At 39.8% G+C, this 144179-nt stretch overlaps 1 long non-coding RNA gene across 1 annotated transcript; it reads left to right on the forward strand.

Annotated features, from left to right (window-relative positions):
- The first annotated feature begins 22956 nt into the window (after positions 1–22956).
- Positions 22957–114951, forward strand: LOC130681024 (uncharacterized). Its single transcript, XR_008994065.1, has 3 exons — positions 22957–24456; positions 100611–100744; positions 110994–114951. It is a non-coding gene; the product is annotated as an uncharacterized LOC130681024 (long non-coding RNA).
- Positions 114952–144179: the final 29228 nt, after the last annotated feature.

The raw sequence follows: 144179 nt of genomic DNA on the forward strand, positions 1-144179 counted from the left end.
GGAAATTAGTCCTTCTTCACCCACCATCCAGTTATAATAGGAGTCACCATGTTCTTACTTAAGCAATTTCCTTTGGTCTGGTCTTCACACATTTTGGTCCAGGGTACTTGGTCCTGAATCAGGCCAGTCAGACTTCTTGCCTGAAATACTTTATAATGAAATTTAATAAGGGGTTCATTTCTTCTTCAGGGCTAGAAATTGCAAGATCTGAACCTCTGTAGCTGTCCATGACCTTATTTCTTGCTGCATGGAAAGAGGATTCACAGTGAGATAGAATGATGCCTACACACAAGAGAGGGGAAAAAAGAAGAGACAGAGAGAATCCTAGAAGCTTTCAAGTCCCTGGTTCCAGAGGTCCAGCCATCCCCCTACATCTTTTATGTATCAAGTATTCAGCACCTTCTAAAATTATATAGATATCCCAGTATCCCTCCAGTAATTTCCTTTGTTTGCCTATACAAAGTCAAGTTCAAAATTTGCTTTTCTCACTCCAGTCATTCATTTATTCATCCAAAAATATTTATTAAATGCCAGATGTTCTTTAAGGCATTCTGGTGTGATGGAGAACAAATCAGACAGTCACTGTTCTTATGTGGTGAACAATTTTATGGGAGGAAACAGTAAGTTCATAAGTAAGTGAAAGAACAAAGTAATTTACAGCAGTGATAAGCACTAGAGAGAAAATCGAGTGGGTTGAAGGGGGGCTATTTTATTTAGGCTAGCCTGGGGAGGTCTCTTGAAGGAGGAGATGCATCACAGATGACAAGAAGGAACCAGCCACACAAAAGGAAAAGAAGATGTAAAAACTATAAGAAGGGAACAGACTTTGTGCATTCAGGACCATAATGGAAGCCTAAGAGGCTGGGAACAGGGAGGGAATTCAGCCAGAGGCCAAATTTGCTGTGGCACCTTAGAGGACAGAGCAGAGTCTGGGTGCTATTTCAAGAGCAGTGCTAAGCTCAGCACACCTGACAAACAGTCCCACTACCATCACCCACATCCTTTGAACCACCCAGCGTAAGTGTAAAGTTCACCATCATAAGAGTGAAGGGAGGTCAGATTTTCTCTGAGTGATGACAAATTTTGACCAAATCAGTCAAGAACCATTTCAGGCCCTGGGATTTGTATACTATCTCACCACCCCAAAACTGGAGGACTTCTGGTCTTTTATGATAGTCTTGCCACTTTTACTATCATGTCAGAATTTCATTAAAAAAATTCTGTAGCTGCAAAAGGGCTCCAAGTTTGATTATAATGAGCAGAAATATTCATGCCTAGTGGCACTTGCTTAGTTCACCATTTGTATCCATTTAAAAATGAATGAACATTATGGAAACAGATGGCAGAACAGGCAGGAGGGGCTCAGACGGAGGATGCTTATCTAGACTTCATTAGCAAAGAAGTCCTAGCATATCTAGTTCAGAGAGTAAAACATCAAAAATACTGAAGCCAATGTGTCCTGTTTTTAGCAAAGCAGCAGTGCTAGAATCATTTCAGTTTCCATTTACACTCTGTCCAGCCATGTGCTGTGTATGGCATGTACTGTCATACTTGAGCCCTGAAACAACTCTGTAAGAAAGGCACTCTTACACCCATTGCACAGATTAGGATGCTGAGGCTTCTTAAATTCAGGCACCTACCTTCAAACTGAGGCCTAATCCTACTGAGCTGTAGGATCTCCTTGCTGGCTATGTTCTAGCCATAATGGCCTGCTCTCTATTCCTCAAACACTCAAAGCCTATTCCTTCCCTGGGGCCTTTGCACTTGCTTTCTCTTCTGCCTTGGGCTTCTTCCCAAGACCAGCTTCTTCTCCCCATTAAGGTTTCAGGCTAAGAAACCTCCATTATGGAAAGAAATTCCCCATTAAAAGGCAAAGCAGAATGCCTACTCCCAGGCATTTTCTTTCCCATTTTCCTGTTTTTTTTTTTATCCATATCACTTCTTAGTATTTATGATTTATTCATTTGTCTACCTTTTAATTGGCTAACTATTCCACTAATAGAATATAAGCTCCATGAGAGCCAGTACCAGGTTCATCTCCTTACCAGTGTATCCCCAGGCCATTACAGGTACACAATCCTTACATGTTGAACAAATGAATGAGTAAATGAAAGAGTATTTGCCCAGAATCACATAAACTTCTAGCACAATAATCCCTAAGGTTACATGGGACACAGGTTTGTGACAAAAGCTCTCGATGACACCAATTTTTAAAGCTATGACTCTGTATCTTAATACCCTACCCTTCCATCCACTCTTCCGTATATCCAGGAAAGGTTTACTGAAGTCCCTATCAGATTACTGACACTATCTTAGGTGCTAGGAATGCCATGAGGAGTTGGATAAGGCATCTGCTCTCAGAAAGCTGACAATCCAGTAAGATAAGGCGATTCTCATACTTTATCATCCAATATAATGGCCAGCACTGATAATTGCTATGTGGAGATAGGGAGGAAGGAGATACATTTATGGATAGAAAGGTCAGGGAAGGTTTGATGGGAAAAGAAACTAAGCCATGTGAATATCTGGAAGAGAATTCCTGGAAGATGGACCAGAAAATTCTCTGAGGCAAGAACTTTCTTGATGCATTAAAGAGTGAAAAGAAGGACAATGAGGGTAGAACTTAATAAAGAAGGGGGGTGTAAAAGCTGACATTATAGAGGAAGGTGTAGCCCTGCCACGGAGGCCAGGTGGGCCATAGTGAGATGTAGCAATTTGTTTTAAGTGTAATGACAGGTCTTCAGAAAATTCTGACCTGGGTCAGACATGATCTGATTTATACTTTCAAAATGTTACTCTGGCTTCTGTATGAAGAAGAGACTGATGAAGGCCAGAGTAGAAGCTGGGAGTCTCATTTCACACCTCCCTGACAGGATGGCCCAAAACCCACTCAGTTGGAAGTCCTTGAACTGTCTGGGACACAGTCATCATGATGGATCTGCACTCTCAGGGTGAGAAGCAAGTTGCAGAGTTTGTGCACAAATAATATATACAATTGGGGTGTGTTTGTTATGTATATAAATTTGTAAGATTTTTTAAAGTTATATATGAGTCAGAGTTATTATGAGCCAAAATCTAAATCTAAGAGGAAGAGGCATGCTCAGAACAAGTCCTCAGATAGATTGAAGATGCACACTTGGATTTTACCATCAGTAGTCAGTAGTTTTCAAATTTTTTGCTTTAGTGAGCACTCTAACACAAATTCTCTCTCCAAGTTATATTTCACTGAAACTCCTACCTCAGGTACATGCTGCTGCTTCATGAATAGTTTTCGTGTCATTCCTTTCTGCCTTCCTAATGGACTAAAACTCCAGCCTACGATTCAGAAATCCTTTTGTTTATCCTTTTGATTATTTATTTTTGCATTCCTACATTTACTTCCTTTTTTTGATATATTTTTATTGAAGTATATTTCGTATACAATATTTTATTGGTTTCAAGGATACAAAATAGTGATTTTTTACAGTTATACACATTATTAAAATGGTCACCCCAACTAGTTCCTACATTTACTTCTTCCAAATTTGCCTGTAGATTTTGAGAACATCAAGTTCCCAGGCCTTGGGACATTTTCGTAGTTCTGATTCCAAGGGGTTGCCTGACAAATAAAGGGTCCTGTGGGCCAGCACTACCAGGCAGGGCTGAGAGAGTGGAAACCCCAGAGGGCAATTGATGTCACTGGTTTTTTAAATCTGCAAATCCTCCCAGGCGAGCAGCCAGGGACACCAGCACTGTGACAAATGGTTTATAAGCTCCCTTTGTGATCCAACTTACCCACCTTTTCTTCTCCAACAACCCCTCAGAGGCACACACTCTGATTGGAACCAGGATCACAGCCAATCACATTAAGATTACCCTGGGGTGGGGCTCACAGACCCAGTGGAGGTCTTAAGGTCTTGCCCCTCTAACTGGCCACTGGGCTTAGCCAATCCTTCAACTCAAATAACTAAAATAACCTTTCTATGTCATTTGGCTGAGTGAATTTACTCTATTAGGCAGCTGGGATTAAATTGTGGGAAGACACAGATCAGGCCATACTCCTCTTTTTCTTTCTCTTAGAGAGGAACACACTGCTTAGGTCAGACAATACTTTCACTACTCCTGTGAGGCCTTTGGCTCCTGTTGTAAAGGCAAAGAACTGAGTCTCATTGAACTGACATGAATTGTTCAGCACCACACAGATGATTGATATCATGGTCTGTATTAGTTTCCTGGGGCTACTATAATGAAGTCCTATAAACTGTGGCCTAAAACAATAGAAATGCATTGTTTCATACTTTGGGAGACTGGGAGTCCAAATTCAGGTTGTCAGCAGGGCTGTGCTTCCTTCTAAGCCTCTAGGAGAGGTTCCTTCCTGGCCTTTCCCAGTTTCTGGTGGCTTCAGGCATTTTGTGGCTTGAAAGCATCACTTTAGTTTCTGCCTATGTCTTCACATGGCCATCTTCCCTCTGTGTCTGCATCTGCATTTCCCTCTTTATATAAAGATACTAGTCATATTGGATTAAGAAGCCACACTACTCCAATCTGACTCCATTTTAGGTAATTACATTTGCCATAATCCCAGTACCAAATATGGTCACATTCTGAGGTACTGGCATTTAGGATTCAAAAGTCTTTTTGGGGCACACAACTCAATCCATAACATAATCCAAGCTATAATTCTGGTTTCCAAGCAAATCTATTCATATACATCAGGGAATCTTCTACCACACCGGAGTTGTCTCCAGGTTACGAACGGAAGCTTTATTTTCATAGCTAAGGCAAGTATACATGCTGGTTTTCCTGTAAGAGTCTCAGTTTATGCCCCATATAAATTCTGATAGTGACCCTTTACACCTCAAATGGGATGAGTTTTGGACCTTTCATTATATGACACCCTACTTAGAGCATTTTGAAAAGCATTTCTGAATTATCAAACACTGTATGCTAAGGCAATTGCAAACATGTGGGACAATAATCTTATAATACAGTTATAATCAATATCCCTATCTCATACATGAAGAATCACTAATGGTCAAAGCCCAGGAGCTGATAAGAAGCAGAACCAGGATTTTAGCTCAGATAGGTCTGATTACAACCCTGTGTGCTAAATCACACTATCATATTGCCTCCTGGATGCACATGGAGCACAGGTCCCTGTTTCAGTTCTCACAATATTTAAATGAACTGAGCTAAACTTCTTCCTCCCACATCTCAAGCTGATATTCTGCAAATTGCAACTGCAATCAAACAATTGTCCTTTTGAACACATTATGCTGATTGTTCTAAAAGGAAAGTCATGGACCTCTGTGGGTAAGCAGAACCTGTCATTTTTCTACTTAGGAAAAGGCTGCCTCTGAGAGTACAGAGGAACATCTTCATGCCCAGGACCAGTGCTAACCACATTTCCACAGATGCCCTGTTGCTCCGAGGGCCTGACCTCTGCCATAGCATCACCATTTCAGGCTGGCCACCACTTTGATATGCAAGGAGGAGAAAGTTTCCATTTCAAACAAGTCCCCCGCTTTGCTGAGAATAAATTCATTAGTTGCTCTTAAAGACTGAGAACCTGTGTTTTTTAGCAATTATGTGGGGTTTTTGTGAATATTTTAAATTGTACATATTTCTCATTGGATAAAGATGATTCTCCTCTTAGTAGAAGGTATGAATTTCCAGGAGAAAATAAACACCTTTCTTGTTTTCTGTGAGCTCTGTTGTGAATACCAGCAAGTACACTATCTTTATAAAACAATTTGTGGCCCCTGGAACCCCAGAAGTGTAGAAGGTGAATTTTTCTTAGATAATTGGGTTTAACTCTTGGAAAGGTGACTCTGATACAAAAACATAACAGTAAAGATTCAGTGATACACCTTGTTTTATGAAACAAATTTTTCTGCCCCATCCCTTACGAGGAGCGCCTTCTGATAAATTTGAGGAAAGAGAGCTGTTTCTTGCCCATTTCTGACTAAACACATGCTGCATCTCACACCTGTTGCTGTCACCTGTTTTTCAGGTCCACCTTCTGCTATTTTCTGAATTGTATCTCCCCAAATTCCTATGCTGAGGCCCTAACCCCAAATGCAACTGTATTTGGAGACAGGGATTTTAGGAAACTACTTGAGGTTAAATGAGGTCATAGAGAGGAATCTAATCTGATAGAACTGATGTCCTTATAAGAACAGGAAGAGATACCAGAGATCTCTTTCTCTCTCTTGCCATGCACATACAAGGGAAGAGCCATGTGAGGACACAGCAAAGAGGTGGCCATCTACAGCCCTGTAAGAGAGTTCTTACCAGACACCAGCCCTGCCATCACCTTGATCTTAGACTTCTAGTCTGCAGAATTGTGAGAAAATAAATTTGTGTTTTTTAAGCCCCAAGGCCTGTGGTATTCTGTTATGGAAGCACAAGCTAAAACACCTTTGATTCCCCCAGATGCCACCCCTCATACTGAACCACTTCTCCCATCCTGAGGACCACTTTCTTCTTTCATTCCTCTAAGAGCATCGTGAAATCAAAATTTCTGAATGCACTACACTTTTATGAATGTTTGTGAACATATTGGCAAATTACAAGACAGAACTGGTAACAAAACCACAAATTTGACTGCAGACATAACTTTCTATATATAAAACTAACCCCCCTCCTCCAGAAATTCGTAGGCCACCTGGAAACTCACTTGGTTAAGCAATGAATTCTGCCCTCTTTGTGTTAACTCTGCTGCAATGCAGGGCCAATGGCAGGGTAGACTGACTTACCAAGGACAGCAGGCCAGCTCCATGAAGGTGTTTTCCCCTCTCCCCTGGCTCCTGAGGTGGGTCATGATGTTTCAAATATGTGAAAGCAACTGCAGTCAGTTTTTGTTTTAAATAGAATTTTTAAATTTAGGCTATCAAGATTAAAATTTACCAAATTGAAATATACTTTTCTTACTAAAACCTCAGGTGATCAGGATTCAACTTCATTCTACCTTTTTTACTTAGATCTTCTGAGCTCTGGTGATGTCAAGCCCTTTACATTCCCCAGTAATAGTGTCCTCAAAACCTACTCTTGGCCCCAGATGTGTTTCTGAGAAGATGTGTACACATTATTTTGCGTAAATACAATTTTACATAAACACTTCAGGAGCCAGGTATTTGAAAGAAACCCAGAGAATGGACACATATAAAACAAAATCTCTCACTTTTGTGATGAACAGGTTCAAATGCCCAGGTTTAAGAATGCATGGTTTTGAAAACCAACTTACCTTAAGAGTGGACCCATCTAACTCAGGGAGCCAAGTCAACCCATTTTTGAGCCAAGGAGAAGCATGGCCACTTCAGAAGACCAGAAAAGCAACATTCTAGCTCTATAACTCTACCTACCTCACACAAGAAGTATGGTAAGAATAAAATCCAAGGCCTTATGGTCCATCTGTGCTGGTACAGGGAGGGAAAATTCCTTCTACTCTTAAGCTCTGTGGCTGGCCTAAGAACTGAATGGACACAAGACAGATAAACTATAGAAAAACATACAAATTTATTTTATATATATATATATAAACACATACAATGGTGCATTTGGAAAGAAAATGAGATCCAAAAGAAGCCATTAGGTCCAAATATTACATGCCTTTTTAAATAAAGAATGATTACTTGTGAGGATGTGACAAGGCAAAGGGGCTTGGGGCAGTGGCAGTAAATTGTGGGACAGACCAGGAAGTACATGAGAGATGGAAACTAATTGAAGATAATAAGTGTCACCTTAGTAGATTTGCTTGCACATGTCCTTTCCAGCATCAACTCCCAGTCTCTGGTGATAAGAATGGTCTTCTACTCCTGGTACAGGTGCCAGAAGGCATCTTTCCTGTGGGAAAATTTATGATCTGCTTCTGGGGTGAAAAGGAAGAGGGCACAGAGCACTTCCCATATCTGCTGTTTCTCAAGTCCCTTCAGCTCAAAATTGTCAATATGCCAAAGCAGCGTATCTTGGGATGGCATGTTCTGAATCCCTTCAATGGAAAGAATTTAGCAAAAGGAAATAAGCGCAGGTGTTGGAGAAACAGAGACGTTAGTAGGTGCAGCTGTGTAATATGAGTCAGTAACATAGAATCCTTTACATTTGAGGTTCTCATCTGCAGGATGGGATGGTATTAACCCTTACTTCATATGGTTATTATGAAGATTAAATGAAGTACTGTGTCTATATAGTGCCTGGCATACAATGTACTCAAAGGGCATGCAGAATTACTAATATTAGTAAGTTCAAATCATTTCAGTCATCCTGTGACCATGGAGGGTCCCTTAAACCTTACCCATTATCCCACCAATGCTTATGGTTTCACAGAATTTAACAGAGAAGATTGCCAATGGATGACTTGAGGCAAAGCCTCCTCTGCTTATAGACCCAGTTTGGGAAAAGGCTTCTTAGTATTGAAATAGAACAGTATCTCCCCATATACTGTTCAGCACCACTTGTACAGCCTTCCAGTAGACCACAGTACATCGTTGAGAAAAATCCAAGTGCAAGTCGAATATTTTCCTACCCAAATCTTGAAGGCAGACCCCCTTCTCTCTAACATCCAAAAGTCCAGGGAGGAAAATTGGTCCGACACCCCACTGGAATCATCTTTTCATATCACATTTCTTCTTGGGGCTAGAGCTACAAGGACAGAACAGGGGGAAATGGAATCTAGTTTCTGCTGCAGGGAGCTCATGACCTGGTGGTGGTTCAGAATCACACAACAAAATATAACAATGAAACCAGGCAGTGTGGGAAGCCACTAAGGTGATTTATACAAAAAACTGTGAGAGGTGTAATGGAATATAAGCTAAATCTTGAATACAGGTTGATGTCAGAATGTAAAGAAAAGTACTCATGAGCAAGGTGCTGGGTTAAGTTCTCTACATACATACATACAATTCTCATAGCCATCTTGTGAAACAAGTGATACTATATCTATTATATAGGTGAATTAATAGGCCCAGAAGTATTAAATAATTGCCCACAACTTTTGGCTAGAAGAGGGAATGAACTGTGACTCAAACCCAGTTCCATGGACTGTGAAGCCCACACTCCTGTGTCCCAACACCTCAGTTCAGATGGACTGTGGAAAGTTGGTTTCATTTGCACCATGCCCTAAGTTTTTTAGTTAATTATAGCAATGTCCTGGGTATACATACTAAACTTTTTAATCTGATTTTCATACCACATATTCTGGGCAAATAAATAGCATGACTGTAGGGACTAAAAATAGGAGAGAAGCAGTGGAAGGAACACTGGGTCAAGAGCCACAACCTGGGTTCTGCTCCCAGCTATGCCTTCCAGCCCTGGAATGTAGGTACCTGCCAGTCATTTCCTGGGCCCCTTTGTACCATGAGGATTTGGGATATAGTCTCACTAAGTTCTCTGAAGAATCTTGGATCTGCTATGAGTCCGTACCTAAAAAGACTGATAAAGGGTAATAGTGTCCTTTTGACTAATGGTGGCAGAACAAAAGCCTAAGTTTATTCTAGGAAAATGCTAATGCCTTGAGCTTCCCATCCTAGGAAAGCACCAATCACCACTTAGTCTAAAGCTAAGTCAACCACTGCCCATTTTATTGTTTTTTTTTCCTAAATTAAAATAATAATAAAAGAAAATAAACAGAAGCACCAAACTGTCATCAGAACCCAAGGGAATGAATCTCTTCTTTCTCGTTGACACTATCCAGGCAGAAAATTGCTGAGGAAATACAAGAGCTTATAAATTCCTCACTTGTATCATTTAATCTGTTGGTTTCTTTGTTTAAGAGGTCAGTGCTATACTCAGAATTGGCTAAGAGACTCAAATCTGCTGTTCAATTCAGTGAAGCCAAAATGGAAGTGTTAACTGAGGAGAAACTAAAACCTGGAGTCCTAAGCTTCTCTAACCTGGCCTCAGCCTATTTCATTCATCATGATGAATCCCACAAAGAGATTTGAGCCAGAGTCTCTTGGAAGAATCACTGAATTCAGTGCATTGCATATTATATGATATTAACTCACTTAGCTCCTCTCTTATACCATTGATTTTCAGTACGCTCCCTATCAGGCTGTCTTAAGCTTGGTTCCCTTGAAAGCAGAGCTGGAAGAAAAGGGTGGCATGTGGATAGTCTCTGAGAAGGTGTTTCCTGAGAGCAGAGATATGGGACAGAAAGATGAAACAACAGTGAATGGAGAGCCATACAAAGAAGGAAGGAAGGAAGGAAGGAAGAAAGGTCACAAGGGTGGGCAGCTGGTACTTGATCCTGTGAGATGCACTGACCATGCAGCCTTATGAAATGTATTTCAAAACAATCCACCCAGAGGATAAGAGCAGGGAGAATTTGTCAATCAATTCCTGTTCTCCATAGGTTAAAGATGGTCCCATGATCTTTAATCCCCTCCCCCTCCCCCATTCTGGTTTACACATGTGAGAATGCAGAACAGATTAGGATGAGAATCCCACACTCTGGCATCATAGAATAAACCTCAGAGGAGAAAGCCAGAGGTATTTATTGTGGGCCCAACAGAAAGGGCTGTCAGATTAGAGCAGTTTGAGATCTCTGTTACCACAGCAGTAGCAAATGTAGAAATTGAGCTGAGAAGATATGAAAAGTGAAAAATGATATCTGATACAGTCTGCCTTCTGGGCCTCTCAGCCCACTTATGCCCTATATTAAGTTCTACTCACCATATTGTGCCCTGTTAAGGAGGTGGACAGCATATTCTGCAAAAGTTTAATAAAGAGAGTTAGTGGAACCAAAGTCAGCACCTGATGCTACAGCTAGTCTCAAGATGATAAATCTATCATTTCTCTTCTCCACCAACCAGTCTAGATTTCCCTCACCCTTAGCCTGCAGTTTTGCTAGTCTAGGTTTCCTGTTTGGTGGGAGGTCACAGGCCCTTCCCCATGAGGGTTCTGATTTCCTGGCTACAATGCTCTTGTTGGGTGATGGTTACTGCCATTTCTTTCTCATTATTAACTCTAGCCAGGAAGCACCAAAAGATGCCCCAGAGAATTCCTTAGATTCCAGACATTCTTTTCCCTGATTCCACTGTAGAAAGTGATTGTCTTAGGCCCAGATTCTCCAGGAAACAGAATTATGTGCAGGAGGTTTATAGGTGAAGCATGCAAAAATAACACCTTGAAGGAGTGAGAAAAGTAGAGTGGGCAAAGGGAGAGCTTCAGTGTAGTGGCAACAGAGGCTGAAGCTGATCCCACTGGGAGAGCTAAAGGCATCCTGTGCCTCTTCAGGTTTATCCCAAATCAAGACAAAGTGGCTTAGCCTTTTTTCTTGCATTGATCAGACATCAGATGTGGGATACCTCTAGGGAAGAATAGTAACCTTAAATGGATGTGACAGCTCCCTTCAGTTAAGAGCAACACCTGGAAAAACTCTACTGTGATCCAGCAATCAACACTCACAGCAGCTGGTGGAATGAATGTCATGGTCCTGAGGGGATCTAAGTGATGCAGCATTTATTCCAGTGATAACTCATAGCTTCAAGTTTAGTTAAACCCTTGCTCTCTCCTTCTGGAAGCACTCCCTCACTGACAAGTATGTCTAATCCAACAGAGCCTAAGGTTTAGAGGAAGAGAGCCACAAATTCTACAAAAGGATTATTTGGAGAGAGAGGTAAGAGCAGACAATACTACTTCCACCCTGTAGTTCCCAGACCTGTCAATTCTAGCTACTGGTGACAAAGAACCATACATCAGACATTGGTTCAGCTTATACACTACTGCCTCTAGACTCCAAAAGAGACCTACTAGTGTACAGCTGAGACTTACTAACAGGGAGTATGACATACAACAGCTGTTGCATTTTACATTGAAAACTGTGCTTTATGTTGACAGGGCACCAGATCTTTGGACTCCTAAAAACTTCACAAATATTTCATGCCCCTGAATATTTGTTGGCTTTATTTCACACTATCTGGCATGTATAATTCTTACAAGAGCAACTATAGTATTAGACACTTTCAGCTTATCAGGTACAATTAACAATATATATTCCCTATAATAAACCAGCATATTGTTCTGCAGATTGGTAAAAATATCTAGGTCTCTGCAAACAGTAGTGTGATAGAGTGCCCCAGGGCAAGATGGTGAGAGTATACTCCTGTGACTCATGTAAAAGTAAACTGTATTTGATTCTGCTCACTGATAGATAGGCATTAAGAATGCACTCAACAGATCAATAACCTTCACAAGTACCAGAGACTGTGATGATTTATTCTAGTAAAGTTGCTATACCTGACAGAGCAGCTACCATTAGGACCACTACTTCATTATATTTTGTGGATGTCCCCTGTCATATGTTATCTACTACCTGCTTATAGAGGTGAATTTAATGAGGCTATAAAGAGAATGACCACTCCTGCATCCTTTAAGGGGCACAAATCACTGAAATTCCTCCAGTTGAAGTATTACTTTTGATTTACTATCTTGGTGTTGGAGATGGGGAGGCATATGTCAGGGAGTTTTCCTTGGCACTACCTACCATGCTTATTCTTATTCTATGGTTCTGGGAACCAATGATAGAGTTCTGCCAGCAACTAAGTATAACTACCAAAATTATGATTTGTGGGATCTGGGAAAATAATCACTAGACTTGTCCACAAACTCACCAGACCCAGTGTAAGATGGTGTTTGGCCAGGGTGTAATATATTGTCTGGCCTCCATAAAGCCACACCCTCTCTGGAGAACCATGAGAGTGTTCTGGGTCCCCTGGTGTCCATGTTGCTCAGACTCTCAAAAATTTTGGTTATTCCTCTTTCCCCAGTGTAAGGTTTCAGGTAGGACTGGTGTGGATAAAATGAGAGTTCCTGTGGCCAGGATTCTCACCTGGCCCTGCTTGACTGGCTCACTGCACACCTGTGGGCAATACATGGCTGTTGACTCTATAAAAAGAGCTCCACCCAGTACTCTGGGCACGACACGGTGGCAGGGCTTCAAGGCTGCAGGAGAGCAGAGGCTGGAGTGGTGGCAGCGCTGAGCACAGAGGCCCAGAGGATGGCTCTGTGGGACGGCTGGGCAGAGAAGCCCAGAGGATGGCTGTGCGGACAGAGGGGCCCAGAGGCAGAGATGGGCTTGCTGCATACAGATGCGCTCTGAATGAATGGAATTTTAGTGACTGACCTGCCACCTGGAAATAAAATTGGGTATAACCCTTTCACCCCAAGAACGTTTTGCTGTCATTTTCTTTGGTTACACTGAATCCATAGCTAACTTTCCTGGGGCTAAAACCCATTGGCAAGACAACTGTGAAGGCGTGTGTCAAATATACTTGTATTCATGCTTTTGGTGTTTTACAGTTTTCTTATTCAAAGGTACCGAACTTCTCCTTAATCAGTGGATTTAACTGATCTGGCTTAAATTTAGAAAATATTTGAAGGATCACAATTTTCCCTTTAGGTAGTTGAAATTAGCTATGTGGACTGAATTATATCCCCCAAAATTCAAATGATGAAATTATAAACCTCAATGCTTTAGAATGAGACTGAAAATATTGGAAATAAGGCCTCTAAAGAGCAAATTAAGGTAAAATGAGGTCATATGGGTGAGCCCTAATCCAGTGTGAAACAATATCATAGTGGTGTCCTTACAGGAAGAGATTAGACAGACATGAGCATGCACAGAGGCAAAACCATGTAAAGATAGAGGGGAAAAGATGGCCATCCACAAGCCAAGGAAAGAGGCCTTGAAAGATATTAACCTTGCCAACAATTTAATTTTGGATTTCTAGCCTCCAGAACTGTGAGGAAATGCATTTCCATTGTTTAAGTCCAGCAGCCCTAGTGAACTAATACATAATCCTTCTGCTTGCCTGCTCATTTTTTTTTTCAGTTTATTTCATCCCCAGAACACTCTGATATATTTGCCATCAACATAGATATCTGCATATAAAGGTTCCCTGATTGCTATTTTGGTCTTGCTGTTCATTAGGGTGATTACCTCCATCTTGAATTTGATAATTAACTGCTGACATCTGCCCTCTATCATCTGAGAATCCAATCATCCAGATTGATGCTAGGTTGCTCAGTTCTGTGTTAGCATCTTCTATTATCAATCCTATCCCTGAAAGAGAGACAATACCAAACTTCTCAAAGTTTCTCATTGTGGCTCTTTAAAAGGGTGAGCATCATATTGTGGGGTACCTATCACAGGCTGTATCTTTGCAGGGCACCTAGGTTTGGGGAAACTGCTCCTCAATAGCAAGAGGGAAGGAGCTGGTTATACTGCTCCATATGATCTAAGAAATCTAGGAGTTTAATATTCTCAGGCTAGTTCTTATAAACATCTCCATCCTAGTTTTCAGGCTTCCAGTCTTTCATTTTTAGGGCTCATATTTTGGTATAGAAAACCTGTCAAAACTGGACATTTGGTCTCTTTTGCAGTTCTGTTATCATTACAACTAGAACCTGGGCCTCATTTTCCAGCATAGTTTACCCCTGCATCTCCAGAAGATGAGGGTTGTCATTGGTTATGTTTTACAGAAGCAGACACAGAACTGGATTTTAAAGTATGAGATATTTTTTAAGTCAACATTCTTTGAAAGGAATTACAAGGAAGCAGAATTGGCCAAAGGAAGAAGTTAAACTGTGATGAAGGCCTGACATAACCTCAGCCAATATGGCAAGAAGAAACCCAGAATAATATATTACCCATCAGAGTTAAACTCAGCAGGTGAAATTCCCAGGCCTTCATATGCCTGCCTTGCTCTGTTGTCTTATATGGGCTGCCCTGGGAATTACCTGACATTGAGTAAGGTGGTTATTTGAAGCTGAGGCAGGCCCTAAAGGAACTGACAGCTGCAGGCTGGGAACCACTGCTGGGAAGCACATCTCTATGCTTACCATAGGGTCTCCTTAGATAAACCCATAAAGTCTCTCTGGATTTCATAGCATGCCTTGAGTTGATAGCTGGCTTATCTGAGCATGTCATTTCTCTCTCTTTAAGATTCCCAAAGAAGTTTTTAAAAAGCCAATCAACTCTATAATCCTCACAATTACCAGTATCCTCATATCACTCAACTTCTGTAGTTAGTATATAAATGCTTCAACATCCCACTTCACTTTCATGTGAACATCTTACTAATTGTGACACTACAGTATTCCAACAGTTACTACAGCCCCAATAATATCAATGTTGGGTGCCTTACTGTCATCTCCAAAAGCCCATCTTAAGAGCTTGCATTTTCCCCCAAAAGTATGGTGAGATACAAAGATTTACATGCAGATAGTGTATTTGGAATATTATCCTACCCAACAGGGATAATGGACAGGAAGAGTGAAAAAGAAGAAAAGAAAAATCTTTAAATAAAATCTGTTATTGACTTGACCAATGCTATGGGCAATTGGTGCTTGATCCCAAGGGACGCTTTAGGTCTTATGAAATGCACCTTAGATCTCTCACCAGGGAGATGAAAGAGGGAACCATTCATCCATTGGCTCCTGTCAGACATTGGTCAAGAATGGTCTGAAGGGTTTAACTGCCCATGTTTCCAGAATCTGTAATACTGAGTACTGAGTGTCATACATGGTGATATCAGAGAAGTTCCTGGAGTAGTAATCAAGAGGTATTTAGTGTGGGTCCAAGACTAGGTGGGGAGTCTCAAGTTTCACTTTCAAGAAGGTGGTAAAGCTCTTATGTAATTGGTTGTCATTAATAGGGTTAAAGTAAGAGATAGGGCCAAGGTTGTTTGAAGTGGTGCATGAGAGGTATTCAGTACAGACTCATGGTTCAAGCAGTGGAGAGAAGGCCCAACCCAGGAATGTAAACTTCAAGGCACAAATGGAGTCCAGAGAAGCTAAGAGTCATTAATATTGGAATCTGAGGAAAGGTCAAAAATTAGAATATGTTAGAACTTACAAAACTGAAAAATACTCCCCTTCTCTGTCTCAGTCTGTTCTTTGATTTTTTGTATCACAGTCAGATGAAAATTGCAAAATACCAAGTGAAGGAAACAAGTTAAAGGATTCATTCTCCCCTTGTTTTGAGTTAAATATACTTAAGAACAATATGCAAATATTATTGACATTATTTCTTTAAAGAACTTATTTTGAGCAGTTCTTTTGGTTACAGCAAAATTGAGAAGAAAGTACAGAGATTGCCCATATACCACTTGCCCCTGCACATGCATAGCCCCTCCCATTATCAACATCACTGATCAGGGTGGTATATTTGCTGCATAATCAGGGTGGTATATTTGCTGAAATTTATGAACCTAAACTGGCAAATCACAGTAACTCAAAGTCTATAACTTACCTTAGGATTCACTCTTTGGGCTGTGTATTTATGGTTATGAACAAATATATAATGATATGGATCTGTCATTATAATACCAAAAGAAATTTCACTACCCTAAAAGTACTCTTTTGCTATGCCTATTCATCCCTCCCTCATACCCCTGGCAACCACTGATCTTTTTACTGATTCCGTAGTTTTGCTTTTGCTAGAATGTCATATAGTTGGGATTACATAGTATGTAGCCTTTTCAGACTGGCTTCTTTCACTTGCTAATATTCATTTAAGTTTCCCCCACATCTTTTCATGACTTGATAGCTCATTTCTTTGCAGTGCTTAATGTTCCATGTCTGCATGTACCAGTTTATTTATCCATTCACCTACTGAAGGACATCTTGGTTGCTTTTAAGTTTTGGCAGTTAAATGAATAAAGCTGCTATAAACAGCCCTGTACAAGATTTTGTGGGGACAGAAGTTTTCAACTCCTTTGGGTGGTTAATAACAAGGACATGATTGCTGGACCAGAAAGTAAGAGTATAATTAGTTTTGAAAGAAACTGCCAAACTATAAACCAAAGTGGCTACATATCGTTTTGCATTCTCACTCTCACACATGAGAGTTCCTGTAACTCCATATCCTCACCAGCATTTGGTGTTGTCAGTGTTCCAAATTTGGCCATTCTAATAAATGTATAGTGGTATCTCATTGTTTTAATTTGCGTTTATATGATACATGATATGGAACATCTTTTCATGTGTTTATTTGCCATCTGTATATCTTTTTTGGTGAAATGTCTGTTAAGATTGTTGGCCCACTTTTTAATCAAGTTGTTTTCTTATTGTTGAGTTTTAAGAGCTCTTTGTATATTTGGATAATAGTTCTTTATCAGATATATTTTTGCAAATATTTTTCTTCCAGTTTGTAACTTGTCTTCTCATTCTCTTGACATTGTCTTTTTCAGAGCATAAATTTTCAGTTTTAATGAAATCCAATTTATCTCTTCTTTCTTTCATGGATCATGGCTTTGGTGCTTGTATCCAAAAGTCATCAACATACCCAAGTTCATCTAAATTTTTTCCTAAGTTATCATCAAGGAATTTTATAGTTTTCCATTTTACACTTAGGCCTGTGATCCATTTTGAGTTAATTTTTTGTGGGGGATAGAAGGTCTATGTCTAGATTAATTTTTTGCATATAGATGTCCAGTTGTTCCAGCACCATCTGTAGAAGAGATTATTTTTGCTGCATTATGTTGTCTTTGCTCCTTTTTGGAAGCTCAGTTGACTATATTTATGTGGCTCTACTTCTGGGCTCTCTATTCTATTCCATTGATCTACTTTTCTGTTTTTTTGTCAATACCACACTGTTTTGATCTTCATAGCTATACATAGAAGTCAAGTAGTATCAGTCCTAAAGTTTGCTCTTCTTAAATCTAGTGTTGGCTATTCTGGGTGTTTTGCCTCTCCAAAGAAACTTTAGAATCAATTTGTTACCCATAAAATAACTTGCTGGAATTTTGATTGGTATTGCATTATAATTGAGTGAAAAGAATTGATAGTACTGAGTTGTCCTATCTATGAATAAGGAATAGTTCTCCATTTATTTAGTTATTCTTTAATTTCATTCTTCAGAGTTTTGTAGTTTGTCTCATATAGATCTTGTACATATTTTGTTAGATTTATACCTAAGTACTTCATTTTTGGTACTAATGTAAATGACATTGTTTTTTAATTTCAAATTCCACCTGTGCAATTGCTATGATATAGGAAATTGATTGACTTTGATATACTAACCTTGTATCCTTCAACCTTACTATAATCATTTATTACCTCCAAGATTGCTTTTTGTAGATTTTTTCAGATTTTCTTCAAAGATACTTTTATTTCTTCCTTCCCAATCTGTATATATTTTATTTTCCTTTTATTGCCTTAACGTATTAGCAAGGGCTTCCAGTCTAGTGAAAAGGAATGGTAAGAAGGGACATCCTTGTCTTGTTCCTGATATTAATGGAAAATCTTCAAGTTTCTCACCATTAAGCATGACATTAACGTAGAGTTTTTGTATATATTTTTTATCAAGTTGAAAGTTTCTCCCTGTTTGGTGAGAGTTTTTATCATGAGTAGATGTTGTATATTGACAAATGCTATTTATGCATCTATTGACATGATCATGTAGTTTTTACTTTTTAGCCTCTTGATGTGATGGATTACAGTAATCAATTATTTATTGAGATACAGTTGATATACAATATAATATTGGTTTCAGGTGCACAACATAGCAATTTGATGATTGTATACATTACTAAATTCTCACCATAATAAGTGTAGTTACCATCTGTTAACATACAAAGATATTGCAATATTGACAATATTCCCTATGCTGTATTTTCAGCCTTGTGACTAATTTATTTTAAAATTGGAGATTTGTGCCTCTTTATCCACTTCACCTATTTCACCTCTCACACCCTCCCCTATGACAACCATCAGTCTGTTCTCTGTGTTTATAAGCCTATTTCTGTTTTGTTAATTTTTTTTGTTTTTAGGTTCCCCATGTAAGTAAAATCAGATGGCATTTGTCTTTCTCTGTCTGACTTATTGCACTTAACATAATACTCTGTAGCTCATTCCATGTTGCAAGTCACAAAATTTCATTCTCCTTTATGGCTGAGTGACATTCCATTGTATATATGTACCACATCTTCTTTATCCATTCATCTACCAATAAACACTTAGGTTGCTTCCATATGTTGGCTATTGTAAATAATGCTGCAATAAACATAAGAATGCATGTATCTTTTCTATTTAGTGATTTGATTTTCCTTGGGGAAGTTAGCAGAAGTGGACTTAGTGGGCCATATGCTATTTCTACGTCTAGTTTTTTGAGAAACTTCCACAGTACTTTCCACAGTGGCTGTACCAGTTGACATTCCCATCAACAGTGTAGGAGGGTTTCCTTTTCTCCACATCCTCACCAACACTTGTTATTTCTTGTCTTGTTGGTACTAGCCATTCTGACTTGTATAAGGTGATGTCTCATTGTGGTTCTGATTTGCATTTCTCTGATGATTAGTGATGTGGAGCATCTTTTAAAATGTCTGTTGTTAGCCTTCTGTATGTCTTCTTTGGAAGAATGCCTACTCAGGTCCTCTGCCCATTTTTTAATCAGATTATTGGTTTTTTTGGTGTTGATTAGTTTGAGTTCTTTATATATTTTGGATATGAGCTCCTTATTGGATATATCATTTACAAATATCTTCTTCTATACAGTAGGCTGCCTTTCTGTTTTGTTGGTGGTTTCCTCTGCTATGAAGAAGCATTTTAGTTTTATGTAGTCCAACATGTTATTTTTGCTTTTGTTTCCCTTGCCTGGGGAGACATATCTAGAAAAAAATAACTATTGCTGATGTTCAAGAATTTGCTGCTAGTATATTTGTGGTTTTAGGTCTTTTATACATTTTGAGTTTATTTTTGTATATGGTATAAAACAGTGATCCAGTTTCATTCTTTTGCATGTAGTTGTTTAGTTTTTCAAACACCATTTATACATTAATTGATTTTTAATTTTTGAGCCAGCATTACATGCCTGGGATAAATCCCACTTGGCCAGGGTGTATAATTCTTTTATATGTTTTGGATTCGATTTGCTAATATCTTGTTGTTTTTTTGATTCTGTGCTCATGATAGATATTGATCTGTAGTTTTCTTTTCTTGTAATGTCTTTGGTGTTGCTATTCAGGCAATGCTGGCCTCAGTGAATGAATTAGGAATATTCCCTAAGCTTCTATCCTCTGAAAGAGATTATAGAGAATTGGCATAATTTCTTACTTAAATGTTTGGTAGAATTAACCAGTGAACCCACCTGTACCAGGACCTTTATTTTTTGGAAGTTTACTCATAATTAGTTCAATTAAAAATATATATATGTATAACCTAGGAGAATACATGGAAAATGCATATAGGTCACTGCTCCAAGTCCATGAGAAAGAGATCCTAAAACCCTTGGAATTTCCTAAGTGATAAAAGCCTGAAGAGCATCTTTTGTTGTAGTATTTGATCTTTGACCCTGGTTCCTGAAGTCCTTGCAATTCCCTGAGTAAAGGAGGGTTTTCTGTTCTAATGAGGTGACTCTGAGTGGGCTTCTGGATGGCTCCTGGATAAGTGCCAGCAACTGGAAAGACCAAGCCATGATTAGAAACTTAGAATTCTTAGCCCCACACCCCATTCTCTTGAGAAGGAAAATGGGCTGAAAATTGAGTTAATAATCTATCATGCCTATGGAATAAAGCACCATAAAATCACAAAAATATGGGATTTGGAGAACTTTTGGGTTGCTGAACACATGGAGGTGCCAGGAGAATGCTGCACCCACAGAGGGCATGGAAAATCTGTACCCCTTCCCACATCATGTCTTTCCCTATGCATCTCTTCCATCTGGGTGGTTCATCTGTATCCTTTATCACATTCTTTTATAATAAACTGGTAAACATAAGCAAACTGCTTTTCTAGGTTCTGTGAGCAACTCTAACAAATTAATTGAACCAAAGGAGGGGGTGGTTGGAACCTCTGGTCTATAGCTGGTCAGTCAGAAGCACACATAATGAGCCTGCAACTATGATTGAAATGTTTGTGGAGGGAGAGCTGTCTTGTGGGACTGAGCCTTTAACCTGTGGAATCTGACACTTATGAGATAGGGTCAGAATTGAGTTAAATTGTAGGACACCCAGCTGGTATCGCAGAGCATTGCTTGCTGTGAGAAAAAAAAAGGCCCCTACATATGACGACCAGAAAAGAAGTATTTTGTGTAAATAGTGAACATTCATGGAAGGGAAAACTGAGCTTTACTAAAACATCGGCCTGTTCAGATGATCTGTTTCTTCTTGTGTGAGTTTTGGCAGATTGTGTCTTTCAAGGAGCTGTTCCATTTCATCTAGGCTATCAGATTTGTGGGCAAAGAGTTATTCATAGTATTTCTTTACTATCCTTTTAATTTCTGTGGTAACTGTAATGATGGCCTTTCATTTCTGATTTTAGTAATTTGTATCTTCTCTTTTTTTCTAAGCCTGGCTAACAGCTTACTAATTTATTGATGTTTCAAAAAAGTAGCATTTGGTTTTATAGATTTTAATGATTTCATTTTCAATTTTATTTTTTTCTGCTCTAACTCTTATTTCTTTTCTTCTGCTTACTTTGGACTTAATTTGCTCTTATATTTCTAGTTTCCTAAAGTGGGAGTTTATATTTCACTCTTCCTAGTTTCTTATTTTAGATCTTTTTTTATTTCATTGATTTTAGTTTATTGATTTTAGATCTTTCTTCTTTTCTAATATATGCATTTAATGCCTTAAATTTCCTTTTAAGTTCTGCTTTTGCCTTACCCCACAAATTGATAAGAAGTGTCTTCATTTTCATTGAGTGAAAAATGCTTTTAAATTTATCTTGAGATTTCTTCTTTGACCCATGTGTTGTTTAGAAGTGTGTTGTTTAACCTCTACAAATGTGGGGATTCACCAGTTATATTTCTGTTATTGATTTCTAATTTAATTCCAACATGGTCTAAAAGTAGACATTCTATAATAATTGCTATTGTTTTAAACTTGTTAAAATGTGTTTTATGGCCCATAATGTGGTTTATCTTAGTGAATGTTTCATGTGAACTTGAGAAGAAAGTGTATTTTGCTGTTATTGGATTAATTAGTCTATAGATGTCCATACATCCAGTTGATTGATGGTGGTGTTGAGTTCAACTACACCCTTACTGATTTTCTTTCTGCTGGATCTTTCTATTACTAATAGAAGGGTTTTGAAGTCTCCAGCTATGATAATATATACATTTCTTTTTCCTTTCAGTTCTATCAGTTTTTGCCTCATATAACTTGATGCTGTGCTGTTAGACACATTCATAAAGGATCAATTTCTAAATTTGAAGTCTGCTCTATCTGAACTTAATATACCAATTCTTGCTTCCTCTTGATTATTGGTAGCATAGTACCCTTCTCCATCCATTTGCTTTCAATCTATGTGATCTAATCTTTATAATAAAAATTGGTTTCTTCTAGACAGAATATAGTTGAATTGTGTTTTTTGATCCACTATGAAAATATTTATCTTTCAATTAGTGCATTTAGACCACTGACATTCAAAGTGGTATTGATATACCTAGATTAATATGTACTATAGTTATTACTGTTTTCTATTTGTTTCCCATTTTCTTTGTTCCTATGGTTGTAATCCACTGTTTTCCTATCTTTTTCCTATCTTTTGTAGTTTTGACTGAGCATTTTATATGATTCCATTTTCTCTCCACTCTTTAACATGCCAGTAATACTTTTTCCTTGTGCTTCTTTAGTGGTTCCCAAAGAGTTTGCAATATATATTTACAACTAGTCTAAGTCTACTTTCAAATAACACTATACCACTTCACAAATTTTATGAGTGTCTTACAACAAAATAATTGTAATTTCTCCCTCCTATCCTTTGTATCATTACTTTCACTCATTTCACTTATCTGTAAGCATACATAATCAAATACATTGTTGCTATTATAATTTTGAACAAACATTATCTGTTAGATTAGTTAAAGATGAAGACAAAATTTTTATTTTACCTTCACTTAAACCTTATTTGACATTATTCTTTTCTTTATATGGATCCAGATTTCTGACTTACTTATTTTCTTTCTCTCTAAGGAACTTCTTTCAATATTTCTTGCAAGGAAGGTCTTCTGGCATCAAATTCCCTCAATTTTTGTTTGCCTGAGGAAATTTTCATTTATTCTTCACCTTTCAAGGATAATTTCACATGGAACAAAATTCTAGGTTGGTGGGTTTTTTTACTCTCAACACTAGGTATTTCACTCCACTGTCTTCTATCTTGCATAGTTTCTCAGAAGTCCAATGTAATTCTTACCTTTGTTCCTCTGTATATAAGATGTTTTTCCCCTCTCTGGCTTCTTTCAGGACTCTTCTTTATCTTTGACTTCCTGTACTTTAAAAAGAATATGCCCAGGTATAGTTTGTTGTCACTGTTGTTTTGGTAAGGGGGATTATTATCCTGCTTGGTGGTCTCTGAGCTTCCTGGATCTATGGCTTAGTGTTTGGCATTAATTGGGGAAGTATCAGTCATAATAATGTGTGTAATAACTACAGATATTTCTTCTGGTCCCCTCTCTCTTCCTTCTTCTGGTACTCTAATTATGTGTATTTTATATCTTTTTGTAGTTGCCCCAGAGTCCTTGAATATTTTTTTCTTTTTCCCTTTTTTCAGTATTTGTTCTCTATGCTTTTCACTTTTGGGAGTTTATACTAAGATATCCTTAAGCTCAGAGATTCTCCCCCCAGCTGTGTTAGTCTACTAATAAGCCTATCAAAGGCATTTTAAATTTCTATTACAGTGTTTTTTAAATCTGTAGTCTTCTTTTTGGTTCCTTCTTAGAATTTCCATTTCTGTGCTTATATTACTCATCTGTTCTTGCATGCTATCTATTTTATCCATTAGAGCCCTGAACACATTAATGAGAATTGTTACAAATTTCCAGTCTGATGATTCCAAAATCCTGCCATGGTTGGTTTTGATACTTGACCTGTCTCTTCAAATTGTGTTTTATGCTTTTTGGCATGCCTTATTATTTTTTCTTGATAGCCAGAAATTATATAATAGGTGAAATGAACTGCTGCAAATAGGCCTTTAGTCATATAGTGGTGAGTTATGTGTGGAGTGGGGGAAGGATTCTATAATCTCGTGGCTGGGTCTCAGTCTTTTAGTGAATCTGTGCCTCTGGACTGTAAACTTCACAAGTGTTTTAAATTTTTTTCTCCCCTGTTAGATTGGAGAGGAAGCCAGAGTGGGCTGGAGTTGGGTATTTCCCTTCTTCTCTGTGGAAGCCTAGACCTGACTGGAGTTGGATATTTCCCTTCCCCCAGGTCAGTTAGCCTCTATTAATACCCCAGCAGGTTAGGATCTGCTGAGGTCTTGTTAAGAACAGAGTGCTCTGGAATAATTCTTTTTCCCTTCTCCCTGCCAAAAGCATGATGTGATTTTTCTCCAGTATTTATTGTGGGAATCTGCTCAAGCTCATGGAGGTAAATATCACAAAACTGTGAGATGATATACCTATGATTGGGTCCCCTGAAGTTTTTAACTCTCAGAATTATCCACACTGAGCCACCCACAATTCTTCAATTACATTTCTGGTTTTCCTACCTTTGCACTGGTTCCTGTGATGGTTTCCACTCATGGTTCTCTGCTCTGGTAAGTTTTAATATGTATCTGCTTGTTGGTGTCTCTAACATTGGGGGAAGCAGTTTACCCTGTCTCCTCAGCTCTTACAGATCTTACAAGAGCTGTCAATTTTCCACTCTATTTGGCTTTTGTTACTAGGATGGAATGGTGGCTTCCAATCTTCCAATCTCCTTATATGCAGAACTGCTATCTATAATATTTTTATTCCTGTGACAAAGATGGGCTTCTACAATAGTGCCAATACTGGACCCCAGAGCTTCCATGGCTCTCTTGGCACTGAGGATGGATCTAGAGGGCATTTTCACCTACCCACAGCCAAACCCCTGCAGGGCTACTGGACAGCTCTTCCATCAAAGCAGGGATCACAGAAGTGGCCAAAGTGTTCTCACCATATTTATGACCTCTCAGGTCCAAATCTTGGACCCAAGGTGAAATTTAATCATAACTTTATTTCATATTATTTAGGGCATAAAATATGAAGTCTCTTCCAGTTTTATTTATAGAGCACATATGCTGAATTTTATGCTGTGTTCGTAGATCATCTATTTATCATGTCTAATTATTTAATTTTTAATAGGAACAGACCAGCAGAACTTCTAAACCAGGGGGCTTCAGGCTGTATATGTGTGGAATTCCTAGCCCTTTACCCTAAGTGAAGATGTGTGGCTTATCTTTCAGGAAGCGGTAGATAGTTCTTTCAGTGACTGTTTTAACAAAGATGTATCATAGTGATGATCTGTTAACCCCATTCATTCCTATAAGAAGAAAAATTTCTTACATGGAGTTTAGGATACTGGACTTATACAGGAGATTTTCTCAAGAGAGTTTCTATAACATAGGAAAAAAGTCTATGGAAGAAAAAACATGGATGACATAAGATCTTTTGTCCAGGGAGTCAAGTAAGGCTGAGATCTTCAACCCTTATCCACTTGGCAAAATCCAGTTAACAAGCCCTGGTAACAGACACTGGGGAACCATAGAGAAGGATTGTGGCACTTCAAGCCAAATTGCACTAAAATGCCAATGCTTCAAATTTCTCAGCTATGGCCAAGGAAACCTTAGCCATTACATCTCAGCCACATTCAATGAGCATCACCACAAAGTTAAATAAATAAGAGGAGTAGAGGACTATGGAGACCTATATCAAGGACATTAAAAAAGAGAATGATGATGGTAACCAGTAGGGAAGTAAAATTGGAGAATTAAATGACAAAATGGGATAGATAATTTATTTTTTACTGTATATTCTAAATTTTTACTTTTTAAAGTAAATTTCTTAAAATGTAATTTTTAAAATACTTTAATTTTATTTTCTATTGAAGTATAATTGAAATACAATATCTTACTTGTTTAAGGTGTACATCAAACTGATTTCATATTTTTATATATTATGAAATGATCCCCATGATAAGCCTTGTTACCATCTCTCACCATATAAAGTTATTACAATATTAGTGACTATTCTTTATACTGAAGATCATATCCCCATGACTTATTTTATAACTGGAAGTTTGTACCTCTTAATCTCCTTCACTAATATTGCTCCCAGCACTGCAAATGCCTTCCTTCTCAGGTGGACAACAGTTTATTTTCTGTATGTATGAGTCTGTTTCTGTTTTCTTCTGTTTTCCCATTTGTTCTGTTTATTAGATTCCACATATAAGTGAAATCATATGGGTGTCTTTCTCTGTCTTATTTCACTTAGCATTACACTCCCTAGGTCCATCCATGTTGTCAAAAATGCCAAGATTGCATTCTCTTTATAGCTGAGCAATATTCCATTATATAAATATCACCTCTTCTTTATCCATTCACCTATTAAATTGACTCTATATCTTGGCTATTGCAAAATACTCTGATAAACTTAGGAAGACATATATCTTCTCAAATTAGTGATTTTATTTTATTTTATTTTATTTTTTATTTTTTATTAAGGTATGATTGATATACACTCTTATGATGGTTTCACATGAAAAAACAATGTGGTTACTAGATTCACCCACATAATCAAGTCCCCACCCATACCCCAGTGCAGTCACTGTCCATCAGTGTAGTAAGATGCCACAGATTCACTGCTTTCCTTCTCTGTGCTACACTGTTCTCCCCGTGATCCATCACACCATGTGTACTAAACATAATACGCCTCAATCCCCTTCTCCCTCCCTCCCCACCCACCGTCCCACAACCCTCCCCTTTGGTAACCAATAGTCACTTGGAGTCTCTGAGTCCGCTGCCATTTTGTTCCTTCAGTTTTGCTTCATTGTTATACTCCACAAATGAGGGAAATCATATGGCATTTGTCTTTCTCCACCTGGCTTATTTCACTGAGCATAATGTCCTCCAGCTCCATCCATGTTGTTGGAAATGGTAGGATTTGTTTCTTTCTTATGGCTGAATAGTATTCCATTGTATATATGTACCACATCTTCTTTATCCATTCATCTACAGATGGACACTTAGGTTGCTTCCATATCTGGGCTATTGTAAAAAGTGCTGCGATGAACATAGTGGTGCATATATCTTTTTGAATCTGAGAAGTTGTATACTTTGGGTATATTCCAAGAAGTGGGATTCTGGGGTCAAATAGTATTTCTATTTTTAGTTTTTTGAGGAACCTCCATATTGCTTTCCACAATGGTTGAAGTAGCTTACATTCCCATCAGCAGTGTAGGAGGGTTCCCCTTTCTCCACATCCTCACCAACATTTGTTGTTCTTAGTCTTTTCTATGCTGGCCATCCTTACTGGTGTGAGGTGATATCTCACTGTGGTTTTAATTTGCATTTCCCTGATGATTAGTGATGTGGAGCATCTTTTCATGTGTCTGTTGGCCATCTGAATTTCTTCTTTGGAGAATCGTCTCTTCATATCCTCTGCCCATTTGTTAATTGGGTTAATTTTTGGGTGTTGAGGTATGTAAGTTCTTTATATATTTTGGATGTTAACCCCTTGTCGGATGTGTCATTTACAAATATATTCTCCCATACTGTAGGATGCCTTTTTGTTTTGTTGATGATGTCCTTTGATTTTATTTTCTTTGTTCTCTTTAGAAGTGGAATTGCTGGATCATATAGGACTTGTATTTTAGTTCTCTGAGAAATCTCCATTCTACTTTCCATGGTGACTGAACCAGTTTTTATTCCCATCAATAGTCTGTGAAGTTCCTTTTTCTCCATATCCTTGCCAATGCTAGCTATTTTTTTTGTCTTTGTGGTAATATCCAATCTGACAGGTGGGAGATGATATCTTATTGTGGTTTTGATTTCTATTTCTCTTTTCATGTGCTGTTATCCATCTGTATGTTTTTGGAAAAATGTCCATTCAGGTCCTCTGCCTATTATTTAACCAGATTTTTAAATTATGTTTTGTAAGTTCTTTATTTATATATTGGATATTAACCACTTGTCAGATGTATGGCTTGAAAATATCTTCTCCCATTCAGTATGTTGCCCTTTCTTTTGTATTGATGGTTTCTTTTGCTGTGCAAAAGCTTTTTAGTTTGATATAATATTTATTTCACTTATTTTTGCCCTTTCCTGAGGATATTGGTCCCAAAAAATATTTCTTAGACTGATATCAAAGAGTTTACTGGCTATTTTTAATTTTAGCAGTTTTATAGTTTCAGGTCTTACATTAAAGGTTTTGATTCATTTTTAGTTTATTGTTGTATATGGTATAAGATAGTGGTCCAGTTTCATTCTTTTGCATGGAACTCTCCAGTTTTCCTAAACCATTTATTGAAGAGACTCTCTTTTCCCCATTGTATTTTCTTGTCTCCTCAGTCATAGAACAATTGAACATGTATTTGTGGGTTTATTTCTGGGCTTTCTATAGTGTTCCATTGATCTATATGTTTTTATGCCAGTACCATACTTTATTAATAACTACAGTACTGGCACTAGCTTTGTAGTACAGTCTGAAATCAGGGAGCACGGTACTCCTAGCTTTATTCTTTCTCAAGATTACTTGAGATATTCAGGATATTTTATGGCTCCACACCAACTTTAGATTCTAGTTCTAAGTATATGAAATCTGTTATATTTTAATGGGCTTTGAATTTAATCAGTAGATTACTTTGGGTAGCATGGACATTTAACAATATTGATTCTTCCAATCCATGAGTATAGTATTTTTCTACTTCTTTGTATCATCTTCAGTTTTTTTCATCAACATCATATAATTTTCAGAGTAAGTCTTTTACCTCCTTGGTTTAATTTATTCACAGGTATTTTATTATTTTTGATATAATTGTAAATGGAATTGTTTCCTTTATTTCTCCTTCTAATAGCTTGTTACTAGAGTACAGAAATGCAAGCAATTTCTGTATGTTAATTCTGTATCCTGCAACTCTACTAAACTCATTAATTAATTCTATGTTTTTTTGTGGAGTCTTCAGGGTTTTCCATATAGGTATCATGTTATCTGCAAGTAGTGACAGTTTTTCTTTCTATTTCCAGTTTGGATTATTTTTATTTATTTTTCTTGTCTAATTCTGTGTGTAGGACTTCTAATACTATATTGAATGTAAGTGGTGAGAGTAGGTATCTTTGTCTTGTTCCGGACCTTAAAGGAAAATATTTCAGCTTTTCAAAATTGAGTATGATGTTAACTGTGGGTTTTGTCATATATGGTTTTTATTATGTTAAGGTACCTTCTTTCTATATCCACCTTGTTGAGAGTTTTTATCACAAATGAATGCTGAATTTTATCAAGCGTTTTTCTGAATTTTTGAGATGATTTTTATCCATCATATAATTTTCACCCTTTTCCTTGTTAATGTGGTATATAATGATTGATTTGCAGATGTTGAATGGTCCTTGCATCTCTGGAATTATCCCACTTACTTATGGTGTATGATCCTTTTAATGTATTGTCGAATTCAGTTTGCTAATATTTTTGAGGATTTTTGTATCTATGTCCATAAGGTATATTGGCCTGTAATTTTCATATATTGGCCTGTCTATATGGTTTGGGATTCAGGGTAATGTTGGCCTTGTAAAGTGAGTCTGAAAGCATTATTTCCTTTTCAAATTTTTTGTAATAATATGAGAAAGATTTTAGCTTTAAATGTTTGGTAGAATTAATTTCTGAAGCTGTCTGTAACTGAAATTTTGCTTTTCTTGAGATTTAAAATTACTTATTCAATTTCATTATTCTTAATTAGTCTACTCAGACTTTATACTTATTCATGATTCAGTCTTTGAAGGCTGTGTGTTTTTTAGAATTTACCCATTTCTTCTAGGTTTTCCAATTTGTTGGCATGTTGCTGTGGTAGTAGTCTTTTATGATTCTTTAATGTTTTTTCAAATATTTGAATGTTTATTGTTTTGTACATTAACTCGTTTATATCTCAAACACTGTATTTTCTTTGTTGTATAGGAAACACCTAACCTAGGCAGCTTTTCAAGATACCAGATATTAGTTTCTAGCATTTACTATTTATTCTGTTTTTATAATTACCTATGATATAATTAGATGATTTTTTTCATTTTTTATTTTTTATTTTTGCTATCATTAATCTACAATTACATGAAGAACACTATGTTTACCAGGCTCCACCCCTCAGCAAGTACCCCGCACACACCCCACAACCATCACTGTCCATCAGCATTGCAAGATGCTGTATAATCACTACCTGTCTTCTCTGTGTTGTACAGCCCTCCCCATACCCCCCCCACAACAATATACATGCTAATCATAATGCCCCCTTTCTTTTTCCCTGCCCTTATCCCTCCCTTCCCACCCATCCTCCCCAGTCCTTTTCCCTTTGGTAACTGTTAGTCCATTCTTGGGTTCTGTGATTCTGCTGCTGTTTTGTTCCTTCAGTTTTTCTTTGTTCTTATACTCCACAGATGAGTGAAATCATTTGTAATTGTCTTTCTCTGCCTGGCTTATTTCATTGAGCATAATACCCTCTAGCTCTATCCATGTTGTTGCAAAAGGTAGGATTTGTTTTCTTCTTATGGCTGAATAATATTCCATTGTGTATGTGTACCACATCTTCTTTATCCATTCATCTACTGATGGACACTTACGTTGCTTCCATTTCTTGACTATTGTAAATAGTGCTGCAAAAAACATAGGGGTGCATCTTTTTCAAACTGGGTTGCTGCATTCTTAGGGTAAATTCCTAGAAGTGGAATTCCTGGGTCAAATGGTATTTCTATTTTGAGCTTTTTGAGGAACCTCCATACTGCTTTCCACAATGGTTGAACTAATTTACATTCCCACCAGCAGTGTAGGAGGGTTCCCCTTTCTACACAACCTTGCCAACATTTGTTGTTGTTTGTCTTTTGGATGTTAGCCATCCTTACTGGTGTGAGGTGATATCTCATTGTGGTTTTAATTTGCATTTCTGTGATGACAAGTGATGTGGAACATCTTTCATGTGTCTGTTGGCCATCTGAATTTCTTCTTTAGGGAACTGTCTATTCAGCTCCTCTGCCCATTTTTTAATTGGATTATTTGATTTTTGTTTGTTGAGGTGTGTGAGCTTTCAATCCTTTATTGGATCTGTCATTTATGAATATATTCTCCCATACTGTAGGATACCTTTTTGTTCTTTTCATGGTGTCCTTTGCTGTACAGAAGCTTTTCAGCTTGATATAGTCCCACTTGTTCATTTTTGCTTTTGTTTCCCTTGCCCAGGGTGATATGTCCAAGAAGAGGTCACTCATGTTTCTGTCTAAGAGATTTTTGCCTATGTTTTTTTCTAAGAGTTTTATGGTTTCACGACTGACTATCAAGTCTTTGATCCATTTTGAATTTACTTTGTTTGAGCTATTTGTTCCAGTTCATTGAAGAATGCTGTTGGTAGTTTGATAGGGATTGCATTGAATCTGTAGATTGCTTTGGGCAGGATGGCCATTTTGACAATATTAATTCTTCCTAGCCAGGAGCGTGGGATGAGTTTCCATTTGTTAGTGTCCTCCTTAATTTCTCTTAAGAGTGTCTTGTAGTTTTCAGGGTATAGGTCTTTCACTTCCTTGGTTAGGTTTATTCCTAGGTATTTTAATTTTTTTGATGCAATTGTGAATGGGATTGATTTCCTGATTCTCTTTCTATTAGTTCATTGTTAGTGTATAGGAAAACCACAAATATCTGTGTGTTAATTTTGTATCCTGCAGCTTTGCTGAATTCTGATATTAGTTCTAGTAGTTTTGGAGTGGAGTCTTTAGGAATTTTTATGTACAATATCATGTCATCTGCAAATAGTGATAGTTTATCTTCTTCTTTACCAGTCTGGATTCCTTGCATTTCGTTGTTTTGTCTAATTGCTATGGCTAGGGGAGAGGGGCGGAAGATGGCGGCGTGAGTAGAGCAGCGGAAATCTCCTCCCAAAACAACATATATCTATGAAAATATAACAAAGACAACCCTTCCTAGAATAAAGACCAGAGGACACAGGACAATATCCAGACCACATCCACACCTGAGAGAACCCAGCGCCTCGCGAAGGGGGTAAGATACAAGCCCCGGCCCCGCGGGAGCCGAGCACCCCTCCCCCCAGCTCCCAGCGGGAGAAGAGTAGGCAGAGCGGGAGGGAGACGGAGCCCAGGACTGCCGAACACCCAGCCCCAGCCATCTGGGCCAGAGTGCAGGGCGCTCGATACTAGGAAAACAGGGCAGCAAGAACAGTGAGCGGGCACTGGAGGCTGGGCGACAGAGGACATAAGAAAAGCGCGCGACCATTTTTTTTTGCTTTTTTGCTGTTTTGTTTTGGCGAGCGCTTTTTGGAAGTCTTAAAGGGATAGGGACCCCAATACTAGGGAAACAGGGCAGAAAGACCGGTGAGCAGAGGCCTGAGGCTGGCACCGGAGAATAAAGAAAAACGAAAGACCACATTTTTTTTTTGAAAACTTTTTTTTTTTTTTAATTAAAAACTTTTTTTTTTTTTTTTTTTTTTTGGTGGGCGTTGTTTTGTTTCGGCGGGTGCTTTTTGGAAGTCTTAAAGGGGCAGGGCGGGTCACTTAATCCAGAGGTAGGGAATCCAGGATCTCTGGGCACCCTAACCCCTGGGCTGCAGGGAGCAGGGAGGCCCCTTACGGAGATAAATAGCCTCCCAGCAGCTCCTGCTCCAACGCGACTCCACCATTTTGGAGTAGCTGCCCGAGCCAGGCCACGCCCACAGCAACAGCGGAGATTAACTCCATAGCAGCCGGGCAGGAAGCAGAAACCCTGTCTGCGCGCAGCTGCGCAGCACAAGCCACTAGAGGTCGCTGTTCTCCCAGGAGAGGAGGGCCACAAACCAACAAGAAACGAAGTCCTTCCAGCCGTCACTCGTCCCAGTTCTGCAGACTATTCCTATCACCATGAAAAGGCAAAGCTACAGGCCGACAAAGATCACAGAGACAACACCAGAGAAGGAGACAGACATAACCAGTCTCCCTGAAAAAGAATTCAAAATAAGAATCATAAACATGCTGACAGAGATGCAGAGAAATACGCAAGAGAAATGGGATGAAGTCCGGAAGGAGATCACAGATGCCAGAAAGGAGATCGCAGAAATGAAACAAACTCTGGAAGGGTTTATAAAAAGAATGGATAGAATGCAAGAGGCCATTGATGGAATTGAAATCAGAGAACAGGAACGCATAGAAGCTGATATAGAGAGAGACAAAAGGATCTCCAGGAATGAAACAATATTAAGAGAACTGTGTGACCAATCCAAAAGGAACAATATCCGTATTATAGGGGTCCCAGAAGAAGAAGAGAGAGGAAAAGAGATGGAAAGTATCTTAGAAGAAATAATTGCTGAAAACTTCCCCACACTGGGGGAGGAAGTAATCGAACAGACCACGGAAATACACAGAACCCCCAACAGAAAGGATCCAAGAAGGGCAACACCAAGACACATAATAATTAAAATGGCAAAGATCAAGGACAAGGAAAGAGTGTTAAAGGCAGCTAGAGAGAAAAAGGTCACCTATAAAGGGAAACCCATCAGGCTAACGTCAGATTTCTCAACAGAAACCCTACAGGCCAGAAGAGAATGGCATGATATATTTAATACAATGAAACAGAAGGGCCTTGAACCAAGGATACTCTATCCAGCACGACTATCATTCAAATATGACGGTGGGATTAAACAATTCCCAGACAAACAAAAGCTGAGGGAATTTGCTTTCCACAAACCACCTCTACAGAACATCTTACAGGGACTGCTCTAGATGGGAGCACTCCTAGAAAGAGCACAGCACAAAAAACCCAACATATGAAGAATCGAGGAGGAGGAACAAGAAGGGAGAGAAGAAAAGAATCTCCAGACAGTGTATATAACAGCTCAATAAGCGAGCTAAGTTAGGCAGTAAGATACTAAAGAGGCTAACTTTGAACCTTTGGTAACCACGAATTTAAAGCTTGCAATGGCAATAAGTACATATCTTTCAATAGTCACCCTAAATGTTAATGGGCTGAATGCACCAATCAAAAGACACAGAGTAACAGAATGGATAAAAAAGCAAGACCCATCTATATGCTGCTTACAAGAAACTCACCTCAAACCCAAAGACATGTACAGATTAAAAGTCAGGGGATGGAAAAACATATTTCAAGCAAACAACAGTGAGAAGAAAGCAGGGGTTGCAGTACTAATATCAGACAAAATAGACTTCAAAACAAAGAAAGTAACAAGAGATAAAGAAGGACACTACATAATGATAAAGGGCTCAGTCAAACAAGAGGATATAACCATTCTAAATATATATGCACCCAACACAGGAGCACCAGCATATGTGAAACAAATACTAACAGAACTAAAGGGGGATATAGACTGCAATGCATTCATTCTAGGAGACTTTAACACACCACTCACCCCAAAGGATAGATCCACTGGGCAGAAAATAAGTAAGGACACGGAAGCACTGAACAACACAGTAGAGCAGATGGACCTAATAGACATCTATAGAACTCTACATCCAAAAGCAACAAGATATACATTCTTCTCAAGTGCACATGGAACATTCTCCAGAATAGACCACATACTAGGCCACAAAAAGAGCCTCAGAAAATTCCAAAAGATTGAAATCCTACCAACCAACTTTTCAGACCACAAAGGCATAAAACTAGAAATAAACTGTACAAAGAAAGCAAAGAGGCTCACAAACACATGGAGGCTTAACAACACGCTCCTAAATAATCAATGGATCAATGACCAAATCAAAATGGAGATCCAGCAATATATGGAAACAAATGACAACAACAAAACTAAGCCCCAACTTCTGTGGGAAACAGCAAAAGCACTCTTAAGAGGAAAGTATATAGCAATCCAAGCATATTTTAAAAAGGATCAGCAATCCCAAATGAATAGTCTAATGTCACAATTATCGAAATTGGAAAAAGAAGAACAGATGAGGCCTAAGGTCAGCAGAAGGAGGGACATAATAAAGATCAGAGAAGAAATAAATAAAATTGAGAAGAATAAAACAATAGCAAAAATCAATGAAACCAAGAGCTGGTTCTTCGAGAAAATAAACAAAATAGATAAGCCTCTAGCCAGACTTATTAAGAAGAAAAGAGAGTCAACACAAATCAACAGTATCAGAAACGAGAAAGGAAAAATCACGACGGACCCCACGGAAATGCAAAGAATTATTGGAGAATACTATGAAAACCTATATGCTAACAAGCTGGGAAACCTAGGAGAAATGGACAACTTCCTAGAAAAATATAACCTTCCAAGATTGACCCAGGAAGAAACAGAAAATCTAAACAGACCAATTACCAGCAACGAAATTGAAGCGGTAATCAAAAAACTACCAAAGAACAAAACTCCCGAGCCAGATGGATTTACCTCGGAATTTTATCAGACATACAGGGAAGACATAATACCCATTCTCCTTAAAGTTTTCCAAAAAATAGAGGAGGAGGGGATACTCCCAAACTCATTCTATGAAGCTAACATCACCCTAATACCAAAACCAGGCAAAGACCCCAACAAAAAAGAAAACTACAGACCAATATCCCTGATGAACGTACATGCAAAAATACTCATCAAAATATTAGCAAACCGAATTCAAAAATACATCAAAAGTATCAAACACCATGACCAAGTGGGATTCATCCCAGGGATGCAAGGATGGTACAACATTCGAAAGTCCATCAACATCATCCACCACCTCAACAAAAAGAAAGACAAAAACCACATGATCATCTCCATAGATGCTGAAAAAGCATTTGACAAAGTTCAACATCCATTTATGTTAAAAACTCTCAGCAAAATGGGAATAGAGGGCAAGTACCTCAACATAATAAAGGGCATCTATGAAAAGCCCACAGCCAACATTATATTGAACAGCGAGGAGCTGAAAGCATTTCCTCTGAGATCGGGAACTAGACAGGGATGCCCACTCTCTCCACTGTTATTTAACATAGTACTGGAGGTCCTAGCCACGGCAATCAGAAAAAATAAATAAGTACAAGGAATCGAGATTGGTAAAGAAGGAGTTAAACTGTCACTATTTGCAGATGACATGATACTGTACATAAAAAACCCTAAAGACTCCACCCCAAAACTACTAGAACTGATATCGGAATACAGGAAAGTTGCAGGATTCAAAATCAACACACAGAAATCTGTGGCTTTCCTATATACTAACAATGAACCAAAAGAAAGAGAAATCAGGAAAACAACTCCATTCACAATTGCCTCAAAAAAAATAAAATACCTAGGAATAAACCTAACCAAAGAAGTGAAAGACTTATTCTCTGAAAACTACAAGTTACTCTTAAGAGAAATTAAAGGGGACACTAACAGATGGAAACGCATCCCATGCTCGTGGCTAGGAAGAATTAATATTGTTAAAATGGCCATCCTGCCCAAAGCAATATACAGATTTGATGCAATCCCTATGAAACTACCAGCAACATTCTTCAATGAATTGGAACAAATAATTCAAAAATTCATATGGAAACACCAAAGACCCCGAATAGCCAAAGCAATCCTGAGAAAGAAGAATAAAGTAGGGGGGTCACACTCCCCAACTTCAAGCTCTATTATAAAGCCATAGTAATGAAGACAATTTGGTACTGGCACAAGAACAGAGCCACAGACCAATGGAACAGACGAGAGAATCCAGACATTAACCCAAACATATATGGTCAATTATTATTTGATAAAGCAGCCATGGACATACAATGGCGAAATGACAGCCTCTTCAACAGATGGTGCTGGCAAAACTGGACAGCTAAATGTAGGAGAATGAAACTGGACCATTGTCTAACCCCATATACAAAAGTAAACTCAAAATGATTCAAAGACCTGAATGTAAGCCATGAAAACATTAAACTCTTGGAAGAAAACATAGGCACAAACCTCTTAGACATAAACATGAGTGACCTCTTCTTGAACATATCTCCCCGGGCAAGGAAAACAACAGCAAAAATGAATAAGTGGGACTATATTAAGCTGAAAAGCTTCTGTACAGCAAAAGACACCATCAATAGAACAAGAAGGATCCCTACAGTATGGGAGAATATATTTGAAAATGACACATCCGATAAAGGCTTGACGTCCAGAATATACAAGGAGCTCACACACCTCAACAAACAAAAAACAAATAACCCAATTAAAAAATGGGCAGAGGAACTGGACAGTTCTCCAAAACAGAAATACAGATGGCCAACAGGCACATGAAAAGATGCTCCACATCGCTAATTATCAGAGAAATGCAAATTAAAACTACAATGAGGTATCACCTCACACCAGTAAGGATAGCTGCCATCCAAAAGACAAACAACAACAAATGTTGGCGAGGCTGTGGAGAAAGGGGAACCTTCCTACACTGCTGGTGGGAATGTAAGTTAGTTCAACCATTGTGGAAAGCAGTATGGAGGTATATCAAAATGCTCAAAACAGACTTACCATTTGACCCAGGAATTGCACTCCTAGGAATTTACCCTAAGAACGCAGCAATCAAGTTTGAGAAAGACAGATGCACCCCTATGTTTATTGCAGCACTATTTACAATAGCCAAGAATTGGAAGAAACCTAAATGTCCATCAATAGATGAATGGATAAAGAAGATGTGGTACATATACACAATGGAATACTACTCAGCCATAAGAAAACGGCAAATCCAATCATTTGCAGCAAAATGGATGGAGCTGGAGTGTATTATGCTCTGTGAAACAAGCCAAGCGGAGAAAGAGAAATACCAAATGATTTCACTTATCTGTGGAATATAAGAACAAAGGAAAAACTGAAGGAACAAAACAGCAGCAGAATCACAGAACTCAAGAATGGACTAACAGGTACCAAAGGGAAAGGGACTGGGGAGGATGGGTGGGTAGGGAGGGATAAGGGGGGGAGAAGTAGGGGTTATTAAGATTAACATGCATGGGTGGGTAGGAGAAAAGGGAGGGCTGTACAACACAGAGAAGGCAAGTAGTGATTCTACAACATTTTGATATGCTGATGGACAGTGACTGTAAAGGGGTTTATAGGGGAGACCTGGTATAGGGGAGAGCCTAGTAAACATAATATTCGTCATGTAAGTGTAGATTAGTGATACCAAAAACAAAGCAAAAAAAAAAAAAGGGCAGTTCCTGTGTGGTAACCTCCAACGAGTTCTACACAAGGGTATAAAGGGCATATAAAAGTGTAGGCAAAGGGTCTGTTTGTGTTTATACACAGGATCAAAGCCTAATTGGGCTACCCCGAAAATGAGCTAAGATACGATATGAAAAAGAACTTCCAACATCTGCACTCTCTGGAAGACTCATGCCAGAAGATGATCATCAAAAAACCCCAACAAAGATCCACGCACTGCTACAGGTGTAGATGCACTCATCCAACCAGTTCCTGGACTTGCCATGGGAATGAGGAAGGAGTTATCTAAGCTGGCCTGTGCATACAGTAAAACAACAAATTTGACTGGATCTATACTGTTGGAACTCAACCAAGAATTAGGAGAAGTGCAAATTGTAGCGCTCCAAAGTCTTACAACTACAGACTATTTACTGTTAAAAGAACATATGGCATGTGAACAGTCCCCAGGAATGGGTTGTTTTAATTTGTCTGATTTCTCTCAGACTGTTCAAGTTCAGTTAGACAATATCCACCATATCATAGATAAGTTTTCACAAATGCCTAATGTGCCTAACTGGTTTTCTTGGTTTCACTGGTGATGGCTGGTAATTACAGATATGCTTTGGTTATGTAACTATACTCCTATTATGTTAATGTGTGTGCGCAATTTAAGTAGTAGCTTAAAACCTATATATGCTGAAGTTACTCTACAAGAAGATATGTCAAAGAAATAATCAATCTTCCCATGTTTTCTTCCACCTGCTACTTCTATAGCTTTTCTTCTTCCTTCCTAATTACAACCCTTGAATAGAATTCGTGCCTCATATCAAATTTACCGAGTATCATAATTCTTCCAAGTGGTAAAGATACCTCAAGACAAATGCTGGGCATAGAAGCCACAGGGCATAAATATGCAAAGAAGTAAAAAGCTAACCTTTTCAAACAATAAGGCTTCCCTCTCACTTACCAACTTCACATTTCCCTGTATGGCCCCGGAAGATGACTGGTTAGCCAGAGACGGGTAAGATTCCTCAAGGGAGGAACAACCTAAGACAGGCACAGTCGCAGGGGGGCCATCAGGTGAGAAATTGGGGATCAACAGAGGTGAGGCTTAGAACCTCACCCCCCCTGTTCTGAGACAAATCTTCTGCATACGTGGATGTTTTATTCCCCTTGTCTAGCTTGGATTAACACATAGTCTACAGGCACACACCTGATCATCTACCTTTGCTCTCTTACAACACTAAACTATGTTTTATACCTTTATCTTGTATCTACCTACCACTTCAGCATTTTATTAAAAATAATAATAATAAAGAGAGAAGTGTGGTATCCACATATAAATCAAGTATAAAAACCAAATGAGTATTCATATTTGAACTGACTGTTTATAGTTCATAATGCATGAGCAAAACCGAAAGTTTCTGTGATGACTGCCCTTGTACTGTTCACTATGCAACTTATTCATTATGTAAGAATTTGTTCTCGATGTAAGAACTTGTTTGCTATGCCTTAGAAGATTGGAGACTGACGAAAATTAGGCTTGGGGTGGATTAATGATTGTGCATTGAGCATTGACTCCCCTATACAGAATTTTATTGTCGTTAGCAACCATTTGATCAATAAATATGAGAGATGCCCTCAAAAAAAAAAAAAAAAAAAAAAAGGACAGACTTCCAATGGTAAAATAAATAAGTAACCGTGATGTAATGTATAGCATAAGGAATATAGTCCAGATATTGTAACAGCTCGGTAGGGTGATAGCTGGAACCTAGAATTATGTATATAAATGTTTTATCACTGTGTTGTACACTTGAAACTAATGTAATGTAATACTGTGCGTCAACTACCCTTCAATAAAAAATAATTATTTTAATAAATAAATAAATAAATAAATAAATAAATAAATAAATAAATAAATAAATAATTGCTATGGCTAGGAACTCCAGTACTATGTTGAATAACAGTGGGGAGAGTGGGCATCCCTGTCTTATTCCCGATCTCAGATGAAAAGCTTTCAGCTTCTCACTGTTCAGTATGATGTTGGCTGTAGGTTTATCATACATGGCCTTTATTATGTTGAGGTACTTGCCCTCTATACCCATTTTGTTGTGAGCTTTTATCATGAATGGATGTTGAATTTTGTCAAATGCTTTTTCAGCTATTATGGAGATGATCGTGTGATTTTTGTCCTTCTTTTTGTTCATGTAGTGGATGATGTTGATGGATTTTCAGATGTGGTACCATCCTTGCATCCCTGGGATGAATCCCACTTGGTCATGGTGTATGATCCTTTCGATGAATATTTGAATTTGGTTTGCTAATATTTTGTTGAGTATTTTTGCATTTACATTCATCAGGGATATTGGTCTGTAGTTTTCTCTTTTGGTGGGGTTTTTGTCTGGTTTTGGTGTTAGGGTGATGTTGGCTTCATAGAATGAGTTTGAGAGTATTCCCTCCTCTTCTGTTTTTTGGAAAACTTTAAGGAGAATGGGTATTATGTCTTCCCTGTATGTCTGATAAAATTCCGAGGTAAATCCTTCTGGCCCAGGGGTTTTGTTCTTGGGTAGTTTTTTGATTACCGCTTCAATTTTGTTGCTGGTAATTGGTCTGTTTAGATTTTCTGTTTCTGGGTCACTCTTGGAAGGTTGTATTTTTCTAGGAAGTTGTCCATTTCTCCTAGGTTTCCCAGCTTGTTAGCATATAGGTTTTCATAGTAGTCTCTAATAATTCTTCGTATTTCTGTGGGGTCCGTCATGAATAATCCTTTCTCATTTCTGATTCTGTTCATGTGTGTTGATTCTCTTTTTCTCTTAATAAGTCTAGCTAGAGGCTTATGTATTTTGTCTATTTTCTCAAAGAACCATCTCTTGGTTTCATTGATTTTTTCTATTGTTTTATTCTTCTCAATTTTATTTATTTCTTCTCTGATCTTTATTATGTCCCTCCTTCTGCTGACTTTGGGCCTGACTTTAGGTTCTTCTTTTTCCAATTTTGATAATTGTGACATTAGACTATTCATTTGGGATTGATCTTCCTTCTTTAAATATGCCTGGATTGCTATATACTTTTCTCTTAAGACTGCTTTCGCTGTGTCCCACAGTAGTTGTGGCTTTGTGTTTTTGTTGTCATTTGTTTCCATATATTACTGTATCTCCATTTTAATTTGGTCGTTGATCCATTATTTAGGAGCATGTTGTTAAGCCTCCATGTGTTTGTGAGTCTTTTTGCTTTCTTTGTACAATTTATTTCTAGCTTTATACCTTTGTGGTCTGAAAAGCTGGTTGGTAGGATTTCAATCTTTTGTAATTTACTGAGGCTCTTTTTGTGGCCTAGTATGTGGTCTATTCTGGAGAATGTTCCATGTGCACTTGAGAAGAATGTGTATCCTGTTGCTTTTGGATGTAGAGTTCTGTTGATGTCTATTGGGTCCATCTGTTCTAGTGTGTTGTTCAGTGCCTCTGTGTCCTTACTTATTTTCTGTCTCTTGGATCTGTCCTTTGGAGTGAGTGGTATGTTGGAGTCTCCCAAAATGAATGCATTGCATTCTATTTCCTCCTTTAATTCTGTTAGTATTTGTTTCACATATGTTGGTGCTCCTGTATTGGGTGCATATATATTTATAATGGTTATGTCCTCTTGTTGGATTGACCCCTTTATCATTATGTAATGTCCTTCTTTATCTCTTGTTATTTTCTTTTTTTTGAAGTCTATTTTGTCTGATACTAGTATTGCAACACCTGCTTTTTTCTCCCTGTTGTTTGCATGAAATATCTTTTTCCATCCTTTGACTTTTAGTCTGTGCGTGTCTTTGGATTTGAGGTGAGTCTCTTGTAAGCAGCATATAGTTGGGTCTGCTTTTTTATCCATTCTATTACTCTGTTTATTTTGATTGGTGAATTCAGTCCATTTACATTTAGGGTGATTATTGAAGGATATGTACTTACTGCCATTGCAGGCTTTAAGTTTGTGGTTGCCAGACGTTCAAGGTAAGCTTATTTACTATCTTACTGTCTAACGTAACTCTCTTATTGAGCTATTCTAAACACTGTCTGATGATTCTTTATTTCTCTCTCTTCTTATTCCTCCTCTTCCATTCTTCCTATGTTGGGAGTTTTGTTCTGTGCTCTTTTTAGGAGTGCTTCCATCTAGAGCAGTCCCTCTAAGATACTATGTAGAGATGGTTTGTGGGAGTCAAATTCCCTCAACTTTTCCTTGTCTGGGAATTGTCTAATCCCTCCTTCATATTTAAATGATAATTGTGCTGGATACCATATTCTTGGTTCAAGGCCCTTCTGTTTCATTGCATTAAATATGTCATGCCATTCTCTTCTTTCCTGTAAGGTTTCTGTTGAGAAGTCTGATGATAGCCTGATGGGTTTTCCTTTGTAGGTGACCTTCTTTTTCTCTCTGGTTACCTTTAATACTCTGTCCTTGTCTTTGATCTTTGCCATTTTAGTTATTATGTGTCTTGGTGTTACCCTCCTTTTGTCCCTTGTCATGGGAGTTCTGTGTGCTTCTGTGGTCTGAGAGGCCATTTCCTCCCCCAGTTTGGGGAAATTTTCAGCAATTATTTCTTCAAAGACACTTTCTATCCCTTTTTCTCTCTCTTCTTCTTCTGGTTCTCCTATAATGTGAATATTGTTCCATTTCAATTTGTCACACAGTTCTCTTACTATTCTTTCATTCCTGAAGATCCTTTTATCTCTCTCTGCATCAGCTTCTCTGTATTCCTGTTCTCTGATTTCTTGTCCATTAATGGTCTCTTGCATCTCATCCATTCTGCTTTGAAGTCCTTCCAGAGATTGTTTTATTTTTGTATTCTCCCTCCTTAGCTCTTGCATATTTCTCTGCAAGTCCATCAGCATGGTTATGACTTTTGTTTTGTATTCTTTTTCAGGAAGATTGGTTAAGTCTATCTCCCCAGATTCCTTCTCAGGGGAGGATGTGGAAGATGTCTGGGTTTGTCTGGTCTGGATCAAATTTTTCTGCCTTTTCATGTTAATAGATGTAGTAGTGTGCTGTTGACTTGTCTGTCAGCTGGGAGAACCAAGACCCTTTCCACTTGCTTCTGGCCTTTCTTTTCTGGGACAATGGCGTCCCCTAGCAGCTTGTGTTGGGAAGTTGCATGTAGACTGGGTCTCTGTTTCTTGCCCGGCTGTTATGGAGTTTTGCTCCATGGTTGCTCTGGGCGCAGCCTGCCTCAGGCTTCTACTCCAATATGGCGGAGCCATGTCAGAGGGGAAATGGATGGTGGGCTCTTTATCTCCATGAGGGTCCTCCAAGCTGTGCTGCTGCCCAGGGGGTTAGGACACCCGGAGTTCCCCAGGATTCCCATCTACTGGGCTAAGTGTCCCGTGATGCTTCCGTCCAGCGGTGGGGTCCCTGTCCCTTTAAGACTTTCAAAAAGCACTCACTTTTCTTTGTCCCAAGGGAGCCAGCTGCGGGGACCCACCACAGGTTTTACTGTCCTGTTTCCCTAGTTTCCAGCAGCCCACACATGCACTGTGTGTCTGCGCTCTAGGTGTGGATGGCTAGCGCTAGCTATTTAGCAGTCCTGAGCTCCCTCTCCCTCCCCTCTCTGACTCCTCTCCTCCCACTGGGAGCTGTGGTGAGGGGCGCTTGGGTCCCGCTGGGCTGCAGCTTGTATCTTACCCCCTTCACGAGGCACAGGGATCTCGCAGGTGTAGATGTAGCCTGGCTATTGTCCTGTATCTTCTGGTCTCTCTTTTAGGGATAGTTGTATTTGTTGAATTTTCAAAAATATATAAGTTTTTGGGAGGAGATCCCCACTGTCCTACTCATGCTGCCATCTTGGCTCCACCTCCCACCTTTTATGATTCTTTGTATTTGTGGTGTTGATTGTAAATTCTCTTTCATTTCTGATTTTAGTTCTTTGTTCCCTCTCTCTTTTTTTCTTGATGAGACTGCCTAGTGATTTATCAATCTTGTCTTTTCAAAAAACCAGCTTTTACTTTAATTTATCTATTCTATTTTTTTAGTCTATTTCATTTATTTCCACACTGATCTTTATTATTTCTGTCCTTTTACCAACATTGGGCTTAGTTTGTTCTTTTTTACCTAGTTCCTTTAGGTGTAAGGTCAGATTGTTTATTTGGGATTTTTTTTGTTGTTGTTTCTTGAGATAGGCCTTTATCACTATGAACTTCTCTCTTCAAACTGCTTTGATTGTGTCCCACAAATTTTCAACCACTGTGTTTCAATTTTCACTTGTCTCAAGGTATTTTTTATTTCTTCATTGACCCATTGGCTGTTTAGTAACATATTATCTCCACCAGTTTGTGTTTTGTCTGGTTTACTTTTTATAATTGATTTCTTGTTTCATAATGGTGTGGTCAGAAAATATTTTGCTATGATTTTCCTTTTCTTGAATTTATTGTAACTTGTGGCCTAATATCATTTATTCTGGAGAATATTAGATATGCATTTGAAAAGAATGTATACTCTACAGTTTTGGGATGAAATCTTCTGTCTTTATCTATTGAGTTCATCTGGTCTAATGTGTCACTTAAGGCTAATATTTTCCTATTGATTTTCTGACTGGATACCTTATCTGTTAATGTAAGAAAGGTATTTAAGTCCCCTACTATTATTATATTACTATCGATTTCTCCCTTTATGTCTACTAATATTTCTTTTATATATTCAGGTGCTCCTATGTTGGGTTCATAAATATTTATGTATATTATGTCCTTTTCTCATATTGACCCTTTTATCATTATGTAATGCTATTATTGTCTTTGTTACAATCTTTGTTTTTTAAATTATTTTGTCTGATATGACTATTACTACTCTAGCTCTCTTTATGTTTCCATTTGCATGGGATATCTTTTTCCATCTCTTCACTCTCAATCTGTGCGTGTCTTTAGGAAGTGAGTCTCTTTTATGCAGTATATAGATGGGGCTTGTTTTTTCACCCATTCAGCACCATCTGCCTTTTGAAACATTTAGTCTGTTTACATTTAAGGTAATTATTGATTGATATGTACTTATTGCCATTTTTTTCATTGTTTTCTGGTTGTTTTTGCAGCTCTTCTCTGTTCCTTTCTTCTTCTCTTGGTCTCTTCCCTTGTGCTTTGATGGTTTTCTTTACTGTTATGTTTGGGTTCATTTATCTTTATTTTCTGTGCATCTATTTTAGGTATTTGTTTTATGGTTACCATGAGGTTCATATATATTGATCTCTATATATAGTCGTCTATTTTAAGTAAATAGTTGCTTTTGTTTGAATACATTTTAAGAAGCAATAATTTTATGCCCCACCCCCATTTTATGTTTTTGAAGTCACATTTTACTTCTTTTTACTTTGCATGTCATTTAACTTCTTATTGTAGTTGTAGTTTATTTTGCTATTTTTGTCTTTTAACTTTCATATTAGCTTTTTAAGTGGCTGACCCATTGCTTTTACTGTATATTTGCTTTAGCAGTCAAATTTTTTCTTTTATGTATTTTCTTATTTATAGTTATGGGCTTTTCTTTTCTGTTTAAAGAAGACCCTGGTGTGGGCCATGGTGCTCTTGCTGTCTGACAAGGTCCAAGCATGAGGAAGAATCCTGAAAGACAGGAAACCTCATAGCTGGCCCCTGCTAATTCTTGCACTTATGTTTGCAATTATGATGTTGGTGATTGGGCTCATCTATGGGAAATCTTATGTATTTAAGATTGATTCATCTTTAGTAAATAACATAACCCAAAATGTTGATCAAAGCAGCAGTTCCGGAAATAAAGGCAGTATTATCGGACCAACTGTTCCAGGCATACTGCCATAAATAAGTGAGGCAAAACAACCCAGGCCTCTCAAAACTAGAGGCAGTTTATTCTCCCTTTTGTAACAATTTAAACATGATTAGCCAGGAGTTATGGGAACCTAGGCCATGGAACAACTCATTCTCCCAAGAAACTTATATGAAACAGCAAAGTAATAAAGATTAATAGACCCCATTGCCCAGGGCCCCCCTTATGTTGCTTATAATATTAGAGGACACCTCTAGTATCCCCCTCAAAAAAAGAATTTATGAGCAAAACAGAAAGATTTATATTTACAAATATTCCATATATAGAAGTTTATGATAAATTTATGACAAAATATTACTGTATTCATGGTAAGGTAGTAAGAGAAGATTTAGTGTTATTATATGAAAGATTAAAGAGGACTGCAAGGCCCTGGTACCTGTAAATGCGGGAGGAAAGGTGTAAACATCTGAAATTGTAGAATGAATATTATGAAAGAAGAAGGTGTTCCTATTGTATTCATAAGAATGTTGAGGAATGTCAAAACTTATGGGTGATAGGAGTACCATCCCTAGACTTTAGATGTAAGCCTAAAGCCACATGTGTATGATAGGATTTAATTAATAATATAGCGTTACACTCAATAACCAAAAGACATATAGCTTGCATTTTATATAACCTGCTTAAACTTTATATAGCCTTACACACATACCTTAAACTCTATATAATCTTACACTCTGAAAAGTAAAAATCATAGACCACACGCTGCCTTATGCCATTTTTTGTTTAGCACTTAGCATTTAGCTTACATGAATCAAAATAGACTACGGGAAAGTTAAAAATTAAATGTTAAATGGCTACTATTAGAGGAAATGATATTTACTTAAGGGTAATAAACCAGAATTATGTAGAAACTGACAGGAAAAGGATTGTATTATTCATGATTAAAGAAAAATGTTTAACATTATGTAAACCTTAAAAGATATAAAAATAAAGACCCTGCCGCTTGATGTCAGGAGATGTTTCAACCTTAAATGGGTGTTTCGTCTCCTCACTCATCTCCTCACTCACCGATGCTGTCCTTTCCTTCATGACCCACACCTCGGCTGGAGCTGGTCTCCAGCAAGACCCTTTATCATTTTTTAATTGTGATGAATTCCTTTAGGTTTTGCTTGTCTGGGAAACTTTTTATCTCTCTGATTCTGAATGATAACCTTGCTGGATAGAGTATTATTGGTTGTAAGTTTTTGTCTTTACAGAATTTTACATATATCTTTCTCACCTGCAAAGTTTCTGCTGGAAATCAGCTGATGGTCTTATGGGGTTTCCCTTGTATGTGACTATTTGTTTTTTCTCTTGCTTTCTTAAAGAGTCTCTCTTTATCTTTAACTTCTCCATTTTAATTATATATATTTTGGTATGGACATCTGGGTTCATTTTGTTTGGGACTTTCTGTGTTTCTTAGACGTGGATGTCAGTTTCCCACTCCAGGTTACAAAACAGCTGCCTCACCAGTCTTGAAGGAGTAGCTTTATAGGAGCATCCCCTTACAGAGTGTATGTATCTGAGAGCTTTACATGGCCTGCTGGGGTGGTCCTGAGCCATGGGTGTCCTAGGGCATGGTGTTGGGTTGCCTTTGTGGGGTGGTTGGAGCTGGAGTGAGCATGGGCCAGGTGTCCCAGGGCCACCCTGATGGGACAGCTGGATCTAGGATGATAGAGAGCCAAGGTGATTCCAGGGTGCACTGTGCTGGGGCCATCTTGTTATGGTGTGGCTGCATCAGACACAGCCTGTGGGTCCCAAAGTTTACTGCCTGGAGCCTGCCTTGGTAGGACACTTGGAATCAGAGATGTGGGCCAGGATGGTATTGGGACACACCAAGGCCACCTTGGCAAGATGGCTGAACTGGGCATAAGTTTGGGATAGCTTGAGATGTGCCATGATAGGGCTGCCTTGGCAGGACAATTGGGCCTGGAGTAGGCACAGGCCAAGTGCTTCCCAAGATGCACTGTACTGGGGCCATGCTGATAGGATGGTTGGAACTGGAATATGCATTAGCAGCAGCGTTCTGGGTCATGTCACACTAGGGCCACCATGTCAGGACAGCTGGAGTTCCAGTGGGCATGAACTGGGTGTGCCTGGGTTGTGCTGTGCTAGGGTTACTATGGGGAACAGCTGGCACTGGCATGCACAACAGGCCCAGGGCTCACTGAGGTATCCCTAGCAGGCTGTGTAGAACATGTAGATCCTTCTCCTACCTGTGCTATCAAGGTGGGGGGGGAACATACAAAATGGTGCTCACCAGCATTTCTCATCCTGGAGAGAGATCTAGCTATCCCCCACCATCTGGCAGATGTTCTAGTGTTAATAATGGATTTCCTTCCCTTACAGTCTAATTGTCCTTTAAACCATTGGGATTGTTTTTTAATTTTTTTTTTAGCTCTGTCCCAGGGTGGACAAGTGTGCTTGTAGGCCCCTCAGTGATATCCCTCCCTACTGCAGGTTGTGGTGCTGGGAGATTGGAAGGGGGAGATTCTGTTGTTAACATGTCTGTGTCTCTCTTACCCTTCTTTATGTGGTTCCCTATATCATTTGTTGTGCAGAAGCTATTCAATCAGTTTTCAGTTCTTCAGGAGAAATTGATATATATGTAAATGTAGATTTGGTTTGTCCATGGGAGGAGGTGAGTTCAGGGCCTTCCTACACCACTATCTGGGACTTGTCTCTCCTTGTTTTTTTCTTTTATTAGCCATAGATTAACAATTCAAAATTTTTAATAAAATGATTTAAAGTACTAAATTATAAAGAGAAAAAACCCACAATGCAATAGAATAGGAAAAAGTACCAGTGCCTAATGAATATGTAGAATTTTATGAATATGACTCATTAAATCAATCAAATTAAAAATAATATTATGAGTTGACATGGACTTCACAGAACATTAAAATTGCTTTTACCTGGCTTTACCTTCTGACAGCTGACACTGACCCTTCATAGACAAGCCAGAGCACTGACAGCTGAAAGGTGGGCCACATCTGCTTTATTTTGTTTTCCAGTAAGACTATTTTAAGAGATTTTTTTTTTATTCCCCCAAGAGTTAATCTGTCATTCTGCAATTGCTCTTTCACTTGTAACTTCATAGAAAAACCCAACACGTATATATTTACTGAAGGTAGGGGAAAAAGAGAAAAGCTAGAGTCAGGGATTATTACATTTCAGAGATTATCACATGAATTCATAGGTTCAGGCTGTATCTCTAGGAAACAGGAGTCCTTTTTTCTCCTCTCTCTCACACAATAAAATACAACTTAGGGAAGTAATTTATGTCCTGCTTAAAATTCCACTCATGTTGACAGTGTACAGGACTGTGAGCACCTAGGCCCCTAGAAGGAACCTCACACACCAAAAAGAGGAATATATTTTGGTGACAGTTTTTATATGTGGACAATTGCTTACTGCAAAGGAGTTTAAAAAGACCTCAGATATTTCATGTGACTTGTATGCATCTGTCTATCAGCTTTCATTCGAAGGGAGAATAAACAAGAAAAATAAATCAGTTAATAGACAGGTACCAACAGAAATTATAGTCTCTGAAGTAGTGACAATATAACTGCTCAGATGACAAGAAAAGGATATGTTTCTGTGGATAAGACTAATAGCATTTTCATATTGATTTCCTTCTGTTTGCATCCTTAAGGCATATGAAATGTTAAACTGAATCAATACTTGGAGAATAAAAAATATCTGAAAATAAAACTCATAGATCCAAGTTTTATAAGCTGAAAGATTTGCTTCTGCCATTGGCACTCCCAGCACTCTGTGAGGCAGCTTTGGGAAAAGTGAATCTGCTTTTGGTCCTGGGCACAAATGGATTTGGCCCATCAGAATCAAACATGAGTTTCTATAACTCTTATTATCTTACACCTTTCAACCTATGCAATTTTTCTTCCTGATCTTTTTGGATTTACTGGTGTGACAGCCAGATTTCTCTCAAATATAATGGCCAGGAAAGTCCTTGCATGTTCAATTCCATGAGAAGATTCTGACATCAATTCTTTCCCAAGTAGTTGACAGGAAGGTTAAACCACAATAGTCCAAAACTTTTTTTTTTAATTGAAAACAGATTGTCTGATATCCCTACCCCAAACCTTCCCTCAGATGCCCCTGCAGCTAAACTTAGGGTGTCATTTAGTCTATAACATTTTAAATGATAGTCATTGAAAATCATGCTTACTGAAGCTTGTAATAACAGAGAAAAGTATTGTCAAAAATAATAATTAGGAAAAGAATATGAACTATTACACAAAATATCTCAATACTTAAAAAAATTTTTTCTGGATGGTCTAAGCATATCTTTTCCTCTTCCCTTTACCACTCTATATAATTTCTATATTCTTCCCAAATACAATTTTTTTCATTAAAAGGATAATTTAAAAAAACTATAGGACTTGTGAGTATAAAGAAAAATCTATTTTAATGTTTAAGTACCCAGAGGAGATTGTTAGGGAAATAAATTTCTAATTAGAATAAACAACCACTGCACTTAAAAAAAAAACCCAACTGAACTTCTCTATCTAAAGTTAGATCCACCAACATGAAAAATGGGACTGGGCAGAATCAGAAGTCCTGGATAACTGCCACTCACTGAGCCACTCACTAACTCACTCTGTGGTCTTGGACAATAACCTATCAAATATCAATATAACTGATAAGAATTTGCCAACTGATCTGGTCAAAGAATACACTGGTCAACAAAACATCAGGTGGGGATGGGTTTAATCTGGTTATTGATTCTCTGCCTTCTTTCACTTGGCACATGAAGGAGAAAGCAGAACTGAACCATTTCAAAAGAAAAAGACCTTCCTCAAGACATGTCTTTCACAAGTCCATCATAAATTCCACCAGGATTTATGGAGTTAGATGGAGACTTTTATCTCTGAGTTGATGATTTGCTCCTCTGTAAAATATATATGTATAAAGATGTTGTGATGAGTCATCAGTTTTCTTGGACATGAACCCTGATGCCGTCTGCTAGGGCAAGGTGAAGAGGTAACTTTGAAGTTAAAAGGATAGAGCTGAATGGCTAGACTTGAAAATATGGGACTTCTTTGAGGTTAGGACAGAATATGGGATGTGTAGATAGTACTGGACCAAAGTAGGAGATCTGAGGATTTAACACCAATAATTTTAGGGAATAAGGTATTACGTATAGGATAAACAGTGGCCATACTATTTAAGTTTCCAGATGATCAGCCAGATTTGGTTACCCTATCCATATATCAGATGATCCTCAGATGAAATTGAATAGAATTTAATAAAAAGACCACTTATAGAGGTAGGGGTAGAGTTAAGGGAACTGTACTGGTCAAGGTGCAATAAGGAAAAAGAAACATTGCTTATTTGAACAGAAAAAGTTTATATGAAGAATTGTTAACTAGTAAAAGTGATTAGCTACTTAAAGAGGTTAAAATAAGTTTCAAGGAGTCTAGAAGTAGAAAATGCAGAAAACAACTGCTACCTCTTTGGTGAAGGAGAGTTGAAAAGGACACAGTTTAGAAGAGGGACTCTGATATGGTCTGAAATGTGTGTCCCCAAAATTCCTATATTGAAGCCCAAACACCTAATGTGACTGTATTTGGAGATATAGGGTCTCTATGGAAGTAATTATGGTTAACTGAGGTCAAAAGGATAGGGTGTCATTATAAGAAAAAACATAAGTTCTCTCTCTCTCTTTCCCCCTCTCTATTTCTGTACATGCAAAGAAGAAAGGCTATGTGAGGGCACATCTAGAAAGTAGATGTGTACAGCCTAATGGGAGATGCCTCAGCAGATATCAATTTTACTTGTACCTTGATCTTGGACTTCTCAGACTCCAAAATTGTGAGAAAATAAACTTTTATGTTTTAGCCACCAGTGTATAATATTTTCTTATAGCAGCCCAAGCAGACTAACACAGTTTCCCAAGGCTATATATTTGAGGAATATGCACACAGAAACAAAGAAAGGAGGTCGTTTTCTTTTGTTATAGGTATGCAGTGTCCATCTAGTGGCCTCTATTGGCAAAGCTTTGCATAGAAGCATTTGGCAAAGGAGAGCTATTTGCAAGGATTTTGAGCTTCAAGACAATTAACTGGTAACTGCAGAGAGACAAACAAGGCATATTGAGGCATTGTGAGAATAGCAATGGTGATAAAACCTATGACTCATAGACCTAAAGTGGAGATAGAGGAAACAGTGTTATTCCAGTCTGGTGTTTAGTGGAGCCTCGGATCCTAGTCAAAAGGAAATGAAGCACTTACAAAAATCATAGTGCAGATGCACAGAAAACATATTCAAATACCTTTCTCTGGCAATCCTCCAACCTTCCTGCCAATACCTTTCATTGCCTGAAGTCACCTGGGAGAAAGAGGTCGAGATTGCTGGATGATGGCAGCAATATGCATGTTTAGGTTGAGTCCTCCCAGCATCATATGTTGAGATAAGAATATGAACACAAACAGTTTAGAAGATTCCAGAAGAAGGAGAATAGGGCAAGGAGACAGAGAAGGGAAAGATTTCAATGAAGGATATATTACCAAGCAAACTAAAACTGCACAAGTTCGATTTCCAGAGCAACTTTGAAAGACAGTGTAGGCCACTGTCCTGAAGGTTGAGAGAGTTATTTATCCCTCAGCTTTCATCAGTCATTAATTGAGGGCTAATCCTGAATGTATTAACTCCATGACCCTTCTGATCTGCTGTATGCACAGGCCAAGTGGGCTCTAGTAGTCCAGTAAATCTCTTAAGTCAAAGTCATAAAATCACTGTTGTCAGGCCAGTATGCATAAAAATGGCAAGTGTACGGGCATATGGGTGATTCACCAATATCTGCTACAGAAAAATGGCAGAGAAGGGTAGAGAATATATTGGGAGATTAGAAGAGGACAAATAACTAATTTTACCTCCACTTTTTCCCTACACTTTCCATTTTCAATTTGCCCAATTTTCATGTACAAATGAGCCAAGGGTCTTTGGTTGAAGACATTGGCCTTTCACTTTTTCTGGGACTTCAAGAGCATTTATAACCATCTATGACATTAAAGGTTACTTCCTTATAAACCTGCTGGCCATGCTCATCATGCATGCATTTCTTATGACCTGGGGAGACAACCTCCAGGGTATATAAAGGCTGTAAGAAATAACTTCCAAAAACTGTAGGTGAGAAATTGAGCATGACAGTATACTTCCTTTCTGGATGACCACCGAAGTAAGCTTTGAAGACCTAGAGTGTTTTTGGTGGAAGAACATATGAATGGACTAGAAGAAAATCTTCAAGCTGGATGAGAATGCAGAGTTACATAATGCAATAGATGATAAGACATGGAGAATTACAAATGATAAGTAATGAAGAAAAGGGATGTGGGACGTTATTTCTAGTAACAAGACTAGATGAGGAAACATAAGCCACCTTTTGCTGTTCCCCAAAAGCAAACATAGAAAACTCTGGATAAAATTTAAAAATCAAAATATTTAAATACCTAACTAATCTCAATAGAAAGAAAGGAAAACTACAAGTTGCCATAAATGAGGAAGAAACTTGAAACTTCTAAGAGCTGAGAATATGAGCATGAGTTGAGGTACAAGTTCTAGAGGTTGGGAGCTAAGCCTCGAGTACCTACTCAGGGACAAAAAGAGATGATCTGCAAAATAGGATGTGAGACTAAACTCCCTGCCAAATACTGCAAATCTTGACAGCAATCCTATTATGAAAAAAATGGCAGAGAAAGCTTTCTGTTTACCTTCGAAGAGGTGTGGGTGCTTGTCTTCTGCTCTGGACTCTGAGTAGGAGATAAATAGAAAAAAATCGAAATTAAAGTCTATGCCACATGCAGATACAGAATTATGAGCAAATAATACATATGTTTTTGGTGGAAGAACATATGAATGGACTGGAAGAAAATCTTCAAGCTGGATGAGAATGCAGAGTTACATAGATATGCAATGTATGATAAGACTGCAATAGATGATAAGACATGGAGAATTACAAATGATGCTGGAATCCCAAGCTGATAAATACATGAAAAAAGTGGTTCCAGAGCTCTGAAATCTCTGGAAGCCCCAGCAAAAGGAAAAGTAGTGTTCTGAGGAAATAGAGATATTTCCTCAGCCCAGAGTACATGGAATTTCCAATTTAATAGAACACTGAAAATGAGCTCAAAATTAAGTAGTACATTATAAAACGCATGAATAATCTATAATGAACGAGTGATGGCAGATGGATCAATTGCAGTATTAGAATGAACTATCCTATGAACTTGATATAAGAAAATTTGAATTATAAAAGAATATTATAATTATTTAAAAGTTTTTTTTTAAAGAGGAAACATGAAAGAATATAACCTCATGGGAGTGAAAACAAGTCAATTTAGAAAGAATTGAATAGAATGTCTAGAAATAAAAAATATAGCCAGTTAAATTAAGATTTATAAGGGATAAGTTAAACAGTAGATAAAACACAGCATAAGTGTGAATTACTAAGTCAGAAGACAGAACTGGGTAAACTTTATAGAATATAACAAAGAGAGATTAGGATATAGAAATCATGAAGTATAAAGGAGTATCATGAGGAGTATAAAGAGAAGGTTCAACCTATATCAAATAGGACAAAATGAGAAGTTACTAAGGATGGGAGATAGACAATGCTCAGTGCAATGATGTCTAAAATTTGTTCATATATTTAAAAAGCATGAGTATCCCAAGTGAAGAAATATAATAAGTCTTGAGAAGGATAAATTTATAAATCTGCATTTAGATGCATGGTAGTGAAACTGCCAAACATTGAAAACAAAGAGGAAAAATTTTAAAGCAACAGAAAGAAAAAATAGGTTACTGTATCAGATGCATTTGGCATCCTGCCATGCAATCTCTCAGTCACACCTCTGATTCCAGTTGTGGCTGGGCTTTTCGGTTCTTTGTGTGCTCTAATAGACCTGACGTCAACAGCACCTTGTGTCCTGTTACAATACACATCTGCACTTTCTGCTCTGGTGCTCCTCTGATGCTGCAGACATAGATAGTAGCTCTCTTATCCCCAACACATATGCAGTGTAGAGGAGTTAATTACCAGAGGGCAGCCCTTGATTAATGGAAGACAGAAGTTGATGAATAAATGCTCTTGCATCCTTTGGATACAAAATTCTAAGAGGCATTCTATATGCTCTTAAGAGATCCCAATGAAACTTAGGCTCCCATTGTCCACTGGGTTAAATTTAGGAACACACTCTTATATTGACTTTTTCTCCCCTCTGTCTCACTCTCTCCAGTCCTCACTTGAGCTTCCTGGGATCACCTCCCAAACAAATTGCACACAGTACTTGTTTCAGACTCAGGCTAAGAAAATTACCCAAAAATGTACGCCGAAGAGATTTCCCAAGGGAAAAATGAGGGCCGAAATATAATGGCCCAAAAGATAATGTCGTCAAACTACTGAGGAAAAATCATTGTTAACTTTGGATTCATTATCCAGCTAAAGTCTCATTCATGTGTAAGGACAAAATAAAGACTTTCGATAACAAATATTGGGGAATTTTTACTCAGGCACAGACTTCCAATGACTGAAATATTAAAAGATACCCTTGAAATAATAGAAAAGAAAACCTATGTGAAAATTAATACAGGGAAATCTTGCTAAAATGGAGCACAGAAGCTAGAAGGGGGAGCCATACTACTCCATGTCAATCACAGACCTCAACAGGAAAGACTCCCCATTACAGGCCTCACAGGGGGAAGATGCACACTGCTTCTCCTACAAAGAAATTGACCTGCCCTGCAACTCAGCCCACGAGAAACTGCCATCACCTTGAACTCTTGCTTTTTTCCAATGGATTTTCATTCAAAACAACCCCTCCCAACTTCCTTCCTCTCCTTTGTTGGACTTGCCTATGATTTTGCTGTAGCTTGCATGCCTGATTTGCAATTCTCTGTTATTCCCAAATGAACCCATTTTTGCTGGTGAAATAACTATTTTATTTTTAGGTTAATACCTGAAAAGAAAGATTTCAGTGCAAGAAGCAAATATAAGCAATCATTTGGTAAATATGTAGACAACACGTGTCTGTGTGTGTGTGTGTGTGTGTACAGGTTTCCTCCACCATACAAAAGTAGAGCTTTTCTATGAAATCTTTCATAAGCTGAAATGGCCTAAAGTGAAAAAAAAAGTATGATAAATTTATGTGAAAAATTATTTTAGCATTCCCAGATCCCAAAAATGATCTCTCATAGGCTTTCCTGATGTGTTACAGTACATCTTGCTAACAGATACACAAAATAAATCGACATAAAGCAGGATGATCATAGTTCAAAGCTGTGGAGGTTCGATGGTGAGAAGTTGAGTGTAGTTCCTGGGGAAGAAGCTGGGTGGAGCCACTCCTGCTGCTCCAGGTGCGCACTGCCCTTTTAACAGTTCAGCAAAACTAACCCCGAGCTCCATTTTGACTTTTCATCTCTTCTCATAAATGTGAAAATTCTCTTAAGATTTCTTTCTGGTATCGAAAACAGAAGCTAATGTAGGTCATTTGTAGAAGTGAAGAGGCATAACACAAACTTTCAAAAAGCAAGAGATGCTTGCATCTAGACACACTTTAGTGAAACTGCCAAACATTGAAGACAAAGAAAAAATCTTAAAAGCAATAGAGAACATACATATCCACATATTCACACACTATACATTGTCTTATATAATACTGCATTTATAATATATATTTTGTATATATATCTACATATGTATGTAGGTATACACATGAGTATGTTTTGTAATAATCACTAACTAATATGGTGGCGGGGGTTGGGGGGAGATTAAAACCTAGGTAGAACCAAACACCGAAAAACAATAAAATGAAAGTATGGGAGATAAGCCAGAGATAAAGTTCTTAAATGTTTAGATAAAGATAGGAATATTCATTAATTTCATGTTCTATTATATCAAATAGACATGAACTTAAGGGTAATTATTAGTATATTTATATTAATAAAATGCATAGCTTCTTGATAAAGAAAAATAAAATAAGTGAGATTATGATGATATATTTATATCTCATTTATTCATTTATATTTTTATCACTGTGTAAACCTTGACAGTTAAATTAAAAATAGCGTTTTTTTCAGGAAAAATCTATTTCTGCTTTTACTGAGTTGGTAGGTGCTGGCTGGAATGAGTGGATGCCAGAGTGGTTTCACTAGCTGTCTCCGTACTTCCTTCCAGCAAGGCACACAAAGGGATATGATTGGAAACATAAAGATGAATGTAACAGAGTATCATGAAAGCAACCTGGGTTTCTCATTTTATTCATTTCCTCTAAATGAAATGTGAAGCACCATTTACCATTGACCTTGGATAAGCCAAACTTGTAGTAGAAACAGGAGCTTGGGAGCTGACTGTTTTCAAACCTTCTCCTCACTTATCATCTGCAGAAAACAAAATATAAAAGAGTGAGAGAACCCGTCCGCCAAGAGATCTAGGTACAAAACTGGCCCTGCAGTAATTGTTGACTATGAATATTTAGCATCCATCACACTGGGGATATTGATTATTTGAACATTTTGGTGAAAATGACTGGAAATTCATATCCTAACCAGTATGTCATAGATATTAATGAAGGCAAATTTAGAGCTGATTTGAATATTTTGCATTTTTTGCTTTTAGGGAACTTTTAAAGAGCAGGCTTGTATAGGGATGATAGAAAAAGACAGAAGATTTTTGTAAAGGAATTTTTCTCTACAGATTTATGTACCAGCCTCATTTCAGCAGACTCAATAGTCCTTGAAAGATGAGACACATGAAACTATTTTGTTGTACAATGAAATGAATTATTTGGACTTAAGGCATGTTTCTTTGCAAAGTTGTCATAAATTAGGTATCACATGTCCCATAAGGGGTAATAGATCTCTTTCCCTTGCCCTGCTCAGCACAGATTGGAATTGTCATCCCAACTCCACGGAGCTCAGCAACAAGTTCACCTTTGGAATCTCAGCAAAGACTCTATACTGTATTTGTGGTCAATATTCAGCGAGTCCACCCCCAATGGGCTTTCTGCACCTGCACAAATGTACTTCAGTGTTCTGCACCTTTTGCTGTATACTGTATTATACCTTGGACTGTGCAGTATCAGGTTGCGTTTAAAACAGAGTGGGGATATCTTACTCAACAGAGCAGGTCTGTGTCAGCTGAATCTTACAAAGCATTTCTTATCTACCAGAACATGAATCAGCACCAGGATTTACAAAGCTGTTATTGTTTCTTCTCCCTCCCTGTGGAAAGGAATGCAGTTCAAGAATGACCCCCAAATGGACGAACTACCCTGTTTACACTGTTTGTTGTCTTCATTCTACTTTTAAATCAAAGAACGTATAAAGTCATAGAAAAAAGCAGAATCCCTGAGTGGCTGATGGTCCTAGAAGAAGATTGGGAAAAGAAGTGGAGTGGCTTTCAAAGTCATAACTAATGAGCACCCTCATTCTTTTAATTTCCTGACAATCTGGAAAGGGGTGAGTGTGGTAACAAGTATAGATGGTCTTCAGCATCCTGGGGAAGTAAGAGCCTGATAACTTAGGCACCAGTTACTAAACTGGGACTGAGGCAACACTGGTCAGTCAGGAAAGGCTAACTGCTTAGTAGGGTGACCAGCCATGGCACTGGCCCCTGAGTTGTCCCTGGGCTCACTGCGAAAGAACCCAGAAGTGACTTCACCAAGAAGAAAGAAGCTTTGAAAAAGTGCAGGCCCATTCAGAGAAAAGCCTGGTATTCTATTGTGTCAGTGGCTCCACCATCAAGTAGGCAAGATCTTAGTGTCAGATAGCTCTTATCATGCAGCTTAGTGTCCAGTGTCCATTGCATTCCTACTTTGCAAATGGCAAGCTCCAGAAGGAAGTTTTAAAAAGAGTAAGGCAAAAGTCCTTGTAAACACTCTAGTTTTTAGGAGGAGATATGATTCATATAAAATGTGTGTAAAACAAAGAGAATATGTGATTCAACACAAATAAACATGGCACATGAAGAAAGTACAAGGAATGTCAGAAACAGGCAGTCAACATGAATAAAACCCTGGTCACTCAGTGGTGGTATCACCTCTAGGGACAGGAGTCTGACCTAAATAACTGTTTTATATTCCCCAACCCTAACTGCTGGCCTCTGACCAGGAGTGGGCACCAATGTATTCTTATTGATTAAAAAGTGTTACAGGTGATAAGACTTGAACCAGACCTTGGAGATTAAAATTTTATCTAAGGGAGAAGAGCATTATCATTGAGGATCTAGCATAAACAATATAGAATTTTTTAACTCAAAAATATAAGTAGCTAAAAGGAATAAAAATGAGTATCTCTTCCAACATATTCATTGGACAGATGGAGAAACCAACACCCAGAACTAAGAAGAACTTTCCAGTGTGATGCAGTCATTAAGGGGTTGTGTTGGGGCCAGGCTTAGTGTCAGCCATCTTTCCACATCTGAAGCAAACTTTTATCTTTCAATAGACTTCTCTTTGGGGAACATATGCAAGGAACCCCCAGAAGACCACTACAGATCAATATGGCTACCCAGGAGACAGTCAAGATGAGCTCATTTAATGTGAGACTAAGGAAATGGCAGGACCCAGGTCCAGCAGGAACTCAGAGGCTATTCTAAAGAACTTCATTTATCCTAAAAGCAATAGGAAACCACTAGAGGGTTGAGAATGGGGAAGACATGATGATGAGTGAAAAAAGTGAGTTTGACTATGCTCTGGAGGATGGTTGGGAAGAATGATAGGAACAGATGGAAGAAACCTGGTGAGGAGGTGATTGCAATGTGAAGGTGGGATACAGGTGAGAGCAAGTGGAGGCCTGGAGAACAGAAATGGGAGTGCAAGGGAAGCAGTCAGATGTGAAGAAGAAATCAGCAGGAGTTCCTTCTCCAGAATGTAAAACTTTTCCATTTCTCCTTATCACCCAGAGTAAGTTCTAAACACTCTACCATAAAATAAAATGCCCTCAGAGATCACACCCAGCCTTCTACTCCAGACCACATTATGCCCTTTCATTTCTCCATTACACTTGCTGCTCCTTCAGCCTCTACCACTCTTGTGCCCAACTTCCTACCATTGCCTAGATAAATTGAATTTCTTTCAGGTCCCAAGATAGATGCTATCTCCCCCAGAAGTCTTCCTTGGTGTCCCTATCTGTCTCAATTGCGTGGGTCACATATCCATCTTACGTGTTCCTCCTCTACCTCCACTAAAGCACTATCCTGGATTAAACTGTGTGCTTGCCTATCTGACCCTACCCCTGACTGTAAAATCCCTATCCTATGCAGTACTTAACACCTAATAAACATTTGTCGAATTCATGAAATTATATTGTCATATTCCATACCAATAGGTTAGCAAATGTGTGTTCAATTCATTTGTTGGATTGGAGCCTTTCTCAAACTGATTATACATTTCCCTCTTACACAGAATTTGCTGAACATAGTTTAATATTGCACACAAGTCATCATTTGAATGTAGTCAAAAATCAAAGAATCTCAGAATCTCTTAGCTATTACACAGTTAACTCACTCATTTCTAGATGGTTAAACTGAGGCCCAGGGAGGTGAAGAGACTGGTTTCTGGTGGGAGATACATGATTCAAGTCTCAGTACCCTGACTCTTAATCCAGTCCTGGTAAAAGCTACATCCAGAGGGCTATAGTCATATCCTCTAGATTTTTTGAGATGCCTTGAACTCTGCCTGTACAACATGGTCTCAACTGTTAAACTTTATTTTAGTTCTTGTGCCTGTTTTCATAATTTTTATGTCCCCTTCCATATTACCAACTCTCACTTCCTAGTCCCTCAGTACACCCATGTCTAGCACCCTCTCTCCTCTTCTGCATGCCCAGAAGCCAGATAACACTTTTAACTCCCCAGAGCAGCACAGAACTTATAATGCTTTATTATTTCTGGGGCTTTACTAGCCTGTATCCTCCACTGAAGATACAAGATTTGTTTTATTCTCCTTTTTGCACTCAGTACCTAGCACAGGGCCCGAGTATGTGTGCTGAAGAACTAGGCTAGCTTATTAAGCACAATATAAAATAAGCATTAAGGAATAGTATAAACTTGTTTTATGGACTTCATTATCTCTATTTTTCTAGTCTTCTTATTTTCTGGTTCTTGGTTGTGTTTTAGTTCTAGTAGGCATATTATTTTTGGACTTCGGTATGATTGATATGTGAGAAAGGACTTGAATCCCCTCTTACAACAATTAGAAACTGTGAGAATATCCATAGACTTTAAAACTGTCTTCCTCACAACCCCCATTTTTGTAGATAGCTGGGGCACAAACACTGAGGGAATTATGAGGTAGATGTTGAAGCACAAGGCTCCCAAGGATTACTACTGAGGAATTTTCAGTGGACAGCTAACTATTTGGTCTATCCAGAGTGAAATGTCTCCACTTTTATGAAGAGCTATTCTTCCTCATCTGCAATTAGAAGATTCTAGGCAGGGCTACGAATCACAGTACATGGCTACAGACAGTTGGTTTGGTGGGTGGACACATAACTCAAGCCACACCATTCAAGGTCTTTCCCCAGAACTTCCAGAAATGGAGGTGTGGAAAGAGATGCAATTCCTCCCTGATAACAAAGACGAATGATGTAAGGTTTGCTACCATTTCCCTACATGAGAGTAAGGATGGCTGGCTTAAGAGAACAATTAAGATGCAAAGAGAATTAGAAACAAGAGAGTATGTTGTGTTCAAGTCCCTAGAAGTCCAGCACCAACACTGCCTTCTCTGTGGAATTTGATTGCAGCAGCTCTAAGTCACATGAGTGCAGTTTTACTGTACCCAGTGTTTACAACCGGATAGTAAATGCAGAAACATATAATAAACCCTTGGAGAAAGATCCCTGATAGGTAATTAGAGAAAAGCCAAGTGTTTTAAGCCCATTCCTCATCAGGGAAACCCATTGCCATTGAATCAGAGCCTGAATGAACTTTGGGGGTGATTTTATGGATTAAATCAGAAAGTCTAAAGCAAGGCAATGGGTGACTCCCTTTCTTCCTGCCCTATTGAAAGCATTATGCATCACATTTCTCAGGCTGTGAACCTCTGTGCTGGAAGAAACATCACACCATTCTAGGGAGCAAAGCTGGTTCCAGATGTGCGTTTCAGTTCAGCATAGGAAGCGTTTTCTAAGAAGCATGGCTTCCCAAGAGAGGCTGTCTCATGAGGAGATGAAACTCCTGATACAGGAAATATTCAAGGAGAGTTGTTGGGGAAATGGGATATTCTATGAGAAATACTAGATGGAGGATTTAAGGCTGACTTTGCCAGTTCTTTTTTACTCTGAGAGTCTGCGATGTTTGGCTTCAATCACAAGTGTCCCCCAAGCCAGAAGGACAAATCCAAAGCAAATGTGAAAAACACTGCCCAGTGAGTTGGAGATTTCTCTGCTGCTCTCAGTCAAATCCTCCATCCGTGCTTTCTCTCCTGAGATGGTAAAGTTGACAGTGTCTTCCCCTTTCCTTGGCTGTGGAAGAGTCAGCCTCATTCTTGTCACAGTACAGGCAAAACTTTGCCAGAATCAACATACCCCACTGTCATTTCTGTGCTAATCCATGATCAACCCAGTAATCCAGCAAGCCTGACACATCAATCAGCCTTGCAGACCCTGGGGATACTATGGAATAGGCTTTAAGTTTTTGGCTGGGCACCTGACTTATGTCTCAGGTCTGCAGCCTACTCCTGTTCTGTTAGCAGATGGCATATGGCTTGGCTAGCCTCTGCAGATGTGGGTTTTTGTAGTGCTGATTTGCACAACCTTGGAAGCCATAGAGGTCACACCCCAGTTACTGGGAGCTGTGGGGAAGAAGTCCTGTAATCCCAGCCATGGTACCTTAGTGGGAACCCTAGGACAAGCCCCATCAACATCCCAGATCCTCCCACCTGCAGCTATTAACCCTTGAAGTGCAAAACAGTAAATGGAAGGAATCAACCAGGCATGGGGAAAACACAATGTGTATTTCTGGAGAGTTTAGCAGAGAGCGCCAGGCTTTATAAAGGAATACAAAGCTCTAATATATATCAAATGCAGATACTGATAACTCATACTACAGTTTATTTCAATCAGTATTTCCTTTTGGATGCCAGGGGTTATATTTGGAACTTAGCTGAGCATCTGATGTGACAGGCTTTATAAATACCTGTGTTTAGGGGGATTACACTTTCAGCAACACTGCCAGCCTGATGATGCAGACTCATCCCATCCCTTTTCCCCATTTCAGGTCCTACTGTGAGTTTATCTTTACCGCTCAACCCCACCTCTAGAGAGGATGGGAATGTGATATCTGCCATATGTTGGCTTTAAGTTCTAATGTCAATTCCAGCCCAGAAATTTGAAAGCTCTTCTCTGGTAGATCAAAGTAGAGACCACGCAGAGGCCAGAGATGAGGATGGAGATGCAAAAGAAAAAGCATACTGTTACTCCCTGCTCTTGGAATTTCATAGGCCTTACTTCTCTAGTACTACAAAATGAGATGGCACCAACTTGGCAGTCAGTAAATTACATGAACCCCACCCATATCTGTGCCAAAGATTATTAGTCCATTTCTATCTCTTGCATTTTCAGCTCAATTCTTTCTGAGTCATTCTCCATGCTTTGCCCTCCCTTTTCTCCAGAACAGAGATTGGTTTGTGATGCATCACCCTCATTTTGCCCCCACTACCTACCCCTGTTATTCAGGCTCCTGATGAGAGCAATATTCTTCTGAAACAGCCAGACATTTAGACCCCACTGTTACTCAGGGCCCCAAGATTTAATCTTATTTTCTAAGGTTGCCTAAAGCTGGTAAAAGCAGAACTCAGACATTCTCATCTTCCAAATGCCAGACTTTCTGCATTGCTGCCCATGTTACCACCATCACTGACAAAGAGCAGAGATTGGAATTGTGGCTTTTTCCAGCCCTGCATTCATATGACCACAGACAACTCATACCCACCACCACAACCAGTTCATAATTCTCCATGCCTCAGCATCCAGACCCAACTTTTCTTAGCCCCTGTGAATGAAGGGCCTCCTCCCAGGAAGAGTGGCAGCAAGGATACTTACTTTCCCTGAGGGAAAATCCTATCCCTCCCACCAGGATAGGATCATGCCTCCTGGCCCCAGCAGTCCAAGTTTGGGTAACTTGCCCTTCTTTACAGTCAACTGGCAACTACTCTTTTATCTTATCTCCTCTCTACCCAATCATCCCAGATGATTTCTACCTATGCCAATCAAACTATAGCTGGAATACTATGGGACCCAGACAAACTGAAGGACATACTACTCTTGCTCCCAACAACAACAACAATAATAATAATAATAAGTTATACAGTCCAATGCCCAACGTTATGGTTTGGGAAATAGCACATAATTTTTTTGAGGAGAAACTGAGACATAGAGAGGCCAAGTAAGATGCCTAAGGTAACAAAGAGCAAGATTTGAACTCAGTCAGTCTAACCTCAGAGCCCACCTCTTAACCACTTTAGTAGGCTGCAGCATGATAATACAGCATCCAATTTCAAAGTATATTACAAATGAAGAAACTCAGCAAAGGACAACTCCAGAGGAAAGAAGATGGCAACACTGGAGGTGCCAAGGTCCCAAGAGGAACTAGGTAGAAGAACTAGGTATGTTAGGTTGATAGTGAAGATTTGAGTAGGAAGGTGGGGTCAAGAAGGAAATCTGTGCACATAGGATTTATCCCGTAGATACAAGGATGGTTCAATAACCAGAAGGAAATCAAAATGATACACCACATTAACAAAAGGAATTATAAAAACCACATGATTATCTTATTTGACAAAATGTAACATCCATTCATGATAAAAACTCAAAAAAGTGGATATAGAGGGCAGTTATCTCAACATAATAAAGGCCTTATATAAAAAACCCACAGCTAACATAATACTCAATGGTTAAAAGCTAAAAGCTTTTCCTCTAAGATCAGGAAAAAAACAGACACCCACTCTCACCACCTTTATTCAACATAGTCTGAGAAGTCCTAGCCACAGCAATCAGACAAGAAAAAGAAATAAAAAGCATCCAAATTGATAAGAAAGAAGTAAAACTGTCACTATTTGTAGATTGCATGCTACTATATAGAGAATATCCTAAGGACTACACCAAAAAAACTGTTAGAATTAATAAATGAATTCAGTAAAGTCACAGGGTACAAAACCAACATATAGAAATCTGTTGCATTTCTATGTACAAATAATGAACTAGCAGAAAGAGAAATTAAGAAAACAATCCCATTTACAGTTGCATTAAAAAGAATAAAATACTTAGGAATAAATCTAACCAAGGAAGTAAAAGACCTATACTCTTTAAACTATGAAACACTGATGAAAGAAATCAAAGACAACACAAATAAATGGAAAGCTATGTCATGCTCATGTATAAAAAGAATTAATATCATCAAAATGGCCATACTTCTCAAAGAAATCTACAGATTCAATCCAATTCTTAATGAAATACCAATGGCATTTTTCACTGAACTAGAAAATAATCCTAAAATTTCTATGGAACCACAAAAAGCCCTGAATAGCCAAAGCAATCTTGAGAAAAAGGTGGAGATATCATGCTTCCTGATTTCAAACTATACTGCAAAGCTACAGTACTCAAGACATATGGTACTGTACAAGAACAGATACCTAGACCAATGGAACAGAATAGAGAGCCCAGAAATAAACCCATACCTATAAGGTAAATTAGTATATTACAAAGGAGGCAAAAATATGTGATGGGGAAAAATCAGTCTCTTCAATAAATATGTCTTAGGAAAATTAAACAACTACATGCAAAAGAATGAAACTGGATCACTATCTTACAACTATATACAAAATTAAACTCAAAATGGACTAAATACCTAAATACAAGGCCTGAAATCATAAAGATACTAGAAGCAAATGTAGGCAGTAAACTCTTAAGCATTAACATTAGAAATATTTTTCTGGATGTTTCCCCAGGCAAGGGAAACAAAAACAAAAATAAACAAATGTGATAACATCAAACTAAAATGCTTCTGCATAGCAAAGGAAACCATCAACAAGACAAAAAGGCAACCTACTGTATCAAAGAATATATTTGAAAATGATATACCCGATAAGGGGCTAATATCCAAAGTATATAAAGAATTCATACAACTCAAGAAAATAATAATGATTTGATTAAGAAATGGGCAGAGGATCTGAATAGACATTTCTCCAAAGAAGACATACAGATGGCCAGCAGGCACATAAAAAGATGCTCCACATTACTAATCATCAGGGAAATGCACATCAAAACTATAATGAGATATCACTTCATACCAGTCAGAATGGCCACTATCCAAGACAAGAAATAGAAGTGTTGACAATGATGTGGAGAAAAGGAAAGCCTTGTTTACTGCTGGTGGGATTGCAAATTGGTGCCACCTTTATAGAAAGCAATATGGAGGTTTCACAAAAAACTAAAAATAGAAATATATGACCCAGCAATTCCACTTCTGGAAATCTACCTGAAGAAAATGAAATTATTCAAAAATGAAAAAATTCAAAAAGATACGTACACTCTTATTTATTGCAGCATTGTTTACAATAGCCAAGATATGGAAGTAACCAAAATGCCCATCAAACATGAATTGATAGAGAAGGTGTGGTTCATATATACAAACAGAATATTATTCAGCCATAAAAAAGAAAGAAATCTTGCTGTTTATGACAGCATGGATGTTCCTAGCAGGGAATACCATATGTTTTGCCTTATATGTAGAATCTGAAAAACAAAAATAACAAACAACATAAACACAGAGAACAGATGGCTGGTTACCTTGGTGGGTGGGGGAATAGGTGAAGGAGATAAAGAGGTACAAACTTCAAATTATAAACATTTAGTCACAGGGATGGAAGTATAGCATTGGGAATGTAGCTCATAATATGTAGTATCTTTCTATGGTGACAGATGGTAACTACATTTATCATGGAGAGCATTTAATAATGTATATAATTGATGAATCACTAAGTCATTCATCTGAAACCAATGTAATATTGTATGTAAACTATATTCTAATAAAAAATTTTAAAAAGAACATATATTTTAATAAATGCAACAACAACAAAAATAAGGGGATTTTTGAAATATGAGGGACTGAGGAAGAAATCATGCTCTTTTTTTTGGTCCTAAGAGCTCAATAACTAAAACAAGTGGTATTTGAAAGAATGTTAAGGAATTAAAAATTGCTCTTTAAGAGATGCTGAAGCAGGGGTGGAAGATGGCAGCGTGAGTAGAGCAGCGGAAATCTCCTCCCAAAACAACATATATCTATGAAAATATAACAAAGACAACCCTTCCTAGAATAAAGACCAGAGGACACAGGACAATATACAGACCACATCCGCACCTGAGAGAACCCAGCACCTCGCAAAGGGGGTAAGATACAAGCCCTGGCCCCGCGGGAGCCGAGCACCAATGCCCCCGGCTCCCGGCGGGAAAAGAATAGGCAGAGCAGGAGGGAGACGGAGCACAGGACTGCCGAACACCCAGCCCCAGCCATCCGGGCCAGAGTGCAGACACAATACATGCCCAGGTGGCCCTGGATACTAGGGAAACAGGGCAGCAAGAACAGTGAGCGGGCACCGGAGGCCGGGTGCCAGAGGACATAAGAAAAGAGCGCGACCATTTTTTTTTTTTTTTTTTGCTGTTTTGTTTTGGCGAGCGCTTTTTGGAACTCTTAAAGGGATAGGGCCCCCAATACTAGGGAAACAGGGCATCAATACCGGTGAGGAGATGCCTGAGGCTGGCGCCGGAGAATAAAGAAAAACGAGCGGCCACTTTTTTTTTTATTTAAAAAAAAATTTTTTTTTTTTTTAATTTAAATCTTTTTTTGTGTGTGTGTTCGTTGTTTTGTTTTGGCAGGTGCTTTTTGGAAGTCTTAAAGGGGCAGGGTGGGACACTTAATCCAGAGGTAGAGAATCCAGGGATCTCTGGGCACCCTAACCCCTGGGGTGCAGGGAGCAGGGAGGCCCCTTACGGAGATAAGTAGCGTCCAGGCCACTCCCCCTCCAATGCGACTCCACCACTTTGGAGCAAAGGCCCGAACCAGGCCACACCCACAGCAACAGCAGAGATAAACTCCATAGCAGCCTGGCAGGAAGCGGAAACCCTGTCTGCGCACAGCTGTTCAGCACAAGCCACTAGAGGTCACTGTTCTCCCAGGAGAGGAGGGCCACAAACCAACAAGAAGGGAAGTTCTTCCAGCCATCACTTGTCCCAGCTCTGCAAACTATTCCTATCACCATGAAAAGGCAAAGCTACAGGCAGACAAAGATCACAGAGACAACACCAGAGAAGGAGACAGACCTAACCAGTCTTCCTGACAAAGAATTCAAAATAAGAATCACAAACATGCTGACAGAGATGCAAAGAAATATGCAAGAGAAATGGGATGAAGTCCGGAGGGAGATCACAGATGCCAGAAAGGAGATCGCAGAAATGAAACAAACTCTGGAAGGGTTTATAAGCAGAATGGATAGGATGCAAGAGGCCATTGATGGAATTGAAACCAGAGAACAGGAACGCACAGAAGCTGACATAGAGGGAGATAAAAGGATCTCCAGGAATGAAACAATGTTAAGAGAATTGTGTGACCAATCCAAAAGGAACAATATCCATATTATAGGGGTTCCACAAGAAGAAGAGAGAGGAAAAGAGATGGAAAGTATCTTAGAAGAAGTAATTGCTGAAAACTTCCCAAAACTGGGGGAGGAAATAATCGAACAAACCACAGAAATACACAGAACCCCCAACAGAAAGGATCCAAGGAGGACAACACCAAGACACATAATTAAAATGGCAAAGATCAAGGACAAGGAAAGAGTTTTAAAGGCAGCTAGAGAGAAAAAGGTCACCTATAAAGGAAAACCCATCAGGCTAACATCAGACTTCTCGACAGAAACCCTACAGGCCAGAAGAGAATGGCATGATATATTTAATACAATGAAACAGAAGGGCCTTGAACCAAGGATACTCTATCCTGCACGACTATCATTCAAATATGACGGTGGGATTAAACAATTCCCAGACAAACAAAAGCTGAGGGAATTTGTTTCCCACAAACCACCTCCACAGAACATCTTACAGGGACTGCTCTAGATGGGAGCACTCCTAGAAAGAGCACAGCACAAAACACCCAACATATGAAGAATCGAGGATGAGGAATAAGAAGGGAGAGAAGAAAAGAATCTCCAGACAGTGTATATAACAGCTCAATAAGCGAGCTAAGTTAGGCAGGAAGATACTAAAGAGGCTAACCTTGAACCTTTGGTAACCACGAATTTAAAGCCTGCAATGGCAATAAGTACATATCTTTCAATAGTCACCCTAAATGTTAATGGGCTGAATGCACCAATCAAAAGACATAGAGTAATAGAATGGATAAAAAAGCAAGACCCATCTATATGCTGCTTACAAGAAACTCACCTCAAACCCAAAGACATGTACAGACTAAAAGTCAAGGGACGGAAAAACATATTTCAGGCAGACAACAGCAAGAAGAAAGCAGGGGTTGCAGTACTAATATCAGACAAAATAGACTTCAAACAAAGAAAGTAAGAAGAGATAAAGAAGGCCACTACATAATGATAAAGTGCTCAGTCCAACAAGAGGATATAACCATTCTAAATATATATGCACCCAACACAGGAGCACCAGCATATGTGAAACAAATACTAACAGAACTAAAGGGGGAAATAGACTGCAATGCATTCATTCTAGGAGACTTCAACACACCACTCACCCCAAAGGATAGATCCACTGGGCAGAAAATAAGTAAGGTCACGGAAGCACTGAACAACACAGCAGAGCAGATGGACCTATAGAACTCCACATCCAAAAGCAACAGGATATACATTCCTCTCAAGTGCCCATGGAACATTCTCCAGAATAGACCACATACTAGGCCACAAAAAGAGCCTCAGAAAATTCCAAAAGATTGAAATCCTACCAACCAACTTTTCAGACCACAAAGGCATAAAACTAGAAATAAACTGTACAAAGAATGCAAAGAGGCTCACAAACACATGGAGGCTTAACAACACGCTCCTAAATAATCAATGGATCAATGACCAAATCAAAATGGAGATCCAGCAATGTATGCAAACAAATGACAACAACAACACTAAGCCCCAACTTCTGTGGGACACAGCAAAAGCACTCTTAAGGGGAAAGTATATAGCAATCCAAGCATATTTAAAAAAGGAAGAACAATCCCAAATGAATGATCTAATGTGACAATTATCGAAATTGGAAAAAGAAGAACAAACGAGGCCTAAGGTCAGTAGAAGGAAAGACATAATAAAGATCAGAGAATAAATAAATAAAATTGAGAAGAATAAAACAATAGCAAAAATCAATGAAACCAAGAGCTGGTTCTTCGAGAAAATAAACAAAATAGATAAGCCTCTAGCCAGACTTATTAAGAGGAAAAGAGAGTCAACACAAATCAACAGTATCAGAAACGAGAAAGGAAAAATCACGACGGACCCCGCAGAAATACAAAGAATTATTAGAGACTACTATGAAAACCTATATGCTAACAAGCTGGGAAACCTAGGAGAAATGGACAACTTCCTAGAAAAATACAACCTTCCATGATTGACCCAGAAGGAAACAGAAAATCTAAACAGACCAATTACCATCAATGAAATTGAAGCGGTAATCAAAAAACTAACAAAGAACAAAACTCCCGGGCCAGATGGATTTACCTCGGAATTTTATCAGACATACAGGGAAGACATAATACCCATTCTCCTTAGAGTTTTCCAAAAAATAGAGGAGGAGGGGATACTCCCAAACTCATTCTATGAAGCTAACATCAACCTAATACCAAAACCAGGCAAAGACCGCACCAAAAAAGAAAACTACAGACCAATATCCCTGATGAACGTAGATGCAAAAATACTCAAGAAAATATTAGCAAACCGAATTCAAAAATACATCAAAAGGATCATACACCATGACCAAGTGGGATTCATCCCAGGGATGCAAGGATGGTACAACATTCGAAAGTCCATCAACGTCATCCACCACATCAACAAAAAGAAAGACAAAAACCACATGATCATCTCCATAGATGCTGAAAAAGCATTTGACAAAGTTCAACATCCATTCATGATAAAAACTCTCAGCAAAATGGGAATAGAGGGCAAGTACCTCAACATAATAAAGGCCGTATATGATAAACCCACAGCCAACATTATATTGAACAGCGAGAAGCTGAAAGCATTTCCTCTGAGATCGGGGACAAGACAGGGATGCCCACTCTCTCCACTGATATTTAACATAGTACTGGAGGTCCTAGCCACGGCAATCAGACAAAATAAAGAAATACAAGGAATCCAGATTGGTAAAGAGGAAGTTAAACTGTCACTATTTGCAGATGACATGATACTGTACATAAAAAACCCTAAAGTCTCCACCCCAGAACTACTAGAACTGATATCGGAATACAGGAAAGTTGCAGGATACAAAATCAACACACAGAAATCTGTGGCTTTCCTATATACTAACAATGAACCAACAGAAAGAGAAATCAGGAAAACAACTCCATTCACAATTGCATCAAAAAAAAATAAAATACCCAGGAATAAACCTAACCAAAGAAGTGAAAGACTTATATTCTGAAAACTACAAGTCACTCTTAAAAGAAATTAAAGGAAACACTAACAGATGGAAACGCATCCCATGCTCATGGCTAGGAAGAATTAATATCGTCAAAATGGCCATCCTGCCCAAAGCAATATACAGATTTGATGCAATCCCTATGAAACTACCAGCAACATTCCTCAATGAACTGGAACAAATAATTCAAAAATTCATACGGAACCACCAAAGACCCCGAATAGCCAAAGCAATCCTGAGAAAGAAGAATAATGTAGGGGGGATCTCACTCCCCAACTTCAAGCTCTATTATAAAGCAATAGTAATCAAGACAATTTGGTACTGGCACAAGAGCAGAGCCACAGACCAATGGAACAGACTAGAGAATCCAGACATTAACCCAGACATATATGGTCAATTAATATTTGATAAAGGAGCCATGGACATACAATGGCGAAATGACAGTCTCTTCAACAGATGGTGCTGGCAAAACTGGACAGCTACATGTAGGAGAATGAAACTGGACCATTGTCTAACCCCATATACAAAAGTAAACTCCAAATGGATCAAAGACCTGAATGTAAGTCATGAAACCATTAAACTCTTGGAAGAAAACATAGGCAAAATCCTCTTAGACATAAACATGAGTGACCTCTTGAACATATCTCCCTGGGCAAGGAAAACAACAGCAAAAATGAATAAGTGGGACTATATTAAGCTGAAAAGCTTCTGTACAGCAAAAGACACCATCAATAGAACAAAAAGGAACCCTACAGTATGGGAGAATACATTTGAAAATGACACATCCGATAAAGGCTTGACGTCCAGAATATATAAAGAGCTCACACGCCTCAACAAACAAAAAACAAATAACCCAATTAAAAAATGGGCAGAGGAACTGAACAGACAGTTCTCCAAAAAAGAAATACAGATGGCCAACAGACACATGAAAAGATGCTCCACATCGCTAATTATCAGAGAAATGCAAATCAAAACTACAATGAGGTATCACCTAACACCAGTAAGGATGGCTGCCATCCAAAAGACAGAGAACAACAAATATTGGCGAGCCTGTGGAGAAAGGGGAACCCTCCTACACTGCTGGTGGGAATCTAAGTTAGTTCAACCATTGTGGAAAGCAGTATGGAGGTACATCAAAATGCTCAAAACAGACTTACCATTTGACCCAGGAATTGCACTCCTAGGAATTTACCCTAAGAATGCAGCAATCAAGTATGAGAAAGATCAGTGCACCCCTATGTTTATCGCAGCACTATTTACAATAGCCAAGAATTGGAAGCAATCTAAATGTCCATCAATAGATGAATGGATAAAGAAGATGTGGTACATATACACAATGGAATACTACTCAGCCATAAGAAAAGGGCAAATCCAACCATTTGCGGCAACACTAATGGAGCTGGAGGGTATTATGCTCAGTGAAACAAGCCAAGCGGAGAAAGAGAAATACCAAATGGTTTCACTTATCTGTGGAATATAAGAACAAAGGAAAAACTGAAGGAACAAAACAGCAGCAGAATCACAGAACTCAAGAATGGACTAACAGAGGATCAAAGCCTAAGTGGACTACCCCGAAAATGAACTAAGATCATTTCATACGATATGAAAAAGACCTTCCAGCATCAGCACTCTCTGGAAGACTCATTCCATAAGATGATCATCAAAAAACCCCAACAAAGATCCATGCACTGCTACAGCTGTAGATGCACTCATCCCACCAGTTCCTGGACTTGCCATGGGAATGAGGAAGGAGATATCTAAGCTGGCCTGTGCATACAGTAAAACAACAAATTTGACTGGGTCTATACTGTTGGAACTCAATCAAGAATTAGGAGAAGTGCAAATTGTAGCGCTCCAAAATCTTACAACTATAGACTATTTACTGTTAAAAGAATATAAGGGATGTGAACATTCCCCGTGAATGGGTTGTTTTAATTTGTCTGCTTTCTCTCAGACTGTTCAAGTTCAGTTGGACAATATCCACCATATCACAGATAAGTTTTCACAAATGCCTAAGGTGACCAGCTGGTTTTCTTGGTTTCACTGGAGATGGCTGGTAATTACAGGTATGCTTTGGTTATGTAACTATACTCCTATTATGTTAATGTGTGTGCGCAATTTAAGTAGTAACTTAAAACCTATACATGCTGAAGTTACTCTACAAGAAGATATGTCAAAGAAATAATCAATCTTCCCATGTTTTCTGCCGCCTGCTACTTCTATAGCTTTTCTTCTTCCTTCCTAATTACAACCCTTAAATAGAATTCGTCCCTCATATCAAATTTACCGAGTATCATAATTCTTCCAAGTGGTAAAGATACCTCAAGACAAATGCTGGGCATAGAAGCTACAGGGCATAAATATGCAAAGAAATAAAAAGCTAACCAGTTCAAACAATAAGGCTTCTCTCTCACTTACCAACTTAACATTTCCCTGTATGGCCCTGGAAGATGACTGGTTAGCCAGAGACGGGTAAGATTCCTCAAGGGAGGAACAACCTACGACAGGCACAGTCGCAGGGGGGTCATCAGGTGAGAAATTGGGGATCAACAGAGGTGAGGCTTAGAACCTTACCCCTCTGTTCTGAGAGAAATCTTCTGCATACGTGGATGTTTTATTGCCCTTGTCTAGCTTGGATTAACACATAGTCTACAGGCACACACCTGATCATCTACATTTGCTCTCTTACAACACTAAACTACGTTTTCTATCTTTATCTCGTATCTACCTACCACTTCAGCATTTTATTAAAAATAATAATAATAAAGAGATAAGTGTGGTATCCACATATAAATTAAGTATAAAAATCAAATGAATATTCATATTTGAACTGACTGTTTATAGTTCATAATGCATGAGCAAAACCGAAGGTTTCTGTGATGGCTGCCCTTGTACTGTTCACCATGTAAGAACTTACTCACTATGTAGGAATTTGTTCTCCATGTAAGAACTTGTTTGTTATGCCTCAGAAGATTGGAGACTGACGAAAATTAGGCTTGGGGTGGATTAATGATTGTGCATTGAGCATTGACTCCCCTATACAGAATTTTATTGTTGTTAACCATTTGATCAATAAATATGAGAGATGCCCTCACAAAAAAAAAAAGTATACACTTCCAATGGTAAAATAATAAGTAACCGGGATATAATGAATATAGTCAAGATATTGTAACAGCTTGGTATCGTGATAGCTGGTACCTAGAATTGTCATGTATATAAGTGTTGAATCACTATGTTGTACACCTGAAACTAATGTAATGTAATACTGTTTGTCAACTACACTTCAATAAAAAAAAAATTATCTACAAAAAAAAATAAAAAAATTAAAAAAAAAAAGAAAAAAAAAAGAGATGCTGAATTTCTCACCACTAGAACTCCTGATGTGATGCTTTCATAAGAGAGGCACCGTGACAGTGTTACTTTCTCATCCATGTAAACTCAGCATGCACATGCCAGTGGCTTACTTCGGCAACACCCGGGACTGCAGCAGAATTAGTACCCTAGGACGCCCTCGGCCAATTATGAATGGGAATTGGAGGATAAATACCTGAAGTAGCTCTCCCATTTGTGAGATCAATTCTGGGGCAAAGCATATTCCACAATATTTCTCAGCAGGAATGCATCTTCATTGCCCAGGGCAGTAACATACTAATGTAACTGGTATTGACTTCTTTCCCTTCCCTGTCTCCAATCCTTTATTGATGCTCCCTGAGATCACTTCTAACATAAACCATTTGTATCTCATTATCAGGGAGAAATCCTGCTTATAGGAGAATCTATCTTAGGCCAAAAGCTTTGAGTACTAAATAGTGTCTTGTCTGGGTGATTTTTATCATCCCTTCCAGTGTGGGATGTTATGATTACATTTCATTTTGTTAAACTCAATCCTATACAAATGAACATAGGTTCAATTAAATAATTAATAGAGTCTAAATCCTATGTCAAAGGAGCTAGTAACTGGCATAATCTGAGGAACATAATAGAACCAACCCTGGCAGAGATAAGATACAGGGGAGAACATTTTGAAAGTTGTGAAGAGGAAGACATTGTTCAGAGCACTACATGAGGAGCACTCCAGGACAGAGATAGAGGTAATGGGGAAGGAGTATCGTGTTATAGAGAGCAAGCTTTGCTTTTTCCTCCAGCTTGGTGAGGGTAATCTTTGAATGTTACTCAACATCTGGCTGGGTGTATAAAACTGTGAATTAATAAAATCACTTTGATTTCATGAGTGGCCATTATGAAAAGCTTTCTAGTGTCATATATAAATGTACTTTTTCTATTGCATTTTCACAAATGATCTCCAAGGTCAGGATGAGCAAATAGCCAATTAGCCTTAGGAGAAAGGAACCAGAAGCACACAAGTCATGTTGGCATTTTAAAGGCATGCCAAGTGCTGTTGGAGAAGCCTGTAGTTAACTTGTTGAATATTAAAACTATCATTGCTCAGCTGCACAGAAATTTCTCTTTTTGAATACTTCTCAACAGATTTCCCTTTTGAACCATTACACCATCAAAATTCTACCATTCATAAATGAATAACCATTCTGAAAATGTACTTGATGGCATTTTTATACCATGCTATGGAATAATGCATAGTGATTTTTTAAAAAAGAATTAATCACTAGCCCCACTGTAGCCAACAAACCAAACAACTCTTAAACATAAATCAACCTAGGGTCACACTCAAGTTGAAGAATATATTTACAGAACCACACTGCCTCGAATTCAACTTTGTCTAGCTTTGATTTTGATCACAGCATCACAAAGGTGGTAACAATAGTTAAGTTTACTGACATGCACAAGCATATCCCTGAATTGCATTGGAGGACCTGAGAGCACCACCAAGAGGCAGTTTAGGAGGTCAGTGTGTGTAGTGAGTCAGGATCAGAACCCCTGGCTCTGGGTCCTAACTGTGCAGTTACTAGGTCTGTGAGCTGAGGTTAGTTTTTAAACTTCTTTGATATTCAATATCTTTATCTGTAAAATCATTATAAATTCTTTATTCCAAATTATCAAACTGCTGTTTTTGGTGGTCTCAAAATATGTAAATGTCTTCGGACAAGAGAAGAGAAATAGAGATGGGGAACCAGTGTTTTTCAGTCTGGGGCAGCATCCAGGGAACCATGGCCAGAGATCTGAACATCTTCTGAGCAAAAGAGAGAAAAGATGGACTAGAGAACAGCCAGTCAGGGAGAAGAAACAGCAAATAAATTCTTTCTGGTTTCCCCAAATTTCTTTTCAAAGTAATTCCTATCTCACTGGCTGTTTTGCTAGGATTAAATAAGGCAAATGCCCTCCAAGCAGTTCATACAGTGCCTGTGGGCATAAATGCTCCTAAGTGGCTTTTTATTCAAATGGTGCCCAGTGAGAGATAAGAATTAGGAAAAGAGTAGGCAGCCACGAGGTGAATGTGGGAAACTGAGGCACAGAGAGACTAGTCCATGAAGCCATATAATGAGATAGAGGTGGAGAAGGCCCCTCAGGAGGCCTGCACAGCTTTTCATGCTTGGGTGGGGGTGAAAACAGCAGGTCTGAGAGCCAAAGGCCTGCCCTGCTGTAGAATAGTTCCCTACTGGGCCTGAAATTTGGCCCTCCCAGCCCTAACATTTTCTCCCCACCAAGGTGCTTATGCAAATAAATTCCTTACTCCATATTATCAAACTGTTATTTTGTGGGGAGGAGGGGAGGGGTAGTCAAAAAAAATTTGTCTAAAGAAGGAAGAACAATCCCAAATGAATAGTCTAAAGTCAAAATTATCGAAATTGGAAAAAGAAGAACAAATGAGACCTAAAGTAAGCAGAAGGAGGGACATAATAAAGATCAGAGAAGAAATAAATAAAATTGAGAAGAATAAAACAATAGAAAAAAATCAATGAAACCAAGAGCTGGTTCTTTGAGAAAATAAACAAAATAGATAAGCCTCTAGCCAGACTTATACAGAAAAAAAGAGAATCAACGCACATCAACAGAATTGGAAATGAGAAAGGAAAATCATGACGGACCCAACAGAAATACAAAGAATTATTAGAGAATACTATGAAAACCTATATACTAACAAGCTGGAAAACCTAGAAGAAATGGACAACTTCCTAGAAAAATACAACCGTCCAAGACTGACCTAGGAAGAAACAGAAAATCTAAACAGACCAACAACCAGCAAAGACAAAACCCCTGGGCCAGATAGATTTACTGCAGAATTTTATCAGATATATAGAGAAGACATAATACCAATTCTCCTTAAAGTTTTCCAAAAAATAGGAGAGGAGGATTTACCTCTTCTATTTTGAACTGAAATAATATAGTTCAAAAATTCATATGGAACCACCAAAATCCAAAACTCATTCTATGAAGCCACTATCTCCCTAATAATAAACCAGGCAAAGACCCCAACAAAAAAGAAAATTACAGACGAAAATCCCTGATAAACATAGATGCAAAAATACTCACAAAATATTAGCAAACCAAATTCAAAAATACATCAAAAGGATCATACACCATGACCAAGTGGAATTCATCTCAGGGATGCAAGGATGGTACAACATTCGAAAATCATCAACATCATCCACCACATAAAAACAAGGACAAAAATCACATGATCATCTCCATAGACGCTGAAAAAGCATTCGACAAAATTCAACATACATTCATGACAAAAACTCTCAACAAAATGGGTATAGAGGGCAAGTACCTCAACATAATAAAGGCTATATATGACAAATCCACAGCCAACATTATACTGAACAGCAAGAAGCTGAAAGCTTTTCCTCTAAGATCGGGAACAAGACAGGGATGCCCACTCTCCCCACTGTTATTCAACATAGTACTGGAGGTCCTAGCCATAGCAATTAGACAAAACAAAGAAATACAATGAATCCAGATTGATAAAGAAGAAGTCAAACTGTCACTATTTACAGATGACATGATATTGTACATAAAAAACCCTAAAGACTCCACTGCAAAACTACTAGAACTAATATCGGAATTCAGCAAAGTTGCAGGATACAAAATTAACACACAGAAATTTGTGATTTTCCTATACACTAACAGTGAACTAATAGAGAAATCAGGAAAACAATTCCATTCACAATTGCATCAAAAAGAATAAAATACTTAGGAATAAACCTAACCAAGGAAGTGAAAGACCTATACCCTGAAAACTACAAGACACTCTTAAGAGAAATTAAAGACACTAACAAATGGAAACTCATCCCATGCTCCTGGCTAGGAAGAATTAATATTGTCAAAATGGCCATCCTGCCCAAAGCAATCTAAAGATTCAATGCAATCCCTATCAAATTACCAACAGCATTCTTCAAGGAACTGGAAAAGATAGTTAAAAAATTCATATGGAACCACCAAAGACCCTGAATAGCCAAAGCAATCCTGAGAAGGTGAAATAAAGTGGGGGGGGAATCTCTCTCCCCAACTTCAAGCTCTACTACAAAGCCACAGTAATCAAGACAGTTTGTTACTGACACAAGAACAGAGCCACAGATCAGTGGAACAGAATAGAGACTCCAGACATTAACCCAAACATATACGGCCAATTAATATATGGTAAAGTAGCCATGGACATATAATGGGGAAATGACAGCCCCTTCAACAGTTGGTGTTGGCAAAACTGGACAGCTACATGTAAGAGAATGAAACTGGATCACTGTCTAACCCCATACACAAAAGTAAATTGGAAATGGATCCAAGACCTGAATGTAAGTCATGATACCATAAAACTCTTAGAAAAAAACATAGGCAAAAAATCTCTTGGACATAAACATGAGTGATTTCTTCATGAACATATCTCCCCAGGCAAGGGAAACAAAAGCAAAAATGAACAAGTGGGACTATATCAAGCTGAAAAGCTTATGTACGGCAAAGGATACCACCAATAAAACAAAAAGGCACCCTACAGTATGTGAGAATATATTCATAAATGACAGATCCAATAAAGGATTGACATCCAAAATATATAAAGAGCTCACACACCTCAACAAACAAAAAGCAAATAAACCAATTAAAAAATAGGTAGAGGAGCTTAACAGACAGTTCTCCAAAGAAGAAATTCAGATGGCCAACAGACACATGAAAAGATGCTCCACATCGCTACTCATCAGAGAAATGCAAATTAAAACCACAATGAGAAATCACTTCACACCAGTAAGGATTGCCACCATCCAAAAGACAAACAACAACACATGCTGGCGAGGTTGTGGAGAAAGGGGAACCCTCCTACACTGATGGTGGGAATGTCAATTAGTTCAACCATTGTGGAAAGCAGCATGGAGGTTCCTCAGAAAGCTCAAAATAGAAATACCATTTGACCCAGGAATTCCACTTCTAGGAATTTTCCCTAAGAATAAAACAGCCCAGTTTGAAAAAGACAGATGCACCCCTATATTTATTATAGCACTACCTACAATAGCGAAGAAATGGAAGCAACCTAAGTGTCCATCAGCAGATGAATGGATAAAGAAGATGTGGAACATATACACAATGGAATATTATTCAGCTATAAGAAGAAAACAAATCCTACCATTTGCAACAACATGAATAGCGCTAGAGGGTATTATGCTCAGTGAAGTAAGCCAGGCAGAGAAAAATAAGTATCAAATGATTTCACTCATATGTGGAGTATAAGAACAAAGAAAAAACTGAAGGAACACAACATCAGCAGAATCACAGAACCCAAGAATGGACTAACAGTTACCAAAGGGAAAGGGACTGGGGGGCATGGGTGGGGAGCAAGTTTAAGAGGGACACACGCAAAAAGAAAGGAGGCATTATGATTTGCATGTATAATCTGGGGGGATGCATGGGGAGGGCTGTGCAACACAGAGAAGACAAGTAGTGACTCTACAGTATCCTACTATGCTCATGGACAGTGACTGTAATGGGGTTTGTGGGGGGACTTAGTGAAGGGGGGAGCCTAGTAAACATAATGTTCCTCATGTAATTGTAGATTAATGATACCAAAATATATATATATATATATATGTATTTGTCCTTAGAATAAAGAAGAGAAATAGAGATGAAACACTATTGTTTTTTAGGCTGGGGCAGCTTCCAGGGAAGCCCTGGGCCAGACAACCGCATATCTTCTTAGCAAGAGAAAGAAAGGGAAAAATGGACCAGAAAACAGCCTGTCTGGGAGAAGAAATAGCACAGAAATTCTTCTGGTTTCTCAAAATTTATTTTCAGTCATTTCAGAGACTAGGACTAGAGATGGAGGCTGGGTCTACTACCTACATGTGGACTGAGGCCTCCCAGGCACTCTCTGGGGGAGGCAAGGTCAAGATGGTTATTCCCACTACATGAAAAAGGAAATGTGTGGCTAAGGAGGTAAAGGAGTTTTACAAAGAGCTCTCTAATAGTGGTGAAATCTGGCATAGACCAAGCCTTTCTAAATGCGCACAAGGCCGTGCACGATCATCCCCTATTCCAAACCTCTGAGAACCCTTTCTCCTGTCACACATCCTGCAACCAGTTCCACTGGATTCTTTGCTTTCTTCCCACATGCCACATGTTCTCTTGCAGCAGGGCCTTTGTGCCCTCTGCTCCCTCTGATTAGAGCTGTCTGTCTTCAGATAGCTCCATGGCTTACTTTCTAATTTCATTCGGGTATTTGCTTAAATATCACTCAATGAGACAAGGCTTCCCTGACTTTACCATCTGAATGGCACCTCATCACCTCTATCCTCAATACTGTTTTACTTTTCTTTTTATCTCTGATTACCACCCAACCTATTAGAATATGCTTATTGTCTGTCTCCTCATTATCTGGCTGTAAGAGGGAAGGAATTTTGTTTTGTTCTGTAATATACATGTAGACTAAAACAGTGCCTGGCATCAGTAAAATATTTTTAATGGGAAAACATCTGATCCTGCAGCCTGATCCTCAAATATGTCCCACATGACAGTTTTATCTTACTCTGTCAGTTACCTGAACACTGGTGGGCCCCTGTCTGCTGGTCCGGCCAGATTTTTGATACCAGCGAGGTAGCATCTGGGTCATGGGTTGGCCCCTCCTCTCATTTTTCCCTGCTAGTTTGAGCCTAAGAACACTTTGACTCCACGTTTATGAGTAGAAATGATTTGGTAAAAATTATTCCCACATTGGTTAATTTTATCCATTTCCCGAAAGAAAAAAAAGCATTTCCTGAAAGAAACTCAACAAACTATTTAAATTCTTCAGTGCTCACCTACTAAGCCACTGTATATGCAACAGAAGGCTGTAGCCAAGTTTAAGAGGGACACACGCAAATCATAATTATTACATCAAAGCCATTTCCTGTCACTCTTTTTTGACAAAGACAGAACGGGTAATGCCACTATTTAAAGCAACCTTACACAAGTTTTTCCTACAGTATCTTGATTTTACCTGAAATTGAGATTCACAGTAGCAACATTCCAAAGCCTCGACATGTCTTGGGTAAGCTGAATGCCCCAGCCCCACAGCCTGTGCATCATCGCCACTCAAATTCAGTCAGGAAAAAAGAAACCACACCAGCCATTTAAACAGAAAGAACCACATAGGAATCGGCTAAACAGGTAGAGGACGACTGAGAAAAGCCAAAAGGGAACACCAAGGTCACACAGAGATAACAAGTGCAGGAGTCAGGGGCTGGTGTACCTGGAGCCTGCAGCTGTGGGGGGCCCCAAATTTCTGAGGAGGTGATGCTGGGGACTGGGGCTGGGATCTCTGAGGGAACATGATGAGGTTAGGTCTGGAATGGCAGAAAATGTCTGGGAACTGGGACCAACTGCCACAGCAACCAATCCTACCACTGGGTAAAGAAGCATTAGTGAGGTGATATGGGGAAAAAAACAGAAAGGAAATGGAAGGAAGCAAGTCCTCGCCCTCATCCAGCTCTCCACTGCCCCTCCAGCACCTTGTCAGCAGAGCTAACAGGGACATGGTTTGCAACTTTCCAGCCACAATATATCACAAAGCAGAGTGTCAAAGGGTGGTTTACAGATCAGACACAATAGCTTAATAACCAGCACAGCATCAAAATAAGGCCAAATTAACATTAATGTCCCAATTTTGCTAATTCGTAGCATACACTGCCAAGAGAACTATTTCCTTCCTCTGCTTACAGTCCAGCCAAGAGTCAAGAAATAAGAACATCCAACATCTGAAAAGTTTTCAAAAGAAATCCGGACTTCCCTCTGCTGTCTTAGTAATTTCTCCTAGTCACAGCTGATACAGCCTGTCCTGAGGTCATTCACATGTGAGGAGAGAAGATTACCACTGTCCAGCTGCTCTGCCTGTAGCTGGGTGGTAAATACTCAAGTCCAAACATGTTCTCTAATCCAATCTCACCTACAATGAAGGTGGCATCTGGAGTTACCACTCCTACAAACATATCTGAATTTTTTCACAGCCTGGAGAGGGAAGAGGTATAAATAATTTTCTGTCTCTCAAACCCTTAACACTGGCTTGCATAAAGTGTGAGGCATATCTGTGCCTCTATCACCCTTCCTCAATCTTCCCTGCTGCAAATCTGCCCTCATGTCTGGGAGGGTCTGGGATTCCCACATTCTCACACCAGTCTCCTTGCCAAATGTCATCTCTCAGAAGCCACCTGAAGAGCTCATCTCAGCCTTCAAGACAACATGCTTCCCTGCCCAGGGAGATGCTTCCCAATATTCCAGAACAATTCCTGGACTCCTCTTACTCTCCAGTACCAGAGCCATGTTGCTTCCAGGCAAGCATGAAAACAGCCATCTCCTCATCTGTATAGACCTTGTCATCATATTTCACAAAGATTTCTGGTCTGTGGGTAATATCAAAAAACTCCAACCAAGTACTAATCACAGTTTTGCTTGGGAAAGAGAACAGATGTCAAGCTGTTTTCTCCACCAATGAGCCAGAACAGCTCCCTTCTGAGCACTGGAGAATGGGCCATAACATCCTTCCTGTGGGCCTCTTTCTCTTCACGTCTATCAACTCAAGAAACCTGCTGCCTGGGGAAGGGATGGTATAACCAACCCCTCACTTTCATGGATATGATGAAGCTTTGAACCTAAGTTTGACTCAGCTGATGTTTGGACACTATCACTTTGTATTGATATAGTCTTTGAGTCTAGATCCTTCCAGTTGCAAATGCTAGAAATCCAACTCAATCTTAGGCAGCAAAGGGAAGGTAGCAACTTATGACTCTTGATCATGGTGTTCTAATGATACCATTAAGACTTGGTCTCTGTCTTTCAGCTTGGCTTCCTCTTAAGCTACTTTCACATTTAGCAAACTCACATTGTGGTGCAATATGTCACCAGTGGCTTAGATGTCAGGCTTAAATTTCTACCAGCCCAGCAACTCCAGCTAAAAAACAACTGCACTAACCAAAGTTTCAACAAAAATCCCAGGCCTGACGCTGCTACAGTTGTTCCTGGACTTGCCATGGGAATGAAGAAGGAGATATCTAAGCTGGCCTGTACATACAGTAAAACAACAAATTTGACTGGATCTATACTGTCGGAACTCAACCAAGAATTAGGAGTAGTGCAAGTTGTAGCGCTCCAAAATCTTACAACTACAGACTATCTACTGTTAAAAGAACATATGGGATGTGAACAATTCCCAGGAATGGGTTGTTTTAAATTGTCTGATTTCTCTTAGACTGTTCAAGTTGAGTTGGACAATATCCATCATATCATAGACAAATTTTCACAAATGCCTAGGAGGCCTAACTGGTTTTCTTGGTTTCACTGGAGATGGCTGGTAATTACAGATATGCTTTGGTTATGTAACTGTATTCCTATTATGTTAATGTGTGTGCGCAATTTAATTAGTAGTTTAAAACCTATACATGCTTAAGTTACTCTACAAGAAGATATATCAAAGAAATAACCAATCTTCCCATGTTTTCTTCTGTCTGCTACTTCTATAGCTTTTCTTCTTCCTTCCTAATTACAACCCTTAAATAGAATTCGTGCCTCATATCGAATTTACCGAGTATCATAATTCTTCCAAGTGGTAAAGATACCTCAAGACAAATGCTGGGCATAGAAGCCACAGGGCATAAATCTGCAAAGAAGTAAAAAGCTAACCATTTCAAACAATAAGGCTTCTCTCTCACTTACCAACTTAACATTTCCCTGTATGGCCCCGGAAGATGACTGGTTAGCCAGAGACGGGTAAGATTCCTCAAGGGAGGAACAACCTAAGACAGGCACAGTCGCAGGGGGGCCATCAGGTGAGAAATTGGGGATCAACAGAGGTGAGGCTTAGAACCTCACCCCCCCTGTTTTGAGAGAAATCTTCTGCATCCATGGATGTTTTATTGCCTTTGTCTAGCTTGGATTAACACTTAGCCTATAGGCACACACCTGATCATCTACATTTGCTTTCTTACAGCACTAAACTATGTTTTCTACCTTTATCTTGCATCTACCTACCACTTCAGCATTTTATTAAAAATAATAATAATAATAATAATAATAAGGGAGAAATGTGGGATTCACATATAAATCAAGTATAAAAATCAAACGAATATTCATATTTGACCTGATTGTTTATGGTTCATAATGCGTGATCAAAACCGAAAGTTTCTGTGATGACTGCCCTTGTACTGTTCACCATGTAAGAACTTATTCACTATGTAAGAATTTGTTCACCATGTAAGAACTTGTTCGTTGTGCTTCAGAAGATCGGAGACTGATGAGAATTTGGCTTGGGGTGGATTAATGATTGTGCATTAAGTCCCCTGTACAGAATTTTATTGTTGTTAATTTTTAACAACCATTTGATCAATAAATATGAGAGATTCCCTCTCAAAATAAATAAATACATCAAAAAACCCCAACAAAGATCCACGCACTGCTACAGCTGTAGATGCACTCATCCCACCAGTTCCTGGACTTGCCATGGGAACGAAGAAGGAGATATCTAAGCTGGCCTGTGCATACAGTAAAACAACAAATTTGACTGGATCTATACTGTTGGAACTCAACCAAGAATTTGGAGAAGTGCAAATTGTAGCGGTCCAAAGTCTTACAACTACAGACTATTTACTGTTAAAAGAACATATGGCATGTGAACAGTCCCCAGGAATGGGTTGTTTTAATTTGTCTGATTTCTCTCAGACTGTTCAAGTTCAGTTGGACAATATCCACCATATCATAGATAAGTTTTCACAAATGCCTAAGGTGCCTAACTGGTTTTCTTGGTTTCACTGGAGATGGCTGGTAATTACAGATATGCTTTGGTTATGTAACTGTACTCCTATTATGTTAATGTGTGTGCGCAATTTAAGTAGTAGCTTAAAACCTATATATGCTGAAGTTACTCTACAAGAAGATATGTCAAAGAAATAATCAATCTTCCCATGTTTTCTTCCGCCTGCTACTTCTATAGCTTTTCTTCTTCCTTCCTAATTACAACCCTTAAATAGAATTCGTGCCTCATATCAAATTTACCGAGTATCATAATTCTTCCAAGTGGTAAAGATACCTCAAGACAAATGCTGGGCATAGAAGCCACAGGGCATAAATATGCAAAGAAGTAAAAAGCTAACCTTTTCAAACAATAAGGCTTCCCTCTCACTTACCAACTTCACATTTCCCTGTATGGCCCCGGAAGATGACTGGTTAGCCAGAGACGGGTAAGATTCCTCAAGGGAGGAACAACCTAAGACAGGTACAGTCACAGGGGGGCCATCAGGTGAGAAATTGGGGATCAACAGAGGTGAGGCTTAGAACCTCACCCCCCCTGTTCTGAGAGAAATCTTCTGCATACGTGGATGTTTTATTGCCCTTGTCTAGCTTGGATTAACACATAGTCTACAGGCACACACCTGATCATCTACATTTGCTCTCTTACAACACTAAACTATGTTTTCTACCTTTATCTTGTATCTACCTACCACTTCAGCATTTTATTAAAAATAATAATAATAAAGAGAGAAATGTGGTATCCACATATAAATCAAGTATAAAAACCAAATGAGTATTCATATTTGAACTGACTGTTTAGAGTTCATAATGCATAAGCAAAACCGAAAGTTTCTGTGATGACTGCCCTTGTACTGTTCACTATGTAACTTATTCATTATGTAAGAATTTGTTCTACATGTAAGAACTTGTTTGTTATGCCTCAGAAGATTGGAGACTGACGAAAATTAGGCTTGGGGTGGATTAATGATTGTGCATTGAGCATTAACTCCCCTATACAGAATTTTATTGTCGTTAACAACCATTTGATAAATAAATATGAGAGATGCCCTCACAAAAAAAAAAAAAAAAAAAAAGGACAGACTTCCAATGGTAAAATAAATAAGTAACCGGGATGTAATGTATAGCATAAGGAATATAGTCAAGATATTGTAACAGCTTGGTAGGGTGATAGCTGGAACCTAGAATTATGTATATAAATGTTCTACCACTGTGTTGTACACTTGAAACTAATGTAATGTAATACTGTGCGTCAACTACCCTTCAATTAAAAATTATTATTTAAAAAAATAAATAAATAAATAAATAAATAAACAAACAAGCAAATAAATAAATAAATAAATAAAATAGGGGGAAAAAATTGAGTTCAGTCAAACTGGAAAATATATTTTTCCCAACTAAACCATAAGGTTCCCTTCACAGATGACAACAGCTGCACAAATCTATGTTTCAGTTGTTTCAAATCAGTTTCCTGGGCTCTCTTAGATCCCTCACACAGATACCCATCAGATTGTCTATGGGGAATGGGCAGCTGTATTTAGTGGGAAAGGTGGGCTGGCTGAATGGGCAGCTTGCCCCAGAAACACCAAAATCATGGAACCACCATGGGAACCCAGTCATCCTGCAGCAGACACTGTCTTTTCTGAGGGACGGACTAGATTACTGAAGATGTAGGCTACATAGGGACCTTGACTGCATTTGTGAACTGATTACAAGTACAGAAACTGGTGGCCTCTGTCATTGGTCAACAGCTGGATGTCTTTCCCAGGCCTGTCTGTATTCCTCAGCACCGAAATAATAGTTGAGGTGAGCCAAGTTTCTTCATTCTAAGAATCACTCATCTGTTTTTAGGTTTTAGGAAATGAAACTTAGAGTTGCTCAGGCAAGATCCTCGAGGTTGAGTTTTCTCCCTAACCCTGATACATGACTGGCATCAGAAGCACCCAGACGTTTTTCTGACAGGTCATCCTCTAGGTAGTTCCTTCCTCATTTCCTCCTCACTTGGAGGCCTGCCTCTTCCCTGAGTAGGACTCCCCTGAGCACACGTTGAGACAGGCTCTGGAGGAATCCTCACTGGGTGCATCCAACACAGGTAGAGAAACCAAGGCAAGGATCTCTGGGGGCAAAGGCGGAAACGTTCATCTCTGGGTAGATGCAGGGTGGGGGAGGACACAGAAAAGGCACCACACTTCACCTGTCCCTTTGTGCCTCAGTGCTTTACTTTCATGTGAGCTGCTCAAACACCCTGTCATCATGGGCCTACCAATGACTTTCCGCATACATCCTTACAAATTATTTAAATAGTATCATTTTTGCGAATGTTCTCCTTCATCTACCTTCCAATTTCAACGAGGTAAACTTCTCCCCTGATCCATACACACACATCATGGTTTCTGTGTTCTTTTAATCTGGATTTCCTGAGAAATAGACCCTAAGATAACCCTAAGTTCCCCATTTGAGCACAGGTGGGAGACAATCCTATGAAGCATTTACATATGAGTGAGGAAGGGGCAGCAAGACAAGGCAGACAACATAAGTTACATTCACTATCTTATAGCACTCAGGTATAAGCAGTTGGGGCTCAGTTCCCCCAGACACCTGGAAGATGGTACAAAAAAAGGCTCCCTGACTGTCCCACCTGAGGGATCATGGGTGTTTATCCACAAACACCTACTCACTGCTGAGGGAGCTTGCAGGGTGACAGTGTCCTGAACTCCCAGCCTGCCTTGCATGTGAGCCAGGAGAAAAGCCCCAGGCCTTGGAGAGTCACTGTGCTTGTACGAGGACACTAGGGACATACAGAATAGGGGAGAGCATGGAGATATGTGCAGGTCACCCACAGCATCTGCTGTAGATGTGAACCCCATAAGTCCTCCAGCCTGCCTAGTTTCAGCTACTGTATGACTGTCATTTCTATGAGCCTACAATACCCCTAGAGTCACAAACTGCCTCCTTGTGTCTGTCTCTCTGCTCCATCCCTCAGAAGATCCAGTTCATAGCAGATGCTCACAGATATTTTAAAAAGAAACAGAGCAGAAGCATGAGATAATTGTTGACCAAGAGAAATTGGAAAAGATTTGCTTTGTCAGGAGAGTAGGACCAGGTAACCGACCAATTAATAACGGAGGTGAGGAAGATAGGAGAGAGATCTCTAGGACCTGTTCCGATGGGAAAATCTGTTCTTCTTGCCTTCTTTGCTGCCTTGGAAACGAGCTCAATGATACTTCCCCTGGAGAGACTGCAAATACCCACCTCATCCCCAAGAACAGGGAGCAAGCATCACTAGTACATTTTAGTTTGTCTTTGCCTTCCTAGCCATCAAAGAGGAGAGAACCAGTTTTCTGTAGCTTCAATTTTGTGCTATGGAGGCACTTCCCCACAGGCCTTGCTTGGTGCAGGGGACAGCATAGGTGGAAGCTGGGCAAGAAAGAAGGAGAGGTCTGGCAGGGAGCTGTATGGAGGATGTGGGAAGGAGCCTTGCAAGGCAAAGTCCTTGACTGAGTGAGCACTTCACAACAGCTGCCCCTAGGACTGCCAGTGGGAGTGGGGCCACAACACATCTGCCCTTTGAAGAGTCCCTGTCCCCTCCCCCAGGACAACTCTAAGATCAAAGGACATCCGGCAAGGGTTAGAGAAGAGTATCTCCCATACCTGATTTGAAGAAGAAGGGGAATGGAGTTTGTGTTTAAGGAATTACTTGGGGGGTCTGGCTAAAATACAAATTCTATTCAGGTGGTCTGGGATTTATAATGATCTCTAATCTGCATTCATAATGAACCCCAGTGGATGCCCTTGCTGCTGGGTGGTGGATCACTGTGAGCAGTAAGGGGCTAAGTATGAGCTGCACAGTATGGAATGGGCATACCCATTACAGTTAGAAAATATGCAAGACACTCTCCTTATTTTGGTTCTCATCTGCTTTTTATTAACTTACTTTTTTATTGAAGTATAGTTGATATACAATATTGTATTGGTTTCAAGTATATAACACAGTGATTCAACAGTTACACACATTATTAAATCCTCAGCCCAACTAGTACAGTTACTATCTGTCAACATATGAAGATGTTACAGAATCATTGTCTATACTCTCCATGCTGCACTTCCATCCCCATGACCAACTCATATCATGATTAAGATTTTGTTCCTCTTTATCCCCCTAACTCACCTACCCCAACCTTTCCCCATAGTAACCACCAGTCACTTCTCAGTGTCTCTGAGTTTACTAATGTTTTGTTCATTTTGTTTTGTTTTTAGATTCCAGCATAAGTGAAATCATATGACATTTGTCTTTCTCCTCCTGGCTTATTTCACTTAGCATAATGCTTGAGTCAATCCATGTTGTCATAAATGGCAGGACTTCTTTCTTTTTATGGCTAAATAATATTCCATTGTGTATATGCACCACATCTTTTTTATCCATTCATCTATTGATGGACACTTTGGTTGCTTCTGTATCTTGGCTATTGTAGATAATGTGGCAACATATGGATGCATATATCTTTTCAAATTATAAATTTTGTTAGTTCCCATCTGCTTTTTATTTACTATTGTGTCAGTGTCCCTACAGGGAAGAGATTGTCTACCCAAATTGGACAATTTAAGGAGCACTTAATGAAAATAAATGTAAAGGTGTTTGCAGGGCATATAAAAACACAAAGGATAGAACAGTACCCCAAAAGTAGTTACACAGTTGATATAGAAATTGAGAGTGAGGACAAGGAAGCTGTGGGAAGTTGGAGTTTACTAAGAGCCTTGGCTTGGACCTAGAGTGGCAGCCGACCCAAGTGCCCGGAAGGGAGACCTTGCTCCCCTCCCTTCGTCTTTTCTCTTGTGCCCTCCCACTAGTCAAATAACCTGAATCAAGGAAGCTCTGGTACAGGTCAGCCTCCTGTGGTCCAGCCAGAGTGGGGAAGGGTGGAGAAGTGGAGGATAGGGAGACACAATTAAATGGTCACATTTTATAAAGCTTTGTTCATTCACTTAAGTTTTTTGAGAACAAGTTAAGAAACATGTAACAGAGGGATAGGCAACTTTGTGAAGAACCAGACAGTAAATATTTTAGTCTTTGCAGCTAATACTGTCACATCTACTCAATTCTACCTGTGTAGTGAGAAAGTAGCTGTAGACATATGTAAACAAATGGGCCTAGCTGTTTTGCAATGAAATCTTATTTACAAAAACAGGCTAGCAGACCACATGTAGTTTATGGACCCCAGATATAAACAGATACAAACACATATATTACCACCTCGTCCCTCTCTCCGCCTTCCCACTCCCCCTCCTCCCCTCCACCTGTACTCCCATTTCCTCTTCTCTTTCTTCTTCTCCCTTCCTGCCCCCTCCAAACTGCACTGCAGTAAGAAGAGGTGAAGCCAGAGCTGGGTGTTGAGGGACAAGAAGGATATGCATAGGTGGTGGGTAGAGACAGAACATTCCAGAGAAAATCTGTGAGCAAGAGTTGGAATCATCTTTGTGTAAGGTGGAAATAGATCAGAAAAAATGGGCTTAACAGTGAGTACTTTTGAAATCAGGCAAAAAATATGGACCATCTTCAAGGGCCATTAGACAACCCAGGAACAGGGATCCCAGCTGGAGAACAGGCCATGGTGTAGAGTCCCCATGTGAGCCCTGGTGAGTATCTGCAGAGAGCTATTTACAGTCATGGATCCCATGTAAAACTATTTACTCATAACACAATTTAAATTTGTCTTTTTGTCAGTAAACTTGTATCCTCCCACAAGCTGTTAATTAATTCTGCAGATGGAGTGCTTGCAAAAGCTTCCTCAATGCAAAGCAGGAGCCAAAACCACTAGGCAGTACATTCAGTAATGGACTCTGACACACCTGCATAAAAACAAAGAGCAGATGTGGTCTTCCAGCTAGCAAGCCTGGAGCACTAATTACAAATATGGCAAGCTCCTTGTGTCAAGTCTCAAGGAATGCTCAGCTGTGGTTCATAGCAAGAGGACAGCAGTGGGCAAATGCCCACCAAAACTGTTCTTGCAGGCTCTTATTAAGGAAAGATCCCCTGGGGAGGGAGACTAGCAGAGAGCACTTACCTAGACCCTCTCTGCATTCACCTCCTGGAAGCATCCACTCCAAGTGTTGCGGCTCTCCCCAGACAGGCTGGATGCAGGAGGGGATTAATGCCACTCCCCTACCCACAGCCTTTAAGCAAAGACAGAGATAAGTGGAATTTAGAGCATACATATCCATCCTTTTCAACCTACAGATAGTGCAACTCTGAGGTATCTCCCATATCACCTCCTAAGAGTTTCACCATCTGTGAACCCCAGCTGCCATCAGTGATAGATAATTTGCTTGTGAACACAGCCTGTCTGGTCTTCCTCCTCTAGCTCTCACTTCCCCAGTCCCTAGAGTTGCTTCTTCCCAAGTGAACCACTCAGCTCAACCCTGGTCTACAGAAGTCCAGCCCAAGATATTTGTGTTCAATTCTTTGGGGGATGAAGAGGTCAAGCGCCCAACCCTGCAGGAAGTCCCTGCTTCCCAATTATAGTCAAGATGAAGGTCAGAGGGAAGCATACTAACTCATCCAGTCATTTGGTTCTTCCTGGCCTCTGTGTGCCCAATCCCATGCTTGCTGTTAGGGAACTCAGAGAAGAATCAAACTTGTTCTCTTCAGAACACCATATTTTACGTTTAAGTAAATCCAAGTTACTGACTTGTAGCCACTATGAATCTCAGTCCATAAATGAGGGTGTGCAAAAAATGTTTCATTGTTCTTTTGTTTTTAAGTTACTGTAATTTCAACTCGGAGTCCCCATTCTCCTGACTTCAATCAACCTGTGAACTGCCCATCCTCTTTAAACCATTCGTTACCCCACCCAAGTGACACAACACCCTGGTTAAGACATGGACTACACAGTCAGTGACCTGGACTTCAATTCTGGCTCTCTCTGCCAATTATTAGGTGGGTCACCTTGGGCAAGTTATTTGACTTCTCTGGCCCTGTATTCTCCATCTGTAAGAGGAGGATAAGAGTAGTACCTATCTCACAGGGATATTGAGGATTAAATGAAATATGTGCAAAGCACTAAGGACACTGCCAGAAATTGGAAGGCACTATAGAAGTGTTCATTGCAGGGACACAACCCGTCCAGTCTGACCCTTTTACAGCTATTCTTGAGATGTAAGAACAGGAAACCCATACATTACTAGGCACTTATTCTTAAAGCCAGAAACCTTTCCCCACTTCTAACAACAAGGAATTTCATTTGTGTCTTGGAACATCCCTCCCACTGTTTTCCTCAGTGGCACCCCCTCTTCAATCTCCTCCTGGGACACCTAGCTTACCTCCCTGAGGTACTTGTCAGAAAAGAAACCAGGACAGGTATGGCCTCTCTGACTGTGCTTTGTTCTACTCTTCCATTCTTCTTCAAGGCAAGAAAGAAGGAACCTGATGCCTCCTTAAATGGGAATGGCAAATGGGAGAAAGGAGAGTGAAAAGCTTACATGAATATACCTCCTGGGATTGGCTGCTGTACATTAATCATTTGTCAAACATTTATTATCGACCTAGTATGCACTAGGCACTGTGCCAATCACTAGGAAACAATGCTAGAGAGGACAGTATTAGTGTTAGTTTCTCTTTTACAACTTCTTACAGGGGGGTTCCAATGTGAATATGCACACAAATCACCTCCAGAACTCCCATGCCCCATTTTACAGAGAGCTAAACTCAGTAGCTCAGGAAGTGGCCTAGAAATCTACATTTTTAATAAACATACCAGCTAACATAGATGGGGTGTTTCTCAGGCCCTACCTTTAGGGAAAGCATGGGCCTAAAATTCTAAATACTAGAGGAAAGAATCCGTTAGGTGGCTGCTAGTTTGCAGAATTTGTTTGCAGATGAGGATGCTGTGGCTTGACCTTATGTGTCTTCTCAGATGGTATATAAGGAGGAGATGCCTCATACTGAGTTAGATGCAAGCAAAAGTTAGTATAGGGAAGTTGCAAGGTACAGGGTCCTTTATCTGATGGATTGGGGAAAGGGTCTGGAAAGAGCATAAAATACAGCCAATACCTGAACTCCAGCTAAATTCCTCTCTGTCTTTCTTCCTCACCTCCCTAAGGGAGCTGAGTTAACATGAGGACAGCATATTTAGGCTCTGGAAAAAGCTCTTGTGGTGATCCAGCCCAGGCGGGAATGCTTCCAGCTCTCTCTCTGACTCCTGGAAGATGGGCTATAGGGCTTGGGAGTCTGTTCTGCATGTCCCAGAGGGGTCCTCAGCATTATTCTCAGTCATAAGCCAGGGCTGGGCTTTCAGATTCAAAATTATTTCTCTGATAAAAATATAGATGCCTTAAGAAGAAAGTCTGAAGACAGGAAATATCATCAGGAAAAAATTAGGGCAAATGTATGAATTCTCTGAAAAATCATTTGTGTGGCTCATTTTTCTGTAATATCCCTGTAAGTGGTTTTTAAATAAGAAAGGAGAAGGACTGATGGGGAAAAGAGAAGAGAATGGGAAAGATGAAGAATGAAGCAGAGAGTGAGGGGATGGGAGGTAGGAGGAATATGAGAATGCAGTCATTGCAGGCTGGTGTGCAAGCGAACTGTGTGTAGCCTACCTTCCAGCATGGGACTGGAATTTTCTGAGATTCTAAGATTTTGCATAAGGAATCATGAGACTTCAGTCAGAATCCAATCAGAGCAAAATACCCTGCTATATAATAGGCCCCAATGACTACAAACTTTGGGCCCAGCAGGCTTGGAGCAAAGGCAAGAAAGTAAACCTGGTTTGTTCCCACATGCAGAGGCTGCCCCTGCTCCACCAAAGCGCCTTGGTGAGAAGCTCACATCCAACCTCATGAGCAGACATCTGGGGAATGTTGCCATTCTTCCCCTATAGTAACCACCTCTGTGATGCTCTGATGATTTATAGTCTCCCCTTAAGTAAAATGCTCATCACCACATCCAGCAAACTATTACTGTCTTTAAGGCTTGGGTTCACTGTACATTTTTATTGATTTTAACACACAGCAAAGAAACATTCCCCTGATGTGAAAAAGTAAAGAAATTAAGGCTGGGCCCTCCCCTCCTGTGCTGAATATCAAAGTGCAGCCTTGTTTGGGTTTCGTTAGGGAACAAGTGGCTCAAGTACAAAGCCAAGAACAGGAGAACCAAAGGACATGAAAACATTCTGTCCTCTCAGAGGAAGCACAGGTCATACTGAGGACCTTTTCCTTAGTAAATGTCTGTGCCAGTATGAAAGACCAAGGGAAAGGGTGAGGGGTTGCACACATGGAGGAAGGCCTCAGGCGTGGAAGTACCTGGGTTTTTGGGGCTCCCTGGAAAAGCGCCTTGGTGACCATTCTGATACATTTCTCTCCTCATCCATCCATCCATTTCTCACTTTCAGAACACCCCACATACTAAAATCATATCCATCCTTCCAAACATCACTCTCTATACTTCTCTCCCTTGCTCATAACCCTTGCCTGGCTCTCCACTTCCAAAAGCCCAGCCTTTCAGGCCTCCAATTTGGCCTACTTCTTGCTTCCTCTGGGCTAGTCAGGCCAGGGCTTCCCCCAGACACCAAAATAAGACATTCATCTTTACCTCCAAACTTTTGCTTGAGTTGGCCTTTCCATTTGCTCCTCCCTTCTGCCCATCCAAATGCTACCCACTTCTCAAGCCTATCCACTCAGGAAACCCTATGCCCATCCAGTCATTGAGGCCTGGCTCATGCAGGCAGTTCTCTAGGCACCAAACAGTTAGTACCTCCTTCCCCCAAGCTTGGCTCCATGCTCTCAACCTCTTGTTGAATATTGTCCCTGAGTTTTTCCTCATTGATCACAGGAGACTATATCATGAGTCTATGCCCCCTACTCCTACCCAGACCACCAATTACCTGTCAAGGTAGAGTTATTCTCCTATTGAAACCCCAGGGGGTGTACAAGGATGCTGGACATCAGCAGGTTCCCAATACATGCCGACATGCTGTGGCTGTCACTCCTGGGCACCCAGTCCCCACTCTAGAATGACAGAATAAAAACCTTGCGTGAAGTTCCAGAATCTGTAGTTTTTAGCATCTCCAGATGTACCATGAAAGATAAGAACCAGCAAATTGATGTCTGCTGGTGAACAATTTGATATGAGAGGGAAAGAAGCTACTTGAGAGAAAAAAACTAGAAAAAAAGAGAGAGAAAATATTATTCTTCCCTGAAGCCCTCTTAGGGAGAAGGATGGAAGGTTATATTTACTGGGAATATGTCTTGATGAGCATGCTCAGAGTAGAACTTGGCCAGCTCTAAGGCTGTGGCCCTGGAATAGTGAGAAACAGCTCTGCATGAGACAAGCAAGAGGAGTATGTTTGCTCTGAAAAGGGGCAGGAGGAAAAGGTAAAGGAAAAGAGAGAGAAGAGATAAATGGTAACAGCAGTGCAGTGTGCAAAGTTACCATCCCCCATAGCCCCAAATCTTTTAAAAATTTTATGAAAACTCATTAAATATTTGCTGTGAGGGAATTTTTAGTGAAACCCATGGGAAGAACTTGAGCTGGGTGCACAGGGAGACATGGGGCTGAAGTGAGAAATATGGCAGAAGCAGGAAATCTATGTGAATTTGCTGAGACTTTGAGGAAACCTAGGGCTTCCCCAAGTTATACAATCAAATGTCATTTTGACAGTCCCACAAGGATAAAAGAAGTAAATGGAAAATCCGCATAATCTCATGAAACTGAAGCTCTTATACTGCCAGTCAGAGGCCTGTGCTCTTGAGAACATAGTGATGTTGACTGTCATGGTAGGAGCTTGATTACTCAGTATCAAGTGTCTAAGAGGAGGCAGCCTGCCAAAGAGGAAAGCCCAGCCCTGGAAGTTTAGATACTGTGGTTCCCCAAGGCATGTACTCATTTTCACCTCTTCTTTTGGTTAGAGCTCTTAGAACATGTCAGCAGAATTATGAATAACCCAAGGCTGCCAGGCCTCACTGGTCTGTGGGCGTCACTAAGGTGGTGACAGGCTGTTTAGCATGCCTATTCCCAGCTGATGAATATCCCCCTTGGAAATGTGGGCACTCAGCCTTGTATTATCAAGGCTCCTCCAGTGTCTCAATCAGAAGTGTACCCAGAATCACTGGGGGAGCCTTGCTGGGTCTCACTGCATACCCAGATCAGTCTATTACAGTCCTCAGTGTGTTGATGCTATATTTCTCTAGCTCACCCTTGAGCTACTGGCCCTGCCACTCACCCCAGGGAGGCTTGGGCCACCCCCAGACCACTGACAGCATTGATGTGTGCCATCTTGCTCAAGGTGGTTATTTATTGCCTCATGGGTACAGAAATGATGCCCCACCTGTGTTAGGCTCGCTCACAGAAGCCCTATAACAGAATAGCTAGGTTAAGCCCCAAAATGTTATTGCCTTCTCAGCTTTGACTATGTTCAACTTTCTACCCCTGAAAGTATACACATGCTACAATGGGACTGCTCAGGAGAGAATCACATAACAGATACCACACCAGACCCAGAGCTGCCAACTCCCTTCAGAACCTCAGTCTAGTGTAGAAACTGGTTCTTCCTTCCACATCGTCTTCCCTTGGGAGCTTCTTTCTCAGGGGCTCTTCTATCTGGATTCCTACTTTGACTTGTATCTAGTCTCTCTCAATATGCTCACCCATATCTGAATGGCAATCCCTGACACTGAGTTTTCATTTCAACTCAGTCTTTACAAATAGAAAGAGTAGAGAAGGTACAGATCTCCCATGGCCACATTGCCCCTGGGGCTCAGCCAGGACACTCTGGGCATGTCCTTTAATGCCTGTCTCCTCCCCCAGTGGTGATTCCCTGGAAAACAGGGAGCAGCATGTCTTATGAGCCACACTAATGCCTGCTTTCTCAATTGCATCTGCTCCAGTTCTGCCTCTCATTCACTGGGTGACCTTGAATAAATCCCTTCCTCTTTCTGAGTCTCAGTCTCCTCATCTATAAAGTGATGATGCGATTGATACACAGAGGTGCCAATAAGACACTGTTGAAACTCCGAGAGCCAAATTACAAAAATAAAACAGAATGGATTGAGATTAATGGACACACAAGAATCTTAAGGACAGACTGCCTCCCAGAGCCAGAGCAGGAAAAGACAACAGAGTTCAGCAGAAACCTAAGGGCAGTGTCATAAACAGGTCTAAAGAAAGACCAAGTCAGAGGAAGGGGAAGAATCAGCTCCATGGCAGCCTGGCTCATCTCCCCACAAGTCTCTCTCAGGCAGGGGTGGGTGAAAGAGGGCCATCGCAGCAGAGAGCGAGCCTGTCAGGCCTTGGAGACATTTGTCTAATTCCTCAGCTCTGACTCCATCCATACCAAATAGACTTCTAATTTATTTTTTCTCTTTTTTCCTTTGAGTGGATAAACTAATGCTTTGTAAACACTTTGTAAACTAGAAATCACTGTACACAGTTAAGAGCTCATTATTTTGAAATGAAGATGGATCTTGACATCAGACCTTTAAGCCACATTCATCTTCAAGAAGAAAAACAACCACCTGGTAAAACTGCAGAAGCATTCTGTCAGCTTTTGGTAAACTTCCCCAAACTCACCAAAAGAGATATTTTCGAGAAAAAGCAAATCATCCTATTTTTTGGATTCCAATAAATGTGGTTTTAAAGGATCATCTGATTTACACTTAGTCCTAAATTTAAACTACATTCTAATAATGCCATAAAGAAGTGTTACTTAATTTTTTTTGGAAACTGTCTTAGTTAAGGTACTGCTAGTTTCTATAATAAATAAATGCCAAAATATCAGTGGCTTAACACAATACCTAATATGGGTGTTGCTAGTTAGTGACTTTCTTCAAGTGGTGATTCAGTGACAGTTTTATTCCATCTTGTGATTCTACTACCCCCTAAGATCTCAGAGGCTTCTGCATTCAACCAACCAACCAAAAGAGAAAGGTACAATGTATGGGGCACCCCTACTCCTTAAAAAAAAAATACAAATCTGTTGTGACATATCCACTTCTACTCATATGGCACTGCCAAGAACCATTCACATAGCCACATGAAGGTAAAGAGAAATATGTCTCTGGATAACAACTCCCCCCACCAGAAGCAACTTCACACTATGGAAGAAAGTAGATTTTGACAGACAGCTGGCCAACACTGCCACAGATCATAACCCACTCCTGAAAAACAGATGAAAACTGAGCACCTTCTCCCCAGAAAAAAAGAGGGCCTGAGTGGTCCACTCATTCATTTATTAACATTTCACCAATTAAATCTCCCACTGAAGGTTTTTGGACAGAGCAAATACATACATATATTTATATTCATTTCATTCTCTCTATCTCTTTCTCCCCCAATCTCTCTTCCTCTCCCTCTCCCCCTGCCAAAGATAGAAAATGAATTGAAAAGATAGAGAAGAGAGGAAGACATTAGAAAACTAGGTATTTCCACACACATTTCTGGAACACTAAGAATACAGAAGAGTGTTCACTCATAAAATAGAAAGGAGGAAGCTGGTCCCAAGAGAAACCATGGAAGGCTCTGTAGATGAGGAGACAGCTCTTAAAAATAAGAACAGAATGCCTCTTAAAAGGGAAAAATTCCATGAAAAAGTTCTTGGAAACTGAAAATACAGTTGTTGAAATTAAAAATGCAAAAGAAAGTTGTGAAGGTAGGGTAGACTAGAAAGACAAGGAGATGGAAAATAAAAGCATACTTTACTGCTGGTTGATACTTCAGCTCCTAGCTACACCTGTAGCAAGGATACCAGTGACAGGAAATGCGGGCAAGGCACACCTCTCACATCTTTATCTTCTGTGCCATCCTTCCAAGCTAGGAGGTGTTGAAGATGTACTAAAATCACTAATGGAAATCACATTTAGAAAAAGTTGCATAGGGAATTTTAAACTATATTTTAAATGTGGCTTTTTCCTTTGTCCATAGAAAAGCATTCAAGAACTTAAAACTTTCGGGGAGGGAGGTTGAGCTACTGGTTCCTAACCTCACTATCTACCCACTAGGGCTTGGAGAAACATTTGCTTCTTCTAATCTCAATAGGCAATTAGCTACCAGCTTTTGAAAGCCCCATCCACCCTGTGGCTTTCCTCTTCCTTTCCAAAGCAGTACATTTCCTCAAGTGTGAATTACCCATCTAGAATAATGCAGTAGGAGGTCTGTGGTTGTAAAACCCACTACAGTGTTCTAGATTGCATGGATGCCCCAGACCTAATGGCCTTGAATTAATCTGAGGTTGAAATACACTCTGTCTTCCAATTATCCAGCAAGTAAATTTTGAAACATGTATTCACACACACACACACACACACACACACACACACACACACACACACACACACATATCCAAAGGGCAAAATTAAAATCTCAGAGACAGTACAGTCAAATGAGTATTGGGTCCAGGCAGTTTGGGGTGCTGAGTGCTGTGAGAAGAATAGAAAAGTGGCAAACTGTGGAGTCCATGACCTCCTCTGTCCATATAAAGAAGTAGGTGCTATTCCATGACATCAGGTCTTGAAGCCATATTCTATGTGTTGCTATGTGTTCTATGTGTTGTAATTTTGACCCAGGTTTGTCAGATCTTATACATTTCTTGGAAAAACTAGAAATCTAGATTTTTATGTAAAAACCTTCAAATATTTAAATTTGTTAAATTCAGTTGAAATACTTTGTGGGCTAAATTTTTGTGTCTGTTTACCATTCCTGGTTTAAATTAATTTTAAAAATGGATCATGTCCTAGCAATTTGTAAAGCCTTCTCTCTCACACAAAGTGTGAATTCTCTGTGGAGATTGCCAAGTAACTTTAGCTGCTTTCTTCAGCCACTGTCCTCTTTCATGTGACACTAGATAGCTGTGGCTGAACTGTTGGGGATTGATACATGTCTGTTTTCTTGTAAGGGGCCATTCTTTGAAGTTAAAGAGAAGACACCCATGGCCTACACAAGCCTAAGCTTGTATATAGCTAATATACCACCAGACACAATTTCAGTGCAGCAAAAGATGCAATATGATTTTTTCTGTCCTGCAGGTGCTGCCAGAGTTTGAAGAAAAGAGGCCAGGTCAGACCAGAGACCTCTGAGCTTCCTGGCAGAGGTGGGGCTGGAACTTCATGTCCTCCCATGAAATGTGAGCTGGCATCTGGGACAAGTTCCTGGCCTGGAGGTAAAATGGAGTGGGGTGTGAGATGGCAGAGACTCAGCAGTCTCTGCCGTGTAATGTTAATTGTGATGCGCCTTCATTTATCTTTGGGTCTATAAAAGGAATAAAGTGGAAAGAAAGTGGGACAGGAGCCTCCTAAGAAGCCAAGGACATGGACGAGTGGGGGAGAAAGATACAGTTTAAATGCAAGATGTTCATCAGAGAAAGGAGATTGTGTAAGCAAATGTTAACTAAGTGCAATTTGAAAGAGCTTATAGTGTGTGTGTGTCACACTGTGGTAGTTCTAATTAATCTCCAACATTCCTTTCACGACCCATGGATTTCAGCCACTTCATTTGTGATGGAAGAGTGTAGCTTGAATATGATGGCTATTATTCAAATTAAAATATCCCCTCTCTAACACATGAGAAATATGAGCCATCCATCTTCATAAGATAATTCAGGCAAAATTCTCAATAACAAAAGAGAAATGGAAATGTGATACAACTCTGCTATAAGTCTAGACTCTAGTCCATACCCTCTCCAATCCATCTTTCTTGCTGTCACTGGAGGTTTGTTTTTAAACCATAGATCCAATCATGTACTGCCCTACTTAGAATCCTTCAAAGTTTATCCACAGACACTGAAGCTTTGGTTATCACAAAGTGGAGCTATAATTGAATCAGAAGCAAGCATGTTTGAGAAGGAGATGGTAGTGCTTATGACATTTCACATGCTTACCACTCCAGATTTTGATATGCTTTCTCCAACCCAACCTAAAAAGGGGATACCCATATTTGGGTGAAAATAATCACTACTCTATTTAGCCATCATTACTCAGGAGATTATATAACATTCTGGCATATATGGTTTAGAAGAGAAAAGGTTTGGGAATAACAAGTAAGTCCTAATACTCAAGCCTGGCACATAATTTCCTCCTCTGATATTTTCCAGAAGACAGGATGAAAGATAGTGTTAAGAGGCTAATATACCCAGCATCAAATCACACTGAAGCACAGGCAAAATTATTTTTAGCTTTCAAGATTTATTTGGTCCTTTTTTTCACACAAGGAGAAAGTTTTGTTTGGACAACCATGTGTTTAGCAATACTGTAGTCAGCATAGGCAAAGTGCTATAACAAACCACCCCAAAACCTCAGTGGCTTTACACAATACAAAGCTATTACCCACTCAGTGAGGATGTTTACCCATTGACCTTCCATGTGGGCACTCCAGCATCCAGCTTCCTCCTGTCCTGTGGCTCTGCTATCTCCTGGGGTCACAGAGATTTTTGCTAGCTCCTCTTCATTCAAAGAGAGAGGATGTGAAGAATTGCATGGAAGGTTGTTATGTGCCAGGACTTGACGGGGTACTCATCACTCTGTCCCATTCCGCTGGCTAGAACTCAGTCATGTGACCACAGCCTGCTGTAAGGGAGGTGGGAACATATGGTCAAGCTACATGCCCTGAAAGAAGGCTCCTGTGATCTCAGAGAGGTGCTTGCTAAAAAGGCAAGCTATCAGAACTGAGGAATAACCAAGAAACAGTTATTTTAGGCAGAATTTAATATTAGTTTGTTTCTGTTCTACTTATTTTATGCCATCATCTATTTTTGGCAAGTGAAACTGGTTTTCCTTCTATGGCAATACTATAAAATTTCCTTTCAAAATGAATTTAAATTTAAAAAGTGAATCTATTTAAGGAGAAAATATTAAGTAAAGTACAAGAGGAACATGGTAATGGCAAACTTTAAGAGAACAGATCAATAAACACTATACCATTTGACATACCTTTGAATTAACTTTCCAGCTTATTTTTAAGAACACTGCTTCCACCCCCACCTTCTGACATCAAGTCCAGTAACTCTCAAACCATCCTGCCATTGAACACTGGCTTGCTGTGTTCTCAGGGGCAAAACATATTAGTAAACCAAATTTAGTTTTTAACTAAATTCAGTTTTTAACTTTTTTCCCAAAGATTAAAAAAATACAACTTGGACTTCTTGGCTGCTGGATCCACAGTGAGACTTTGACAATATTTTGTATTTATTTGAAATTAAGTTTTTTTTTTTGAGAGGGCATATCTCATATTTATTGATCAAATGGTTGTTAACAACAATAAAATTCTGTATAGGGGACTCAATGCACAATCATTAATCAACCCCAAGCCTAATTCTCAACAGTCTCCAATCTTCTAAAGTATAATGAACAAGTTCTTACATGGTGAACAAATTCTTACGTAGTGAATAAGTTCTTACATGGTGAACAGTACAAGGGCAGTCATCACAGAAACTTTTGGTTTTAATCACGCATTATGAACCATAAACAATCAGGTCAAATATGAATATTCATTGGACTTTTATACTTGATTTATATGTGGATCCCACATTTCTCCCTTTATTATTATTATTATTATTTTTTTTTAATAAAATGCTGAAGTGGTAGGTAGATGTAAGATAAAGATAGAAAACTTAGTTTAGTGTTGTAAGAGAGCAAATGTAGATGATCAGGTGTGTGCCTGTAGACTATGTGTTAATCCAAGCTAGACAAGGGCAAAAAAACATCCACAGATGCAGAAGATTTCTCTCAAAACAGGGGGGGAGAGGTTCTAAGTCTCACCTCTGTTGATCCCCAATTTCTCACCTGATGGCCTCCCTGCGACTGTGCCTGTCTTAGGTTGTTCCTCCCTTGAGGAATCTTACCCGTCTCTGGCTAATCAGTCATCTTCTGGGACCATACAGGGAGATGTAAAGTTGGTAAGTGAGAGAGAAGCCATATTGTTTGAAAAGGTTAGCTTTTTATTTCTATGCAGATTTATGCCCTGTGGCTTCTATGCCCAGCATTTGTCTTGAGGTATCTTTAGCACTTGGAGGAATTATGATACTTGGTAAATTCGATATGAGGCATGAGTTCTATTTAAGGGTTGTAATTAAGAAGGAAGAAGAAAAGCTATAGAGGTAGCAGACGGAAGTAAACATGGGGAGATTGATTATTTCTTTGACATATCTTCTTGTAGAGTAATTTAAGCATGTATAGGTTTTAAACTACTAATTAAATTGCACACACACATTAATGTAACAGGAATACAGTTACATAACCAAAGCAGATCTATAATTACCAGCCATCTCCAGTGAGGCCAAGAAAACCAGTTAGGCCTCCTAGGCATTTGTGAAAATTTGTCTATGATATGATGGATATTGTCCAACTGTACTTGAACAGTCTGAGAGAAATCAGACAAATTAAAACAGCCCATTCCTGGGAATTGTTCACATCCCATATGTTCTTTTAACAGTAGATAGTCTATAGCCGCAAGATTTTGGAGTGCTGCAACTTGCACTTCTCCTAATTCTTGGTTGAGTTCCGACAGTATAGATCCAGTCAAATTTGTTGTTTTACTGTATGCGCAGGCCAGCTTAGATATCTCCTTCTTCATTCCAATGGCAAGTCCAGGAACTGGTGGGATGAATGCAGCTACAACTGCAGCATTGCCTGGATCTTTGTTGAGGTGTTTTGATGATCAGCTTCTGGTATGACTCTTCCAGAGAGTGCTGATGTTGGAAGTTCTTCTTCATATCGTATCTTAGTTCATTTTTGGGGTAGCCAAATTAGGCTTTGATCCTCTGTATAAATACAAACAGACCCTTTACACACACTTTGATCTGCCCTTTATACCATTGTGTAGAACTCATTGGAGGTCACCACACAGGAACTGTTTTTTTTTTTTTAAGAGAAAAGAATATTATCAGAAAAGTGTACCTCCATAGCCGATCATCTGACACCCTTTAAGTGATCGAAGTTAAGGATATTTAAAGCATGCATTAATCATTGATTTACATTTAGTTTTATCATGGAGTAATCCCCCTTTTCTTTCTTTTCTTTTTTTTTGTTATCTTTAATCTACACTTACATGATGAATATTATGTTTACTAGCTCTCCCCTATAACAGGTCCCTGCTATAAACCCCTTTACAGTCACTGTCCATCAGCATAGCTAAATGTTGTAGAATCACTACTTGTTTTCTCTGTGTTGTACAGCCCTCCCCTATCTCCCACCACCCATGCATGCTGATCTTAATACGCCCCTTCTTCCTCCCCACCTTATCCCTCCCTACCCACCCATCCTTCCCAGTCCCTTTCCCTTTGGTACCTGTTAGTCCATTCTTGGGTTCTGTGATTCTGCTGCTGTTTTGTTCCTTCAGTTTTTCCTTTGTTCTTATATTCCACAGATAAGTGAAATCATTTGGTATTTCTCTTTCTCAGCTTGGCTTATTTCACTGAGCATAATACCCTCCAGCTCCATCCATATTGCTGCACATGGTAGGATTTGCCCTCTTCTTATGGCTGAGTAGTATTCCATTGTGTATATGTACCACATCTTCTTTATCCATTCATCTACCGATGGACATTTAGGTTGTTTCCAATTCCTGGCTATTGTAAATAGTGCTGCGATAAACATAGGGGTGCACTGGTCTTTCTCAAACTTGATTGCTACGTCCTTAGGGTAAATTCCTAGGAGTGCAATTCCTGGGTCAAATGGTAAGTCTGTTTTGAGCATTTTGATGAACCTCCATACTGCTTTCCACAATGGTTGAACTAGTTTGCATTCCGACCAGCAATGTAGGAGGGTTCCCCTTTCTCCACAGCCTCGCCAACATTTGCTGTCGTTTGTCTTTTGGATGGCAGCCATCCTTACTGGTGTGAGGTGATACCTCATTGTAGTTTTAATTTGCATTTCTCTGATAATTAGTGATGTGGAGCATCTTTTCATGTGTCTCTGTTGGCCATCTGTATTTGTGTTTTGGAGAACTGTCTGTTCAGTTCCTCTGCCCATTTTTTAATTGGGTTATTTGTTTTTTGTTTGTTGAGGCATGTGAGCTCTTTATATATTCTGGATGTCAAGCCTTTATCGGATGTGTCATTTTCAAATATATTCTCCCATACTGTAGGGTTCCTTTTTGCTCTATTGATGGTGTCTTTTGCTTTACAGAAGCTTTTCAGCTTAATATAGTCCCACTTGTTCATTTTTGCTGTTGTTTTCCTTGCCTGGGGAGATATGTTCAAGAAGAGCATGCTCATATTTATGTCTAAGAGGTTTTTGCCTATGTTTTTTTCCACGAGTTTAATGGTGTCATGGCTTACATTCAGGTCTTTGATCCATTTTGAATTTACTTTTGTAAATGGGGTTAGACAATGGTCCAGTTTCATTCTCCTACATGTAGCTGTCCAGTTTTGCCAGCACCATGTGTTGAAGAGACTGTCATTTCGCCATTGTATGTCCATGGCTCCTTTATCAAATATTAATTGACCATATATGTGTGGGTTAATGTCTGGAGTCTCTAGTCTGTTCCACTGGTCTGTGGCTCTGTACTTGTGCCAGTACCAAATTGTGTTGATTACTATGGCATTATAGTAGAGCTTGAAATTAGGGAGTGAGATCCCCCCTACTTTATTCTTCTTTCTCAGGATTGCTTTGGCTATTCGGAGTCTTTGGTGTTTCCATATGAATTTTTGAATTATTTGTTCCAGTTCATTGAAGAATGTTGCTGGTAGTTTCATAGGGATTGCATCAAATCTGTATATTGCTTTCGGCAGAATGGCCATTTTGACGATATTAATTCTTCCTAGCCCCGAGCATGGGATGAGTTTCCATTTGTTAGTGTCCCCTTTAATTTCTCTTAAGAGTGTCTTGTAGTTTTCAGGGTATAGGTCTTTCACTTCTTTGGTTAGATTTATTCCTAGGTATTTTATTCTTTTTGATGCAATTGTGAATGGAATTGTTTTCCTGATTTCTCTTCCTATTGGTTCATTTTTAGTGTATTTCTGTGTGTTAATTTGTATCCTGCAACTTTTCTGTATTCCAATATCAGTTCTAGTAGTTTTGGCGTGGAGTCTTTAGGGTTTTTTATGTACAATATCATGTCATCTGCAAATAGTGACAGTATAACTTCTTCTTTACCAATCTGGATTTCTTGTATTTCTTTGTTTTGTCTGATTGCCGTGGCTAGGACCTCCAGTACTATGTTAAATAGCAGTGGGGAGAGTGGGCATCCCTGTCTAGTTCCCGATCTCAGAGGAAATGCTTTCAGCTTCTCGCTGTTCAGTATGATGTTGGCTGTGGGTTTATCATATATGGCCTTTATTATGTTGAGGTACTTGCCCTCTATTCCCATTTTGCTCAGAGTTTTTATCATGAATGGATGCTGAATTTTGTCAAATGATTTTTCAGCATCTATGGAGATGATCATGTGGTTTTGGTCTTTCTTTTTGTTGATGTGGTGGATGATGTTGATGGATTTTCTAATGTTGTACCATCCTTGCATCCCTGGGATGAATCCCACTTGGTCATGGTGTATGATCCTTTTGATATACTTTGTATTCAGTTTGCTAATATTTTATTAAATGTTTTTGCATCTACATTCATCAGGGATATTGGTCTGTAATTTTCTTTTTTGGTGGCGTCTTTGTCTGGTTTTGGTATTAGGGTGATGTTGGCTTCACAGAATGAGTTTGGGAGTATTCGCTCCTCTTCTATTTTTTGGAAAACTTTAAGGAGAATGGGTATTATGTCTTCTCTGTGTGTCTGATAAAATTCCGAGGTAAATCCATCCGGCCCTGGTGTTTTGTTCTTGGGTAGTTTTTTTATTACCGTTTCAATTTCTTTGCTCGTAATTGGTTTGTTTAACTTTTGTGTTTCTTCCTTGGTCAGTCTTGGAAGGTTGTATTTTTCTAGGAAGTTGTCCATTTCTTCTAGGTTTTCCAGCTTGTTGGCATATAGGTTTTCATAGTAGTCTTTAATAATTCATAGTAGTCTTTAAGAATTATTTCTGTGGAGTCTGTCGTGATTTTTCCGTTCTCGTTTCTGATTCTGTTGATTTGTGTTGATTCTCTTTTTCTCTTAATAAGTTAGGCTAGAGGCTTATCTATTTTGTTTATTTTCTCAAAGAACCAGCTCTTGGTTTTGATTGATTTTTGATATTGTTTTATTCTTCTCAATTTTGTTTATTTCTTCTCTGATCTTTATTATGTCCCTCCTTCTGCTGACTTTAGACCTCATTTGTTCTTTTTCCAATTTTGATAATTGTGATGTTAGACTATTCATTTGGGATTGTTCTTGCTTCTTCAAGTGTGCCTGGATTGCTATATACTTTCCTCTTAAGACTGCTTTCGCTGCGTCCTACAGAAGTTGGGGCTTAGTGTTGTTGTTGTCATTTGTTTCCATATATTGCTGGATCTCCATTTTGATTTGTTCGTTGATCCATTGATTATTTAGGAGCATGTTGTTAAGCCTCCATGTGTTTGTGAGCTTTTTTGTTTTCTTTGTAGAATTTATTTCTAGTTTTATACCTTTGTGGTCTGAAAAGTTGGTTGGTAGGATTTCAATCTTTTGGAATTTACTGAGGCTCTTTTTGTGGTCTAGTATGTGGTCTATTCTGGAGAATGTTCCATGTGCACTTGAGAAGAATGTGTATCCTGTTGCTTTTGGATGTAGAGTTCTGTAGATTTCTATTAGGTCCATCTGCTCTACTGTGTTGTTCAGTGCTTCCATGTCCTTACTTATTTTCTGCCCGGTGGATCTATCCTTTGGGGTGAGTGGTGTGTTGAAGTCTCCTAGATTGAATGCATTGCAGTCTATTTCCCCCTTTAGTTCTGTTAGTATTTGTTTCACGTATGCTGGTGCTCCTGTGTTGGGTGCATATATATTTAGAATGGTTATATCCTCTTGTTGGACTGAGACCTTTATCATTATGTAGTGGCCTTCTTTATCTCTTCTTACTTTCTTTGTTTTGAAGTCTATTTTGTCTGATTTTAGTACTGCAACCCCTGCTTTCTTCTCGCTGTTGTTTGCCTGAAATATGTTTTTCCATCCCTTGACTTTTAGTCTGTACATGTCTTTGGGTTTGAGGTGAGTTTGTTGTAAGCAGCATATAGATGGGTCTTGCTTTTTTATCCATTCTGTTACTCTGTGTCTTTTGATTGGTGCATTCAACCCATTAACATTTAGGGTGACTATTGAAAGATATGTACTTATTGCCATTGCAGGCTTTAAATTCGTGGTTACAAAAGGTTCAAGGTTAGCCTCTTTAGTATCTTACTGCTTAACTTAGCTCACTTATTGAGCTGTTATATACACTATCTGTAGATTCTTTTCTTCTCTCCCTTCTTATTCCTCCACCTCCATTCTTCATATGTTGGGTGTTTTGTTCTGTGCTCTTTCTAGGTGTGCTAACATCTAGAGCAGTCTCTGTAAGATGTCCTGTAGAGGTGGTTTGTGGGAAGCAAATTCCCTTAGCTTTTGTTTGTCTGGGAATTGTTTAATCCCACCATCATATTTAAATGATAGTCGTGCTGGATACAGTATCCTTGGTTCAAGGCCCTTCTGTTTCATTGCATTAAGTATATCATGCCATTCTCTTCTGGCCTGTAGGGTTTCTGTCGAGAAGTCTGATGTTAGCCTGATGCGTTTTCCTTTATAGATGACCTTTTTCTCTCTAGCTGCCTTTAAAACTCTTCCCTTGTCCTTGATCTTTGCCATTTTAATTGTTAGGTGTCTTGGTGTTGTCCTCCTTAGATACTTTCTGTTGGGGGTTCTGTGTATTTCCATGGTCTGTTCGATTATTTCCTCCCCCAGTTTGGGAAGTTTTCAGCAATTATTTCTTCCAAGATACTTTCCATCTCTTTTCCTCTCTCTTCTTCTTCTGGTACCCCTATAATATGGATATTGTTCCTTTTGGATTGGTCACACCGTTCTCTTAATATTGTTTCATTCCTGTAGCTCCTTTTATCTCTCTCTATGTCAGCTTCTATGCTTTCCTGTTCTCTGGTTTCAATTCCATCAATGGCCTCTTGCATCCTATCCATTCTGCTTATAAACCCTTCCAGAGTTTGTTTCATTTCTGTAATCTCCTTTCTGGCATCTGTGATCTCCCTCTGGACTTCATCCCATTTCTCTTGCGTATTTCTCTGCATCTCTTTCAGCATGTTTATGATTTTTATTTTGAATTCTTTGTCAGGAAGATTGGTTAGGTCTGTCTCCTTCTCTGGTGTTGTTTCTGTGATCTTTGTCTGCCTGTAGTTTGGCCTTTTCATGGTGATAGGAATAGTTTGCAGAGCTGGAACGAGTGACGGCTGGAAGAACTTCCCTTTTTGTTGGTTTGTGGCCCTCCTCTCCTGGGAGAACAGCGACCTCTAGTGGCTTGTGCTGGGTAGCTGTGTGCAGACAGGGCTTTTGCTTCCTGCCCAGCTGCTATGGAGTTTATCTCTGCTTTTGCTATGAGCGTGGCCTGGCTCGGGCTGCTGCTCCAAAGTGGTGGAGTCGCGTTGGAGAGGGAGTGGCCGGGAGGCTATTTATCTCCGTAAGGTGCTTCCGTGCTCCCTGCAGCCCAGGGGATTAGGGTGCCCAGAGATCCCCGTATTCCCTACCTCTGGATTAAGTGTCCCACCCTGCCCCTTTAAGACTTCCAAAAAGCACCCGCCTATACAAAAGAACAACTACAGGAAAAAAAAATTTTTTTTAATTTAAAATATAAATAAATAAATAAAAAATGGCCGCTCATTTTTCTTTATTCTCCGGCGCCAGCCTCAGGCATCTGCTCACTGGTCTTGCTACCCTGTTTCCCTAGTATTGGGGTCCCTGTCCCTTTAAGACTTCCAAAAATCACTCATCAAAACAAAAGAGCAAAAAAAAAAAAAAATGGCCGCTCACTTTTCTTACGTCCTCCGGTGCCAGGCCTCCGGTCCCCTCTCACCATTCTTGCTGCCCTGTTTCTCTAGTATCCAGGGCCCCGCACACTCACTGTGTCTGCACTGTGGTCCACATGGCTGGGGCTGGGTGTTCAGCAGTCCTGGGCTCCCTCTTCTCCCACTCTGCCTCCTCTCCTCCCGCCAGGAGCTGGGGGGAGGGGCGCTTGGGTCCCGCCGGGCCGGGGCTTGTATCTTACCCCCTTTACGAGGCACTGGGTTCTCGCAGGTGTGGATGTGGTCTGGATGTTGTCCTGTGTCCTCTGGTCTTTATCCTAGGAAGAGTTGTCTTTGTTATATTTTCATACATATATGTGGTTTTGGGAGGAGATTTCCGCTGCTCTACTCACGCCGCCATCTTGGCTCCACCTCCTGAAATTAAGTTTTAATATATCAGAAGTTCATGGTATTTTACATTAAGATTTTCATGCCTCTTTATCCCCCACCCACCCCAAACCCCACCCCATGGTAACCTGTCACTTCTCAGTGTCTATGAGTCTGTTGATGCTTTGTTTATATTGTTTTGTTTTGTTTTTAGATTCCACAAACAATGAGACATCCAGATGAGCTGCCTTCCAAACAAGTTAGAGAATTATGCCACAGTGTTTGCCGTGACTTCATCCACACTTCTCCCCTATTCCAAGGCCCCCAAAACCCAGTCCATGACCCAGTCCTACCTCCTAGAAGTCCCTCTTGTGTCCACCTCATCCCCCACCCACACTGCTACCACAGCCTTCCTGGACAACAGCGTGCCCTCCTCACACTTCCCACCAACTCTTTCCAGACCCATTCTCCACCCCTACAGCCTGAGCAACCTTCTTAAAATCCAAATCTCATCATGCAATTTCCTGACTGAAACTGTTAAATGTTGCTCCATTTCTCCATGGGATGAGCATCAGGTTCTTGCCTGATTCATGCAACCTATGGAGCTTTGTGCCTGCTGCCATGTCCAGCCTCATGTCCCATCAGCTCCCCAAACAGCTCCAGCCTCCTCTACCATGAGTCACTGCCTGAGATTCCCTGTCTACTCAAGACAGCATTCTTTTCCTCCCCTGCTGCCAAAGAGCCCACTTTGCCGGACAAGGCTTGGCGGGATCCCCTCTTCTGAGCTCCCATAGCACCCTGTGCTCACCATTTTCATTGCAATGCTCACTTGTTCAGAGCTCCCAGAAGATACCAATTATGTCTTATTCATCATTATAGTCCCAAGGCTAAATTGAATGGCTTGTAATAGATAACTCAACTATATTTAAGGAGCGTGTTTTGTCTATCCAGAACTTCTCCTAACTTCTGCACCTGACACCTCTTGTTTTTGAGAATTGCTCCTTCCCCTCTTCAGCCAAGGGGGTTTCATAGGCTCCTGTTCATGAAACCTGGTTGCATCTCATCTCTCACCAAGCCAAGCCAAGCCAAGCCAATCATTGGTCTTCTATTGGGGATTTTTCAAACTGGAATTCAAGAAAGGTCTGATCTTTCTGTGATAATAAAACTGAGAAGTGTGTGGATGTCAGATCAGTAAAAGGTGGATGGGAACAAAAGGCCACACACAGAACAGCTGAGCTGAGAGTTGTCAAGGGGACACAGTCATCACTTGACCCTATAGTCCAGCCATGTCTAAGGCCTGACACACACCAGCCCTTTACCTGGTTATAAAATCTCCTCATAACTTTCCCTTTTCTCAAGTTAGTTTGTGTTGGTTTCTATCCCAGAAATTAATTAAGAGTCCTAATTTTAAAAATCTTCCTTAGATTTTCAGCTCCTTTGTGTCAGGAGTAACCTTAACACATCTTTGTCTCCAGTGACCACACAGTGCCTGGCAGAAGGTCAGAACCTGTAGCAATGGGGAGGCCTGAGTCTGCCCCAGCTGTCATCTGACTCCCTGTGTTTGTCTCTAGCTATGTCCTGGTGAGAAACATTTCCTACTCCCTCCTATATCTATTGCATGTAGACAAGCTATATAACAACAGAGATGGAGGCCAGGGACAAAGAGGTTGGCAGTCCCCCTTCATTTTATGTATAAATATAAAATGTCTAGGGAAAGAGAAGGTTTGATTAACATTTTAACCAAATCCAAGCTACTATAAAGTGAAAGAGAAATTCACTGTATTCAAATAAATATGTGCTAAGTTCAGTTTTTGAAAATTTTAAACCTTCCAATGAGCTACCTTGCCAATGAGACTTAAAGTTTCTTGTGGCATAAACTGTCTTTATTTCAGTGTCTGCCTCACAGAATCCAGCTCAAGGCTGGGCGTGAAGCTGGTGATTTAGAATGGGAATGAGTGAGGGAAGGAGTCTGTAAATGCAATGTCTCAAGCTATTTTGCTCCAGAATTAAAAAGAACTTTGTAACTACAGTGCAGACGTTTTTCCCTCCTAGATGGAGTTGACGTACTTAACCTTATCCTCAAACCTGATTCCATGGCCTAGAGCTGTGTGAGGTGTTACCACTCTCTCTCCAGGGTGTTTCTCAGCCTCCTGACCTGTGTGTGTTGTCTCTGATTTGTCCCAGATCAGTCTGAATTTAAAAGTTCAAGTTCTCACTGCTTTCCATGAGAAATACCATCACTTCCAGCATTTCATGCTTTTTGGAGACTTTACTGAGATTTACAGGGAAAACTCACAACACAGAGCACATCACATCCACCCCTTCACTGCTTCTCTTGCCCTTTAACATTTCTGTCCCCACTTCCTTTCCAGACTAACAAATTCTTCCCCTTCAGTCATGCAAAACATTTCTGCTCATGTCCAGGTCCTTTAGGGTCCCATGTCCTCTCTAATCTTAGAAACTTATCAAAATATCCCTGCCACACATACCCAGTGGCCTCTCCAGAAAGAATAATGGTGAATGAATAATTCTCCATTATATGATATGGTTACTCAAAAATTCCAATAGAAATTTAGAATTTCCCAAGAAAATATTCCTTATTTTATTGTTCTTATTGTTTATTTATTAATGTTATTGAGGTATAGTTGACACACAATATTATATTGGATTCAAGTATACCACACGATGATTGAACAGTGGGTAACATCATTATATCCTCACCCCAACTAGTGCAGTTACTATCTGTCAACATAACAAGATGTTACAGAATCGTTAACTATATTCTCCATGATGCTCTTCCATTCCAATTTATAATTATGATTGAGATTTTGGTGTCCCTTTACTCCCCTCACCCTCCCAACCCTCTCCCTTTCCCGCTCCCCCAAGATAACCACCAGTCACTTCTCAGTGTCTTTGAGTCTACTGATGCTCTGTTCATTTTGCTTTGCTTTGTTTTTAGATTCCACAAATAAGTGAAATCAAATGGTATTCGTCTTTCTCCACTTGGCTTATTCACTTAGCATAATACCCTTAAGATCCATCCATGCTGTTGAAAATGAAAGGATTTCCTTTTTTTTAATGACTGAATATTCCATTATGTATATGTACCACATCTTGTTTATCCATTCATCTATTGATGGACACTTTAATTACTTCCCTATATTGGCTATTGTAAATAATGCAGCAATAAACATAAGGGTATATATATCTTTTTGAATCAGAGATTTTGTTTTCTTCAGGTAAATTCCTAGAAGTGGAATTACTGGGTCATATGGTATCTCTAAGTTTTTGTTTGTTGAGGAACCTCCCTACTGCTATCCATAATGTTTGCACCAATTTTCATTCCCACCAACAGCATAGGAGGGTTCCTTTCTCTGCATCTTCACCAACACTTGTTATTTATTGTCTTTTGGACAGTGGCTATTCTAATTGGTGTGAGGTGATATTTCATAGTGGTTCTGATTTTCATTTCCCTGATAATTAGCTAGTGGAGCATCTTTTCATGTGTCTGTTGGCCATCAGTATTTCTTCTTTGGAAAAATGTGTGTTCAGGTCCTCTGCCCATTTTTTAATCAGGTCGTTTGCTTTTTTGGTGTTGAGGCAAACTTTCCCAGGGTATTCACAGACTGAACAAAATATTCATGGAGGAAAGAACAACAGAACTAGAACCAGTAACTAAAAATATTTTTATGTTAATTGCAATTAAAGTGAACTCCACAAGATGAAAAGTTACCAAACACAAGTTAATCTGGATGGAAATGAACCTTTTAGCACATAGTAGCTCTCAAGTATCTGCTTCAGAATTCTCAACAGGGAGGTATACCCCAAAGAGGTATTGAGATAGATGCTTCTAATCAGTACATGCAGTTCTTAAGTAACAACAGACACAAGCAGGGTGGCATACCATGCTCAAATTGGGCCTGCTATTTGTCTAGAGGCAATCAAAATAGGCCTGCCCTGATGAGAATGTCCTGAACCCAGTGATGGCAAAAGCAATCTTAGTGATTTTTACTCAGAATAAAGAAGTCAGATTTCCCCTAGGTAGCAGTCAAGAAAGCATATGTGGCCAACTTGGAAATAATGTGTTGCTATCTGCCCAGCATCCATGGGTATTCACTTTCTTTTGGTATTTAAAAACCAATTTTGAAAAATAATTATTCAGTGTTTCTTGGTTTCAACCCTATTTTTTTCCATAAAGAAGTCTGTATCATTGAGTTTCAAACATCCCAGTCCTTTCTTAGAATTACTTAGCTCATGAATCCTGCTGTGAAGCTTTGGTGAGTACTGATCTACTGAGTGCCAAAGATGGCAGGACTCTATGAAACCATAGAAGATAAGATTAAATGCATGTGTGTGTGTGAATGTACAGGCATATGCACACCGAAGTATTGTGTGCCAGGCACTTTAATGTGTTTTGTGTAATTTCCACCCATGGAGTTTACAGCTTATCAAGCATACATATAAAATTATGAGTTAAAAAATGCACAATATATACCTAAAGAAAGTTCCACACATAGGGCTTGGGGGTCCAGAGGCTAGAAACATCTGGCTGGGTAAACAAGGGACAGCTTTATGTAGGAGATGGCATTGTATGTATTGCCTGTCTCACTTCTCTTGCTATGTATTTGTTGAAAGAATCCCAACAGAGCCTGAAGGGGGTTGTAGACCCTGGTTGTATCTGATAAACTGATGGTTCCTCCAGGTATCTATTTGCATGAGTTGATATCATAAAATGAATAAGGCTTGAAGCAAGACATTTCACATTCAGATCCCTGGGGGTAGCATAAGTAGATTCAGGGAAAGGAAGAGCTCAGCATTGCCCACAGGGATAACATCTACTGGGAGAGGCTCTGCAGGGAGAAGATGAGAGATTGTTTCCATGAGGGGTTTTATGAGGTGTAAGGCACAAGTAGCCATGCTTTGAGACCCAGGAGGCAAAGCATAAAACACAGACTCCTTCTCCTCCTTTTTGTGGAAACTGGTACCTCAAAGGAACAGGTGCAGGACAGGGGAATAACGTTTTCACAGAGGCTGCCAGCAAAGAGCACTGCAGACATCAGTGATTCAAATGGATAAGTCCTGGAATGTGGGCTCTGTCACCATGAGTGGTGCAGTTGAGGGTGGAGGTGATGAGAGGCTGCATATGGCTTAGCTGCTGTCCAGACCTGCCAGGTTCTGCACCGGTGACCATCCTGATGATTCAGACAGAAGGCTTTGCCCTTCCAGAGCCACAAAAAAATGTAGAAACTGGCATGCAGGCTCATTTCTGTGCCTCTTCCCAGGAAATCAGATACTCAGGATGGGGGAGAGGCTTCTCAAGCTCAGATCAATCTTCTCTAAAAATGTGTAAATCTACAGTAATGTTTAGAAAGTTAGGAACAAATGAAAGCACCAAAAACAAAACAAAGCCATCAGATTCATAACTGGATTCTATGAAGTTAACAAAAAGCAAACTTAGTGGGAAGCTGTTTCATAGTCTTGAATTCTCACAAATGTCTACTTTAAAATACTACAGTTCCTTATATGACCACCATATAAATCCATCCCAACCTGTTAGGTAGAAAGACAAAAATGAGCAGGATGAAAAGGAGAAAAGGCTCCCAAAAGATGACTAATGGAGTTGATCAGATAGAGCCAGAAAACCAGAAATGACTCAGAGAGTTAATCAGATGAAGAAGGCACAGTGTCCAAGAGTGACTCAGGAAATGTCCAGCATCCCCCCAAATAAGAAACATCAGAAGTACAGGCACAGCACAGCCCCTGTCCCCATTTCACCAAACAGAACAAGCCTAGAGAGCTGACAGCTGTCAATCACACCCTGCCAAAACCACATAAAAGAAGCCTCAGAATGAGCATCCACACCTGCCTGTCTTATCTTATTTGTGTTGTGCCCAAAGTCGTGAATCCCAGAAGACCACCAAGGAGCCAACACCAAAGCAAAAGCAAAGAGCCTTTATTCGAGCTAGCTCGAGCTCAATCTCTCATCTACACCAACGCAGTGGCAAGATGCCAGAGAAAGAGAGCACGTTTTCCCCAGAACAAAGGTTTTATGGGTTTCCAGGGCGGTTTGGGGGGGTGATGGCCATGGCTCTGGCTGATTGGCTGGGCCTGGGGATAGTTGGGGGGCGTGATGAGTCATGGCTTTGGTCAGTTGGCAGGGTCTAGGGGTGGTGGGTGTACTTCTTGCTGACTGGAGAGAGACTAAGCTCCGATTGTCTGAAATAGGATCTGGGAGCTTGCCCTTTTATTCCCCCATTTCTCTGGATCCTAAGGGACCCAATCATGGATCTAATAAGATTTTGCAGTTGTAAGGAGATAAAGGCTGATACTGTTGTCTTAGCACTATTAGCTTGACTGTATTAATTCTATCTTTAATAAGTTATCAGATAAGCAGGAGTAACAAGATTACTAGGGGCTTGTATTGAGCACGGAGGACTATCAGTTGGATGGCCCCCATGTGGTCTCTGACAATCTGGACCAGCCTGTTGATGATACAGGGCCTAAGGGTTAGTAAAAGGAGTAGGATGGCAAGGGGTCCTTGATTAAAGATAATCTCCTGCCTTGATTTCTCTCTGGGACACTGGCGCCTTGGTCCGGGCGCACATTAAAAGACTGCGTGCCCAGCCTCTAAGGTGGGCTGAGATATTGTATATTTGCTAAAGAATCCTGCCTTTTACTATGCCATCTATAGCTGGGTCTGCATGCTAAGTCAATTGCTCAGCTTGCAAAATTACTTAGATCAGAAGGAGGAAAGACAGCACATAGGCCTGGGCTTTTTAGTATCCTAAGTGATTAGCATAATAAAACATGTGCTACTCTTCTTTATCTGGGGAACATTAACTGATCTCACTGAAGAATGATTCTAGAGCTTAATGTTCAACATAGATTTAGTAGAAGGGGAGTTTCCAGCATGTAGTTACGTTGCTCTGATTGCAAATATCCTGCCTTGCTTTCTTCAGAGGCTCTCACTTTATTCTGTCTAAGCCTATGGTCCCTGTCTCATTTCTCCTCTACAGATAAGAGACTCTAGCTGCTGCTAGGGTAAAGGGGCGATGACCGCTCTGGCTGTTTCGTGCTGAGAAGGGGGCACAGTAAAGGGTGCAGCTAGGTCTCCATCACTGGTCAGTTGAGAGGGCTTCAGAAGGTTGGCACTTCTATTCTGGGTTTCATTTCTATTACTATTTGCATTGTATTGAGCAATGAGAAAAAATTCCTCTGACATGTTCCAGGGGCCCTCTGGAAAATATCAGAGTTAACTAGAGGTAAAAGCACCTTTTTGCATTTGATTTTTTTTTTTTTGGCACTTGCTTAAATAGGATTATAGGTTGCTATGAAGCAATACTTATATATTTAACCAGAATGACAACAAAATATTTCAAAGGCAAATAAAGGTTACACAGTTGTTAACAAACTAAACAAACAAACAAAAAGTTTTGTGGCTTCTAGGCAAGATAAAACAAATTGTGTTATTAGGTTAAGTAGCAACATGTGGAGTTGGATTTTCTATTCTGGAAGGACAAACTTGACAAGATTAAGAATGCATGGCTGAGTATGAGAACTAGAAATATGAAGACTCTAATTGAGAATCATAGTCAGGTATTATGGGGAAACTAGAATTCTGGATATTAGGATTTAGTATAGATAAGACAGCATTATTGAAACAATACTTTTCTCTAAAATCACCCTTATTTTTATTAGAATTAGCCAGATTAAGAAAATAATGAATAGTTGGCTTGATTATTTGCATAAGTGCAGCAAGAAGAGCAATTGATTACATAGGCTCTTTTAAATGTGCTTTGCTGGAACTTCTTGTAAGGAATTTCAGATTGGACTCTCAAAGGCCTCTTGAGGCCAGACAGCCAAGCCAGACTTGCCATCTTGCAGGTTGTGCCTGCAGTACCTGTAGGTTTGGGTGAATTCTTTTCTTCTCGAGGTCCCTGAAACATCTTGAAGTTCCTGAACCTGCCAGGAAGTGACCTTCCTTACTCACCTGGTAAGGCTGCTAGGAACCCTGTAAGCAAGATACCAGGCCAGTTCTTCCAAGGGGCTTTGTTGGCTTTATAAAGTCAACCTTAGTTCCTTAAAGCTGTCCATATCTGAGTTTATGCACAGGTCTCTCAGGTATGACATTCCAGTCAAAGCCTTGGTAGTATAACCTCTGTTTTTAATTGGTCCTCTTACAAGGAATGCAGGTTCTTATTGAACTTATGCAAATAAACATACTGCCATGAAACATAAAAATAGTCACTGAGAGTTTTTAAATTATGGAGGGATTAGGTAGAGAGAAAGACAAAGTTTCAATTCTGCTTATAAATACAGTCATTTACTAAACTGTTGTCAGCTTAAGAGAAAAAGCTTAAAACACTTTATCAACAACATTTGAAATAAAAAGGCACAAAATCATTTTCTTTAGTTTATGTAATCTTATGTAACTAATACCTGTTCTGCTGAAATCTAGTTCTTTACTAGTTTAGGAATAATAAAACTGACTATAAATGACAAAAGACTTACAAATGACAATGGTTAAAGACTTGATGAGAACTTACTGTAAGAGTTGATATAAGAAAATTTAGATATTTCTGTAACACAAAACATTCAGTAACAAAGTTTAGCATCATTCTCTTTGACAGTGCTTTCCTGGTAAATATATATATATATATATATATCAGATAAATAAGCCAAATTAGTCAAATACTTTCTCCAATGAGAAAAAATTCCTCTGACATGTTCCAGGGGCCCTCTGGAAAATATCAGAGTTAACTAGAGGTAAAAGCACCTTTTTGCATTTGATTTTTTTTTTTGGCACTTGCTTAAATAGGATTATAGGTTGCTATGAAGCAATACTTATCTATTTAACCAGAATGACAACAAAATATTTCAAAGGCAAATAAAGGTTACACAGTTGTTAACAAACTTTAGCTTTTAGTCTTTTTAATATTAAGATTTCATTTTTTAAAAATATTCCAGCAACTCACTGAGCCTTTAAGCATGAAAAACTGCTTTGATAAAACAATTAGAGAACCTTTCGCAATCTTTCAACATTAAGAGCAGACTAACAGTTAAAGAAAACTTTGTTTTTTTAACTGGAAACAAAATTCTAATTTTGCTGTGTACTTGATACCAAGACTCAATTGCTTTAATTTCACATAGCACGACTATATCTGTAAGAATATAGTAATTTATTCTTCATTTGCCCCATGGTCCCAAGCACATAAGCCGGTGAGAATTATGCCTGGGGCTTGCCTGGGTTTATCCAGCCTTATCTCTAAACATCCTGACCCTCCCCCAAAGCAACAGGCTGAGCGGATCCGCCACAACAAAAGGCACCACGCTGCTGCTCCACACTGCTCTCTCTCTGTCTCTGTCTCTCTGTCCCCCTTTAAATAAATAGCTGTACTTTAGAACAAAGTTACTTTCTTTTATCAAAAAACACATTCTTTAGCATGCAGATGAGTTTTCATTCTTTATACTTTCTCTTATTAAAACATACATCTTTTAGCAGAGAAATGTTTTCCTTATTTAAGTTTTCATTAGAACTTAAAATCATTTGATACTTTAACTTTCAGTGAACGCTGAAAAATAGGCCACTGTAAACTGTTACACTAGCATTCTTCAGATTGATACATCTATGAACATATATTATCATTTTTGGAAATGTGCTTTATAACACAATTTCTCATTAGGCACAAAATATGTCTATATAACTTAGCAATCTTTAAAAATTTTGGTTACCACAAAAATTCTCAGGCTGTTTGCATATATATACACTGTTATACATTAATACAGTATTATTATTAAGATGTTTATTTGCTACACTTGTTTACTTATTTTTAGCAACCAGGCTAGATTACTTAGAAAACTTTTACTAAACATTAGACAAAGTCAAGCTTTTCTTTAAGCATCTTCTTGAAATGTTTAACAGGTAACATCAACTTAAATGACTTTAAGTAAACGTTGGCAGCTGATAACTATAAGGACATGCATGCCTCAGCCAAACCCAAATTAGCATTAATGCTTAACATTTTTTATCAGATTTTCTGGAAGTTTTAGAATGCCCAATTTTCACAAGTGCTTGTCTTTAAATCAATTTCATTAATACCATCTGGAGGTAGAAAGATATTTTCATTTACACACTTAGACACACAAACATACAGACTGAGACATAATGATAAGGTTCCCTCTGGCAGCCATCCGACATTGAAAACTGGCTACTCACTAGAACAAAAAGTCTGCCACTGACCCTTCTGGACTTCCACACTGAGGTTGTAAAAGAGTGGTTGGATTGAATGTTCCCTCCTGCAGCCAGCCAATGTTAAAGGACGGCCACTCGGAGGTGCAGAAAACACGAAATTTTCCCTGACGTCCGTGCTCAAATTGTGAGCTCTCTCCCTAATGTCTGAGAAAAATGGTCTGTCATGAGAGACAAGGGGGTCATCTGAGTCTGTTCCATTTCTTCTGTCAACAAGACTAAGACAAACACGACAAACAACAAACAGGCGCCTACAGAGAAGAATCTGCCGCGGCCGCGGAGGCAAAACTGAAAGTAAGTTGAGGGCCTGTCGGACTGCAGCGGCAGCCGACTTTCCTCACAGATGAGGACTTCATCTCCAGACGGGGGCAAGGGACGTCTCCCAAGACCCCCGGTCGACGACCTGCCAGCATGTCCGCCTAAGTCAATGCTGACCCTGATACAGATTGGAGCTCCTACAGGCTTATACAGGCTTCAGGCTTGTTCGTGAACAAAGACAGTGAGAAACAGACGGACAAAGACAGACAGATAACTGAGAGCACTCACCAGCCGGCACAGGCCTCTCCGGGTCGGGGGTCCTGGGGGTCCTGGGGGTCTCTAGGATCCCGGACGAGCCCCCAAATGTTGTGCCAAAAGTCTCGAATCCCAGAAGACCACCGAGGAGCCAACACCAATGCAAAAGCAAAGAGCCTTTATTCGAGCTAGCTTGAACTCAATCTCTCATCTGCACCAATGCAGTGGCAAGATGCCAGAGAAAAAGCACATTTTCCCCAGAACAAAGGTTTTATGGGTTTCCAGGGCGGTTTGCGGGGTGGGGGTGATGGCCATGGCTCTGGCTGATTGGCTGGGCCTGGGGGTAGTTGGGGGGGTGATGAGTCGTGGCTTTGGTCAGTTGGCAGGGTCTAGGGGTGGTGGGTGTACTTCTTGCTGACTGGAGAGAGACTAAGCTTCGATTGGAGAGAGACTAATCTGGGAGCTTGCCCTTTCAATCTGTTACTCTATGCAGAGTGTATTAAAACTTACTTTGCTTTCTTGACTTTGGTCTCTCAGTCTCACTATATCTGACTTCCCTGTGACACTGAGCCAAGTCCTTTCCTTCCTAACAAATCTACTTTGGGGCCATTCTTATTAGCATCTCCAACAAATTTATGTGAACCAAACACATGCCAGCCACTAAGTGGGCCAGAGGAAAATCAGCCAGGCAGGCAAGTTAGAGGAGATGCAACTGAAGGTTCTTGTTCATGATTAGGGATGCGAGTCAGGCAGAAGCCTCTGCATCACCATTAACCTCATTTAGAGGATTGCAGTTTATGCAGGGATGGTCTCCAAAGAGCTTTAGCCAGTGGCTCTGGAACTCTATGGACCTAACCTTGCCTCGCATCTTTCCTCCTCGCATCTTTCCTCATCAGGTTTTTGCTCTGCCTCTGCCATTTCTGGAAATGTCAAGTACTTCCCTGGAGAACACATTCAAGTCTTGCCATTAGAAACCTGAATTTGCTTTTAAAAGTCTGCTTGATTTCCAGACACTAGAAGAGAGAATTGGGCCTGATGGATTTATCAGCCCCCAGCTCTCCAGGATGTCACCACTTCCGCATTTCTGGAAGTAATGCTGATAGAAATCACCTTCCATACCATCACAGTTTTCCAAAAGAAAGCAGGATCCTCTGGCTCTGCCACACTCCTATATATTCATGAGGGAAGAAGAAAGAATAAAAGCATTTCTGCTCCTGTTTTTTTCTCTTCCCTTCTTACCACCCCCTCAAACCATATAAGCTCTACAATGAAAAAATAAAGCAGAATGTGGGTCACCACCCAGAGGAGTCAGCTTCATCTCATCAAGGAAGTCTCTAAACACCAAGACCTTCTCCTGGGGAGAGGCAGCAGGGTGGGTGGAAATGCTCTGGCAGGAATCAAGAATGCAGCCTCTGGGGACACACGGAGGAGGCCACACAGAAAGTGAATGTCCGAGAAGCCTTCATCACATGCCCTTTTCAAGGCTCGGCTGCTGTCCCTTGGTTTGTCCCTTTTACAGAAAGGGAGATCAGGAGGAAGAATAAGACAGTTGAAAGGGACAAGAAGGTTAAGGAAAATGGCTTAACTGAAGATACAGGCTCTAGCTTTGATCTACAGCTTCCTTATTTACACAGCCCATTATCTATTCCCATCCCCTGAGGTGATTTCAGCACCTTTGGCTATCATTTTCCCTCCTGACCCTGTCCTCATTTCAGCTCTGGGATGTCTGAAGCAAAGTCTCTTCAAGGCTGAATCTCTCCACCTCTTCTTTCCCCTAATCTACCTTCCCATCAGGTATACACTCTGAAATGGTCCTCCTTGAACAGCTACACTTCTCAGTTCTCTCTAGAGGGACATTAACTATTTTGTTTCCCCAGCACCATCTGTCCTAAGTGGCCTCATTTATGAGGATGAAGAACCGTCCAATTTTTAGAAAAACGATTCCTTTCCTAAATCTAGGTGTGTAATCAGAGTGAGAGCTGTTATCTTTTTTGGGGGATAGGCACCTTTCCTAAGCCAAGATAAATACTGTATACCCACACCTGTAATGGTGATTGGTCTGGGGGTGGAGCTATGGCACAAGGCAGGCCAATCAGAATGCTTTCATTTGGATTTCTAGTTGGAACTGATGGAAGAAGGTCCTTTTCCACTCTGGAAATGAAGTGTGAAGTAAAGACCAATCAGATGAGAAAAAGCAATGGCTATTCAGAGCTTTTCTAGCAAGGGAGTCAGCCACCATCACTTGTGTTTTGGGAGAGATTTCAAAGGTAGGCAGAGTAGTGGGAAAGCTTTATTGTGGAAAAGGGGAAGGATTCAGGTGTGCCTTGACTGGAGGCTGTTGACATGGGCAAATTGTAGGCAGGCTAAGTAGAAGCAGGACATCCTGTGTGATTGGTTAGGGGTACATATTTGGCTTTATGTGATTAATCTTAAGTTGGAAGTGGGAACAAAAATTAGAGAAGCTGTCAGTTGTTAACCAAGTTCTGGCCATTTTAGCTTCCAGGATTGTTACTGTGATAGCCCTCTGACTTCCCACAAGTCTGACTTAACAGCAGCATACTTCCTAGAGAGTTGTGTCAGAGTTCTGTTTTTATATTTGGTCTGGGCATTGTCCATTTGTACACTCAGTCACTCAGTAGTTACAATGGGTAGAGCTTAGAGCTGCCTTTGGCCAGGTTTCCTGTCTGGTCCAAAATTCACTAGAAAGAAAGAGATCAACTTGCAGAGAAAAGCAAGAATGAAAGGCCAACGAGCCTTAGTCCCAGGATAGCTGCATCCCTAACTCCCTTTGTGGTTTGCTGAATGAATCCATTATTTGACTAAGAGCCAATACATTCCCATTTTCTACTCTGATAATTTGAGTTAGATTGCAACAAAGAGTGTCCTGTCCTGTACACTCCCTGGTAGTGACTCCCCAGTCAACTATCCCAGAGCCCTCTCTCAGTCCTCACACCCTTCAAAACCCCTGGCAATCTAATGCTATTAATCACACACTTGTTCCATGAATTACCTTGGTAGTTTTCTTTCTTCCCCTTTCCAGCCCCTCTGGCTATGAATCACTCTCCTGTGTTCTTTTAATGACCCTCCCTACCCAAACACCCTTCCACCACCTGGCTTCAGCTGGCCTCAGCAGAAAGTTCAGAAAGATGCTAGAGTATTTCATGAATATTTCTATCACAAATATCTTCTTTTCAAATTTTACCTTCTAGGATATACTAGGTCATATTTTCCAAAAGCAAAGAATGAGGAGGGAATTCTTGTATAAGTGACTTATTGAGAGATGTTTTCAGAAGAGATTGTTAGGAAATGAGAGAAGGAGAAGCAAAGTGATGTTGTGTTTTTGGAGAAGTCTATCTTTAGCACTCTGATTCTATGGGGTGCTCTAGAGTGGGAAACTGTGCAACAGATGTTGGCTAGATCTGTCCCTGTAAGAAGTGGTGGGAGGGGTGCTGCCAAAGCCCCACACATAATCAGGCAAGACAGTTCCCTTTAGCTGAGGATAATTCTCTTAAAGAGGGTATAGGTGTGAACTACCATAGGCCAACACCCACCTCAGATGGGGAATGGGTGCACTGGCCAGATTAGAGGGTTCTTCGAGAGACACCAACAGTACCTGTTATGCAGAGAGATCTGTCCCTGAGCTAAGGCAGAGGGGCAGGATCTTCCAGCACAGCCATGGTCACTGGAAACCTGCCATTGTGCAACAGTGGTTCTGCATGTCTCCAACATCCATCAATAGGCATTAATGAAATGTGCTGTGCCCAGGCACTGCACCCAAATCTGGGGACACAGCAGTGAATGGCTCAGGTTGCATCACAGAGACATAGAAATCACTATGCACAGGAAACCCCAGTAGAAACTTCAAGACTTGACAGTAGAATATGATGGTTAAGAGCATACATGCATGATCTCTGGAGTCCTGGGTCCTTGTAGTGCCTTCTCTCCTAGCTACTTGACCTCAGGCAAGTACTTCAACATTTTAAAGATTCTGTTTCATCATGGAGGGAAAAAATGACTCCCACTAACTTTATAACGTGTGTGTGTGTGTGTGTGTGTGTGTGTGTGTGTAAGGATTAAACCAGATAATGCAGGTAAAGTAATTAGCACAGGACTTGGCCCAGGGTACTTTTCTCAGTAATATCAAATAATAATAATAAGTTTTCATCATTGCCACAGCATTGGTTAGGACTTGCAGGAAAAAAGATCCTTAATGATATTCTTATTCATTTGTTCATATTCAAATATTAATATTTTAGTTTCAATGCATTAAATGAGCAGCTGGCATCATGCTGGGCCTGCAGTCATGATGGAGGTGAAAAGCAGTGATGCCTTAACTCAGGACCCAGGGCAAAGTATCCGATTCCTCCGCTTCTTCCTAATACCCCCTTTGAGTCTGCCATCATCAGATAGTTCTCCTTTCTTTTACTAGGTCACCAGCAACTTTGGAGACTCTCCAGCAGTTTCCCTTAAACATAATTTCAGTTTCCAGGAAGAGAGACTGAAATGGACCCCTAGAATAACCACTCTGATCCAGCACTTCTAGTATAAAAATGGAGACAGAGAGGGGCTCTCTGTGTTCCCAACTAGGTCTGAAACTGCTCACAGACTGGCATGGGCACTACTCCCTGCATCTTCAGAAAGTATCTGGAGGGAAAAAATACTCCTCCTCTACACACACACACACACACACACACACACACACGCATGCCAGATAAACCTTTTTTTTTCTCAAAGACTAGGGAGCTTTCTGGCCCCAGGTTTGGCTGCCCAAACTGCTCACAACTTCTCTGAAGATTTACATAATCTCATCCATTAGATGCATTAACATTTTAATGAGTGTCAGCATCAAGCAGTAATCTCCAGAATTTCTGGCAAAAATGCAGGAGAAATCTTAATTCATTCAACATCACTTAAAATAAATAGCACAGAAACATTGTGACCAGATGCTCAGATTCCATTTCCCCCATCCAAATGGGCAGAATGGGATTTCTATAACCTCTGGATTGCAGTGCCTCCAGGAAAAGGCTCCAGAGAGAATACAACCCTTTGTTAAAAGCCTCAAGGAGCCCAAGCCTGTAAAATAGGCAAACATTGACAAACTACAGCAGGAAAAATGAAACACAAACAGGAAGTGGGTATTCCATCAAGCAGTGATGCCAAAGCCCAGGGATGCATTGCCTTAGCCCTGTCTCATAAGTCCAACAGAAAGTTCATTGCTTTGCAGGAAAGATCTGTTTGCACAGTCTAATCATTCACATGACCACTTAAATCCAAATCCAACTCACCAGTAATTTCACACTTCTATCAAATGTGACAGACAGATTTGTTTCCAGCTCCCCATAGATGGAATGGTCTGCTTTGCAACTGAATAGACAACAAAGGAGATCAGGATTAAGGGGCACCAGAAAAATGAAAATACTTTCTAACTTTCCAGTGTCCAAGCTAAATATTAACTTTCTGGCTGGTTACTCCTCAATTAAACATTTGAAAGCAGAAAAGCTGGCATGCAGCCATACTCAGGCCATGCTGGATTCATGCAGTTCATAAGGGTGTCCCAGCCAGCCCTAAAGGGTCCAGAGATTCCTAATCAACATCCTCCCACGCAGGTCTGAGCAGGGCTTTCATTTCGGAGGGTCCTAATAAATTACTAGGATTATACATTCTTTTCTAAATATATCAGAGGAGTCCTCCCTTGGGTCTTCTGCACCATCATTCTTTCTTTCCAAATGGAAATTTAAATTTTTTTTAAAAAGTCAATCTACCTAGAATTCCCAGCACAGATTTATTTTGACTGACACTAAGCACATTAGCATTGATAGCCTAGCTTTGTCTGAAATCCCCATCTGTTTTCAAGCAAGGAAAAGCAAGGAAAAGCAAGGAAAATCTTTACATCTTTAAGAGACCTGAAGCTAAAATACGAATTACAGCTTTGGGGACATCTATTCCCATCTAGACGCACAAAAGAAACTAATACATAACATATTGAAAACTGATGCTCTTCAAACTTTCTTCTCTTGACACAATATGTGATCCTTGGCCTCCCTCCAGGTTTAGGGCAGGTGTAATGGGGTAGAGATAGCTGCCTTGTGCAATGTCAATATCAATTTAGACCATCCACTATTCCTTATTTATTCTTATCATTGATTCTGCAACTTTTTGCCCATGTCGTGCAGTTACATTCTTTCTAATATGAAAAGTCCTTAAGGATTTATAGACATTTTCTCATGCTATAACAAATTACCATTCTTGTTAGAATTTTGGTAACAACACCCAGTGGAAAATGTTACCAAAAAAATGAAGGTTCTATCAAAGTGATCCCTGGCTGCTGAGATGGAAATGAACATGAGTCATTTTTAGTTATAGTCAAAATGAAAAAGTTAAGTTGCAAGCACATCTCAGACTAAGATAAAAACAAATCTAAGTTCCTTTCTGTGCTGCCAGCTATTAAAGATTAAACCTTGAGGAGAAAAGGGAGCAAATATAAATGGGAGTTTGTTATACTACATGCTCTCTACATTTGTCTACACTATCTACAAAGGAGTATGATTTACTTTTCAGTCAGTCTGGACCCCTGTCCTGGTCACTATATTCCAACTCAACTTTTATCTTAATATTAACATTTGTATATTAACACATATTCAGATGTTCTCCACACAGACTTATTATCTGGGATAGTTGGCTGAAATCATTTCTCGTTTCTTTCAGATGATCCCAAACCCTGAGGACTTGGGCACTGCCAAGCCAGATAGGAGTTAATAACAGGATTTAAAGGAGAAACACGTGTTTTCCATCACCACTATTGCCTCATCTTTCTCCACACTCTTGCTCTTCTTATAAGGGCCAGTTCCCTGTCTACTCCCTCCAGCAGACCTCCCCAGACAAGATTAGCCTCTCTGCCACTGTGGCTGCTGAGCCCGATCACAAGCCTTCTCATGGCTGGCCTTGAGTGGGGTTGCTTCTGAGAGCATCTGGAAGGCAGAGGCCAGATCTGATTCAGCTCGATTTCTTCCCAGGTCGTCCTAGTCCAATATGGCAAAATTAGCCATTAGTTATCTATATAGTTTTTGTGTTAATATTCAGTGTGCTCTGGACTGTCTTCCCCCCAAATTCATGTGTTGGAATCCTAATTCCCAATGTGACTGTATTAAGAGGCAGGGCCCTGGAGAGGTGATTTGGAAATGGGGATGGAGTTCCCATGAATGGGATTAGTGCCCTTATAAAGGAGGCTTCAGCAGGTGCTTCACCCCTTCCGCCATGTAAGAAGATGGCTGCTATGAAACAGAAAATAAGCTCTCATCAGACACCAAATCTGTAAGAAATACACTTCTGTTGTTTAAAAAATACTCAGTCTATGGTGTTTCATTAGAGCAGCCTAAACAGACTAAGACTAGTTGGAACCATATGAAATTGCCAATATTCAGCCATTTTTTACTTACAAAAATGGCAATTTCATATCATTTATTTTAATAGATGAATTAAACTATGTCAAAAAATAAAAAATGTCATCCATTTCTTTGAATGCTAACATCCTCACTCACCTAGAGTCAAATTTCTGTTGGAGTCCATGAAATTTCATATGTGCCCTGAGACTATCTGTCTTCTCCTTTATTTGCCTGAATAAGCTGCCCAGATAACCAAGGCTGTGGACTGACCAGCTGCCGCCAACCAGAATGCTATAAACAGATCACAATGGCAGAAGCTGCCTCAGGCTCCCACCACAGCTGCCTGTGCTCAATAGCTTCTTTTGCATGTTAGTGCAAAGGTACAAACCCTCCACTCTGCTGTTATTGCAAAAAAGCACAAGTTTCTCAATAAACTATATGTTCTGCTCATTTTCTATCTTCCTTCCATTTTTGAGGCCAAAGTGAAAGTACAAAAAAAAAAAGCCCTCTGGAAAAAGGCAATTTTCTTCATTATGAAAACAAGTTAGGTTTTCTCCCTATTTTTTATTATATTTAAAATGGTAGGTTGTTGTGACTTTTAATGTTATCATTACTAATCTATGACCTCATACATAGTACTTTATAAGACACTTTCAAATGTATCATTTCATTTGATTCCCAGTTAACTGTCTCAGGGATGCCTCTCTTCACCTTATAACTGAGGGAACTGAGACATTGAGAGTTTAAGTGACTTTCTGAGAGCAAACTTTCTGATTCCAGGGTTAGTGCCATCTTAGCTGGGCCACACTGTCTTTTCTGGGATGAGAATAAACACACTAGATATAGTCTTTGCATGAGCAGGGACCTATATTCACAAACTCAGTGCTCCCAGGGAATGAGCAGGTGCAGGTTTGAGAGAATAATATGGACCAGAGAGCACTGAGGTAAACATGGACACATGTTCTGCCTAAAGGCACAGCTGCCCCTTAACCTCAGCAAGTGTTACCACTAAGCTATGTGGACTCAATATCACCAGATCTGCTAAAATTCCAACAGAAGTCAGAAATCCAGATTTTTCTTAATGTAAAATTTTATGGTGCTTAAATGCTGACAGTTAATTTCTTAAACACACACACATTGTGAGCTGTAATGGTCTAGCTAAATACAACACTATTGTGTTTCAGAAGCTGCCCACAGTTTTCCATTGCTGTGGTAGCAAACATGGCCAATGTGTGTTATGTGAGTGTCCATGCCTCCACCCATATGGGACATGAACAACCAATCTCAGCACTTGCTTCCTGAGCTTAGATGCACCTTAATATTTCACTCTCTGGACCCACTGGAGACAGACCTATCTGACCTGTGAAATAATATTTGGTGAAGGCACCAAAGTAAAAGATATTGGCCATTCTTAGGGTCTCCAAATACAAATCGGTCATTTAAATGCCTAAGTACAGAGAAGATATTTCATAAATACAATGAAAAGGGAAAAGAGTAGGTAGGCAGCAGAACAAAAAGAAAAGAAAGGAAAATCTCTGAGTCACAAGAGTGGCTATAGTTTTGATTAAATTGTGATCATTAATGTATGTCTGAGGCCAAACTCCCACTCTAAGAGACACTTACCTTTAGCTAGTTCCAAATCATCTAATTGCATTTGGAAAAACAGTGAAAAGTGGGACATGTTTTGGTACAGAATTATAGCTATACTTTCTTTTTCCTATTTTTTTTTCTCTCTCTACAGCTTGTAAAACCTGGAGTCCCAGGCTCTATGAGACGGTCTTTCCCAGACCCAGCAAACTCGCAGGGAGGGCCTCAAAGGGTTTCACCTTCTGAATATAAGGCACAGTTGTGATTCAAAGATTCATACACCTACCATGACATAATTAGACACACAGATATGAAGAAATACTGTGCCCTGAACTTCTAGTGGCCACTTGGATCACTCTCTTAGTACTTGTTTCTAGAGGCTACAGGAAACTGGCCTTGGTGTGAATTCTACAAAAGAGGAAGTTCCAACTGGATTTCAAATTATAGTATTTATTTCAATCCCAGAAGCTATCTTAAAGCTCAGAAGGCTTCAAGAAAGCCTCAGAACAATGAGAGGTAATTTAGATATTTTTATTTTTTATTCATCCCTTCATTATTCTATTAAAATAGTACTTGAAAACTCATGCCAACAGAAATGTAATATAAACAGGTGAAATGGGCTGGTATGACACAATTTGTGCAAGTAAAGTGTATTCCCACATGTTCAGTGTGCCAATAAATAAATAGTCTCACTTCCATTTTCCTTAACATGTGGTTCTCACAATCTTCCCTTTACTTCTGATAGAAAGAAGGCTGCTTAGTTTGAGTTTCTTAAAAATAAAAATCTGAAAAAAGGGTTTGAAAATAAGTAGTTTCTTTGGGGAACAGTTCTAGGAGATTCTGTTCAGGGAGTGAGAAGATAGAACAAAACAGGAAGAAGGCCAATAAAGTGTGTATTATTAAGCATGATGAGCACCTGGGCTCAACCTGCTGGGGACTCTCTGGAAAACAAAATGGAGCATGCCCCAGAAAATTCCACCTGACAAAGTGGCTGGCCCTCCTACCCCTAAACTTCTTGTCTATTACCAGCAGTGGACCAATGCTGGAAGCATGAACTCTTTAGTTCTTCTGACTTGCCCTGCTGTAGCCATGACCAATAATAAGCAGCCCTGGGCATAAGAAAGGACTGCAGAGGGAAAATATGTAGGGGACAAAGAGCATCTGCTATAGATGCAATAAATAGTCCATTTTCCTCTTAACTCTCCTATTATAAAACCAAAAGAAAAAGTATGATATAAATGACCACCCGACATACCAAACAAGAGAGTATGTAGACTGGGATAAATGAGAGAGCCTGCCCAGTCCAGAGGGCAGTCAGAGGTTAGCTCCAGCTGAGAGCTGCCATGCAGGAGTACAGGCAAGATCTAGGTTTTCCAGATCTTTCCTTTTTCAAGAAATTTGGTAATCTGGCTGTTTTCAGGGAGCTTATGGAAGGCCTGGTGGGTGATGAAGACAGTTGCAGAATAATGTGGAATATAGCACATTCCTGCAACTATTATAAACAAAAGGCCACGGAGTCTGAAAAGGCATAAGATTTTAAAGAGAGAGATTAAGCTCTTCATTGCTAAATTTAAAGACACCCAAGCAATTCAAACTGACATTAAATGCTATTGTTCAACAAATGTGGCTGCTTACTACATGTAAGGCACATTACCATCAAATTCAAAATCAACTCAAAGAAGAGAATATTGGGCAGAAGAAAATTTAGCTCACATGGTAGGGGACAGAATACTTATCAAAACTGTGAGATAAGTAAAACTTGCCTTTGATACTTTGACATACCTCAAGTTCTTTCCTGAAGTCACTTTCATATCAGGAATGCAATCACATCATGGTTGAATCCCTATGATTCCAGAGCCTCCCTGGCCTAAAATGAGGTACCCAAAACCCCAATGTGTGCAAAGGAGTCAGACACTGGCTCAAAAGGGGTTGAATGAACCTCCAGGGATGCACAGGACAATCCACAGGAGAAAAACATTAGAAATGATTTTTTTTTAAATAAGCTTACTAATATTTAATACAGGAATGTCCCTGGATTTCTCTCCAAGATTATTTGTTACATGGATACATATCCCATGTGGTCCATACAGTACATTTAGAGAAGTGAGGGTCTCACAGATCAGAAGCAAGCATTCCTTCTGCAGATTTTTTGTCTTTGGTTAGTGAATTTGTGGATAGCAAAATCTCATTTTAATGAAATCAACACACACCAATGGACATGAGGCTTAAGAAGATTCCTACAGAGAAATTGTAAAATGGATATAATACTGGTGACATGAGCACAGGGGACCAACCAGGAAATGGGGTGATGGAACACCATCTCCTGGTTTGAGTTCTTTGTCAGCCACATATGAGGTTACAATCATGATTATCTAATTAGATTGGTCAAAAAAGCCACAATAAAAACAAAACAATCAATCAATAGATTTTGTATGTACTGTCATTAATGATAAGCTTCACCCTAAGGGTCAACTGTGCACTAAGATATCAACTAAAAATAGTACATATTATAATTTATAAATAAATATTGATATATGGGGGGCATGCTAACAGGCCTTATTAATGGGGTGTATGATGAAAACTCAGATATCACTAAACTAGATAGCTAAAGTTAATTGGAACAAATTAATTAATAAAGAGCTCTATAAAAGAAAAACACGTTTTTTAGGGTTATTTCATCATAAGCTCCAAAAGAGAATTAATTACACATATTTAACCTTTCAACCAAAATAGAAAAGAGAGAAAAATTTGGACTTTAAACTAACTATTGATCATCTCCTTATTTGTAAAAAAAAAAAAAAAGGAAGAAAAACAGACAAGCACATAAAAGCAGGATTTTCTCCAAGCTTCAAGCGTGTCCCTGAAAGTTGTCATAATAAAATTCACCTTCAACTATTTCATGAGCTTGGTAAGTTGCAAGCAGAGAAGCCATCCATGCTAGGCACCATTTTCTACATTGCTTTCCCCAGGTGCCTGACTTTTCAAAATACTGGCTTGAGGCAAAGGGGACAATTTGCTGCACAACAGGCTATGCTGTGCTAGAAAGAAGTCCCCCCTGCTCTAAGCTCTGGCTGCCTCTTTTGTACCACTGATTGGCTTTCTAATTGGCTCTCTAAGGCTGGTTAACTTTTCAGTTTGAATCATGCACACAAGTTCATCTGAGTGTTTGACAGCCAAATTCCTATGCCCAGTTTTCATAGCAGCTTAGAGCCGTATTATGCAAGTTTCTCTACTGAGCTGAGTGGAACTTAAAAATGACTTTTCACAAACAGGATTTCAGGTTTTTTTTTTTTACCTATTCAGTCCCTTTTGTCAGATTAATAGGAAAATGGCTTCCCATTCTTCTTCTATATTTGTACAATTTTTTTTCCATCTGCTGACGACTTACCTGTAAGTCAGCAAAGGCCAAGGATTACCTAATTTCAAAAAAATTATAAGAATAGTGTGTGTGCAAGTGTGAGCATTAGAGGTCTTAGTTTCTTTATTCTCAAACAAAAAAAGTTAAAAATTTCATCTCCTCAAGGGAATTTTTCCCAGAGTTACCCAACTATGAACAGAGGAGCTGGCTCAGGAGGTCTGGCCCATCAGTCTCCTCTCCTATCTGTTAATGGACCCACTCTAGCAGAGCCCAGAGAAGATACCCTGACAACTGGAGGCTCACAGGGATCATGCCATCATTATAATTTTCCAGTTCTCTAAAAGTCTGTTTTTGGCAACTTTCAGGGATTCTGAATTTATCACAATTAAGTGTTTGCTAAAATGCCATAGATTTCCATTGTTTCAAATCATTTGAAAAGAATTAGCAGGTGCTGGCCACATTCTGCAATTCGATTCTATGTCAAGTATGTTTTTTCCTTCTGCTTACTTTTGAAAACTCTTCCTTCAGAGAAGCAAAGTTCAAAACATACTCTGTACCAACATTACTCATTTCCCTGGGAGTCTCCGCCCTCTTCCTGCTACCTTTGAACTTCTCAAGTACCAGGATTATGTCTTGCTTATCTTTGTATCCATCATCTCTGGAAGTGACACTTGCCTGAGAAATGGTTGAAACAGGAATAAGTGGGTAAAATATTTGTTTCCATATCAGAATATCTTATTAAGTGCAGCATAGTAGGAGAGAGAAACACAGACTTGGAGTTCGTCCCAGCCTGGGCTCTGATGCTCACTAACTGCACACTTAGGCAGGCATCTTAACCTCTCTGGCTTACCGTTTCTTCATCTTTGAAATAAAGATTACAACAGTACTTACCTCACAAGGTTGTTATGGTAATTAAACAATAGCTTCCCATTAGTTTAGCTTCCTGTCCATCTCTGCCTTCCTACCTGACACCCACTTTTTGGAGAGGTGACTACAGGTCTGATAACTATAGCTAATGAAAGATTCATGGGACCAGTCCTAGGCAGACAGGCCACAAGACAGCAAGGGATTGGGAGAGAAAACATTTACTGCTCCCTTCTGCTCACCCTTTAAAGGCCTTGACCAATGGGCCTCTTTGCAAGTTGATGTGGAAATTGCCCAAGACTCTGCCCATTCCTGAGCTAGGCAGTGGACACATAGTGTAGACAAACAGAACAAGCCTGCAGCCATGGGGCATTCAGGTTTTACCCAGCACAACAAGCTGACCATCATTTGGCCACCACCTGGAAGTGGACCCCCAGGTCATGTCCTATACTGGAATTAATCACTGTGGCCAGAGAAACGTGGCTCGTCAGGCTGAATGAAGAGGAAGAGGTGTCTCTCCTCAGAACTGTGTCCTTTTACTAGAAGACAAGGGATGGCTGCTGTCTGTCCTGACCCAACTCTAAGGACCAGGTCTGAGTCATGCAAAGGGAAGCCTCAGGCAAAGGCTAAAGAAGCTGTCTTTGGAGAGGTCACCTATGCTGTGAGGCAGCCCTTCCTCTGATCTTGAGTTGGACAAACTGTGAACTCCAATGGCTCACCAATTATCTGTGGAGGGAAATGAGACTGGAGCTTTGAAAGCCAGGGCAGCAATCCCTTGAGTAATGCCCCAGAATTCTTCCCACAGGTACAGACAGGGCTTAGGGGGAGACTCTGGCTGCCCAGGAGGAAAGAAAAGATGGCAATGAGGGAGCTGGGTGTGAGCAGTCAGAAATCCTGGTGAGTCCCTGAAAATGCTAGCAACAAATAGAGCAGGATATTGAGTTCCCACATAAAACAGAAAGAGAAAAATACACTTGAATGTTTCATCCTGCTATCATCAATTCCTAAGGGGAGGGCTGTCTCTTACATATTTTTTTCTTGTTGCCTTACCTCCTGATGCCCAGGGCCTAGCTGTGTGACAGTGACTGCAGTGGTCATAGCTATCATTTACTATGCACTATGCATGTGTACTTTCTGTACATTGTCTTATTTAACTTTCTCTGCAGTCTAAAGTAGGTATTATTTTGTTGTTTTACTATAGATGCAGAAAGGGAGGCCTAGAAGAGTGAAGTGACTTTCTCAAGATAATCCAGCCAAGAGGCCACAGAACCAGCTTTCACTGCAGATCTGTTGACTTTGCAGTCTCTGCTCTCAGCTGCTACTGTGGCCTCTCCACAGAGCTACACAGAATCCCTGAAGTAACCCTCCCCTTAGCACAGTCTTAAAAAACATTTCCTTCATTTCCAGTAGGTGTGGCCTCCAAAAGAGGAAATATGAAAGAATGTGGGGCTCTCAAGAATGACAGAAATGACAATTCCTTGCTCAAGAAGGGAAGGACAATAGGCAGACACCACCACACAAGCAGTGCCCAAGCTGAGAAGCCTGTTGGGGAACTGCATGCCACCTCACTCGGTAGGACAAGGGAGAGCAGACATCCAGGGAGAGAACAAACGGTAATGCCAAGGGTAATCAGATTAACTCACTGGAAAGGGCCATTTCCAAGAATCAAAGACTTTCAAAAATAAAAGTTCCAACTGGACAGCAATTGTGGGGCATTGCACTTTACTAAAAAGGAATTATAACATGGCAGAGAGAAACATTTTTCTCCATCACATCCTTCAAATTTAAAACCACTATATTATAATGATTTATTCCATTTTCATGGGTGCAGTAATTATTGCACTAAATATAATGGGATCCATGTTAGACAGCAGAAAGAACTGCCTTGGTTCTAAGTGCTTATTAATGAACAATACTGCATAATCAGTTAAGGCCCAGGAAAGAACCATGGCAGCAGGTGATTAGTAGGCTGGTTGCTGGATCTAATTTTTGTTATTGGGTCAGTAAAAGCAGGAAGCATATATTTCCCAAGCAGGAGGGAAGGAAATTACAAATCTGATGAAAATAAATCACCTTTTGAGCTTTCAAGCCTTTTCAAAGGCTTTATTGTAGGAGACAGCCCTTTCTGCCTACTACTTGGCACGAGGTTATCGGGAGCCATTTGTAACACTCCCATTTTGTCTGTGAAAAGAAATTTTAATAGAAAAATCATTTGCCCATAAAATTATTTTCACCAATTCACATTCCACCAAAGGGCTGCATTATGACCATAAAACAATTTGTAAGTGGATTCATTTTACCCAATAAATCACTTTACATTATGTTGTGAACAGAATGAGTAAAGTAAGTTAGCATTTTGTTGGCAAAGTAATTACATTATTATGCATTTCGTCTACACAGATACTTACACTACTGAGTCCATTTGTCTTGTTGATGGAACATCTATACTTATTGCAATTTATTTAGTTGTTGCAATTAATTTTATTCATCAAACACTTTTAAATGTAAGCTAAATGTTTTGTTACAGGAATAGATTTGATCATGGGGCAAAAAACTCTTGCCTACATGATCTGTGCTCATAAAGTTTCCCTAAACAACTACACAAGTTTTCAAAAAAGTAAACAAAAACCGTGAAAATAAGACGCAAGCGCAAAACAAAAACCTTTAAAAAATGTTCCTCTTGGGTCCATTTCTTTAACTTTTTTATGTATACAGGGGGTAAAATCTGAGAACACCTTGAAAATGAGGGTGTTGAAATGGTCGCTGAGGAAGAGGAGATTCTCCATTCTGAATAACTGTGCTGGGAAAATGGTGAGCACCGACAGTTTTTAAAAGAGGAACATTTACAACTGCTTGAGCAGCTTCTTGGATAGTGTTTCATCACCAGCTTCATTCAGTGCTGATAAAAGGGGCTTCAGGACTTCTTGGAGCCGGTGCCAGGTTGTGAGTTAAGTCAGGTATTGTGAGGCAGCAGTAACTTACTCAAGGCTAGTGAGGGCCTAAGAAATCCCAACTGTGCCCTAAATTGGAGTTTAGGAGTCTTTGCCATGAAAGGTGCCCAAAATGAGTTTCTTAAAAATCAAACATGAGGATCAAGAAATGCCTTGTCTCGCATCATGGACTTTGGGCCCACCTATTTAACCCTGGAAGTTCCAAGTTTAAAGAACAGAGACTCTCCTGGCTGAGGCTGGCCTCCTTGCCCAGGACCTCAGCAGCCACTACCAGGAGGCAAGAAACCATGCCTTCTTTCCCTGAGGCTTCCACAGTACAGGGCTGGGCACACAGTGGTCATTTCATAAAGACTTGAGATTTGTTCACCAATTATTCAGCTTATTTTCTGAGCACCTGTTCTGTTTCATGAGAGAGTCAAGGATGAACAAACCCTGCCCTGAAGTAGCTGAACATCTGCTGGAGGAATCAAACAGAGAAACAGGAAATTAAGGTAAGGTATGGTGAGGGAGTTACTGGTGGTGAGGGAAAGTTCTGTGCCTTGATTGTGATGGTGCTCATACTAAACTCCATTGTTAAAGAAAAATTATTCATTCCTGATACTTATTTAAACAGGGAGATAGACTATTCAGGGGGACTATCATGGTAGATATAGAGACTACTACAATGGCATTGTGCTGCAGGGGAAAGAAATTGGGCTCAAATCTAAATATAACAAGGAATTTATAGCCAAGGAGCTATACCGTGGGTCAGGGAATAGCAGCGGGCTGGTGTTGGTGAGTGGAAAATTTCTAAAAGGAAACATCAAGGGTAAGGGATGATTCTTGCTGAAGGCAGGCCAGTGATCAGCCATCCCCTGGGGATGGCGAGGGATGAAGAATTTGGTCAGATATCAAAGGTGATTAAATATAGAGGGTATGGGATTCTGCCTAAATGACATAGGAGGATTCTTGCTAAAACTGGGCTCTTGAGGACCTGACCAAGGGCGGGGTTTAGATGAAAAGAGCTCAGAGGAGCCTGACTAGAATTTGGTTAAGGAAAGAATCTTTAACTTTATGTGATAAAACATCACAGAACTATGTCCAGAAACACAAAATGAATGCATATGAGAACTGATGAAATCTGAGTAAGATCTATAGTCTAGTAGTTAGTTATATCATGACAATGTCAATGTTCTGGTTCTGAGACTGTTCTATAGTTGTATAAAATATTAACTTTGGGAGGATGCCAGGAGCCAAGAGGGCAGCATGAGTAGAGCAGTGGAAATCTCCTCCTAAAACCGTATATATTTTTGAAAATTCAACAAATACAACTATCCCTAAAAGAGAGACCAGAAGGTACAGGAAAACAGCCAGGCTACGTCTACACCTGTGAGAACTCAGCGCCTCACGAAGGGGGTAAGATACAAGCTGCAGCCAGGTGGGACCTGAGCCCCCCTCACGCCAGCTCCTGGCAGGAGGAGAGGAGTCAGAGCGGGGAGGGAGAGGGAGCCCAGGACTACTAAACACCCAGCCGTAGCCACCTGCACTGGGAGCACAGACACAGTATGTGGGGTGCTGGATACTAGGGAAACGGGACAGTAAAACCTGTGAGTGTGTCCCCACAGCCAGCGCGCCTGGGACAAAGAAAAGCGAGTGCTTTTTGAAAGACTTAAAGGGACAGGGAACCCCACAGCTGGACAGAAATGTCCTGGAACACTTAGCCCAGCAGATGGGAATCCCAGGGAACTCCGGGCACCCTAATCTCTTGGGAAGCATGTTGGGAGCTGGGGCTGTGTCCCTTCCCCCATGTCTGAATGCAGCGTGGGAAAGCACAAGCTTGAGAACAACCGGTGCAGTCCTTGGAAGTTATCTGCCCACAAAAACATATCTTGTCCTCGAAGACAAGCCAAGACTCCTCACTCTGATAATAGGGAGACCTTGAAGATGTGTGAAAACACCGCCCCTGCTTCTGGCCTGCCTTCCCCCACTTGCTGATGTGGCGGGAATGGAGAACAAAGAACATTCTGTTTATGCATTCCATTAACAACTAATGGAACTCTGCTGAGCCTACCTTTGCCCAGCTACCGCTGACGTCAATACTGTGCTTGACTGTCTATTGGATAATGCTATGTCCTGGAATCATGTAACCCCACTGCATTATATAAACCCTGAAACTTCAATAAAGTTTTGCTGGAGACGCGAAGGAGCGTCAGCCCTCCCCAGTTCTCTTGTGCTTTTTTCCGGTCTCCTCACATCCCTAGGTGGGCCTGTTCGACTGTTGCGGCTGGACTGCGACAGCAGCAGAGCAGCTCGGAGGCCCCTCATGAAGATAAACAGCCTCCCGCCTGTTTCCTCTCCGATGCAGCTCTGCCATAGTGGAGCAGTAGCCTGAGGCAGCAGGGCAGAGCTTCGTTCACTGCAGCCGCAAGAATTAGAAACAACGTCTGTGTGCAGCTGCCCAGCACAAGCCGCTAGAAGTCACTGTTCTCCAAGGAGAGGAAGGCCACAAACCAGCAAGAAGAGACATTCTCCCAGCTGACACACGCACCAGCTTCCCGCAACTACCTCTATCGCCATGAAAAGGCAGAAGAATTTGACACAGACCAGACTAACCCAGACATTCTCCACTGAGAAGAAATCTGGGGAGATATACCTAACTATTCTCCCTGAAAAAGAATTCAAAATAAAGGTCATAACCATGCTGATGGAGCTGCAGAGAAATATGCAAGAGCTAAGGGATGACATCTGGAAGGAGATTACAGAAATGAAACAATGTCAGGAAGATTTATAAGCAGAATGGATGACATGCAAGAGGCCATTGATGGAATAGAAACCAGAGAACAGGAATGCATAGAAGCTGATGCAGAGAGAGATAAAAGGATCCCCAGGAATGAAACAATATTAAGAAAACTGTGTGACCAATCCAAACAGAACAATATTCACATTATAGGGATACCAGAAGAAGAGAGAGAAAAAGGGATAGGAAGTGTATTTGAAGAAATAATTGCAGAAAACTTCCCAAAACTGGGGGAGGAAATAGTCGCCCAGACCACAGAAGTACACAGAACTCCCAACAGAAGGGACCCAAGAAGGACAAAACCAAGACACATAATAATTAAAATGGCAAAGACCAAGGACAAAGACAGAGTTTTAAAGGCAGCTAGAGAGAGGAAAAAGGTCACCTACAAAGGAAAACCCATCAGGCTATCATCAGACTTCTCAACAGAAACCTACAGGCCAGAAGAGAATGGAATGGTATATTTAATGCAATGAAACAGAAGGGCCTTAAACTAAGAATACAGTATCTAGCACGATTATCATTTAAATATAAAGCAGGGATTAAACAATGCCCAGACAAGCAAAAGTTGAGGGAATTTGCCTCCCACAAACCATCTCTACAGGGTATTTTAGAGGGACTGCTCTAGATGGGGGCACTCCTAAGGCTAAAGACCAGAGAAAATAAAATCACAGCAAAGAAAGCAGACCAAAATACTAACTAAAGGCAAAAAATAAAATGAGCTACCCACAAAAGCAGTAAAAGAAAACACAAAGAGCACAGAATAAAACACCCAACAAATAAAGAATGAAGGAGGAGGAATAAGAAGGGAGAGAATTAAAGAATCACCAGTGTCTATAATAGCTCAATAAGTGAGTTAAGTTAGGCAATAAGATACTAAAGAATCTAACCTTGAACCTTTGGTAACCATGAATCTAAAGCCTGCAATAAGTACATATTGTTCAATAATCACCCTAAATGTAAATGGACTGAAAGCACCAATCAAAAGACATAGAGTAATAGAATGGATAAAAAAGCAAGACCCATCTATATGCTGCTTACAAGAGACTCACCTCAAATCCAAAGACATGCACAGACTAAAAGTCAAGGGATGGAAAAAGATATTACATGCAAACAACAGGAAGAAAAAAGCAGGTGTTGCAGTACTAGTATCAGACAAAATAGACTTCAAAACAAAGAAAGTAACAAGAGATAAAGAAGGACATTACATAATAATAAAGGGCTCAGTACAACAAGGGGATATAACCATTATAAATATATATTTATATATAGGAGCACCAGAATATGTGAAACAAGTATTAGCAGAACTAAAGGAGGAAATACAATGCAAGGCATTCATTTTAGGAGACTTCAATACAACACTCACTCCAAAGGATAGATCCACCAGACAGAAAATAAGTAAGGACACAGATGCACAGAACAACACACTAGAACAGATGGACCTAATAGACATCTATAGAACTATACATCCAAAAGCAACAGGATACACATTCTTCTCAAGTGCACATAGAGCATTCTCCAGAATAGACCACATGCTAGGGCACAAACAGAGCCTCAGTAAATTCAAAAAGATTGAAATCCTACCAATGGACTTTTCAGACGACAAAGGTATAAAACTAGAAATAAATTATACAAAGAAAGCAAAAAGGCTCACAAACACACGGAGACTTAACAACATGCTCCTAAATAATAAATGGATCAACAACAAAATTAAAATGTTGATCCGGCAATATATGGAAACAAATGACAACAACAACACAAATCCCCAACTTCTGTGGGACACAGCGAAAGCAGTCAAAGTATATAGCAATCCAGGAACATTTTAAAAAGCAAGAACAATCCCAAATCAAAAGTCTAACATCAAAATTGTTGAAATTGGAACAAGAAGAACCTAAACTGAGGCCCAAAGTCAGCATAAGGAGGGACATAATAAAGAACAGAAAAGAAATAAATAAAATTGAGAAGAATAAAACAATAGAAAAAATCAATGAAACCAAGAGCTGGTTCTTCGAGAAAATAAACAAAATAGATAAGCCTCTAGCCAGACTTATTACGAGAAAAATACAGTCAACAGAATCAGAAACGAGAAAGGAAAAATCACAACAGACCCCATAGAAATACAAAGAATTATTAGAGAATACTATGAAAACCTATATGCTAACAAGCTGGAAAACCTAGAAGAAATGGACAACTTCTTAGAAAAATACAACCTTCCAATACTGACCAAGGAAGAAACAGAAAATCGAAACAAACCAATTACCAGCACCAAAATTGAAGCGGTAATCAAAAAACTACCCAAGAGAAGGCGGAGCCAACATGGCAGCGTGAGTAGGACAGTGGGAATCTCCTCCCAAAAACATACAGACTTTTGAAAATACAACAAACACAACTAGCCCTAAAAGAGAGACCAGAAGACGCAGGACAGTGTCCAGACTGCAGCTACACCAGCGAGAACCCAGCGACTGGTGAAAGGGGTAAGATACAACCCCGGCCCGGCGGGAGCTGAGCGCCCCTCCCCCCAGCTCCCGGCGGGAGAAGAATAGGCAGAGCGGGAGGGAGACGGAGCACAGGACTGCTGAACACCCAGTCCCAGCCATCCGGGCCAGAGCGCAGACACAGTACGTGCCCAGGGGGCCCTGGATACTGGGGGAACAGGGAGTAAGACCTCTGAGCGGGTGCCGAAGCTGATGCCCCTGTGACAAAGAAAAGCAGGGGCTTTTTGAAAGTCTTAAAGGGACAGGGACTTAACAGCTTGACGGAAACAACCCAGGTCACAGTACAGCAGCTGGAAATTACAGGGAAAACCGGGTGCACTAACCCCCCGGGCAACAACTCTGAGACCCCTCACGGAGGTAAACAGTCAAGCAGCCCCCCCATACATTACCCCACCAGGCACTGCGAAAGCAGAGAAGCAGCCTGAGACAAATTCCTCCCACAGAAAGGGAAATTTCTCCCTTCTGGCCAGGCAAGACACAAAGACCCACTCTACACGCAATTACCCAACACAAGCCACTAGGGGTCGCAGTTGTCCCAGTAAAGAAAGGCCAGTAGCAAGTGAAAATTTTGGCCCTCCCAGCTGACAGTCAATAGCACCTGTCAACATGAAAAGGCAAAAAAATATGATCCAGACAAGACTAACCCAGACAGCTTCGGCATCTGCTACATCTTCCCCTGAGAAGGAATCTGGGGAGATAGATTTAGCCAGTCTTCCTGAAAAAGAATTCAAAACAAAAGTCATAACCATGCTGATGGACTTGCAGAGAAATATGCAAGAACTAAGGAAGGAGAATTCAGAAATAAAACAAGCTCTGGAAGGACTTCAGAACAGAATGGACGAGATGCAAGAGACCATTAATGGACTAGAAAACAGAGAACAGGAACGCAGAGAAGCTGATGCAGAGAGAGATAAAAGGATATCCAGGAATGAAAGAATTTTAAGAGAGCTGAGTGACCAATCAAAAAGGAACAATATAAGAATTATAGGTATTCCAGAAGAAGTAGAGAGAGAAAAGGGGATAGAAAATGTCTTTGAAGAAATAATTGCTGAAAACTTCCCCAAACTAGGGGAAGAAATGGCCTCTCAGACCACAGAGGTACACAGAACTCCCATGACAAGGGATCCAAGGAGGGCAACACCAAGACACATAATAATTAAAATGGCAAAGATCAAAGACAAGGACAAAGTATTACAGGCAGCCAGAGAGAAAAAAAAGGTTACCT

Source organism: Manis pentadactyla, chromosome 15 (assembly GCF_030020395.1).
Source record: "Manis pentadactyla isolate mManPen7 chromosome 15, mManPen7.hap1, whole genome shotgun sequence".
Taxonomy (NCBI): domain Eukaryota; kingdom Metazoa; phylum Chordata; class Mammalia; order Pholidota; family Manidae; genus Manis; species Manis pentadactyla.